The 140,299-nt window shown below is 47.5% G+C and overlaps 6 protein-coding genes across 6 annotated transcripts; 3 read left to right on the forward strand and 3 right to left on the reverse strand.

The window, feature by feature from the left end:
* Positions 1 to 20,288: 20,288 nt before the first annotated feature.
* Positions 20,289 to 40,001, reverse strand: UCK2 (uridine-cytidine kinase 2). The gene is made up of 7 exons (XM_082052983.1): positions 39,717 to 40,001; positions 30,026 to 30,185; positions 29,056 to 29,152; positions 28,060 to 28,202; positions 23,533 to 23,630; positions 21,512 to 21,560; positions 20,289 to 20,740 (listed from the first exon to the last, which is right to left on the reverse strand). Exons 1-7 carry the CDS (start codon positions 39,813 to 39,815, stop codon positions 20,601 to 20,603), a joined length of 786 nt encoding a protein of 261 aa, XP_081909109.1. The 5' UTR covers positions 39,816 to 40,001; the 3' UTR covers positions 20,289 to 20,600.
* A 3,500-nt stretch (positions 40,002 to 43,501) lies between these two features.
* On the forward strand, positions 43,502 to 62,020 carry TMCO1 (transmembrane and coiled-coil domains 1). Its single transcript, XM_082054221.1, has 7 exons — positions 43,502 to 43,657; positions 45,003 to 45,080; positions 48,473 to 48,532; positions 52,114 to 52,160; positions 52,753 to 52,820; positions 56,367 to 56,511; positions 61,677 to 62,020. Exons 1-7 carry the CDS (start codon positions 43,588 to 43,590, stop codon positions 61,773 to 61,775), a joined length of 567 nt encoding a protein of 188 aa, XP_081910347.1. The 5' UTR covers positions 43,502 to 43,587; the 3' UTR covers positions 61,776 to 62,020.
* A 1,489-nt stretch (positions 62,021 to 63,509) lies between these two features.
* Positions 63,510 to 71,342, forward strand: ALDH9A1 (aldehyde dehydrogenase 9 family member A1). Its single transcript, XM_082053386.1, has 11 exons — positions 63,510 to 63,755; positions 64,299 to 64,444; positions 65,568 to 65,697; positions 66,023 to 66,157; positions 66,656 to 66,852; positions 67,632 to 67,772; positions 68,310 to 68,498; positions 69,561 to 69,648; positions 70,026 to 70,167; positions 70,715 to 70,827; positions 70,938 to 71,342. Exons 1-11 carry the CDS (start codon positions 63,575 to 63,577, stop codon positions 71,030 to 71,032), a joined length of 1,557 nt encoding a protein of 518 aa, XP_081909512.1. The 5' UTR covers positions 63,510 to 63,574; the 3' UTR covers positions 71,033 to 71,342.
* Positions 71,343 to 71,554: 212 nt separating this feature from the next.
* On the reverse strand, positions 71,555 to 77,356 carry MGST3 (microsomal glutathione S-transferase 3). Its single transcript, XM_082052859.1, has 6 exons — positions 77,273 to 77,356; positions 74,930 to 75,053; positions 73,764 to 73,837; positions 73,089 to 73,146; positions 71,921 to 71,993; positions 71,555 to 71,770 (listed from the first exon to the last, which is right to left on the reverse strand). Exons 2-6 carry the CDS (start codon positions 75,044 to 75,046, stop codon positions 71,643 to 71,645), a joined length of 450 nt encoding a protein of 149 aa, XP_081908985.1. The 5' UTR covers positions 75,047 to 75,053; positions 77,273 to 77,356; the 3' UTR covers positions 71,555 to 71,642.
* Positions 77,357 to 78,651: 1,295 nt separating this feature from the next.
* LRRC52 (leucine rich repeat containing 52) lies at positions 78,652 to 82,034 on the reverse strand (the record flags this gene model as incomplete). Its single annotated transcript, XM_082054214.1, has 2 exons — positions 78,652 to 78,920; positions 81,410 to 82,034. 2 exons carry the CDS (start codon positions 82,032 to 82,034, stop codon positions 78,652 to 78,654), a joined length of 894 nt encoding a protein of 297 aa, XP_081910340.1.
* A 2,848-nt stretch (positions 82,035 to 84,882) lies between these two features.
* On the forward strand, positions 84,883 to 98,885 carry NUF2 (NUF2 component of NDC80 kinetochore complex). Its single transcript, XM_082054735.1, has 13 exons — positions 84,883 to 85,091; positions 86,324 to 86,398; positions 87,341 to 87,417; positions 88,100 to 88,161; positions 89,135 to 89,232; positions 89,835 to 89,908; positions 91,697 to 91,793; positions 92,737 to 92,799; positions 93,550 to 93,687; positions 94,585 to 94,725; positions 95,428 to 95,603; positions 97,354 to 97,489; positions 98,087 to 98,885. The coding sequence occupies exons 1-13, from the start codon at positions 84,969 to 84,971 to the stop codon at positions 98,234 to 98,236; spliced, it is 1,410 nt and encodes a 469-aa protein (XP_081910861.1). The 5' UTR covers positions 84,883 to 84,968; the 3' UTR covers positions 98,237 to 98,885.
* Positions 98,886 to 140,299: the final 41,414 nt, after the last annotated feature.

A 140,299-nucleotide genomic window follows, 5' to 3' on the forward strand; every position in this document is an offset into this window, starting at 1 on the left:
GCCCCGGAAAGTGTGAGGATGTGATGGGTGACACTGACCAAGGGGCATACATGAAGACAGGCACAGTGGGGCACAAAAGATGTCAAAAAGCCATCAACTATGCTACTAAAAGTTCTGGATCTCATTGCGGGACATGCAACTGCCACAAAGGCATGGTGCAAGTGGGCACTGCTGTCCCTGCAGGGTGGCAACGGGTAGGAGAAAACACATAACACGTAAGGGACAGGGCCGTGCAGCAGAGACATCTGGGAAACCTGGCAAAACTCCTGGGAGCAGCCCATTTGCTTGACGTTCTCGCATTGTTCACTTCAGTAAAATGTGCGACTGGGTCAGGCTCAGGACGGGTGTCATTCCTGAGGACCTGAAGCAACCGCCGGTGGTCGCAGAGAACCCGTTCTCGGAATGGGCCAGCAGCATCGGGCTCGGCAGCCTCCAAGACTGGATCAGGGTCAGGACGGGAGGCGTTCCTGCAGACCAGAGTCAGCCACCCGTTGTGGCCGAGAGCGAGGACTGTGAGCTGCTCTTCCCTCTGGACCAGCTTTGGGACTCCATGCCTGGGTGGACATGTTCTGGCTGATCTCCAAAGCCGGACAAGCCGTGTGGCTGCTCTGCATGGTCTGGATCACAGTTCGTCTCTGGAGAAATGGGGAGAGAACTCAGGGACAGGTGAGCAATCGAGATCGGTCACACAGGAAGGGACTGTGTGGTGGGGAGCAGGGAAGCACAGCAGCCTTGGCCAAGGTGGCTTGCAATGAAAACACAAACCCCAGTGTGGGCAAGGAAGCCTCAGCAGGCCCTGAGAGGTCCTCTGGCCCTTCCCCAGGGACACGCCAAGCCACAGGGCTGAAACCCTCGGGGAGCCCCAGCACAACACGGGACCGGCCAGGGGTTGCTCAGCCCAGAGCCGTCCTGCAAGGCTGGAGCTCCTCCAGAGGAAGCCAAGCCCAGCAGGTCATTCGCAGACCCTCAAGCCCCCACTCGCTTCATTGTGCCCCTGGCACTGTCATTTCCAGGAGAGGACACGGACGGCCTCATCTTCCATGGGGACAGACGACCTGAAATTGCGCACTTGCCGCAAATACAAATTCCTCTGCCGGCTGGAGGCCAAAGTCGCCCGGATGATCAGGGCCCTGAGGCGTGTCCAGCGCTGCATCCGGCAACAGATCCGGCTGCAGCGCGCCAAGAAGGTGGTGAAGGCAAAGGCAAGACGAGGAGAGCCTTCTCTGTCTCCTGTGCAACTGCAGCCAGAGCCTGCACCGGTGGATTTGCAACAATAAAGGAGTCTGTGAGGCACCCCAGAAGTCAATTTCAGAAGGATACCAACTCCAAACAGACTTCATTTTACACAGAACTATTTAATAAAGACAGCCAACTAGGAATGGGGTATATCCACAATCATCCATCACTGTGGCAACATTGTAAGCAGAGACATCTGGGAAAACTGCTGGGAGCAGCCCATTTGCTTGGCCTTCTCACGCTGTTCACTTCAATAAACTGTGTTGTTCCTGTAACACGTGCCGTTTTGGTACCGTGGGGATGCAGAGAAGCGGCACCATGAAAGGCAGTGGTGCGAGCCAGGCTGCTGTGTGCGGGCTGGCGGAGCCTGTGCTCTGGGAGAGGCGGGAGTGCCGGGGTGGAAGAGAACGTGCATCCATGGCTGTGAGGAGCCTCGCGGGTGCCCAGGTTCCAGGAGGAGGGCCCTGCATCCTGGCTGGGTGTCCATGTCCTGTGAGGATCCCAGGGGGGCCCATGTCCCAGCAAGATGCCTGAAGGGCACCCATTTCCCAGTGAGGGACAGTGGCCGCTGATTGCCCAGGACACCGGAGGTCTTGCCGCTCCATGTGTAATTCTAGACTAGTCAAACTCCTCAGCGGTTAAGGTTTTTATCAAACCAAGAGGGAATTTTTTTGCCTTCCTCTTAACACGGGCTACCACTTGGCATCCAAGAGGCTTTGGTGCAGAACATGTGGTGTCTGCGCTGAGCTGTGGCACAGCACTGAACACGGCTAGGATGGAGCTTTGGACACAGCTCCTTCTGAGAAGTTCAGGGCACAGCCCAAATCACACTGAGCTCGGTTCTGCAGCCCTGCTGGGTTCAGTGTACACCGGGAGTGCTTCAGTGGGAGCAGCAGGCTTGCAAATCTGCCTGCTCCGGTCCTTCCTAGCTCCACCTCAGCCTTCATCACCTGCTGTCCTGGTGGGGAAACGTTCTGTGACATCACAGAGACTTGTTGATGTCATATCGGAAACCCCTGCCAGCGCAGACGCGGGTGGCAGCCACTCGGTCCTGGTGGTCAGTGCATGAACACTGCTCAGGGGGATAGCCCCAAACAGTTCAAAAATCGAGAGGTTTCTGCTCTGGAGAGACCATCATGAGTTTCAGACTGGTTTTCTCACTGACCATGGCTCTCTGCACGGTGCCTCTGTTCCCCAGTTGCCTTGGCCTTTCCATCCTCCCCAACTGGCTGGCATTCTGGACAGAAAATCTAACTGAAGACCAGACACAGCCGTCGGTTGTGGCAGTGAGCTCGTTCTCGGAATGGGCCAGCAGCATCAGGCTTGGCAGACTGCACAACTGGGTCCGGGTCAGGATGGGAGGCATTCCTGCAGACCAGAGTCAACCACCCGTTGTGGCCGAGAGCGAGGACTGTGAGCTGCTCTGCCTTCTGGACCAGCTTTGGGACTCCCTTGCCTGGGAGGACATGACCTGGCTGATCTACAATGCCTCACCGGTTCTGTGGCTGCTCTGCATGGTCTGGATCACAGTTCATCTCTGGAGAAACGGGGAGAGACCCCAGGGACAGGTGAGCAATCGAGATCGGTCACACAGGAAGGGACTGTGTGGTGGGGAGCAGGGAAGCACAGCAGCCAAGGTGGCTTGCAATGAAAACACAAACCCCAGCGTGGGCAAGGAAGCCTCAGCAGGCCCTGAGAGGTCCTCTGGCCCTTCCCCAGGGACACGCCAAGCCACAGGGCTGAAACCCTCGGGGAGCCCCAGCACAACACGGGACCTGCCAGAGGTTGCTCAGCCCAGAGCCGTCCTGCGAGGCTGGAGCTCCTCCAGAGGAAGCCAAGCCCAGCAGGTCATTCTCAGACCCTCAAGCCCCCGCTCGCTTCATTGTGCCCCTGGCGCTGTCATTTCCAGGGGAGGACACGGACGACCTCAACTTCCATGAGGACAGACAGATGGAAAGGGGGCACTCGCCACAAATACAAATTCCTCTGCCGGCTGGAGGCCAAAGTCGCCCGGATGATCAGGTCCCTGAGAAGTGACAATCGCCGCCTCCAGAAACTGATCCGGCTGCAGCGCGCCAAGAAGTTGGCGAAGGCAAAGGCAAGACGAGGAGAGCCTTCTCTGTCTCCTATGCAACTGCAGCCAGAGCCTGCACCGGCGGATTTGCAACAAGAGTTGAATCCGTGAGGCACCCCAGAAGTCAATTTCAGAAGGATACCAGCTCCGAACAGACTTCATTTTACACCGTACTATTTAATAAAGAAAAACAACTAGAAATGGTGTTTATCCAAAATTATTCACCACTCTGGCAACATTATAGAACACAGGTTCAGATACCTGTTGGGGATATTATTACTGCACGACTGCATAAGAATAATGTGGATCCACATTGCGCACACACTTAGAAAGACATGAAACCATTTTCACTCAAGGATACTCAGAAGAAATAAGCACTTGCTTGGGGTGGACAAGGGCTCGCTCAAGGATATATCCAGAACAAAACCAGTAAGCAAAGAAAAGGCGAGGGCACTCAGTCCCAGGAAGTCCCCTTCAATGTCGTCCCTCACTAACTGGAAGGCTCTGGCCACAGACCTGCTGCTCAATGACCACTCCAAGGGGGTCTTCAGCCAGGGTCCCGATTTCCAGCCTGGTCAGAACTGGATGTGGTCATTACGAGCATGGTCCGGAAGCTTCTCAGCTTGTCCAGGCCTGGGCACCCCCTTGGCTGAGGACCCTGTCTATTGACCAAGGGCCCAGCCCTTCCTGCTGCCCCAGCCAAGGGGGAGGTGAACGTGAGGAGTCACGGTGCCCCCAGGGAGGGGGAGGATGTGACAGGTGGCACCGACTAAGGGGCATACATGAAGACAGGCACAGTGGGGCACAAAAGGTGTGGAACAGCCCCTCAGCAGCCCTACTGAAAGTTCTGGATCTCATTGCAGGACATGCAACTGCCACAAAGGCATGGTGCAAGTGGGCGCTGCTGTCCCTGCAGGGTGGGACCTGAGGTGGAAGAAAACACGGTGCATCCGTGGCCATTAGGTGCTCCATGGGTGCCCACGTCCCAAGAGAAGGGACCCATATCCTGGTTTGGTGTCCACTTCCCCATGAGGTTCGTGGTGGGTGCCCCCATCACGGTGAGCTGCGTGGTGGTTGCTTCCCATGTCCCTGTAAGGGTGCAGTGGCCCGTGCCCATCCATGACCCACTGGGTTCTTCAAGCCCAGGACCTCCAAAGGTTGGTGTGAGGGCAAGCACCACACCAGGAAGAGGGGCAGGTGTTAGGAAGCAGGTGGACAAATATTCCAACTGCAGCCTTTTCATCCCTCTAACAGTGAATTGTCGTCAGGGTGGCAGCCAGCTGGTGCCACCTCTGGACGTGCCTCAGCCCACACAAGGCTCCTGGGGTGAGGCCACTTCCACAGACTACACCTTCTTCTGCTGTCTTGAGGCAGTTATCAGCTTGGCAACAGTGTTTCTGCTGGGTGGCCATGGCCAATGGGTGGCCACGTCCTGGTGGGTTGCCCATGTCAACCTGGCACAACAACAAGTGGGCAGGGCCGTGCAGCAGAGATGTCTTGGGACAACTGGCAAAACTGCTGGGAGCAGCCTGCCTGCTCCACCTTCTAGTGTTGTTCACTCTATCAATAAAATCTGTTGTTCCTGTAGCACGTGTCATTTTGGTACCGTGGGGATGCAGAGAAGCGGCACCATGAAAGGCAGTGGTGCGAGCCAGGCTGCTGTGTGCGGGCTGGCGGAGCCTGTGCTCTGGGAGAGGCGGGAGACCTGGGGTGGAAGAGAACGTGCATCCATGACTGTGAGGAGCCTCGCGGGTGCCCAGGTTCCAGGAGGAGGGCCCTGCATCCTGGCTGGGTGTCCATGTCCTGTGAAGATCCCAGGGGGGCCCGTGTCCCAGCAAGATGCCTGAAGGGCACCCATTTCCCAGTGAGGGACAGTGGCCGCTGATTGCCCAGGACACCGGAGGTCTTGCCGCTCCATGTGTAATTCTAGACTAGTCAAACTCCTCAGCGGTTAAGGTTTTTATCAAACCAAGAGGGAATTTTTTGCCTTCCTCTTAACACAGGCTACCACTTGGCATCCAAGAGGCTTTGGTGCAGAACATGTGGTGTCTGCTGAGCTGTGGCACAGCACTGAACACGGCTAGGATGGAGCTCTGGACACAGCTCCTTCTGAGAAGTTCAGGGCACAGCCCAAATCACACTGAGCTCGGTTCTGCAGCCCTGCTGGGTTCAGTGTACACCGGGAGTGCCTCAGTGGGAGCAGCAGGCTTGCAAATCTGCCTGCTCCGGTCCTTCCTAGCTCCACTTCAGCCTTCATCACCTGCTGTCCTGGTGGGGAAAGGTTCTGTGACACCACAGAGACTTGTTGATGTCATATCGGAAACCCCTGCCAGCGCAGACGCGGGTGGCAGCCACTCGGTCCTGGTGGTCAGTGCATGAACACTGCTCAGGGGGATAGCCCCAAACAGTTCAAAAATCGAGAGGTTTCTGCTCTGGGGAGACCATCATGAGTTTCAGACTGGTTTTCTCACTGACCATGGCTCTCTGCACGGTGCCTCTGTTCCCCGGTTGCCTTGGCCTTTCCATCCCCCCCAACTGGCTGACATTCTGGACAGAAAATCTAACCGAAGACCAGACACAGCCGTCGGTTGTGGCAGAGAGCTCGTTCTCGGAATGGGCCAGCAGCATCAGGCTTGGCAGACTGCACAACTGGGTCCGGGTCAGGATGGGAGGCATTCCTGCAGACCAGAGTCAACCACCCGTTGTGGCCAAGAGCGAGGACTGTGAGCTGCTCTGCTTTCTGGACCAGCTTTGGGACTCCCTTGCCTGGGAGGACATGACCTGGCTGATCTACAATGCCTCACCAGTTCTGTGCCTGCTCTGCATGGTCTGGATCACAGTTCGTCTCTGGAGAAATGGAGAGAGAACTCAGGGACAGGTGAGCAATCGAGATCGGTCACACAGGAAGGGACTGTGTGGTGGGGAGCAGGGAAGCACAGCAGCCTTGGCCAAGGTGGCTTGCAATGAAAACACAAACCCCAGCGTGGGCAAGGAAGCCTCAGCAGGCCCTGAGAGGTCCTCTGGCCCTTCCCCAGGGACACGCCAAGCCACAGGGCTGAAACCCTCGGGGAGCCCCAGCACAACACGGGACCTGCCAGAGGTTGCTCAGCCCAGAGCCGTCCTGCAAGGCTGGAGCTCCTCCAGAGGAAGCCAAGCCCAGCAGGTCATTCTCAGACCCTCAAGCCCCCACTCGCTTCATTGTGCCCCTGGCGCTGTCATTTCCAGGGGAGGACACGGACAACCTCAACTTCCATGAGGACAGACAGATGGAAAGGGGGCAGTCGCCGCACATACAAATTGCTCTGCCGTCTGGAGGCCAAAGTCGCCCAGATGATCAGGGCCCTGAGGCGTGTCCAGCGCCGCCTCCAGCAACAGATCCGGCTGCAGCGCGCCAAGAAGTTGGCGAAGGCAAAGGCAAGACGAGGAGAACCTTCTCTGTCTCCTGTGCAACTGCAGCCAGAGCCTGCACCGGTGGATTTGCAACAAGAGTTGAGTCCGTGAGGCACCCCAGAAGTCAATTTCAGAAGGATACCAGCTCCGAACAGACTTCATTTTACACAGTACTATTTAATAAAGAAAAACAACTAGAAATGGTGTTTATCCAAAATTATTCACCACTCTGGCAACATTATAGAACACAGGTTCAGATACCAGGTGGGGATATTATTACTGCACGACCCCATAAGAATAATGTGGATCCACATCGTGCACACACTTAAAAAGACATGAAACCATTTTCACTCAAGGATACCCAGAAGAAATAAGCGCTTGCGTGGGGTGGACAAGGGCTCGCTCAAGGATATATCCAGAACAAAACCAGTAAGCAAAGAAAAGGCGAGGGCACTCAGTCCCAGGAAGTCCCCTTCAATGTCGTCCCTCACTAACGGGAAGGCTCTGGCCACAGACCTGCTGCTCAATGACCACTCCAAGGGGGTCTTCAGCCAGGGCCCCGATTTCCAGCCTGGTCAGAACTGGATGTGGTCATTACGAGCATGGTCCGGAAGCTTCTCAGCTTGTCCAGGCCTGGGCACCCCCTTGGCTGAGGACCCTGTCTATTGACCAAGGGCCCAGCCCTTCCTGCTGCCCCAGCCAAGGGGGAGGTGAACGTGAGGAGTCACGGTGCCCCCAGGGAGGGGGAGGATGTGACAGGTGGCACCGACTAAGGGGCATACATGAAGACAGGCACAGTGGGGCACAAAAGGTGTGGAACTGCCCATCAGCTGCCCTACTGAAAGTTCTGGATCTCATTGCAGGACATGCAACTGCCACAAAGGCATGGTGCAAGTGGGCGCTGCTGTCCCTGCAGGGTGGGACCTGAGGTGGAAGAAAACACGGTGCATCTGTGGCCATGAGGTGCTCCATGGGTGCCCACGTCCCAAGAGAAGGGACCCATATCCTGGTTTGGTGTCCACTTCCCCATGAGGTTCGTGGCGGGTGCCCCCATCACGGTGAGCTGCGTGGTGGTTGCTTCCCATGTCCCTGTAAGGGTGCAGTGGCCCGTGCCCATCCATGACCCACTGGGTTCTTCAAGCCTAGGACCTCTAAAGGCTGGTGTGAGGGCAAGCACCACACCAGGAAGAGGGGCAGGTGTTAGGAAGCAGGTGGACAAGTATTCCAACTGCAGCCTTTTCATCCCTCTAACAGTGAATTGTCGTCAGGGTGGCAGCCAGCTGGTGCCACCTCTGGACGTGCCTCAGCCCACACAAGGCTCCTGGGGTGAGGCCACTTCCACAGACTACACCTTCTTCTGCTGTCTTGAGGCAGCTATCAGCTCGGCAACAGTGTTTCTGCCGGGTGGCCATGGCCAATGGGTGGCCACGTCCTGGTGGGTTGCCCATGTCAACCTGGCACAACAGCCAGTGGGCAGGGCCGTGCAGCAGAGATGTCTGGGACAACTGGCGAAACTCCTGCTGGGAGCAGCCTGCTTGCTCCACCTTCTAGTGTTGTTCACTCTATCAATAAAATCTGTTGTTCCTGTAGCACGTGTCATTTTGGTACCGTGGGGATGCAGAGAAGCGGCACCATGAAAGGCAGTGGTGCGAGCCAGGCTGCTGTGTGCGGGCTGGCGGAGCCTGTGCTCTGGCAGAAGCGGGAGACCTGGGGTGGAAGAGAACGGGCATCCATGACTGTGAGGAGCTTCGCGGGTGCCCAGGTTCCAGGAGGAGGGCCCTGCATCCTGGCTGGGTGTCCATGTCCTGTGAGGATCCCAGGAGGGCCCACATCCTAGTGAGGGGCAGTGGCCACTGCTTGCCCAGGACCCCGTGGGTTATAATCCCTCCATGAATAATTCTAGACAAGTCACACTCCTCACAGGTTAAGGATTTTATCAAACCAAGAGTGAGTTTTCAGCCTTCCTCTTAACACGAGCTACCACTTGGCATCCAAAAGGTTTTGGTGCGGAACATGTCATGTCTGCTGAGCTGTGGCACAGCACTGAATACGGCTAGGATGGAGCTCTGGGCACAGCTCCTCGAAGTTTGGGCACAGCCCAAATCACATTGAGCTCGGTCCTGCACCCCTGGTGTGCTCTGTGTCCGCCGCGGGGCACAGGACTGGGAGCAGCACGCTTCCAAATCTGCCTGCTCAGGTCCTTCCCAGCTCCACCTCAGCCTTCATCACTTGCTGTCCTGGTGGGGAAAGGTTCTGTGACGCCACAGAGACTTGCTGATGTCACATCAGAAACCCTTGCCAGCGCAGACGTGGGTGGCAGCCACTTGGTCCTGGTGGTCGCTGCCTGAACACTGCTCAGGGTTGATAGACCAACCAGTTCACGTATCGAGAGGTTTGTGCTCCGGAGAGGCCACCATGAGCCTCAGCCCAATTCTTTTGCTCACCGTGGCTCTCCAAATGTATCTTCTGTTCCCCAGTGCCCTTGGCCTTCCCATCTTCCCCAGCTCGCTCACATTAAGGACAGAAATCCGAATCAAAGACCAGCCGCCGGTTGTGGCAGAGAGCCCGTTCTCTGAATGGCCTGGCAGCACTGGCCTTCGCAGTCCCTGCGAGTGGGTCAGGCTCAGGACGGCTGTCGCTCCTGAGGGCCTGAAGCAATCGCCGGTGGTCGCAGAGAACCCGTTCTCGGAATGGGCCAGCAGCATCAGGCTCGGCAGCCTCCAAGACTGGATCAGGGTCAGGACTGGAGGCATTCCTGCAGACCAGAGTCAGCCACCCGTTGTGGCCGGGAGCGAAGACTGTGAGCTGCTCTTCCCTCTGGACCAGCTTTGGGACTCCCTTGCCTGGGTGGACATGTTCTGGCTGATCTCCAATGCCGGACAAGCCGTGTGGCTGCTCTGCATGGTCTGGATCACAGTTCGTCTCTGGAGAAATGGGGAGAGACCCCAGCGACAGGTGAGCAATCGAGATCGGTCACACAGGAAGGGACTGTGTGGTGGGGAGCAGGGAAGCACAGCAGCCTTGGCCAAGGTGGCTTGCAATGAAAACACAAACCCCAGCGTGGGCAAGGAAGCCTCAGCAGGCCCTGAGAGGTCCTCTGGCCCTTCCCCAGGGACACGCCAAGCCACAGGGCTGAAACCCTCGGGGAGCCCCAGCACAACACGGGACCGGCCAGAGGTTGCTCAGCCCAGAGCCGTCCTGCGAGGCTGGAGCTCCTCCAGAGGAAGCCAAGCCCAGCAGGTCATTCGCAGACCCTCAAGCCCCCACTCGCTTCATTGTGCCCCTGGCGCTGTCATTTCCAGGGGAGGACACGGACGGCCTCATCTTCCATGGGGACAGACGACCGGAAATTGTGCACTTGCCACAAATACAAATTGCTCTGCCGGCTAGAGGCCAAAGTTGCCCGGATGATCAGGACCCTGAGGCGTGTCCAGCGCCGCCTCCGGCAACAGATCCGGCTGCAGCGCGCCAAGAAGTTGGCGAAGGCAAAGGCAAGACGAGGAGAGCCTTCTCTGTCTCCTGTGCAACTGCAGTCAGAGCGTGCGCCGGTGGATTTGCAACAAGAAAGGAGTCTGTGAGGCACCCCAGAAGTCAATATCTGAAGAAACCATTTCTGAAGAGACTTTATTCCAGCCAGAACTGTTTCAACAGAAAACCAAGTAGAAATGGGGTTTATCCAAAATTATCCAGTACTCTGGCAACATTATAAGCAGAGACGTCTGGGAAACCTGGGAAAACTGCTGGGAGCAGCCAGTTTGCTTGACCTTCTATAGTTGTTTAGTCCACTAAAGTGTGTTTTTCCTGTAGCATGTGTCATTTTGGTACTGCGTGGATCCTGGAAGCAGCAACCCTCTTCTTGATGGCAAAACAAGCAAAAAAGTTCAAGAAAAATATCCAGCATGCCCTGGCATTTATATTCCTTATAGAAGTGCATTGTAACAGTGCAGTGATGCTCTTTTATGTGCTCATCCTCTTTAAGACACATCTCCTGTGGCGATGAGAACAACGCATACAGATGCCAACAGAGAGACACAGACACAGAGTTCTTGTTAGCAGCGAGAGCAGAGCCAGGCAGAGCTGAGCTGACTTTTAGTAACAGTTCTCAATTTATAGGCTTACAGATACAGGCCTGGACCAAGAGGTTAGACAGGATGTCTTTTCAATAAGTGTTATTCCAAACACACCACACTCATGTTGTGACTCTTTTCAGTCAGGTTCCCATGCATATCTTGTGGGTGGCGTTCTGACCCACTCATTCACACAACAGGCCAAACAATCACACATCATACATACAGGGGCGGTTTTCCAGCCCAAGGTATCATTCACACTGGCCTGGGCTATCACTCCTTACACTCATAAAAAACATACTTCTGTATAACCTGTCGAAGGCCCTTTAGCTGGAAGTGCACATCCCACCATGCCCACAGTGGTAGTCTGATTTTACTTGTTGAGGAGAAGAAAGAAGATACAAAAAAGCCTGATATAATTTATAAACGAAAGCTGTTCGTTCGCCTCAGTGCAATTTTCAGCTTGTTGTTAGACTAGAAGTCCTACATATAAAAATTTTGAAATGAAATTTTGACTTGACATTTCTGGTCCTTGTAACTCTGTGCCTAAAAAATTACACCACCACTTTTCATCTGCCTTTAGCGTTGGTTTTATATCAATAATTACCACCACCTTGTAATTAGGTGAGTGTTCTGAATCTCTCTGCGTGTCATCCCGTAAACCGCGTTGTTCCCATGAAAGTGTGAGCATTCCTGTGTTCATATTTGCTCGAAGTCTCTTGAGTTTTCCTTCCTTGATTCAAATGTTGGTTGGTTAAGACCGTTGCATGTGGTGGAGAAATCGTCAATTTCCTTGGTATCACCATCTGAGCAGAAATTCTTGTTAAACTCCTTCAAGGATATTTCATCTTTATGATTTTATGGAGGATGGAGAAAAGGAAAATTTCATATGAAAACTCATGTTCCTAGACTGTTGATTTTTATCTGCACTGTGCATTATTTTTCTTTCTGTTCAACTTCAGGTTTCTTCACAGGATCTCCCCATATTCACCACTGACACTGGTGCTAGAATGATTTCTCTAGAGATTGGTAGATAGCTACATATAACTTAGCCTTGAAAGAGTTTACTTAGATTGTTCAAGAATACATTAATTCAGCTAGACCTGTTTCCAAAGAATGTAGGAGTGTGGTCCCTCTCACACAATCTTGCTTTTAAACTTATCTTCAGAGGATTTTGTTCCATTAAATGGGAGAACAAAACAAACAAACGCACACCCAAACACCACAAACCTAAACCAGCACCTTTTCCCCCCCTAACTAGAAGCATAATTTAAAATTGCACTGGAAAAAACTGTCACAGAAATAATGCCCTTGAATCATCACACACAGAAAATCAACTGCCAAGTTCAGGTTCCCGTTGTTACTGCCTTTTCCTTACCATTTGGGCAGCGCTTATACATGGAGCATTTTGTTGCGCTCCATGTAGGTAGGTATGGTAGAAGGTTTGGTGCTTTAGACTGCAGACTCTCTGGGAAACAGGGTGCTGTAGAGGCACATAATAGAAAACATCCCCATAAAATGAGGCTTCAGTTTCAATTGGGAGCCTGGGTACTGCTGTTGTGCCATGGTCTGTAAATAGTGCAGTAAACGTTTGTCCTTGTAAGGAACTCACCTTCCATCCACAAGCAAAGCTGCTACTTTTATTTTAATCTTGTTCCTCTAGTAAACTTCTCCAGTGCTCAGTTTGTTCATCATCAGTGCAGTTTGTCATTGCAGGCAAAGCTCCTGTCAGGCTACTGGGGTGTAGTAAGGGAAACAGGAGATTCTGTCAAGTAATTTTGCAGCATCCAGGATCTCTCCAAGCATTTCTCCCTGTTTCTAACCTCTTGGGCTGCCTGTCCAGTTCACTTAAGAAAGCAGAGAAAGTTTGGGTTGTTGTTATTGGGTTTTGTGTTTTGTTTTTTGTTTATTTCTGTGTCTGCCTTTCTTTCCTCTCATCCTGCACCTGGCCTGTGGCTGTCAGAAAGTGCTATTGATCCTGGAACTGGTGAGCAAATTAGTCTATATTGGTTTAAATTTGTTTTCCAAAAAGTATACTCAGTCTGGGAGACTGGTTATTCAGTGGAGTAATTACAGGGAACAAAAAAACTTAAGACTTTAGAATGTCAAGCGGTGCTTATCTGAAATTCTTCCCAGCTCAGGGGAAATGAGAGATGCAGCAGTAAAAAGGAGGAATGTCAGTGCCTGCCAGACTGACCCACTGGCTCCTAATCCATAAGCTCCATCCAGCTCTCACCAGGGTCACAGAGGGACCTGAACACGCTGATTTATGGGGAACACCTGAGTGTCAGCACTCTTGCAAATCTCTCTCTGCCTCAGTTTCATTTTGTGTGTGCACAACGTCAAAACCCCCCGTTTATCCACAACGAACCTCTGCAAGAAAGAGCAAAAGGCCAAAGCATTCTGCTTCACTCCTCACTCAGAGACGTTCAAGGCAATGGTGAACTGGGCTTCAGATACTGAGTGAAATGAGATGTGGTGAACTCCTCGTATATCTGGACCAAAAGGACGCTGAGCCTTGTGTCTTTCTCACACCGCAGCCAAGCCTCAGCCACCACTCTGGCTGTGGAATAACAAAAGGAAGGGTGATACAGAGTGACAGAAGATGATCTTTCAAACAGAATGCTCTGAGGAGCCTTTCAATACATTCATCTTGAAACATATGGAATGGTCCAGTGCTTGTTACAGCCCTGACAGAATGCCAGGCATGAGACAAAGCGGAATTGCAGCTGGCGTCAGTATCTGGCTTGTTAGTATGGTCACAGAGGGTGGTCGTGGGAGATTCACTGCCCAGAAAGAGACATTTGAAGATAGGGCAGTAAGAGCTACTATGTCTGTGCCTACAGAAACCAATGGCACCAGGAATGTAGCTGCTCCTCAGGCAGCAGATTGACATCCAGGGAGTGATGTTTGGGCCCATACTCTGCCCCCCTTCTGCACAGGAGAGCTGAACTGTTGTGTGGAGGAGAGTCCGTCTCTCCTGCCTCCTGTCACAGGAACTTCCCCAATAAATCTCTTTGTCTTTGCTTGTAACTGCTCCCAGTCCACGATGGTGTCCATTCACCACTTCCAGCTCTGATTAAACAATAGTTCTTCCTGTTAAAGGCTTCTCTTTGGACACAGAGAAGATGGTTTCAACGTGGAAGGACAGTGGACAATTCATTTTCATTTATTTTCTCTCTCTGTCTCCTGAACAATCACCTAAATGGTTGGAGTTGAATTCTGATTTAACATCTATGATTGTGGTTTGTTTCTGCCTCTACCACCCTTTCAAAAAAAAGCCAAAATACAAACAATAAAAAAACCCAAAACAAAACAAAACAAAAAAACACAGCAAACCTGTTCTGCCTTCAAACATGAAGCAGTAATCTGCAAACCTCACCAACAGAGAAGTGACGAAGCCACTGCAGAAAATTTCATGGTAGGAACAATTCATCAGGAATGCCATTATTAGCAGGTAATTATCTGCTGTGATCAATAGAGCTATTTTACAAATGAAAGTTTATAATCCCTTAATAACTAGTGAAGGAGCTGGTATCTACCAGCTACCGTAGCCTACATTCACATGTGAGAAATGCCATGATTTTTCCTAAAATGACAGGCTACAGTCTGTTTGATGCGATGATGCTCTGAAGATGTGCTCTGGTATTTTGTCCATCTTTGAAAAGTGAAAGACGATGGTTATGCCAGGCAGACCTTTCTCCACTGAATGCATTGCTGCTGCTGCTCTGTAACATACACAGAGCAGCTGAGGGAACTGGGGCTGTTCAGCCTGGAGAACAGAAGGCTGAGGGGAGACCTTATCGCTGTCTGCAACTACCTGAAAGGAGGTTGTAGCATGGAGAGTCTTGGTCTCTTCTCCCAAATAGCAAGTGATAGGACAAGAGGAAATGGCCTCAAGTTGTGCCAGGGGAGGTTTAGATTTGGAACAATTGGGAACAATTCCTTCCAGGAAAGGGTTGTCAGGCGTTGGAACAGGCTGCCAGGGATGTGGTGGAGTCACCATCCCCGGAGGGGTTTAAAAGGTGTTTAGATGAGGTTCTTAGGGACATGGTTTAGTGCTAGAGTTAGGTTATGGTTGGACTCAATGATCCTGAGGGTCTCTTCCAACCAAAATGATTCTATGATTCTGTGACACTGACTCATAATTTCGTGGATGACAAAAGCAGCATTTTCCCCTGGGATATGGAAAAAAAATATTTTCTTACATGTGCAAACCACCTTTTTGTTTTTCTAACTAAATCCCCAGTATTACAATCTTTAGGCTGAAATAACAGCAAATTTGTTCTAGTGTTCTGCTAGGGGTGATTTATTGACTGCTTTTCAAAACTTAATGTCTTAAGTGAGCGAGTTAAATATGCAAGTAACTCTTGCTGTGTAAGTGGAACCTTCTTCTTGCACAATCGGTGTCCACTGCAGAACAACCATCAGGATTCGGTCCCTTGGCCCTCTGAAAGCTGAGTGGAGGCACAAGGGCTGGGAAGGGGCTGGGAATTGCAGGGAGGGGGGTCAAGTTGTGATAGGGGAAAGGGCCGTCCCAGAACAGTCCCCTTGGTGCGCGTAAAGGGCCCAGGGAACTTCACAGTGCGATGCCAGCGTGTGCCGGGCAGGGCAGCTCCAGCCCTTGTCTGCGTTGTTGTGTAGTTTGGGAAACCTGCCTTGCGCCTGTCAGACGATCCTGGGGTCTCATTGAGTTCGAGGGACACGAAAGGCATCTTGGGTGCCATCCCGGGATCTGGAATGCCAGTGCCGATTGGCGTAGCGTCAATTGGGTGCTGGTTTTCTTGTATCAGCAGCCAAAAGCATGGCGGGTTCTTGCATTTCGGATGTTTCTGGTCAGTTGTGTTTACAGCGTAGTTCTGGGCTGCGTCGGCAGCTCTGCTCTCTACCCATCCAGTCTAATGGACTGGCACTTCTTCCCAGCATCTTGAAGTTTTTAGGGCTTGCAGCAGCTTTTTGCACCGGTGCTGCCGTCTCTGCTTGTTGCGCCAGTGCCATTTCATAAGGGACCGTGGTGTTCGGTTCCTTTTTATTCTGGGGTTGCAGTAGAGGCTCCTTGCCCTATCACTGTCTCTCTGCAGGTTCTTTTGATTGATGCCATGTCTGGTGTTGGAGTCATTCTTGTTGTTGAGCATTTTTGGTGCTGTTGGAGTCATGTTGTCTATAATGTTCTGTGGAGCCTTGGTGTGCATATGTGCATGTTTGGGTCGGAGCTGCTGTGCCCGGAGTTGTAGAGTCAGGGGTGGGTGGACTGAGCTCTAGGCATCCATGGTTGATTTGTTGACATATTAAATTGCGTAGGCAAATGTTGTACGATCATCTGGGATGGAGTTGCGATGGGTAGGAGGGTGGACAGTCCCTTTACAGGTGTTTTACAGTTCATACTCAAGACCATTGTTGACTGATGTTTTCTGTAGTGTGCTATTTGTTCACAGAGTATTCTAACAATTTATTTTTTCTTTTTAGGTGACCACATTGTTAATATGACTGAAAACAATATCTACAGCTCTGCACGCGCGTGTCCAGTGCTTGCTCATTCATTGTTACCTTCTTATGGGGCTCCTTTTGTTTCTTTTGTCTCTGGCTTTACCTCTAAGCCAGGCTGGCGACAACCCCATCCCCCCGGGAGGGGGGGCTCTGCCACGCCATCTCCCCCTCGTTAATATTTTATTAAATAAAAAATAAGTTGTATCATGCTTTGAAGACACTGTGAAATACAGGGTAAGAACATTAAGGCTAACAGAATTACAATTAACGAGAACAGACCCGTTTTCAATATTCCTTTTAACCAAACAGGGTATCCAATTCAAAAAACCCAACATCTTCTGTTATTTTCATGTTCTGCAAATCTTTTATCTTATAGTTTAAGTTCAAACAACACATATAATCAAACTCTTCATAACTGTGACCATGGCCAATAACACAAAATTAATCGCTGCTCTGTTTTACAAAGTAGTGTGACAACCTTGAAGCACTCCCCCCCATGCTTAGCAGAATAAAGACCTTGTTATGCCTTAAACATCTGGTTTTTGTTACATTGGGAGGAAGAGATAGATGACACCTCATCTTATCTTTCCCAAAGTTTTATGGCCATGAAGGTAGACACCTTAGAAGATAACGACAATTAACAGAGTTGCTGTGAAAGGTCTCAATGGCCTAATTGGGATGATAGAGATGAACCATCTGTCGGACAACTAGCTACCAGAAGAGACCACGAACCAACAGCTACCCCTGATGGGCAAGACAACTCACTTCTGGTCAGTATCATGAACTTTCCTCTAGTTTGAAGACCCCAGATCCATTTCCAAAAGAGTCTTCCTAATTAGCAGGAAGAGTGAGCAGAGGGAGGAGACGAACCGCCTTCTCCTATCTCGCATGTAAATGAGCCGGGTTATAAAACAACTTCACGCACGATACAGGTTGGTGGCGTGTGAATCTTCAACATGTCGTCCCCTCCGGAGGTCATCGCGGGACCGACGTACCTGTGGAGTGGTGATATCTTTCCCTCTCTGTCTCTCTCTCTTTCTCTCCCTTTCTCTTTCTGATATCTTAGTTTTCCTCTTCTCTCTCTCTCTTCCGTAAACATATAAATACCATTGTAAGTTCTGCTGCTAAAGTCTTGTTAAGTTTTGCATTACAGTTACTAATTGTTGTCAATCCACCGCTTTTAGAAGGGTTTTTGCTGTCAATGTATTGATAAGTTTTGTGGTATTATAACATACTTTTGCCAAGTCACCGATTGCTGTAATTTGTATACCACCACGTGCTTTTAGTAAATTCATAATTGGACCCCTGGAGCAATCGTCTGTCATTCACTTCGCATTGCCGTGCAGAATTACCCGGAGTTAACTCACACCCGATCTCATCTGTTGAGTCAGGGTGCATGTCGCGTTCAGAGTTAATTCATTCCTCATCCCATCTGTTGGGACGGGACAAGTGGTATTCTCAACATTGGCTACATCCTTTGCTAAAAGCGATAGCACCTTTGAGGTTAAGGGTTGTCATCATTGTAATAGGTTTCTTCTTTGTTCACTAACGAAGGTCTCACCCACTTTGCTGAGATCCACAAATTGTTATGGTTACCTGTAGAAACACAAGCATATCCCCTTCCCCAGGTTATTAATGACGTAGGACCTTCCCATTGTTGTGTTGTCAGATTAAACACACTAACCTTAAGTACATTTTCGGGAAAGTCTTTGACATTTTTGATATGGCGCATAACAACAGGTTCCATTTCAGTCTCACTTTTAGGATTAAGCCAGTTCAGCACAGACAATGCCTTTATCAAAACCTCTTCTGGACTCACACCAATTCCCCCTTGTTTTTTCAAAACAGACAAAAGATTTTTCAGGGTGACCTCTAGTGACCTTTTGACCTCTGGTGACCTTTTGACCTCTGGTGACCTTTTGACCTAAGGTAACCTTTTGACCTCAGATGACCTTTTGACCTATGGTGACCTTTTGACCTAAGGTAACATTTTGACCTAGAGTGACCTTTTGACCTGTAGTGACCTTTTGACCTCTGGTGACCTTTTGGCCTCTGGTGACCTTTTGGCCTATAGTGACCTTTTGACCTCTAGCGACCTTTTGACTTCAGGTGACCTTTTGACCTATAGTGACCTTTTTACCTATGGTGACCTTTTGACCTATAGTGACCTTTTGACCTCAGGTGACCTTTTGGACCTATAGTGACCTTTTGACTTCAGGTGACCGTTTGACCTATAGTGACCTTTAGCACTTTAGCTGTGCCTAAGGTGAAACTTAATGGGCTGGTTTGCTCTAAGTCCCCATGAGAAGGGACAGGGACACATCTCACAGCCTAGCTCAGGGACTTGAAGAACTAAGACAACATTGGCCAAGTCTGCTTCTACACTGAGAAGGCATCCAACATGCAGCACCAAGCAGGGGACAAGAACCACACGAGCTGGTCTCTATTTATAGGGGAGAGGAGGCTAGTACTTAATCTTTAGAGCTCTTAGCTGCTTAAGCCCTAAGAAGCCTCACCAGTTCTGCAGGGCTTCAGTCCCTATGGCTGTACCTAGAATTAACCAGTGCCCTCCCTTAATTATGGCAAAGTTGACATACCTTGGGGAGCATCTGCAGACAGGGAGGGGCATAGAGGGCTGCCATGTGTCCCCATCACAGATCAGGAGGGAATGAGTTTGCCCCACCAATGGTCACTGGGGGAGGTGTTTCCTTTCTTGTGCTCTCCGTTAAAAATCAAAGTTCACATGGGGCTGGCGAGTGATGGAGCATTGAGTATCTAAGGTCTTAAGCTTTTAACCATGCAGAGCAAAACCAATACTCTGCAACAAGTGAAAATTGAAGAGAGGAAGTCTAAGGGTCCCTGCTCCAGGCTTTATGGGATGCCTATGAAACAGGGTTTTTTCAGTGGTGCAGTCATCCCAGCAGTATGGGCCTAAGGATCTTCCATGTTTCCCGCCAAGCCCCTGCCCCAGCCCAACCGCCCCACATTGCTCTCCAGGCATCCCCAGACCTGCAGGACAAGCCCACCAGACTCTCCTGGGACATGGCTGTTGCAACACTATCAGGTTAGGAGAGACCAATTCTCACCTTCAGTAAGGGAGGGCACCCCTTGAGCAGCCTTGGGGCCAACAAACTGCAGGGATACCATGTCCTCCACCAGGACACAATGAAAGGGACACAGGCCAGGCAAGAACATGCTCTGAAAAAGGGCAGCAGAGGACTCCTGGGCATCCAGCTAGGACCTGCAGGTGTCCCATATGGGGATGTTAGAGAACCCACGAACCACTACACACTGCTGTCTCCATCTTCAGGTTGCTCAGCAACTGCCTTTCATCATCCCTTGCCCCTTTCTTTCAGGAGAGGCTGGTTCTCCCTTAACCATTCTCCCATCCAAGAGCAAAATTTTTACAAGTGAGAACGAGACGCACCTCTGAACTTCTGCAAGCCAACCTCTGGCCTTGGGGTTGAGCCCAAGGCTTGCCTAGGAGTCCCACCACACGTGTGACCACCAAGCTCCACAGGGGCTGAAGGTACCCACGTGCTGTCCCCACCCAAGCCAGGCAGTGAGACTGCTAAAGACACACAGTGCCATGTTTATCTGATCACCTCCCAGGGCCTTGCTGGAGGGTGCGACTGCAGACCCACACCTGTGGGGGGGTGTCAGACACAGAAAGTGATGCTGTTGAGGGACTGGGACCTGGAGGTGCAGAGGCAGACGCGGGAGGTGTTACACATCGCTCTCCCAACTCCCAGGGGCATTGCGCGGTGCCTGCCAGCCAAAACCAGGCTGCTCAGACATGAACAGCAATGCCAGGAAGAGGCAACACCAGCCCAGTCACAAAATCCATGTCAGTCAAGCTGCCACCTCCACCAGAGCCCAAAAACCTACCCTGGGACGGAGACCACCAGGATATAACACTAAAGCAGATGTTAAATGTTCTTCTTTCCTTTCCGCCTTTGAGGTGAGGATCCTGACAACCCCATCTCCCCAGACCCTCTTCCCAGCCCCCTCCCAGCAACACCAAGCCTGGCAGATACCTTATGGCAAGTAATTTTACGTTATTCTGCATTTACACAAAAATAGAGCAATTCTATATTTATAGAGATTTATAGCCGGTTCCATGCTGGAGGAGTTATTGAGCAAGGCCAGGAGCTGTGGGCGGTCCAGGCTCCCAAGCAGCCGGCTGCTTCTCATTTCGGCATTTCCAACATACAAAAATTAAAGGCATTCGTCTCCGTCTGGTTTCTTAAATAGATAAGGGGGGAATGAACGGACAGTATGTACAGAGGGGCAGTGGCAGGGCCCCGAGTGCCCTCCGTCCCCAGCCTCATGCCTGCCGCCCGGGGTCAGTGAGGCCGGCTGCTGGACTCTGAGGGCTGCCGCTGGCGGGGAGGAGTGTAGCCGTTCAGGTAGCCATTGCTCTGGCGTTTGCTGAGTCCTCCATTAAGAATGTCCTGGATGTGCTGCACTATCAGGTTTATGGCCACTGTGAGCGAAAAGGGAGGGAAAGACAAGGGGGGAGAGATTACATTAGGATCATTGCGAGTAGAATAGAATCATAGAATCATTTTGCTTGGAAGAGATGCTCAAGATCATCTAGTCCAACCATTAACCCAGCTCAGGCACTAAACCATGTCCCTAAGAACCTAATCTATGCATCTTTTAAACCTCTCCAGGGATGGTGACTCCACCACTGCCCTGGGCAGCCTGTTCCAATGCCCGACAGCCCTTTCTGTGAAGAAGTTTTTTCCTAATATCTAATCTAAACCTCCCCTAGGTAAAGAAACTAGAGGGAAGCGAGAGATGATGACCCCCCAGCTCTCTCCATTGCTCCTATCCCCTCCTCTCACATGGTGGGGAGCTGCAGGAGCTGCCCCACTGGCACTTCATCCCTCTGAGCCCAGCACTCAAGCCAGTATGGTCAGGCTGATTCCAGACAGGTGTTTGTCCCAGCTGCACATCTGGCCTTGGAGAAGCACATTTCCCTTTGTGTGGGTCGAAGCGGGTGTTTGCCTGGAGGCACTTCACATAGATGGGCTCCCAGGCTTGTTCAGAGGAGCACAAACTCCCACTCACTAATGCTCCAGGCGGGAGGAAAGGGGAGAGGCTCATCTCAGCTTGTGTGGGAATAACATTCTCTTGGGTGGCAGTGGCCTGAGTCACCTCTGTGGCAGGTCCTGCTACCTCCTACCTAACTCTGCCGCAACAGCACAAAGCTGGCTGCCAGCACATAATGACAAGGTCTGGTTTCACTCACCTTCATTATCTGCTCCCCTGGGAATGATCACGTCGGCATACTTCTTGGTCTGGGAGGAGAGAAAGCACTGCGTTACAGGGAAAGTGGAGAGAAACCAGGCTGGGGCGCTGTCCCTGCTTCCTGGGGCAGGTCCTTCCCCTCCCCTTGCCAAACCCACACCCGCTGGGAGGTAGGACATTGGTGATAATACACTTTGGGTGCTCTTGTTTTCTGCTCTGCGTCTCAAGGGCCACACTTTGCACCTTGACTCCATTTTAACAAGCTCATACAGATTCCAGTAAGAGGCATCTTAACAAAATCTGAAATTTAAAAGCCTCATGATTGCAAGACTCCAGCAGTTGATGCTTTTGGGAACAATTTCCCCCCTGAATCCAGCCAGGCTCGGTACAAGAGCAAGGGCTGTGCGGACATGTGGGGCACAGCCACTGATCTGCTTGGGATGGGGGGAGAATTTTCTACCAGCATTGTTTGCAGAAAACCTCTGATTTGGGACATCAGTCTGACCTATTTTCACCTGCAGGTGCCAGTCTCAGTTTCCTCCCCTGTATTTTGTGTCAGCTTTTACAGTTCATCAGTTTCCTGACAGCCAAGGTCTACCATGGTAAACAAGGAGCCCGCTGGGCAAAGGGCATCATCTGACACCTCCAGGTGCCTCCAGCCATATCAAAAATCACCAGGACATGCTGGACCACTGCTGAACCAGCCGGCCCAGAGCTGGTTTAGGAGTCAAGTAACAGCAACAGTGGGTGCTGAGCCTGTTCAGCATCCGAATGCAATTGCTTTGCAGCTGAGCCCACCACCAGCTTGGAAGTGGGAGCAGACCACTGCAAAGCCAGTGGGTAGGGACAAAGCAGTTGTTTTCCACCCTTCTTGTTTTATATTTCATCCTCCTACAGACTCTTCAACAGAAGAGACTGATGCAGCATCCGCTGCTTTATAAAGCTGTGGATTTACCTTGCTGGGGACTTGCAAGGAGGGGAGGTACCAAGCTGGACCTTTCTGGGATTACAGTGGAATTGGACCTTGGTTCCCACAGCCACATCTGAGTGAGACAGGGAAAAGTGTGCTGCACACAAGCCAGAAAAATTATCTTGCAGCACAGAAAAATATCAGCCCCTCCTATGGGAAGGGGCAGAGCTGGGCACACCGGCAGGCACAGAGATGTTTCTGTGGCCAGGGCCTGAGGCTGGAAACAAGTTCAACTCCTGCCTGTGCTGCTGGCCAGCAGTTCCCAAAGTGGACTCTTCTGGCTCAGTTCTTCCAGAATAAGAAGAAATTCCTCATATTTGCTTGAAAAGCCTTGAGAACCAAGGAGCAGGCTCCTCTCCACGAGGACCAGGCGAGATGTTTGATGTCCTGCAAACGCGGTATTTCACCTGCAAGTTCTGCAGGACTGCAGCAGCATGCAGAGTCCCTGTCTGCTAGGAAGTCATGCCTTGGCTCCCAAAATCTCTTTCCTTTCCCCAGGCAGACCTTGCAACCCTGTGTGCTCCACATTTTGACCTCACCAGCCAGGAGGTGTGACGCAAAGGGCCACATGCCACAGCACAGAGCAAAGGAAGAAGCTCCTCTGCTTTCCCAAGCATGCAGCCAGCAAGAAGCCAGGAGCAGCAGGGTGAACAGGGCAGGCAGGACAGCCCAAAACAGGAGGCAGACACAGGGGACACCACCTGGGGACAGGGATCTCCCCTTCCCTGGCTAGATGCAGCCAAGGATCTTCCCTCCCAGGCTGGTATCTGCTGAGCTGCCTGGTGTTGGTTTGTCAGACCCTGTGCAGGGAGGGGTTTATCTTGCTGTGTCAGCCTTCCCATTGGGGAGGGTGATCTCACCAGGAAGGCAGTGGCTGTATAAATATTCTCCATCTTGCCCTGCATCCTCATTTTGGCAGTGCCCGCATGGAGGGAGCAAGGCAGGGCAAGGCTGACCTGAGCTCTGGGGCACAAAAGGCTCCTGTCTGAGGAACTGGGAAGGGTATGGGACATTTTTGGCAGACTCCTGTGGGTGTCACTCCCCTTACTTACTGGCAAACAGAACTCCTCGAAGGCAGGCTTGACAAAGGTGATGTACTGAGATAAGATTTGCTCGAGGTCCCTGCCTCGCTCGCTGATGTCTCGTAGCACTGCGGGGAAGATGTCAAAGCACAGTCAAGAGCCGAAGACATTAATCATTCCATCCTCCTTCACTTCAGTACAGGCTTTGGCCAGCCACTGGGTATTTTCCCTGAGGTCTCTGTTCCTGGAAGTTGCTGCCCACATGTATGAGCCCACCCCAGCCCAGCTACATGCTTTTAATCCGCTTTCCCAGTAGCCAAGGGCTGGCTGACCTGACCACGGGCTTTTCTTGGCCTCCCTCAATCCTCAGCTCTGCAAGCTGTAATCAGTGCCACCTCAGTCCTGACTGTTCCCAGCGTCAGCCCTTGTGTCCCTCCTGTCACTCTGCCTTGCCCCAAGGATGGCGTATTCTCCCAGTCATCCCAGTGCAGAGGTACCCAAAGAACAGAAAAATCATAGAATCATAGAATGTCCTTAGTTGGAAGGGACCCACAAGGATCAGAGTCCAACCCCTGTCCCTGCATAAAGCAGCGGGGTTCACCCATACACATATTAAGGTACAGTTTAAGTCAGGTCTGCAGAGGTGACGAGAGTAAAACTCACCCACCTGCCCAGCTCTGACAGGCTTCAGCCTGGAAAAGGTTCCAGGGACACCTTGTTGTGGCCTTTCTGCACTTTAAAAGGGCCAATAGCAAAAATGGGGACAGACTTTTTAGCAGGCCCTGTTGCAACAGGACAAGGGGTGATGGCTTTAAAACAAAGGAGGGGAGATTCAGGTTGGACATGAGGAAGACATCTTTTACACTGAGGGTGGTGAAACACTGGCCCAGGTTGTCCAGAGAGGTGGTGAATGAACCATTCCTGGGGACATCCCAGGCCAGGCTGGACGGGGCTCTGAGCAACCTGAGCTGGTGAAGATGTCCCTGCTCATGGCAGGGGTAGCACTGGGTGAGCTTTGAAGGTCCTTTCCAACCCAAACTGTTCTGTGATTCTTGTGCTGTCCTCAGCTGAGTGGGACAGGCAGGTGGTACAGGCTCCCACAACCAGGGGTGCTTGGAGGAAACCAGCTCAGGAGGAAGCCAGGAGAACAAGCCAGCCTCCTCCTCGTTCTGCCGTTCGAGCCTCACACCCTATTTCCACAAGGTATTTGGGTCGTTGCCATCTCCACTCTGAAGCCACTTCAGTGTGGACAAATGCCCCAGTCCAGCAGGAATTCGATACACGGCTAAGAGCCAAGAACAGCCCCATGGCCAAGCAGACGGCTCTCGGCTCTCCCCAGGGGGCTGGCTGGCTTCTCCGCAGCACACCAGTGCCTGGCAGCGGGCTCAGAGCGAGCCTTCTCCATGTGCCAAGCAGAGCCCATCCACAGCACTGCCAGACGATGCCCATGTACTTGCCGGGAGGGGACAGCACGGTTCTCCCAGCAATGGTTTGGCACTGTCCCAGTGACTCTTGCCCTCGACCAGCAGCTTCACCACGTGCCCTTTCGCAGCTCCATGCAGGGGAGGTGATGGGGGAAGAAAAGAGCTGGCAGCAGGACGCGTGCCAGCTCCCTGCCTGCTCCAGGAATGGCTCACCCAGCCCAGCCTCCTCTAGCCAGCTCCATGCCTTCTCCAGAGAGTGGGAGCAAGACCCAGCCCAAACAATACAGAAAAAAAAGGCAAGGAAAATTTTAAAAAGGGGACACAGAGAGACTTTTGTTTCCCAGGTCCCACACCCTGTTTGTTGGCTGCTCTACAGCAAGGGTGTATTTACAGCACACCCGGCCTGGGATGGCGTGTGGGAAGCCTGCAAGACACACAGGGCAAGTGCCCAGGCTGGAGGACTGGCCCTGATGGGGCAAAACTCTCCTGCTCGCTCACAGGGCACTCACCCCACACCCAAAAACAAGTCAAGCACTTAATGCCTTGTACCATGTCCCAGCAACCCAGGCTAAGACCACACACCCTATCTGGAGGTATCACCCTCTACTTGCAGGTCAGGCAAGTGTCCCAAGGACAGACCGGCACCCATCCAGACCCAGCAGGCAGAGATCACTCAAATCAGGCCTGAAACATGCACATGGCACCTGACCTAGTCACTGTTCTCCAGAAGCTGGTCTGGCTGGGGCATTGGACCTGCTCCGGCAGGGGGACTGGACTAGATGATCTTTTGAGGTCCCTTCCAACCCCTAGCATTCTATGATTCTATTCTATGACAGAGTAGTGAGCAACCTCAGCCAGAATCACACGGATCAGGCTGTTGGAGGCACTGGACAGACCTTGTCCCTTGTGCTCTGGTAGCGGCGTTTTTTTTGGGAGAGGTGCGGCAATGAGGACAGTGTGAGCTGCACGTACCGAACCCCAGCACTACTGATTTAACAGAGCTGTCAGCTACATTTCCAGGAACCTCATCTCCCACTGCTGCCCAGCTGAAAAGGCCATTGCTGCAACTCTTCAGGACTTCTGGGAGAGCAAGATCACTCAGGGCCATGTCACAATGCAAGATCCTGACTTTGGCTACAAACTGCCTCCAGCTACATTCCAGGGACATAACTATACCTTCAGCACCTCACACACAGGCTCTTCTTTCCCAGAAATGCCAGGGAGACATAGAGTAAACAGATTTGCTGCTGCAGTGGTCCTTACCAACTGCTGATGGCAGGCCAGGAGTCTGCCAAATCACAGAATAGTTTTGGTTGGAAGAGACAGTCAAGATTGAGTCCAACCATTAACCCAACACTGGCACTAAACCATGTCCCTAACAACGGGTCCCTGCATGTCTGTTCAACCCCTCCAGGGACGGTGACTCCACCACTGCCCTGGGCAGCCTGTTCCAATGCCCGACAGCCCTTTCCGGGAAGAAATTTTTTCCTAATATCCAAACTAAACCTCCCCTGGTGCAACTTAAGGAGTCAGGTCCCTATCAGGAGGCTGATAAGTTGCCCTAACTAGGAGACACCGGCACCTCAACCAGTCTAGCTGTCACTTTGCAAGGCTTTAGTGATTGATAGTGGGCGGAAGAAATACCCCAAGAATGGCCTGGGCCCATGTGGCTCAGGACCCCGTCCAACAGCTGCAGCACAACAAGGTTTAGCTCTGAATTGTGGTCAGCAGCTGGATGATCTCAGTTCTTAGTCAACGGGATCTCAACCAGTTCTGAAGCTCACAGTTCTGTACCAAATCCAAATTACTGAAGCACACACGCCAGAGTATGATTGGGATGCACACACGGTCATCTGGCACTGCAAACGCATAAGGCAATGCCGTGCCTTCAGAGAGCTGATAAGGGGCACTGCCAAAAAGGCGGGTTAACCCCAGTCTGGGTGTGAACTCAAGTTCCTGCGCAGTACAGTCTGCTTAAGGGATAAGGCTCACATTGCAGGATCTAGCAAATGCGCATCTGTGACCTGCTAATGCGTCTCCCTGCAGTGACTCTGCTGTAACCTCCCTAGATGAGTCATGCAAGAGCAGCAGGCAGGGTCAAGAAGGACGCGTAAAAAGGAGCTTTTAATCAGCACTGATGACATCCCAGCAGTGGAGGGCGGGCAAGACCAGTTCCATTGCAGAGTGGAACACTCCTGTGCGTATTGACACACTGAAACAAGCTCCTCTCATCATGGCACAGAGGTCTGGGCAGGACCTCTCCTCCAAGTCATCTTCTGCATCCCTGGACACCCTGTGGAGGCTGTCAGACACAGGCAGGGGTAGGGACAGTTCAGACACAACTGAATTCTGCCCCAAGAGTCTGCAAATGCTTTCTTAGCCATCCAGGACGCTCAGGTGCTACATCAGTGACACCACTCCTAAAAGCTGCTAGGAAATGAAAGGCACCTCAAGCCATGCAGACCCTGCAGAGTCCCTCCTATGGCAGGTGGCAATCCACAGCCAGGCCAGCTGGACAGGAGGAGTCCTAGAGAAGGATATTCACATTTCCAGGGCCAAATTTGTGCCAAATACCACAAAGAGGCTTCATGCTGTGCTGGCTGTGCTTGCACAGACCAAGATGTACAACCAGACTCCCTGTCTGCACCATCCCCAATAGATGCCCTCACACCCAAATGTCACCCTCAGAGCACACCCATCCCCCAGGTGCCTAGCAGATCCACCAGGTGCTGCCTTCTGACTGAAACTGTCACCATGTTTTGCCTTACCCATTGCACCCTCCCCTGCTGCCGTTCAGCTGATGGCACAGGGCTGGTGTCACTCGGCCACGCGAGGACACAGCACACTCAGCAGTCACACTGTCACACGCATCAAAGGAGGAATCGCAGACAAGGCAGCAAAGCCCCCACTGAATCCTAAGAAACATAAAGCAGGGTGCTTTCCACTGACATAAGCCGCCCTGTGTGATGCTCTGCACTGGGAGAAAAAGCTCCCTGGCTCATTGCTAGCAGCAGCACAGCTTTGCACCGGTTCCCATTCTGTCTGGTCACTGTCACCTGCCTCTGCAACCAGCTGCCCAGATCAGTTAAGTGACATTTCTGTCCCTGATGCACAAGGCATGTTCAGGCCTCACCTCTGCGGGACAGCCGGGTGTCTGCATCTGTGTCCACGAAGAGCTTCATGCGGAAGAGATCCCGCACCTCCTGGCTGTAGAAAGCCAGGATGCCTTCGAAGAGCACCACGTCGGCGGGGTAAACAGTCACCGTCTCCTCTTTCCTGGCAGAGGGAAGGAGAGTCAAAATATGCTGGTGAAGGGGTAAACAAGCCAAGAGAGGCTGGGGGGGTTGGGAAACAGCGGTGCTCCTAGGCGCTGCTCCAGCCCTGGGACATAACTGCTGCACCAAGGGGGTGACTGAGGAGTGGGCACACCTACCCCACTGTGGTGGGGGGAATCCAAGGCATACATACGCTTCCCAGAAGGACAAACGGCAGAGCAGGAAGCAGACAAGCCCTTCTCCCCCCACCTCGGCCAGCTGCTGCTTGCAAGGGTTATGTGTCAAGCCATAAATCCCAGAAAGACCACACATGGGGCTTGACCTGTGGGACCTGCGAGGGCCAGCTCTGCTCCCCTGGGAAGCCGCAGCACTCCCCTGACACCACAATGAAACAGAGCAGGGTCACAGCATCCACGACCAACACAGGCATGCAAAAACAGCTGAACACATGCAAGGGAAGAGTTACAGGAGCAAGAACTGTCGTCTTCCTCCTTTCCTGGCAGTGCCAGGCTGTTTGGGACTGGAACACTTGTTAAAGCTGCAGACACAGAGTTTATGGGAAGAAGAACCGTGGATGGGGGAAGGAAAGAGGGAGCCATAACCCCCCCTCCACTGACATCTGCCTGTTGCTGGAGGTAACTGCACGGCTGCACAGCTTTCCAGGCCGTGCCTGTATCTGCCCTGGATTCCCTAACCAAGGGGTTTGGAGCAGTCAGCATTGACACTTTCAGACGGCACGTTAGGTGGCTCAGAGTGGGCAGGAGCGGTGGGGCAGAGGGTCTGGGCTGTCAGGGCTGCGTGCAGCGCTGCAGGGCATTAACAGAGGCTCAGCAAGGCAGGGGCAGCTGTTAGACCTGGAGTGAGAGACAAAGTCATAGACGGGAATCTGGACCGTCTTCCCTTCCGTGATCTCTTTGAGCGTTTTCACGATCAGCTCGTTGTCAAAGGCATCTGAGGAGAGAGGAAACATTACCCAAGGCAGCTTTGTGACCTCTCCCACCCACCAGATGCTGAGCTTAGCCAAGCCAGAGCTGCTGGCACCCTGTGCTGGGATAGACGCACAGACTCGGGAGGAAAGCCCTGTATGTCCCCGTGGATGTAGCAAGGCCCAGTGTTCCCGGAACCCCCAGATCTGGCCTGCAGACATCTACACTACCCTTGTAGAGTGCTCCTGACAGCCTGGGCTCGGGAAAGTATCTCCTCCTGGGCTCCATCCCTCGGAGAGACTGGAGCAGCATTTCAGTCTCAAGCTGCTGGACAGACAAGGCTCTGTTTGCTCAGGGCTCGCTGCCTCTGGCCATTGTCCTCATGGGGATGAAGGGACAGCAGCTCTGGAATTTCCCCAGCAAGCCCAGAGATGGTTCAAAAAGCCCCTGTTGTAGCAACAGGGTGAAGCCCCCTCAGTGGAGGGGTTTGCAGAGCAGCTTCACAAGACGGTTCCCTCCTTGAAGGGGGGACATGGAGCTGCTGACTCCTGGGGGCTGTGCCAGGCCAGAGCTCTCTGGCCCTGACCCAGCTGCACCAAAAAGGTTTTCAAACTGGGGGATGTTTTTGCAGGGAGAAGAGGAGCGTCTTAAGGAGTTTGAGGGTTCAACCTGCCCTTTCTCATCACAAACACCACCCCAGAGGAAGTTTCTTTCCCAAGAGAGACAGAGGTTGTACTGCAGGGGACACAGGTGGACCCCGGCCACCTGCCAGGGAGGCACCCAGCTCCACAAGAGCTTAACTAAGCCACCCACAGCTCTTTGCTGGTGGAACTGGGGGTCCCTCTCCAGCCCTCACCCCCCACTGCGTGGCAGAGCCCCGGTGCCATTCTGCATTCACCTGGGTGGTCAAAATTGAACTGGCCTTTGAGCGCTTTGGATTTCTGCTCCGAGGTGAGGACCCGGTAGAAGCTGTCTTGGCTCACGATCACCACCTGCTTCTGGCGGTAGTCTACCTCATTCTGCCCCAGCAGCTGGACGATCTTGGAGCACACTGAGGACTGCGAAAGGAACAGCAGAAGAGACAGGTCAGCAGTATTTGACATCTGAGGCACACAGGGAGGATGTGTCCGGGTAGCAGTCATTCCTAGGTGCACGGGGCACTCCTTGCTGGACCTCCAGCCGAGAGTTCATGGTCCCCTCAAAGGCACAGCCCAAAGCCACTGAAGGAAAAATGCTCCAGAGGCATCACCATGGAGCCCTTCAATGTGAAAGCAGTACCAAGCTTGCTCCCTGCCTCACTCTCCTCCATCCCTGTCGCCTGCCCACAGCTCCTGTTCCGGGCACAAACTGCAGCAGGAAACCAGTTGCTGTTGCCTGGGTTCAGCCACAGCCCCAGCCTGCCCAGCAGCTCCCCGGGGAGCTGAGCTGCTCATGGCACCAGGGCTGAGCCTCCTCCCTGGGAGGCAGCCTCAGTGCCTTGCTTCCCCCAGCCCTGGTCCAGCCCAAAAAACACACCATAGCACAGGCAGGGACTGAGAGAGTCCTCAGAGAGGGAGAACCAGGCTGTTTTCTAACCCTAAACAGCCCAGGATGAATATACACCATGCAGAGAGCGTGGGGACTTTATCAGGGTTCTCCGCCACAGCTGGAAGGAGCAGCACCCTCATATCCTGGAGCCTCTTGTCACAGTGAGGATAAGGGCACTGCGAAGCCAGCAGCTGCAGAGCCACGTGGCTCCGGCTGCCGGTGCAAGGTCCCCATAAGCGCTGCTGGCACAGGGACCAGCACCTCACCGAGTCACTGCCGGCACCGCAGCAAGCACTGTGACTGAGGGTCACACCAGACCCCGCCATCGTGACATGAATCAGAGCTCAGCTTGGGGGACAAATCCCAAAGCTTGCCTCAGTCCCTTCTCCTTAGCCATACGGGTCCTTGGCCACTGCACAACACAGCGGTGTTAAGCGCATCACTAACCAGCAGCCGGCACGCCAGCCCCAGCCAGCCGAAGCCAAGGTCAGGCTGGCGGGGGAGTGCTCTGCTGTCTGCGGAACCCTACACGTCAGCCCCGCTCCTGCCTCGCGGCATCCTCCGTTCGGGGAGAAGCAGATGCTCCTGGCGCCAAAACGAGCTGCTTCAACTCCTGCAAATTGTGCTGGCTGCAGATCCACAGCTGAGCCGCTCCTGGCCTCGGTTACCACAAATACTCCCTCAACTGAGCGCTCTGCTCTGCAGAGAGAGGTTTGCTTGTCCCAGCCTGCCTGTGGCTCTTTCCATGCTCCCACCTTCCTGCTGGCTCAACCATCTGCTCCCTACCTGCCTGGCAACCTCCAGATGCAGAGCTGAAGACAGTGGTGGTGCGAGGGAACAGGGAGGGGAAGGCACGCCTGGCAGAGGAGCTCACCCCAGCAGCCAGAGGGCAAGGCTGTTTGCCTCAGAAGCTGGAAGATTTGACGGCATTCCTGTCCCCAGAGACGTTCTCTTCCCCTCCAGGCCAGGCTGACCTGACTTGGCTGTGACCGCGGTGCTGTGAGTCAGCCCCAGCCCAGCCGAGAGCCTCCGCACACAGCACTGCTGCAGAACCAACCGGCTCGGGCTGCCCGACAGCTGTCCTTGGGCGCAAATTTGGAGTTTGGGTCAGGAATGGGGTCTCTCTGAGCATCCCACCTTCTTCTGCTGCCTCTTGCAGCTGGCAAATTGTGCTTCGTCAGCATCCCTGCCCTGCAGAAAGCTGCTGACACCCAGAACAAAGCACTGCAAGTCAGTGCCAGTCACTCGCCCTACGGCACACACAGACACAAAGCCAGAGCCCAATCTCCATTTCCTCTGTTTTCCCACTCCCCACATCCTTCTCCAGCCTGTGTCAGCTCTGTTGCTTGTCCTGTTGCATCCCATAGGTTTCACGAAAACAGGGCATGCGCAGCACCTCTCATTCACTTTTCCTCCCTTGCTCTCTCCCCCGTGCAGCAAGGAGATGCAGCACAGCAGGGTTCAGCTTTGGCCACAGCTGCCAAGGACATCAAACTTCCCAGGACTTTTGCAATTCGGAATAAACCACCTTCCAGCACAGATTCCCAGCCTGTGGGTCAGCAGGCCCCATAAAGATCTGCACCAGAAACTGCTTCCCCAGCCCAGGGGCCTTTGGATCAGTGAAAGCAACACACAGTTGCACTCACACTCTCCCCTTGGACCTCAGCATGTGGATGGGTAAGAAAATAATTTTAGGGCATCATAGAGTTCCATCCAGTCTTTCTTCTGCCTTATGCGCTCTAATCTCTGGTCTACTCATGCTGGAAAAGTAGGGAAAAGAGCCCTCATCAGTTCTGAAAATCCCCCTCCTGTTCCATACCCCACAGCTCAAGATATCGGATGGTGAGAAAACCCAAGGAGAAAGTAGCCCTCAGCAGCTAGAGACTGGAATAAATTCTGGCTCACACGTACATTCACCCACAGGGGACCAGGACAAGGATCAGCGGGTATCCTGGATGAATTTACCACCCAATGCTCTGGCGTGGCCAGTGCCCCACACAAAAGCATCCAGGCAGATGTTACAGAACCTGCCCTTTTCTCTGGTGGGCTTTAGAGAGATATCAGAAGCGATGGAGAAAGATAATCACAAGGACATTCTCCTCTCAGGACAGAGCTCAGGTCCAGTGCACTGCACTGCCTGAGCGGCAAGGATGTCACCTCTGGGAAGAAGCACACATGTCACCTTGGTCCTGCAGAATGCATGGCCCAGGACACTGCTCAGAGGTGACACCTGCATGAGCACTGCGGGACGTAGGGACAGCAGGGGACATGGCATGTCCCACCATCCCGAGGGCTGCATTCAGCTTGCTTTAGTGGGGCAGCAAACCTCAGTGAGGTCTAAGTGAAGAAAGTTTCTTCCTTTCCTCACAATCATTTGTGATGGAAACAAGAACGGTTCATAGGGGGCATTCCCCGATGCCAGCCTGAATACCTCCTACGGCTGGGCAGGCAGTTTTTCCCCTTGGTGGATAAATAACCTATGTTAAAGAGGAAGAAAAACCAGAAACACAAAGGTTACAAATTTCCTTGAGCAGCAGGAACAGAAACTCCCAGACCCAGGAGTCGTCCCTCCAAATGAATGACGCATGTACCCCGCTTAAACCCCCTTCTCCCAAACCGGCACACGTACATGTGACCAATGCTAATCAGAAGTGTGAAAAATACCCTAATAACTGGAAATTATAGTGGTTAGGCTCTGGGGAGACCTGCAGATGCCCAGAAAGACCAAGACTATGACTGTGAAGTACTGTGCCAGGGTGCAACCAGCCCGGATGCACAGTAACCCAGGGGATGTGTGGTGCTCACACAGGCATTCGGCACTCGCGTGAAGGGACACCCTGGGCTCAGATTCCTTCCTTTTCCCATTCATAACTGCTTCTTCTAGAGTAGAAGATGACAGTTGTTTCTTCTCTGAGAAGCCCAGGGCTGCAGAGGCACATGGAAGATGACTTGAAGATGATGATGCGATGCTGTAGATAAATACCAACACAGAAATTCTGCGATTTGAGCCCCATCCCTAGCTCTGCCCTGTGTGACATACCTCATCTGCAGGAAGATAATATATATGACAGGGTTCCTTGCCTCTGCTCAGCCCCTTCCCCAGACCTATATTGTCTGTGCATACCTCACCATGACCCAAAGCAAACGCTGATGGCGATTCAGCTGCAGCACACCCCCAGCAACAGGATGCTTTCTCAAGGAAAATAATTCCCCTCCTTCGGAACTTGTTTAAATATAGACAGGACGCAGCAGCCTCTGAGCCTCCACAGTTGCCAAGCAGACCTTTCCCATATTATCCACACAAAACCAACGCAGGACTTCCCAGTTGTGTAGGTATGGAGCCCTGGATCCTCTGCCATTGTTCCAGACTTGCCACACACCACAGTGAGGGGAACTCAGCCCCAGGTTGGAGCAAACTGGCTGCCACCCACTGAGCTGCACTCCCCCAGGCTTTGTGCTGGAGCTGCTCCCCAAGAAAGCTGTTTCCTAATTGCAAACCAACCCACACCACACACAGATGGTTGGGAGGGAGGTATCCACACACCGCAGAGCGAGGAGAGAGCTCCGAGATGTTAATCCTGCACAGAAGCGGCTGCAGTTCCCCTTGCAGGATCCCTCCTCTGAACCAGGCACACAAATAACCAGTGTTTAAGGAAGAAGTACAGCTTTATTCTGCCGGCAGAGGAAAATGCAGAGGGCACCTGGTGAAGAACTTCAGTATATTTTCCCAAAAGGAAAGAGGTGGTGCGCAAGGGAAGAAACTCTGACAGATTTTTGGACCCCTACTTCTGACATTTATTTGAAATATATTAATTACATTACATATTTAATTCATATTCACTCGTGGCCTATAACCAGCTGCTCAGATATTCTTCAGGAGTTGACTAATTCCCCAATATTATTATACAGATTATCCCACAATCCCTCTTGGGTAGCTCTGATCAGCCAGTACATTATGACTTCAGATGGGAATTAGAGAGGAAGCTGAAGAACAGTGCTGCAGTTACTACCGCATGAAGGTACCAGGCAGGACACAGCTGATGCTTTCAGCCCCAGGTTCACTGTGGCAGAGAGGGCAGTAAATTAACTTCTGTCCTGGCTTGTAGGACCTATCCTGGGCTAGAGGTTATAACTCTGTGGACACCACTGACACAACCTCCTTCCTGTAGGATCTGGATGCAAACAGGCTTGGCAGGGGCTGTCAGTGGCTTCGCATCCACAGGAGCCTGGCCAGGGTGTCTTCATCGCACATTCGTGGATAAAACAGTCTCCAGTTTGGGGACCTAGCAGGATTTTCCTGAAGATCACAACAGGGACCACTGCAATTGTTGCATTTCTCTGATGTCCCCTGTAGCATGGTGCCCTTTGCATGCATCATAGGGGACTTTTACCCATTGGGTCCTTGAAATCAAGAGTCATGGCAATGCTGTCATCCTCTCCAGCTCATCTTTTGGTCTTCTCTTGTAAGGTTAATTATAGAATATTAAGAAGTGGCTGGTGGACTGGGGTGACACACAGAACAGATACCAAATTAGGAAGGGTCCCAGAGCATCTATTAAATATCTGCCTGCAACAGCAGAGAGCAATTTCATGACCCATGCAACCCTTTCCATTCCTAATGGAGCGCATCCATATGACAGCACTGGGACTGGAAACTTGCTATTCTCGTACCAAAAGTCTGGTCCTCCACCCAGAGCCTTCCCAGGCAGGTTCACCGTTTCTGCCTTTCCCTTGTCGAGCCACAGGCTAACCCATCCGGGGCTGGGACAGCCAGGTTTGTGTTCACTCACCCTGGGACACCGCGCGTGTGATCAGCAGTCCTGGGCTGGAGCATAAACAGGCACACACAGAGGATCTGAGCACAGATTATGCATGGGGAGGAAAACAACCCCGCTAACACAATCCCTCCCAATCCACTGGTTTTAGACACAGGATATTTTTCTCTAGCCCCCCCTATAAACTCTATGGCCTGAAGCTGGCTGAGCCTGCAGGACTACAGTAAGCAGGCTCCATAACGAACACACACATATTCAATCAGCAACAGGAAAGGGCTGACCTGTCAAAACGTCATGTGTATCAGTCTGATCAGGGGCTGGCACAGAATAATGTTCTACTAGAAAGTTTGATGAGTCTCCAGCACGCATTGACACCAGCATTTAACGAGTCAGACCTTGTGATTCAGAGCTCCTGCCAGCCATGGAATGAACGTCACCAGGAAACGGCGCTGAACCAACACAGCACTGCTGCAATCCCTGATAGTCCCCTTCCCATGGCTCATCCTGAGCTTCTTTGCCTGGCATCCAGGTGGTGACATGGTGGGAACATCCCCCAGGATGTTGTGTGGGACTATAGCCCTTGCGCTAGTGTAGGGGACTGAGCTCTGTCATCCAAGAAGCCCCACGTGGAGAGGGAACCACCCCATGGTGAGATGCACTGTAGGACGCTGCTTCCCTGGGGACCAACATGCTGGCTGGGTGACACCAGCCTTCTCTACTAGGCAGCCAGCTCAGCCTCAGTGTTTTTCGTGTTTAAAGCAGAAGTGCCTAATGGATTAACAGTGCAAAATACACCTGGGTGAACACACGCTGCAATCTTTGTGCTCTGCAGTCTGGAAATTCTCAGGCTGCATGTTCAAAGAGACATTTGCAGCTCTATGTGCTAACTCAAGATCTAAACGGCATAGCCACTGAGCCACAGTGACACTCATATGCAGCCCTCACCAGTCTGAGGACCAGGCACCCAACAAAAGCATTCAGCCCTTTGTAAATCTGTCCTTTCCTACAACCTCCTGTTGGAAGGTAGCAAACAAAACCTCACTTTGCAGCATGTGGGGACAAGCAATTAATGCTTCAGCCCGAGTTTGAAGAGCTCTCCCCACCCCTGCAACCACCCCAGCACCAGATGCTTCCACTGCTGCCAGGAGCGAGCCGCAGCAGCCCTGCCGGCAGAGCTGCAGGGTTCCAGGAGCTAAGCTGAATAAGGAGGTGTCCCAGCACTTCCAAGCTCATCCCCGTAGCCAGTTTGTTGAACTTTCCTCCAGTCTGGCTGCCTGCCTTGCATGCTGCAGTCCTTGGTAGTGAAGAATCTCTTGCAAGAGGGAGGGAAGAAGCTGTTAGCACAAAGACCATGGGTATGAGAAGGAAACAAAGAGCTTTAGCAGAACACTTGAAAGCATATAGGTTGAAAGAAAATGCTACAACCAGCCTTGGGAATCCCTCCGAGGAAATGAAGCGGTTGCAGTTCTCTCCAGCTTTGGCACAGGAGGGGATCTTAATGCCATGTCATCTCCTCCACATCAGGAGACGGCAGCAAGCTCTGCCTGGGCCACACAGTGCTTGGATTTTGGAGGACAGTGGCAGAAACGCTGCCTCCCAGCAAGCTTTTGTGAAGAGCCTGTCCCAGCTGAGCTGACACAAACCAGCCACCATGCGACTGGCACTGTCCCTGTAGAGGCTGCGGCATTGCAGCAGGCCCAGGACCTCTGCAGCTCCCTGGCTTTGCACCCACCGCAGTCCAGATTTCTTTTAAGAGCCAAACACGGGAGAGCACTCAGGCTTCTCCATCCTATTTGAGTACCAAAAGTTGCACAAGCCTCGTTTGCTCACTAGGGAACAGCAGTCAGCCTTTGAATTTGAGTTCTCACGAATTTGCCTGTAAGAAATACCAGCCAAACCCTCCCCCTGGCTCTTCGGGGAAGGCTGGCCGCTTCGGATGCCAGCTTCCCCAGGGCACCACGCGACAAGCTGCAGCAAGCTCCAAACAGGATCCCTTCCTTCCACAGCCTGATTGTGCTGGTACATCAAGAGGGACGGGCAGGGACCACAGAGCCTTTTTACCCCATCTTAGACTCAACAAAAGCAGCCGTGGGAGGAGCTGTGGGGGCTCTTGGAAGGCAAGCGCCCTGCGTTATCTTTGGGCTGCTGTGCTGCCAAAGGGATGTGTTATGACAACAACCCTCAACTGGTGTGAAGGCGAGTGGGATGGATTTGCCGCTTTCCCAGTGGGAAAGGTCTTTGCTTTGCTTTCCCTTCAGGAGCATTTTGTTTTCGCCCAGAGCCAGCACACCAGCATGGATTTTAGCTGTAGGCAAGCCCTTGGCCGAGCAAACCGCACCAGCCTCACCGCTGCTTCCCCAGAGCGTGCTGCGGCACTCGGCACCACCAAGCACAGGCCACTGTCCCTAGCCAGACGGGGACAGCCACAGTGCACCCCAGCCTTGCAGCTGCATCAAATGCACATTTGAGAGCCTGCATACACAAGCCCCAGGTCCTTTTTTCCTGTTTCTTCTGCTTGATCAAGCTTTATTTTTTATTTTTTTGCCAGCAAATTTCTTGCAGCCTTTTCCCAAAAAACTTTGTACTGGTCTGCTGGATTCCCTTCCATGGGCAGCACTGCACAGAGGTTTCTAGCAGCCAACAATCACTGGAGGGGTGGAAATCAAAGCTGAGAGACAGGAAAAGCCAGTTACTACATCTCCCTTGCTAGAAAGGACCATTTCCCTACTTTTTTTCTAAGGCTGCCTGCTGCTACTAAGCATTTTCACTTTGAAGTTGAGAACAACTGTGGTGTATTGTACTGTAATTGCTCCTTTTACCTTGCGGGCCAGAAACACAATGTTCAGACACATAACAGTTCAGCAGCGCCAGACACACTGTTATTGGGACGGCTACAGAGAGGTAGACCCACGCAACACAGAGCAGACAAGCCCAGTGCCTTTGAGTCACTGGGAGCTGAACTGCAGGAACAATCCAGCTTTGGTTCCCAGTGGAGGAGATTGCATCCTCTCTCACTACCCCTCCTGTTATATCTGGATTTTTCCCCCTTGCAGCAGCAACAGTGGTCCAAGAATCAATAGGGTACAGAGACACATTGTTAACATGGGCCGAGGGACAGCAGTTGGGTTATGCCATCCTTCAAGAGAAAGAAGGCCCTGCTCCAAACACGAATCAACCCAGAGATAGAAGGCTCTGTCTTCTGCCCACATTCAGTTTCCTTAGCAAGAAATATTTCAGCCGTATTGCTACTTCCAAATCTATTAATGCTCTCTGAAACGCCTCTTAAAAATGTAGGTAGAATGTCTGTGCTGCTCTGCAGAGGAGGGTTGATGAGGTGTGGATCTGGTTTTACTTCTCTTAAATAAGAAAAAAGAATAAGAATAATTATCTTTACCTATTAGAAGAGAAAGCAACCTACCGCTGGTTAAACCAAAAAAGAAAAGCCACTGCATTAAATGACTGAAGAAAAAAAAAAAAAAAGGTGCAAAAAAAGAAAAGCCGTAAGGTTGGTGGAGTTGCATTTCGCTGCAGTTCGGGTGCAGGAGGCTCCCGGAGAAAACCCGCATTATTCACCGCGGCCGGAGCGGCTCCCCCGGCCCCGCCGCCCCCCGCCCCGCTCCCACCGGCGGCTGCCAAGGACCATCCCCCCCGGGCACGGCCAGGAGGTCGTTCTGCTGCTGTGAGTCAGCATTCGCTGCAGAATTTCCACCCCTGCTACCCTAAAGTTGGCCAGAAAAGGGCATCCCCCCGCCATGCACGACCAATATAATTAAAATATGCATAAATGTTATTAAATAATTGCGCCGCACCCAACGCACACTGCGGGTCTGCCGCGGGGCGAGCAGCCCTTGGGGACACCGCAAGGGACAGGGGTGGCGGAGGGGATGCGCTTGTTGAAGCCACGGGAGGGTTTTGCAGGGGGATGCCGGCTCCATCCTGGCCCTGCTCCCCGCGAAGCGGCGGAGGGGACCCGGGTCCCGGCCGGGAAGGGGATAAAGCCTGCGCCCCCCCCTCCACGTGTCCCCGGAGCTCCCGCAGCCGCCGCCCGCGGAGAGAGGCCTCGGCGGCTCCGCTCCCTCCGCCGGCTCGTCCTTCCCCAGGCGGCAGAGTGCGGTGCTGGGGCAGCGAGGAAGAGAACCCGCCCGACTCCGGTTCCGGTTCGCCCGGCCCCGGTTGCCCCGGTTCCCCCCATTCCCGGGCAGCGCACGTGGCGCGGCGGCCGCCCGGCCCCGCCACGCTGCCATGTGGCCGCCGCTCCGCTCCGCTCCCCCGGGCGCCCCCGCTCACCTTGCCGCTGGCCGTGCCGCCGCTGACCCCGATCAGGAAGGGCTCGCTGCCGCTGGGCTGCCCCTGCTCCTCCAGCCTCTGGTCGCTGTCCCCCGCCATCCTCCCCTGCTCGCTGCCGCCGCCTCCTCCGCCTTCGCTCTACCGTGCGGGGCTGGATTTATCTGATGAGTCAAGGGCCTTTCCTCCCCGCCTGGTTCACATCCCCGGCGCTGCGGCTCCCTGCCAGGTGCCTGCCGCAGCTGCACATGCTCCAGCCCAGCCTGCCGGCGGGCGGGCACGGAACGGAACGGCGCAGCACGCCGGCCACATGGGCCCCCGCCTCGCCGCCGCCCTCCCCCGCCCGCGCACAAAGGCGATGCGGCCGGTGGCCATGGCTGCCTCTCTCTTCCCGCGGGATGCTTTGCCCCTTTGCTCGTTGAGTCCCGCAGCCCAACCGCCATCACCTCCAGCGAGTGCTGGGACCACCCCAGCAGGACCCCCATTATTTGTCCCCCACTCTGCCTTCTGCCACCCAGGGCCTGGTCCTGCAAGCACTTAGGAGGGTTTATTAACGACACAAAGGCAAAAATAAAAATTATGTTTATGTCTTTGGCAAACGTGATCCGTCTGGGAGGAGCCGTGTGCGCTCTGGAGGCCCAGGATTCCAAGTCAAAATGCTCTTGACGAAATGGAAAAAGGCTCAGCGAAATCCAGGGAGTGAGTCCATGCGGCCAGGTGCCAAGTGCTGTACCCAGGTAGGAGTAATCACCTGTGAAAATGCAAGATGGGAACGTGCTGCCACGCCAGCCCTTCTACAGATACAGATCCGGGAGCACAGCAGATCAAAGAGTCAACACTGTGTGGCCGTGAAAAAGGCAAATATTCCACCGGGACATGCACACGTAGGCAGGATGCGGTGGTAACCCTCTGCTGGGGCCCAGCGCCCTTGGGTATTGCGTTTTGAGAAAGGTGAGGGATGATGGAGAAACTCTGGTGGGGTCTGAGGAACAGGTTTGCAGAGGGACCGCAGGAACCATGGTGTTTAGTCTGGGGAAGAGATGGCTATGGGGACACATGATAACCATTCCCAAATACATAAAAGGCTGCCACAAACAGGAAGGGAATACATTTCTCTTACCCATGGGGATTAGAACAAAATGTTGCCAGCTCAGATTGCAACAAGAGTAATTCAGGATAGATATTCAGGGACGTTTTCTAAATGTGAGAATGGTTAAGTCCTGGAATAGGTTGTTTAGGGAGAGTAAGGACTCTTTACTGCTGAGGATTTAAAAAAATGCACAGGGCAAGCTCCTGCATGGGAAGTTTTTAATGGAGTTGAACCTGCGCTGGGGCAGGCCATGGCCTAAGCGATGCCCTGAGGTTCCTCCTGACCCTGTTCATAGCACTGTAAGTTTCAGCAAGGGTTTTAACTTCCCATTTCAAAACACCAGAACAGGTGTGGAAATGTTTTTCCGGACGGGTCCCGCTTCCCGGCCCTCATTCCGCAGGATGTGGGAGCGGATCTCCTGGGAAGGTGTGTCCCGTCTCTGCCCACCGCTCGCAATTCCCCTCCAACCGTGTCCCCGCTCAGCCAGGTGCCCGACACACGGCAGGAGCAGACACACCTGGAGAGGGAAGGATAAGCAAACACCTCTTGATGGGCCCTTGAAAAGTACGAGCTAAGGATACTCAAGGCTTAGTTACACAGAACACAAGGAGAACTTGCAAAGATCAGATTAACAGCTCTTTCGAAATCCATCCAGGGCTGTAAACTGGAAGCAGATCAAATCCCAGTTAGTTTTAGATGGCATCTTTTCCCGAAACTTGCTTGAGAATTATGTGCACTCTTCTTCCTAGCTGCTGGTCACTGACATACTGTGCAAAGCAACTTCATCTTTTGTTCAGTTTAAGCGCGGAGACTTCAGTATGTGAAATCAGTTTGGACACGTGTCTCTCCTATCTGTTTTTGAGGTTACCTCCATAAATATCACCTCTGCTGTAGCCAGAATGATTGTAGATTGCACTGGCCCCTGACTCGTGTGTCCAGAGCTATGTATTACGCAAACGCTTTCCTTTTTCTCATATGCCAAGCTTGTTAGATAAATCAAACTGCGCCCAACTCTTCATCTGTCCTTTACACGTTGATCAAAGCACAGAATGCTGTTTTGAAAAGGAAATGCCATTGACAGTAATATGCCTTCTGTTGTCTGAAAAAAAAAATCTTCTGATAAGGATCCTGGTGTGACTCAAAATGACAGGATGAAATTACAAAGCCCGTGTCACCTCTGCCTCCAGTTCAAAGCACGGACATCAGGGAGGGAAGAGGTTCATGTCATTGACCGTCTCCTCCTGGCCCGGCTTCTGCCGCACAACTTTCTGTGAAAGTGTCGATAACCGATGCAGTGTGAATGATTTCCCATAGCGGTACAAGAGAAACTATTTTCAGATATTGCCTTGATTGATACGGATACATCTTGCAGCCAGGGAGCTCCAAAGAGAAGGAGGGCAGAGGATGGCACACAGCACAGCCAAGTGCGTCAGGTGGCACACAGCAGGACATAAAATATTATTGTGGGTCCTGCCACATCAGCAGCCGTTAATATATTCCTGCTGCTCACCCTAAATTGAAATATCCATCGTTAATTTCATCCCTGTCTCCCTGGTGGCTCTCACTCCCTCTCTCGTTGCTCATGGCCCGGTTCTGCTCTCAGTTGTCCTCTGATCTCGCAGGAAGCTCCTGGTTCCTGGAGGCAGCACCATGACTTTCCACAGGGCACAGAGGGTGCTCAGCTGCAGCTTTCAGTGACACGTGGCTACTGCACACATACGGCTTTCGTGTTTCCTTGTATGCAAATGTCACCAGGCTCTGGAGGATGTTTGCTGTCTAATCTCACACCCTCATTTATCACTTGCGCTGCCTTCTCTGAAACACGTCTTTTTCACTGTCTTTCTGAACCGAGTGTTTAATTTAAGGGTGATGGTGGGGCTTTTTACCTTATTTTTCACTCAGCACGGCAGGTGTAATCCCACAGTGCATCAGTTTCCACTGACGGCAAACTCCTCCATTACCCACCGACAGGCGCAAACCAGCCCTTCCCTACCTGCCCTCTTTCCTTTTCTGTGTTTCTGCTTTCTAGGTCTCTGTACCCCATTACAACTCGCGGATCTGGCCTGGTTCTGCTGCTCCAGGTGTAACTGTGGGAGCCTCAACAGTAGTCAATTAGTCTCTATGCTAAATCCTTGCCATTATTTTGCTGTCCTCATTAGTGTTCTTCCTATTTTCATCCCAGCCACAAATATTTTACACATGCAGTAACTTGAGATTTATTTCCCTGCTTCCCGCCCTTTCAATTGCTGAGCTCAGGATTTGTATGAGGAGTGCATGGGCCAGCAATGAAACCCAATAAGGGGCAGGCAACCATATTTTCAAGTATTTTGTTCCAGAAAAGGCCTCCTGCTGCCATGTGCTAGCGGGACACCTGTGCCATTGGCAAATTAACGCAGAGCACAATTTTAGAAACCAGTAAGGCTGCTCCAAGCCAAACCCATCGTGACTGGAAAGCGCATATTCAACAAAACCAAACGCCTTGTGCATCTTCCCCTGGAAACGGCCCCGGAGCAGCCCAGAGGGACCCGTGTGGGCGTCACGGCCCGGGCAGCATTGACAGCCCGCTCAGCCAATCAGAGCCGCGCCTTGTCGCGTTTTCCCCGCCCCTCGTCCTTCCCGCGGTTCTTCTCCCAGCGCCGCGTCGATTGGCCAGCACTGCCTCCCGGAAGCGCGGGCTATCGCTTCCGGCCGTTGCTAGGCGACGTGGCCCCCGGTAGCTTCCGGGTGGCGGGGTCTATTTCCGGGAGCGCGGCGGCGTTACCGGGGGAGGTTGTTGGGATCACCATGAGCACCATGTTTGCCGACACTCTCCTCATCGTCTTCATCTCCGTGTGCACCGCGCTGCTGGCCGAGGGTGAGTGCTGGGCCGCGGCGGGGCGGGCTGCGGCGTCCTCCCCTCAGCGGGCCGGTGGGGCCTGTCTCGGCTGGGCCCTGGAGGGCCGGGGAGGCCTTGGGGCCGGTCCTGGCCCGGCGGTGCCGTCCGTAGGAGGCACGGGGAGGACTCGGGGTGGCAGTGAGGGGGCTGGCTGGAGGCGGTGGCTTCTCCGAACAGGACAGCGAGAGTGTGAAATGAGGTTCGGTTACTCAGCAGTGAGTAACTCTTGAACAGAACGCCCCCCTGGTGTGAAGTGGTCGGAATGGGGCTTGTTGGGTCTAGGAAAATGAAGGTTATGAGAAGGACATGCAAAAATCACCTGAACTTGCAATGTTGGTGACTCATATTGAGAAGGTTTTTTCAATGGCAGGTGTTGAAATCGGTACAACTTCTTAAATACAGTTTAAAGTATTACCTTTTGGCGTAGTCAAAGTCAGAAGCAGCTCCCTCTTCCCAGCGCTAATCTGTATCCCAAAATCTCCTTTGTACCAGAGCTGCAAGACAGCATCTTTGGGTGTTCAAGGGCAGGGAGTGTCCCAGGTGGAATATGATATTTACTTGCTTTTTATGAGGCCTACTGCACTGCATTTGATGTTAGGTGCTGTATGCATCCATTGTTTTTTGTAGCACAAAGCTGTGTTGGCCTCAGAAGCACCTACAGGGTTCCCTTCTCTGCAGCTGGTGATCCCAGGGACTCGGCAGCACAGCCCTCTTGACAAACCACAGCCAAAAAAGGGCCAAAAGCTTTGTGTAGCAGCTCGGATTAAACTCTTCACAATCCACTGGTTCTGCATTTGTGGCACAACTTGTTTTGATCCTGACTGAGTGGAAGAATTTAGACTGGAGCACCTCTCAAGGTCTCTTCTAGCCTACTACATCTGTTTTCCTTTTCAAAATGTGATCCTGCTAATGGGCAGGTCCTGGTAGGATCAGGAATTGTTCCTCAAGCCTTAATTAGGCACTATAAAAATGCTGAACACAAAAATGTTTATTGCCGTAATCAGTCTCTGGTTTTAAGGTGAGCAACAGCAGGTAAAAATGAGCATGAAGGAACTGAATGAGCCCCACAAAACTCAGTCAGAGAGCTGGTAACTTCTAAAACGTTTATTTTATGGCCACCATTGCTACATGAAACTTGAGAAGAGGATTTGAAGGAAAGTGATGATATAGCTTGCTGGTGCTTTGTGATACCTTTGCCATATTAAAATGTGTTTTTGTAGATGTGACATGTACTTTTTTTTTTGTATATGTATTTACTAACTTGTGTCCTTCTTATTGTAAGAGATCTCTACTTACCTGGTTACTTGCTGAATGTTTGTTTCAGGTATAACTTGGGTGCTGGTATACCGAACAGACAAATACAAGAGATTAAAGGCTGAAGTGGAAAAACAGAGTAAGAAATGTAAGTACTCTTTAGACTCTAGAAAGTGTGTCTTGCTGCTCCTGTTACATCCTGCTTTAGCAGATGGCAAATTGAATGGCTTTAATAGGAGCTTAATTTTACAAGGTACACAAATCCATACGGGAGGTGGGGATTCATTCTGTCCTTGATTCTTTTGCTGGAGGGAAGGTTAGTGCAAAAACCTATTGTGCATCTGAATTGGCTCTCCTCTTAATGGAGAACTGGAGGGGAGTAAGAGATCAGTATTGCCCTCTTTTCTTCTGAACATGAGTAGCCAGTATCTGTATATGTAGATTCCTTTAGAAGCCTGAAATAAGTTCAAAGATGCGGTTTCTGCTTTTCAAGGGTGGTGAAGAATTTGATATCTATATTAAGAAAGAACTAGGCTTGAATAATGAAAACCATGAGAGGAAAGCATTGTACATAAAGAGTGAAAGTGATGATTAATGGTGGGGATGAGTAAAGACAAAGTCATGATAGAAAGGTCTGAGCTATCAGCTGATGTAAAAATAAATTATACTAGTGTAAACTGGAAACAAACAGAATTGATTAGGAAAAAAAGTCTCAGGTTACTTCCATGGAGAGCACATTTGAGAGGCCTGGGAGATGTTAAACAAAGTGTGAGGGAGAAAGGGAATAGGGAGCTGAAGGTGAGCAGTCAGAAGAGATGCATTGGATGTTTTTATAAAAGAAATGGTAAACAGGACAGTCTGAGCATGGTGTGTTTCAATGGTCTGTATTGGAAGCCAAGTAGCAGAGGAGAAATTCAGCTGACTGTTCAAAGTCTGTTGTATGTACCCTACATAGGTTGCAGCTGTAAGAGACAACACACAACAGCTGGGGCCAAACCTGAGCTGGTTTTACCTTAAAAAGGTTTCACCGTGATTTCAGTGCTCTTACTATGCCAGGGAACAATATTATCAAAGTGTGCTCTTTGCAGTCTAGCTTTTTCCAGCCTTCCCTTGGGCAAAATAAACTGAGAAGTTGAAGTATAGTCATACTTGTGTCAAAGCTCCTGAATCAGGGGCTTCTGTCATCACAGCAGTATCAGATGGGGATTGCATCTCTGCCTGCCTTGCTTTAATCCCGCTTGGCTGACAAAAATGTGTAGGGTAGAATTAGCCCCAGAAGAGCAAGTTAGAGAAGTAGTTGAAACCCAGCTGAAAACTTAATATCCTGGTGTGTTTGTGCTATGGAACTCTGAAAGCAGTTCGCAGGGCTTAATCTCTGGGGTTTAATGATTGCTGTAAGAGTTTAATGCTGTTTGTTTTTATAGCTCTCCTGGTATCTAGGCTATAATCTGTGAAGGGAAAGATGTGAGGCTCATGCATCTCAATTAGTTTCTAACCTCCTTGTTTGACTTCCCTACCCCCAACCAAAAAAAAAAGTAAAACTGAATAAAGAGTCACTAAAAATCTAGCTTTGAATTTTTTTTTCCCACTGCACTGAGGACATCTGGCTGACCCGATGGCTTACAGACAACTTGCAGAGTAGACCACTTGAGCCACACCTTTCAACTGTTATCTAACACATCTGAAACAGGAAAAAACACATTCGAGACCTTTAAGCTCTCCCATGAGAGTCCTAGCAGTCCTGAGGATTTGTAAAAACAAATGGGCCAAGCAGTGTGCTGGAGCAGACATTGTTACTCACAGCCATTTGCTTTGTCTCTTCCTGTCCTCTCACTTCTGTTGAGAGGCACAGGATTATCTGAACCTGCTGCAGAGATTATAGTAAGTGTTCTGGGGTAAATCTGCAAGGCTGAAGGCTAGCTAGAATTGCTGCCATGTTGTGTCATGTATGTTTCAACAGATGTGCTTGCGCAACTGCCTTAGAGTTACTTGTTCTGCTCAAACCGTGAGGGAATAAGGGCTGTAGAGTTCCTCGGGGTTGGTATGAGGCTCAATAGCACTGCACAGAGTGGAGGTGAGGTCTGGAGAAGCCTCATGTTGGGGCTGGAAGTGGTAGGTGGACCTGAGTCAGTGTTGTCCAGTTGGGGTTAGAGCTTGGGGCCATGGGGTTATGTGGACTAGGGTTTGGATGGATTGATTGGGATCCCCAGCTGGATTTGCATAAGGAAGGTTGTGGAGGGAGCGTTCTGTGAGCACTGGGTGTGTTGTGTCATTTGGCACCTCTCTCCAGCATTCCCTCTGAGCAGACTTCCCTGTTTTTTCCCCTTGTGCTAGCCTGCCCATCAGAGATGTGTGTGTTCTTTGGAAAAAAACAATTGTGTCTTACTACATTACCACAGAAGAGATGATGTTTAGGTATCTTGTCTGGGCTAGTGTGGTTTTCTTAGAAGTTGTGACTGACTCACATATCACAGGCATTTCAGAAGGCAGCAGTACAAATCCCTCTGTGATTTGGAAGGCCTGCTGTCTTTATTTCACCTGTGCTTGGAAATCAAGGCTGGAAGATCTGTACTGAGCTAGGACTTCATATGGGAGGAGAGTCATAATGCTCAGATCCCTGAGCTGATTCTGTGAGCTCACGAGGAGCCAAGTCTGTCCATTGGTAGAGTAGATATGGTACAGATACATAGAGGTTAGAGTAAAAAGAGGTTGCTATCTGTTGTTAGACCACAGCCATGCACATCATCCTCACTTCTTATAGTACTCTTGTTATAGGTCTTAAAATGTCTCTTACTTTGTGGAAAAACTGCTCTTGCTGTCAGCAGAAGAGCCTTTGCAGATGAACAGTCCATTTGCTGTGTAATAATTTCACTATGCTGGCTTTGTGTTAGCCTTTTTTGCTGCAGTGGTAGTCGCTTGCAGATGCTTGCTAAGTGTCTGATTTGGGGTTTTAGTAACTTTGAGCTTAGGCTCCTACTTTAAAATATTGGAAATGCTTCAGTACTAATTAATTGAAGAATGGAGAGGCTGTAGCTTGCCTCAAATGCTTGGACAGCATTTCCCCTGAGAATGCCTGCCTGTGAAGAAGGGATGTATGAGAACACAGGCTTTCCTGTATTCTGCTTCCAATTGCAGATAATCGGGAGCAGAGCTTGCCACAAAGCTCTTTTGATTACAGTTGGTGAATCAAAAGTACTGTCTAATACTAATGACAAATTAGCAAGGGTCACTTGAGCCCAAATTGTCCCCAGACTGCTCAGTTAACAGTGTGGTGGGCTCTTGAGAGAGTTTAAAATTAACCCCTTAAGTATTCTGATATCTTGTCTAGGGTTCTGAATTTTTAAAAAATTATTTCTAAGTGTCTGGTGGGGGCAACTTTGGTTTATAACATGTTGATTTTTCAGTATGTTGTTAGTCATACCTAGCTTCCTTTTGTGACCCTGTTCTCTAGCGGAATAAAATGTTTTGTTTGGTGTGTGAAAAAGGGGTGGTGGTGTCACTATGTAGAAATGATAGTATGTCTATCTTTTCACTTGGCAGTGGAAAAGAAGAAGGAAACAATAACTGAATCAGCAGGCCGGCAGCAGAAAAAGAAAATAGGTAAGACTGGGAGAGGAGTACGGTGCCCCAAGAATGGGAGAAAGTGGAGAAACTTGTGGAAGTGATTATCCTGCCTTTCAAAACTATTTATTTAAAGTGGTACTAGGGCTGGTTCTTGGCCTGGTGACAAGAATATGAACACTTTTGCTTTCCTCTTCCAAGACAGGAGAGATCTAGCCTTCTGATGGTTTTAGGCAAATGCAGAGAAGGGCAACATCCCCAAGAGTAGCAGTACTTCTTGCTGAACCGGTTGCCTTTCTCTCTGATTTAAGCCTTTATATCCACGACTGTTATTCAGTTCTGTTGTCAAAGCTCTTTGCTGCAGTGCACTGTCAGCTTGCAGTGTCTGTGTGATTGCGTGATTTGTGGTGTGTTTTTTTTATTTTTTTTTTTCTCATTTGTATACTTCAGAGCTGAAGGTGTTTGCATGTTAACTGTTACTGCACTTAGATTTATTTCAGGTTTGATAAATGAGTTTTGCTTAATTTTTAGATAGTGATTTGTTTTTTTCTACCGTTTTTATTGTGAATAAACTTAAGTCTTTCTGGATAAAAGTAACTTTACATACTGAATTATGCAAGAACAACATGGTAGAAGTTTAATGGATGTGAGCTTTAAAAAGTTCTGTTATCTGCAGGACTCCAAAACGTGCAGCAAAGCTCAGTTAAATTATTACAGAAATTGTGGCAGGAACGCTTCTGAGAGCTCCTAGGAGTTGGTTTCCTCATTCTTCTCTAACACCAGGTAGCTGGATTAGTCATTTGATCTGTACAAAGCTTGGGGATAATTATAAACATATCTTCAAACAGTTCTTCCAAGGTATAAAACCTGTTATCATTAGACTCCTGAAGGAACAGGAGCCAAAATTCTTCCTCTTGTGCATTTTTAGTTCTAATCTTGAATAATCCCTGCATGGGATGACTTGTACTTAGTGGATAAGACAACTTCTTAATGTTACATGTGGTCACTTTTCAATGTAGCAATGTTGTTTTTTTTAGGGCACCATCCAAGCTGTATTACTAGCAGATGGTATTTTAGTTGTGCTTGGACTAAACTAATAAACAGTAGAACCTGAGGAATTCAGATGCCCCACCATTTTTTTTTATACACTGCAATAATCTTGTTTTGCAAATGAAAAACAAAGCACAAAGGGACTAAGAACAGAACTTAGGAAATGACCACTGATTTTGTTTGCTATGATGCTTGCTGGCCAAGCCTGAAACACTGAGACTTTTTTTGGTTTTGCTTTGTTTTTTTACAAGTGCTGCATAACTTGAGCATCTCATTTGTCTTCAGGCGAAGCAGAGTTCTTAGTGTTTCTGAAAAATCAGGCCCTGAATGTCAAGCTCGGCATCCAGAAAATGACTCGCAGCTCTTAACTGCTTTTGAAATCTCTGGTTCCAGTAACTTACTGGATGTCAAATCATTCCGTGAGATGTAGCGTTGTTGTAACAGCAAATTTACTTGTGCCAGAGTTCCTTTAAATTCTACCATTCTAGTTTAAAAAAAGAAAGAGCTGAGGCTTTACAAATAAGTCACATCTGTGGTACAGACCTGCTTCAACTGCATCTATTTTTGCACAGAATAAGGCAGGAGGTGTGTGTATGATATTGCATGGTTAGTGAAGGGATGAATCATGGTTATGCACAAGGAGGTAAGGTGAAAGTTGCATGGGAAGGCTTAAGTTGGTGTTTCCTACTTGCCGAACTTTTGATTTTTAAGTGTAAAGTGAACCAACTTTGGTCACATTGTGTCTGCATCACATTTCACATGGCTGGAACAGGATGCCTTTAACATCATGCTGCAGACCTCTGTTTTTTCAGCTTAAGGAGTGCGTTTGTTGGCTTAAACTTTGCTATCACTTTCTGTGTTCCGTGTGCCCCTGGAAGAAAAGACAATGATGTTCCCAGGAGTCCACCTGAGTCCTGGCTAGGCAGCAAAAGAAAGACAAAACAAAAAAACCCCAATGCTAGCAAATAAGATTATTGCTGTATCCTTGTGGTTTGTGTTCCAATGAGCAGAATAAGATGATTTTTGAGTCCAAGGTGCTGCTTTTTCACCTGGTCCTCTTTCTCTTTGTGCCTCTACTTGGCTGTACAGCAAAGTACTTAAAGACTGCTTGTGTATAACTTGGGCAGGAATAGACCATTTGTGTAAGGTGGTTGGACATCTGAAGACTGCTTGTTTTGAATTTGTAGAAATGGGTGCGGAACAGGTCAGGTATATTGGGGGATCTGGGCTGTATTCTTTATCCCTCTGTAACCTTTAGCCCTTCTAAATAGATGGTTAGTTATGTAGCAGAGGGGAAAAAACAAGTATTTGTGCCAAATGTGATTCCTAAAGAGCTGGCCTGTGGTTGCTGAAATGTCCCAGAACAAAACTCTCCACCTGGGTCAGGAAGCAGGTGTCTGGAAAGATCCTGCTGGAGTGGATGGTTTGTAGTTAAGAGCAATTGCACATTGCAATGAGGATTCTAAGAAATTGGATGGGAATGCTGCTATTGCTTTTCTTGACACTTACTGCGAGTCCCTGTGTTTAGCCAGGGCTTGAAAGATAACTGTGGAGCTTCGGTGCTGTGGGCCTCTTGTACTGAAACTTCAGCAGGGATCCACTGGACAACTCGCATGCTGGATAGCCCTTGACAGTCCTTCTGCATCTTCCCTCTCTTTGCTCACATTGTTTTTTTGATATTTCTTCATAGTCCACATTCTTTCTTCAGCTAGGTTGTTGCTCCTAAGCCCTGGCTGCCCCTCTGGATCCCCAATCTGAGAGGAGCATAGTGGACAAGGGACAACGGGGTTGTGGGACAAGAAAGGTGACAGATGGTGGATAATTCTCAAGGCCGAAGTAGTCTTCAAATGAGGAGCATGGAAAACACTCTCTCAGAAAACTGTGGGTCTTTGAAGTTTGTGGTGACTTAAAGACAGACTAAATTTCCGAAGTAGTATTTTGAAGTGTTCTTTGCAAAGCATAGCAATAAAAAAAAAATACTGACATAGTGAAATTCATGTAAAAGATACCTTTCCTCTTTAGAGAATCTTTTGGGTGTGACAAGGGTCCAAAATTCATTATTAAGACCAGCAAGATAGTAGCCTTGAAGTGTGGTTCCCAGCTTTGTGTATGATTTTGGAGTCCCTTCTGACATCTCCAAAATGAAATTTTTACTTATCTAATGTATTTTATGATGGTGAGCCTGGTGTGCAGCAAATTGAGACTGCTCTCTTTTGGAAGTGTGATACAGAGGCACTGTCTCTGTTTTCTGGCAGTGTTGTTGATGTTATTGTGTTAGTTGGTTGAGTTAGCAAATTTGACATTCTGTGCATTTCTTCCAAAAGTGCTGAATGTGTGATTCTAGCCTCCTCCTCTTTTGTGCCTGCTCTGCTGCACGCTGCTGTGGTGGTGAAGCAGTTGACTATGTACAGTTTTTCACTTTATACTGTCTGGCGTAGAGAGCTGGAGTTGGTTTTGGGAGTGTTATTTGTTTGGAGAGCCAAAAAGGTTAAGTCTTCCTGGAAATGAAAACACTCTGGTTTCTAGGTTGGTATAACTGATCATAACTGTTGTTGTTTTTGTCTTTCCAGAGAGACAAGAAGAGAAACTGAAGAATAACAACAGGGACTTGTCAATGGTAAGAAAATTAAAGCCATTTCCCAACTGCTGAAGATTTCAATCAGCTTTCCAACAGAAAGACTTTGGTTGGCAGACATAGCGACCCTTCCTCCTAAAAGGTCCTTCTGGATTATCTATAATGGCTACAGACTGTAGTATGAGTCACAGAGTTCTCCAGCAGTTACTGCCTCATCTCATGCCCAATCTTAGCTGTTTTCATCTTTATAAGTCTCCATGATGTTTTCAAAGTAGAATTAATTTGTCTGACTTCTTGTAAGTTCCCCTGCTGACTGGTTGTATGGGCTTAAGGAAAAAACAAAACAAAAACCCAACAACCTGGGGAATGTAACAGGACAATTCTTGAGCACTTTTCTCCCCCAAAAAACAGCTCTTCACCTTAGTGATCCACTCTGACTGGCTTTATACCCAACTATTGACCAAATTTTGGGTGTTCTTCAGTCACTTTTTACAATCCCTCTGGCCTTCTGGATCATCTTTTTTTCCTTCTAGATTCCAGTGATGTTGTACAAAACCTGTTCTTAAGGGTGTGAGCCCATCATCCCTCAGCGTAAGCCTGTTGTTTTGATTATCTCTGGCCTTTCTGCTTGCAGGTTCGGATGAAATCCATGTTTGCCATTGGCTTCTGCTTCACGGCCTTGATGGGAATGTTTAACTCAATGTAAGTATCAAATTTCTGGATTTGTGTTAAATCGTCATGGTGAATATATTCTCTACATTCCCTTTATCACCCGAAGTGTTATAGTGACAGTCCATCCAAAACCCATCACTAATCTGTATAAAATGGATAAATATTTTGTATGCAGATGCAGTTGTTTGGTCAACACACACATGTTTTGCTCAAGAGGGAACACTGCATGCTGAATGGAATAAAATTGAACAAATTGCATTCAATCTAGACACAATTCTAACATCCTTTTTGCTTGGGAACATCTTGACAGGTTTGGTAGATGTCAGGCAAGCAGCTACAGTCTTCAACGTCTTTGGCTTTGCTGTAGTAGTGTGACCAAAGAATGCTCTCGCAAGCAAAACTGGGTCAGCTCCCTTGCCCTTAGAAATGAGCTATAATTGCAGAGTTTGCCCTACTTAAGGTGATCAGAATTAAAATACTAACAGGTCCAGGCATGGGCTCTAATCTTCCTCTGCTTTAAAAATGACCTGGGATAGGTCTAGGTTTTTTTTTTTTTAATAACAAAGACATAAAAAGCCCAAACTGGTTTGCACAGTTATAGACAGCTTTTTTTTCAGACATGCAAAACTGAAAGACTCTGCTTGACTTTTAAAACTTGATTCTATCTTGAAATGTGACCTTCCCATTGGCTGTTAAATCTGAAGATAACATAAATATGGTTAGTATAACCCTTGGGAGGCTGCTTAATATCTGGGCAATACACTTGTCATGCAAATGGGATTTTACATTCTTGGGCCCCAAAACCTTTGGCCTCGGTGCTGGCAGTCGCCAGGATACAGTCAATTGTTATTTTACTGCAGATCTGTGGGTGGAAAAATTGCAAACGGGGTAACATAATAACAGAAGTGTCACTGTGTGGACTCTATTTATTCAGCTTAGTCAGACTTCAGCATCTAGCATTCCCTGGAATGCTGTGAAACCAAGCAGAGGAGCACAGCACTAAAGGACTTTAAAATTTGGGTACAATCTTGAGTCATTGATGGCTCATTTAACTGCAGCCCTGAGTGGGGATGGAGGTGCATCGTGAGTCATGCACCGAGCAGCATAGTACCTTTGGGAGGTTTTTTAGTGCTGTACCTGATGCTTTCAGGTGCTTGCCTAGCTATTTGGGTGCAATACCAACACCACCAGCACCCCTGCCCCTGAAACAAACTGAAAAAACTCAGCCTACTCTGTCTACTTTCCTTGAATGGGAAGAGGCAATTCTGAGTTTGCTGTGACTGACAAGTATCACAGGACTTTAAGAGTTTTAGGAAGGAATTGATTTTGGTTAAATCCTGTGTGGCTCCTCCTTCCATAAATATTAACCTAAAAATCAGTGTATTGGTTTCTTCTCCTTCAAGACCACAAAGTTTACTTGTCTTGTTCTTTTTTTGAGGATTCCTGCCCACAGAGACCATGTTACAAGCCAAAGAGCTGACATGAAGCTTTTGGGCACATCTTTCCTTTAACTGCCTCTTTCTTTGGAGGGAACCTGAACATGAGCAGCAGGAGTATCCAGAGAGCTCACTGATGGAACTGAAATAGCTTTCTTGCTAATAGCTGAGGCTATTGAATTAAAATATAGATTTGGCCGTCTTGCCTTTGGGCCTGGATAGACAATTTTTTGTTCTTGGTCTCAGTACAAGGTAGCAAGTGCATTTGTATCAGAAGGGCAGCTTCGGTGGGTTGTACTTGCACTGCCTGAAGCTTATAGAATGGTTTGATGGAGCTGGTTTTCATGTATGTACTGTCACTTTCTTGACATGGCATTAAGAGCAGCTGCTTGTCTCGGGAGCAGAGAACTTCAGTTATGAATTCAGGAGGCTCTTTGGTTTCCTCTGGGAAGCTGCTGGTGTCAGGTCATCCATAGAGGTGCTCTGGGTGTGGTATGAAAAGGGGGAAAAGGGCAGTTGACACCTGCAGTGGCTGCAGCCTCATTGGCTTGCCTTTCCTGTTCTTGATTGAGTTTGTTGCTCTGAGGGACAAAAAGAGCAGGAACTGCATGGGAAGTAGTATGATGTGCCACCCTTTGGACAAATACTACGCAGATTCTGCTGCTCTGTCACTGGGCACCTCACCTCTGCGAAGTGCCAGTTTAGCCAAAATGGAAATGGCTGTGATGACTTCCTCTCTTCCTTGGAGTGTCAATAGTAATGGGGCAGCAGGGTGGACTGTAGTGAAAGGGTGTGTATGTGTCAAGAAGGCTGGTTTAAACTGTAAGAGCAGAATGCTGTGCTGAGGATAAGCAACTGAATGACTGTTGTGGCTTAAAGTATGCTAGGGCAGTGAGATCTGTCGCAGTGCTGGCCTCCAAGCAGATGGGATTTCTCCTGGGAGAGAAATTAGATTCTGTGTGTCTCAATTTTCTCTTGTCATAAACTTTTAAATGCAATCATTCTGTCCTACTCCAGGAGTTGTGCATTTCAGTACCCCTTCATGATAACTGAAAACCTGCTGGAATTAAAAGCAGGTACCTTGGGGTGCTACTGCTGAAGAACTTGTCATTCTCACAGCAGGAATAACGCAGAATTTTAAGCCACTGGGGGATGTTACAGGGAGATAAACATCCGTTCCTAGCTCTTTAGCCAAACTGCCTGTGAGATGTAAACAAAGTTGGCGTGTGTTTGAGCTGTAGCTGTGTGAATGTATCTCCACAGGAAAGAACGCTCATTTAGGATATCTTGAAACAAGAAACACCTGTTAGAAAATCAGCACATGCAGAGAAAATAACATCCAAATATGCACATGCTGATGAGGCATCATACACACTTACTTCAAAAGGCTGGGTTGCCTGTCTGGGTTGAGAGAAATCTTTGCAAACTGGCCAGAATTCACACTCTGCCTGATGCCCTGGAATGTGGACCTGGAGGAGTTCCAGGACTGGGACAGGCTGCTTGGAATATGTGGTATCGTGCTGCATCTGCACTGCATTCATCTTCAGAGCTAACACAGAGAAGAGTGTTGGTATTAAAAAGCATTCTGTTGGTGGCTCTTACACATCCTTCTTCTGCTGAGATGTATAGCTGCTCTACTAAAGGAAAGGGTGTCTTTGGTTTATGATCTGCTTAAAAAAACACTCTTTTGCTTAAAGCAAAGAGTCCATCTTCTTGCAGTGGCTGCAATACAGCAGGGTGATAGTCATCCATCTTTTGGTCAAGTGCTGACTGTTATGGGAAACAATCTGCTAAATTTGACTTTTAAATATAACGTACCAGTAAACTGCAAAACACAAACCAAGACTTTTTGAACCCAACAGCTTGTTCAGCTGATCACTTAAATCACTATGAAACACTTAACTATGGCAGAACTGGTGTTGAGGGAAGCCTACTCAGCCTGTGGGTGACTGGGTGTGAGACAGATGTATTTACCCTCCTTGTGTGTACATAGAGGTGGGCTGGGGAGGGCAGTGTGGCTTTTTAGCCTTCTACATGGTCTTATCTGCTCTGGTGGCCCGTTGAAGATACTCACGCATTCATTCTATAGCCGAAGGCTCTTTTACTGTTCCCAGTTGTGATCCAGTGCTCTCTTTTCCAGATTTGATGGCCGAGTGGTGGCAAAGCTTCCGTTTATCCCCCTCTCATACATCCAAGGTCTCTCCCACCGCAACCTTCTAGGTGAGGATTACACCGACTGCTCCTTCATCTTCCTCTACATTCTCTGCACAATGTCGATCAGACAGGTGAGGACACTGTTGTGTCTGTTGCATCTCTGGAGCAGGGAAATCACATCTCCATCCATAAAGAGGAGTCTACTACTGCTGTCCAGTTTTGCATGTATAATGTTGATCTGTTTGTGGTTTCTGTGTTTGCCTTCATTCCCATGTATCATTCAAAGTTATTCTAGATTGGGATTATAAAATCAGTCACTATTCTGGACTGGTGTGGAAGACTTGACTGGAGACTTGTACCAGGGTGCTACGACACTTAGCAGAAATGGATTATGTCTGTGCCTGATAACTTTGCGGATTGCAGCACTAAGAGGTTGTCTCCATCAGAAGCCAATTAAATATTCCTTCTTAGTTAGTAATTATGACTTTTAAGTTAATATGAGAAAAGAGAAGTGTAGTATTTTCAAGGGAAACTTCCTTGGTGGCTTGAGGTTCTATCAAGGTTCAATCAGTCCATAAAGCTGGTAGAAAAGTGAGGAAAGAGTTAAACCTGTTCTTTTGGGTTTGTCCTTCCTGTTTTTGCTGACTGCCTGACTTTTTTTCAGAGTCTTAAGATCTTTACCTTTGGTGTCAAGTCTCTCCCAGTGTTAGGAATGTGACAGAGAAAGGGGGTCTAGTAGGATGAGCCAAGAGTAGGCTACACACAGCTCCTCAGAAAAGCTGCTTAGTTTTCTTTTTTTTTTTTTTTTTTTGAGAGAGAGAGAGAAGCATCACTGAGAGTAAGGGGAAATGCCTGTTCAGGAAGGTTCACAAGCAGTTTAAGTGGTAGAGTGGCTGGTGAGGACAAATGAGACTTCTCAGTGCAACCAGAAGTCTAGGGTTTTTTTGCCAGATTTTCCCAGGGAGTGCTGGGGATAAGTTAGACTCTGGGGGCTGGACGAATGCTGGTAGAATGAGCTGCAAATTATCTGCTCTCCTGTATTTGTATTTCCTTTTGCTTTGATTCTCTTTCTGAATTCTTGCTGCTTTTCTCCTTGACCAGCTTGTTGCTTTTCCTCAGGGGGTGCAGAGGCACTTAGGCTCAAAGCAGATCAGCAAAGGTTGTGGCAGCTGCTGTCAGAAGTTTGGATGAGCTTCATGGAGCAGCTCAGTAATAGAGAGTTCCTTTAGTCACAGAGTGCATGCTAGTGAATTGAATTCTCTGTAGCCCTCAGTATCGAGTACTTGTGTTGAAATGGATCTGTGTCTGATCCTATGTGAAAGCAGAAAATGAGTTGTAGAATAAGTTATGTTGAAAGTGTCACTTGGAGATCATCTAGCCCACCCCTCACTTCAGGTGCCAGAGTGCAAAAGGCTAGGGGCTTCCTCATTCTGTTTGCTGCAAGACAAATCTTGTTTCACTTCCCAGTAGCTGGAGTAGTGTTTGCTACTTCAAAAGAAATGAGACCTTTTTAGCACTTTGGATCATCTTCTGAATTCCTGTGATGTTGTGGTCTGATGCTGTTCCTTCAGACAACGTTGCAGGGTGCTGCAACCTGTTACATGAAAGTCCCTTCTTTCCTTTGTTGCAGGTTATTGTATGAAACTAAATAGCACCAAGAGCAAGATTTTTCTGCACCCTTTGGTTTGACTGGGGAACTCCCTTGCTGAAAAATCCCCCATGGATTTTTTTTTTTTTTTGTCCAAAAATATAATTCCTGTGGTTAGTTCTAGTCCTGGGCATTTCCTGCTACTGCCTGTTGTGAAATCAGTAGGTGGCATGACCAGAGTGGTGGTCTGGTCTGGCTCTGAGCAGAAATGCTGAGCTGTTTGCAGTGGGTTGTGCTTTCAAGAGAAATTCTGGGGGAAAAAAAAATTGCCCTTGTGCTTGAGAGTTCATGCTGAAGGTCCTGTGGTGGACAGAAGTTAATTTATTGCTTTGGAGAAGGGTTTTGCTCTGAAGTGTTAGATTGCAGTCTTGTTAGTGCTGCCTTACCTGTGTGATGGTGGTTAATTATACCTGCAGTTCTCCAGCTGTTGGGCAGCTCAGTTTCTTCCTCTGTGCTCCATGGAGGGAAGGGCAGGGACTGGCCACGTTAGTCTGTGCAGAATCTGAGAACTGAAGCCGTGATTGCTGGCATGCTGCTTTTGGCTTTGTTACTGTTTGAAGGAACTTGGATGATAACAGCATTGGGAAGAGCACTTTGAAAGGCTGTTAGAGGCCAGAGGAGAGGGGAAGAAAGTAATTAAGAGCTTAAAATGGTGCCAAAGACTTGTGTTCTCTGCTTTTGATTACCTTGGATGTGAAAGCTTTGTCACCCTTTGTGTTTCACTGGGCAAAAGGGGAAATCTCACCAGGTCAGCTTCAGTTCTCCTCCCTTGGTCTAACAGCTGTTCTGATGTGAGAGTTAGTGTCTGGCTTGATGCTGCTGACACAGGAGAAGGAGCAGAGATGTACCAAATGTCAGAGAATAGGTTGTGAACAAACTGAGGAGACCATACACCTCTCAGCCTTCCCTTAAATCCTGGAGCTGCCTGTGAAGGGATCAAAGGCAGGGAAGAGAGATGTCCCTGTGGAGCTCAGAAGTAGAGGAACTTGAGTGTGTGAAAAAAGTGACCTGGAGGGTAATGCAGGGGGAGTACGTGAGGAAGGGGAGACTAACAGGACGGTGATTAAACTGACATTAGTGGGATAGGCAGTAGCAGCATCAGGCAGTCTCTTCATGGAGTGATGGGGGTGATAAACTCTTCAAACGGTGACTGGGAAGCTTGCTGGCTGTGACCTGGCCGGCATCTCCCAAAATAGTCAACTTGCAGTGAGTAACTTCCTTTGCGCTGTTCCCAGCTCTCCCTGGCACGTAAATCCTGTCCCCTAGTTCCTCCTGCCTTCCTGTTTGGAGAGAGGAGGGTTGCTGGGAGAGGCCTTCCAAGGGTCCTTGAGCTGTTGGGTTTCAGCTGGGAAAGTCTGTGGCTGGGCTGGGCGGGAGGCATAATGTCAGGGTTACATCCTCTGTCCCCGCTCCTGTTTCTGAGCTCCCAGCCTTCACCTGTGCTGTTTGTGAAGAGGAATACGCTGCTGTTCCTCAGGCGTTTGCTGGTCTTCACTTCCTTTTTACACACGTCTGAACTGTAGATTAGGCTGCTTCTCTCTGAAATGTGTTCCCAGGGGGAACAGGAGCCAGCAATTATCTCTCCTGCCAGGAGTCCACTTTCCCACACAGCCTGATCTTGGGACTGGGAGCCACTCGCTGCCTTGTCTCTGAGGCCCTTGTCTCTGGGTACAAAGACAAAAGCAGAAGCAAGTCTTGTCCTTCCTGCAGTCATTTGAGGGAAAGTTCACAAGAGCTCAGATAGTGAATTTGGATCTTTAAATCTTGCATTCTTCCCTCACTGCTCCTGAAGGTCTTGTCGGTGTTGGAAGCAGACTCTGCAGACTTCCTTGTGCAACATGGCCCACAGCAGACTGGACAAGTTTCTGCTGGACCTTGCCCCAGCCTTGTTTTTTTCCAGCTGTGTAGACTTGAGGATTGCTGTCTAGCAAAGCTTGCTTCACAGCTAGTATGGGAGGCCGTCTTTCTCTTGGTACCTGAAGGAACAGGGCGGAGGCAGCACATGCTTCTTTGCTTCCATGGATGCTCAGCTGGTATCACTGCTCCATGAGTGGGGCACTACAAAGCTGGTGGGAGCCCAGGCGTGCCTGCTGCTGACTCTTTAGCACCCTCTGGCGTTTTTGAATCTGCCCATTAGATTCTTTTTTCTCCTTCCTGTCAATCTCTTGACTAAGGAGGCTCTGAGAATAGGAACCACAGGAAGGAGCCTCCCACAGTGAAATGTTCTAATACATATTCAGTTGCTGAATATCAGCCAGTGGTTGATTTATGGAGGCCACAGACTAAAACTGATGTAATTCCTTTTCAAGTATTCCCCTCCTTTTTTGCTTGTGTGTGAATTGAAACCTTCTTTCTTTAGTCTCCACCTGGAATGTTTTCCGACTTTTTTTAAACTTAGCTACTCTGGAATTATGAAGGTCTGTCTGCATTTTGTTTTGTTTTTTCAGTTGGTTCTCATTCCATGATCAAAAAGCTCAAGAACTCTATGACCTTCCTATCTGGCCTATCCTGACAGTTATGTTTGCGAGAACACTCAGGCTTGAAGAGAATCCTCTTTCCTTCTTTTATTGTCTTGATAGCCAGGATTCAGCTGGTGCCATGTGGAGGACACAGTTGTTTTCTTCTTTCCCTTGCATCAGATGTCCCTGTTTTGCCAGCACTGCGTGAGCAGCATCTTGAGCTGAAGTTATTTACAGTGAAGGATGAAAGAACTGGTATCTCTTTGTAGTTGCACTGTTGCAAAATTCAAAAGGAATTTCTCAAAAATCAATAAAAACATCACATTTAAATATTCTGCTCTGAGTTTTTAGCTCTTGTCTGACTCTGCTACATAATTCTTTCCTTGTTTATTGTTTTCTGTTGAAACACCCTGCTCAGATGCAGATGAGGTCATCTCAATAGGCAGTTTTGGGGGTTTGCTACATGTATACTGTTATATTGCATGTCTCCACCAAGCCATTGTTCTGTCTGCATCACTGGCATTCATGTTAATTCTGTGCCTAAGCTCCTGACTTGGACTTGGCACACGCTCTGATTGCCATGTTGCTGACCCAAATTGTGGCTATGTTGAGAATGCCTTCCTCGCCAGCTTGCGGACCCTCAGGCTCTGGTGGCTGCCAGAAAACAGGGTTTCTGTTTTCCGGAAAACAAGGGTACTTGTGAAAACTGAAGGCTGCTGTGGTTTTGCCTGTGAGCAGATGTTAGGAACCTGCTCCTGTGTCTGCACTGCAGTTAAATTGCGAAGATAACTCTTGCAAATTGATTTTTAAACTAATCTGTGTGCAAAGACATTAATGAGGTATCTGCCAACTGACTGTGGTGTGAAACTGGAGGGAGAAAAGATCTTTCAAGCAAAACATGGATTTAATGATTAGAAGGCTTTTGTTGAGGTGGGGGAGAGTGGCCCAGCTCTAATTGTAGCCATTGTGAATGGTTGTCTGGCTCTGTGCTAAGCTCTTTTGAATGTATAGGGATAGAGGTCCAATATATACCAGCCAGACTGATAACACTATGTGGGTTAGAACCTGAATTTGTAAAAACTAATGGGAAGGTTGTACTTGTAAGCAGAGCTGTGTTGGTTTTTTTTTCCTCTTTGTCTCCCTCATCATGGTCTGACAGTATCCTGTTCTTCTGTTCTTGTTTTTGCAGAACATCCAGAAGATGCTCGGTCTTGCTCCTTCCCGGGCTGCCACCAAGCAAGCAGGGGGCTTCCTTGGCCCACCACCTCAGGCAGGGAAGTTCTCCTAAAGCACAGTTACAGCCTTCACAGAAGGGCGACCAGTGCACAAGACTGTCTTTGGGAGGTAGCAAGATGGGATTCTGCACCGGGCTTCACATGTCGAAAAACAACCTATGCAGCATTGGACACGGTCTTGGAAACATCTTCCATTTGGAGTATTCTACCAGCAGTTGTTTGCTCATCAAATTGAGAAAGTTCTCAAAAGATAACTTGACTTTTTGTTTCTGAGAAATAAATGGCATGGGCATGTTGATTTAGATGTCTCTTAATTGTGCTGTAGGACAAGTAGAAATACATTGATGTAGTACAGTTGATTTAGTCTGCGGCATGGACATCAACTTGGACAGCAAGAGTGAGATCTGCAAAGTAGACAATTTGGAAAATTCAGAGCAACCACACTGTGAAGTGACTCTCTTGCCTTAGACGCACTGGCTGTAGTCCTGTGTAGTAGGGAGCTGAGCAAGTAGGTGCGCTGACTTCTCCCTTTGCAAAACTTGCAGCGTGGAGGGTGAGGTTTTTCGTTGGCTGAGGTGATTGGAGGTGCTGGAACCTGCCCCTGTGGCAGGCAACCTTAGGAGGTGGCAGGTATTCCTGGATACGCTGTCAGCCTTCGTCTTGCTGGCAGAATACAGCCCCACTGAGACTTTTTTTTGGTGGCATCATACAGCTTTTGTAGAAGTTGTTTGCTGAGATAGAATCTGCTCAATTACGGAAGCAAACCTGGCCTGCAAACTTGAGTAAGCTGTCAAGTTTTGCTGGTGCCAGCCACTGCTACTGAGCCCTTTATTACCAGAGTGGTTATGACAGCAGATTTTTGTTCATAGTCCCTGGTTTACTGCTGAACAGCCTGATGATCAGTATGCATCTTTAAAAGTCTTCCTTCTCCGGCCAGGAAGCTCTCTACGCTGTCTTCTGCTTTGCCAGATAATTCTCAGTTTGAGTCTTGTTGGCTGGAGCCTGCTCACATTGTTTAAAAGGGGTGAATAAATGTTGCTGCTGCTCTCAAGTTAGGCAGCACCCAGAGGAACTATTGATTTCTTGCATCTGTGACCAGAGGTTTATCATGCGATAACTCTTACTGGGAAGTTGTGATCAGTTGCATGGTGAGGGGATAAATCTGAAACACCTTATGGCAGCATGGAGCATGTGCAATACCATATTAAGTACTAAATATTGAATTAATTCTCATTAATCATATTAAATACTAAATATTGAATTCTCATTAATCAGTGTGGGGAACTTTAATAGGATTATTAAAAGATAAATCATGAGTATGGCACCTCTATTCAATGCTTTGTGTCTCAAAGCTGAGTGTTTGACAGCTGAAGGAAAGCATCTAGTGTATACAGATGCTGTCTCACTTTTGGGGTGCATTTTTGACTTGCAACCTTCTGCAGGGAGCAGCCCTGGTCCTGCAATTCCTCTTTCCCTTGTGTAGCTTCTCTAATTTCAAGGGCCTGATCTCACAGCAAAGCCAGAAACATCCCGGGCATCTACCTGCATGGATCAGCTCTGCTGAAGTAGTTTATTTTGCAGCGTATGGTTGCTGGATCCGACTAAGACGGCTAAATCTAATCAAGTGTAATGACAGCCTGCACCTTAATGGCTTTGGGAGAGTTCCGTGCAGCCCGCTACTGTTCGGTACCTCCGAGCCGCCAGGGGGAGCCTGGGCGCGGGGTGGGGCCCGCGGTCCAGAGGTTCGAGTCCCCGGTGGAGGCGGTGCCTGGAGGCGGAGTTCCCAAGGGGTACGGGCTGCCATCCGTTCCCTCCGCCGGCCCGCCATCCGTTCCCTCCGCCGGCCCGGCACATGCTGGTGCGCTGCCAGCTGCCGAACCTCCTGCCCCGACTCTGCGCCCTCCGCCCCAGCCTCGCCATGAGCAGCGCGACCGGCACCTTCACCACCGACCAGCCCCTCAACTACCGGGCGGGCGCCCGCGTTCGGCCCGTGGACAGCGGCCCGACGGAGGACGTGTACGAGCCGGCCACAGGTACCCGCTCGGGTCGGGGTGCTGAGGCCGTGCTGAGGCGGGGGCCGGTGCGCGGAGGTGCTTCCTTGAGAGCTGTAAGAAATCAGTTCTGACTCTCAGTCAGAACCATCCAGCGGTGCCCGATATCTTGGCAAAGGACACGATTTAAACATTTCTTCTTATTTATTTTGAGATACCTCGGTTTCAGCAGAACTTAAGAAGGAGAGCGTTTAACTATGCTAAGGAATGTGTAACAGGCTCCTGGAGCTGGTGGTAAAAGTACAACACACTGCAGTGGAAAACTGAGGCATTTTGTAACAATTGGAGGTAATTAGTAACCAGAGCAAGACTGTGGAGAGCGACAGATCTTTTAATTCAGACCAGCCGAACTGCAGCACCTCTTCTAAAGCCAATTGCAAATGAGTGGGAACCACAGTGTCAAGTTCTGTAGCCTGGTATAGGTGGCTGGACTCAAGTCTTTAGGGTTTGATGCAAGACAAACCGTGTTCTTTTGTGCCCCCTTTTCTGAGATTCTTATTTATTTCCCGTTTAAAATGTGCCCAGGTCGTGTGATAAGCAAGCTGCTCTGCTCGGGGGAGAAGGAGGTGGATCTGGCTGTGCAGAGTGCAAAAGCTGCCTTTAATGTATGGAGTCAGATGTCTGGCATGGAGCGGAGCAGGGTGCTGCTGGAGGCTGCCAGAATTATTCGGGTACGTTGTGGGAGCTCGCCCCTGCTTTTAGAGAGGGGCTGGTTCTGTCTCTCAGCTTTCTTATGGGTTAATGTGGTTGCTGGGGGCTCATGGCAGGACTTCCAGAGCTCCAGGAGGAATGCAGGAGTTAAAACCCACCTTTGATCAGAAGAAACAGTAGGTTGCTTTGGACAAGGGCTTTGTTCTTATCACTTTATTTGAGGCCAGTGTGTATCTTCTCTGCTTAATTCTGTTAGAAGATGTAAAACTGAAGCCACCCAGTCGAGATCTTGCAGGGCTCGTAATTCTTTTCAGGAGTCCAAAGATTATGCTTCGCTGCACACAATTTCAAAGCTGAAATTGCATAACTGTCACATTGCTGAACTTTCAGCTTGTTGGACACTGTTGTCACATGACTGGACTGTGTCTTGCTGTAGCAATAAAAAAAGTGGGAATACTGGTTTTTATCTTAGACATCAGATAAGACCATAGATAATACACATGGGGGAGAGAGAGATTATACAAACAAGCTAGTTTTAATCACTGACCACTTTGTGAGATAACGTGTTGTTGGACATCAAAGTTAAACCCTGTTGAGGAACAGATTTGTAAGAAACCAGACCTTTCCCCAGTGTGTATATATGATGAGAAAACTCTGCCAAGCTTCTGCCAGCCTTGCACAGCAGGGTAGTATTTCTGCCTGGGAGATAGTCTGTTAAAGGACGCTTCCCAGCTGCATTGCTTTGTCTGTCCTTCACCAAGTCCTCTGGTTCCATTTTGAGCTTGCTGTTTGCTTTTCCTCCCGGTTTAGTTCTGTGAATTTTAATCATTGTTTACCAGCTGGCTTCTGGGTTCAAGTTTGCTCATCTTTTAGATAAAAACAGGGATGTTAAGCAAGACTGGATTAGTAGTGGATGCCAGCAGCTGACTGTTTGACATTCCCCTGTGATCAGTTGCCACTGGGAAATGGATAAATAGCTACTGGGACTGTACCTGTTGGAGATGATTATTTCTTACGGCAGAGCCCGGCTTACTGATGGCAGAGCCTTGTTTGGGACTTGTGTGCTTGGGAAGCAGCTGTCTCCATGTAGAGTTCTACTACAGGATTCTCTAACACGTTGTCACTGCCCTGCACCTCTCACAGGAGCAGAGAGAAGAAATTGCCACCTTGGAAACCATCAACAATGGGAAGTCCATCTTTGAAGCCAGAGTGGACATCGACATATCCTGGCAGTGCCTAGAGTATTACGCAGGACTGGCAGGATCTCTAGCTGGTGAGAACATTACTGGAGTTTGCTTTTTACTCTCTGTCCTGCCATTTGCGCTCCATGATAACTTCCATGGCCCGAGATCATCTTTGCTGCTGATTTCTCTAAGAGATGGACTGCTCCTTTTTCTCAATATCCTGGAAGGGTTTTCAGAGATCTCTAGCTAACGCTGCCATGCTCTGTGTGCGCTTACTTTCTGAGAGCTTGCCGGGGTAAAAGCAGTGTGTCTCTGTTCCCAGTCAAAGTGAGGTCTGGCCCCTGAAGCTCTTATAAGACAGGAATGGGCTTTGCTCTCCTCTACATTCTGACTGCTGCTTTATTTTTTTTGCAGGTGAACACATCCAACTTCCTGGGGGATCCTTTGGGTACACTCGTAGAGAGCCCCTTGGGGTGTGTGCTGGGATTGGAGCCTGGAATTACCCGTTCCAGATTGCCTGCTGGAAGTCTGCCCCGGCCTTGGCTTGCGGTAATGGAGACTCTGCCCACGCGAGCTTCTCTTTGAAGTCAAATGATTCTGTAGGGGAGAGTCATTTGGGGGATGAAGTCTAGGATTACCTTGAAAGAGGTGTTGAAGGATTGGCAGAAACTTCAGTCTGTTACTGTGGCAGGAAGGGAAAGGAAATGGAAGTGGGAACACAGCAGAAGCTAAGAGGGGCAGGGAGTGCGTTGGGAAACAGGCCAATCGCCTGGCTTTGTACCAGATGAGGAACGTCTCTGGGAACGTCTGCAGTGCAGGACCAGCAGCCCCATCTCCCCCAGCCCTTCCCAGCAGGACGGTGCAGTTCCTCCCTTTCCCTGGTTGCAGCTGAAATTGTTTCCCCCTCTGTTGGGGGAAATCTTCTGGGATCTATTGAGACAAATCCATTGTGTGGGGTGGGGTTTTTTTTGTCTGTTGTTGTTTGTTTGTTTTTTCTAAAGCAGTTTGGGTGTTAACGGCACCTTGCCTCTGTCTGGGTTCCTCTAGGTAATGCGATGGTCTACAAGCCCTCTCCCTTCACCCCCATTTCAGTGGTGAGGTTGGCAGAGATCTACACAGAGGCTGGTGTGCCCAAGGGGCTCTTCAATGTGGTGCAGGGCGGAGTGGCCACGGGCCAGTTCCTCTGTCATCACCCAGATGTGGCCAAAATCTCTTTCACTGGCAGCGTGCCAACTGGCATCAAGGTAAAAGCACCTTTGTGCTCGGGGACACGAGGGGTCTGTAGTGCCAGCCTTCCTCATGCGCCGTGGATGTTGACGCCTCCTTGAGCTTTTGTGCATGAGGCTTGTAAAGATGGGGTGTGAGTTGGCATTTGTGGGTCTGAGCAAGCAGTTTGCATGTCCAGGGTTATACTGGGGCTCCAGGAAGCCTGCTGGGCATGGGCTTGGGCACTCAGTCCTTTCAGAGGAGCAATTTTTCATCTTCACTTATTTAGTTCCTGGTTGCAGTGAAGTCTCAGAGCTGCCAAAAATCTGTGTGGGGAGGAGGGTATGTAAACCAGAGCAGCACTGGGAAAATGTGTGTTTCTGGTGGTAACAGTTCCATTTAGTGCCATGCAAGCCCCTGTTTTTAAGCAGGAGGTTAGTTTCTGTGAATTTCTCACTCTCAATTTATTCTTCAAAGAGTTACAAGTCCCTAAAAAGACTTTTAAAAATAAACTCTGATTTGAAAGAGAGGAATTGTTGCCCCTTGCATGTGTGTACCTGTGGGATGCAGTGACACAGATGCAGTTACAGCTTCCTGCAAATGACTCCTTAGGTTTTGTTGCTTTTGTTTTTAAGAAAACAGACCCTCTGAGACTGTCCCAGTCTGAACTAAACACACTAGGAAACCCAGCTTGCCCTTCATGCTGCTTCTGTTGCTGGTGAAGGGCCCTGTGGGGACTCTCCCCTTGGGTGTCTCGCTCTGCCAGCCTCCCATTTACCAGTGGGTCACTTGTCTCTTCTCTCCTTGTTTCCCTCAGATCATGGAGATGGCAGCTAAAGGGATCAAACCAGTCACCCTGGAGCTGGGGGGTAAATCCCCCCTTATAATCTTTTCGGACTGTGCCTTGGAGAACGCTGTGAACGGAGCCCTCATGGCCAACTTCCTCACGCAGGGTGAGGTGTGTGTCTGTGGGGCAGGAGCAATGGGCCCCATTGTGGTGGGATGGTTTGAGAACGGGGTGGCAGAGCCAGCCTGGGACCTTGCATGGTAAGGAGTGCTCTGAAGCTCCCGTCTTGTCACCCTTTTCCCTGAGGCAGCACGTTCCAGTCCAGTGCACTGAGCCACAGCCCTGTGGGGCTCTGTTCATCCCAAATTTGGGATCTCCACACGTGCTGCAGGTTTTCTGTAATCCTGTTGCTATAATTGGCTTACTGGGGTCATCTCTGGGAACTGGAAAGGCTGCTCAAGGTCTCTCCTGCTGGTGACTTGATGCGTTTTTGCCACCTGGTGGCATCAGTACCACTATGTCCAGCACAGACTGTTCAGTGCAGCTGGGAGCAGCGAGGTAAGTCTGGTTGCCTTTTCCCCAGGGACAAGTGAGGTGTTTTAGCAGCTGTGCAGGGGCTTTTTGGAGAGCCTCCCTAGCAGCACCCAAGCAGGGCAGGACTGCCGAGTGCTGTGTGTCTTATTCTGAGCAGCCTGTCCTGTATCCCAGGTGTGCTGCAATGGCACGCGGGTGTTTGTGGAGAGGAAGATACTGGATGTCTTCACAAAGGAGGTGGTGAAACGCACCCAGAAAATTAAAGTTGGAGACCCGCTTCTGGAAGACACACGGATGGGAGCCCTTATCAACCGGCCTCACCTGGATCGTGTCCAGGGCTTTATCAAGCAGGCAAAGGAGCAGGTGAGATTGTGATGCTGCCTTGTGCCTGCCCTGAAATGTCTGTCTCTCTCGTTAGACAAACAGACTGGCAGCTTTTTTCTTGCCCCATGCTTTCCCAGTGAAGCTGCTTTTTATGTTGTGGTTGAATTATTCGATAGGTGCACTTGATAGGTGACTAGATTAAAAGTGACCCAGTGCACGTCTCTAAAACAGCATTGAAGGTGATGTGACTTTTCATATCCTGATGTTGCCAAGTTTTAGAGGTTGTGAGATACCCAGCATGGCAGTGTTTGAAATAGGAGAATTCATACATTTGAGCTGGTATGTCTCTTAAAAGTTGTGGTGACACCTGGCACATTTGGCTGTTTTCTCATTTTGGTTCCAGTTTTGTTGGTTGCAGAAAGAGCTTTCTAAGGATCAGTGGCCAAATTTACAGGCAGCTGGAAACAGTCTCTGTAAGAACAGTAAGATCTACCCAGGAATTTTTTTTCTCCATGTTGTAGTGTAAAAGTGTTTTAAATGCCAGCACTAGGTGTATGAGCAGCTTGTAGCCTATTTGGGGATGGGCTGTAGAAGGGGAACTGAGTGAAAACCAAGAGGGCTAGATGAGGTTTTGGAAATAGGAAAAGATATGTGGAAGGAGATGTGAGAAATGAGAAGAGAAATCCCCATCTCTGCAATGGGTGTTTTGTGGAGGTAGGTGTTTCTCACCAGGTGATTTGCTAAGGAACTGATTGACTTGCTAATGAGGGAAATGACACAATGTGAAGATGTGGAAGTTAATGTGATGCTGAGGATCTGTTCCTAGTTGTAGCTGCTTCTCCAGCCTACAGTGGCTGCTGTGGCACTTACACCCCGAAGCAGCATTGTTTGGATTTTTAGGGTGGGTCTCACCCCCTGGACCTGATGTATCAGTGATGCTCTACCAGCAGTCCTGACATGCAGAGACACCAGGGAGGACACAGGCATGTTTCTTCTGATAGGCCTGCAAACCCAGCAGGGAGTTTTGTCCAGCCAGAGCTGCGGCAGAGGGGCAGATGTCCCTAGACGTGCCTGCCCACCCTCTGCTTGGCTCTTTTTCAGGGGGCAGAGGTGCTCTGTGGTGGGGACCTGTATGTACCAGATGATCCAAAGCTGAAAAATGGCTACTACATGCGACCCTGTGTGTTAGGTATGATCCTTCCTGTTCATGGTACTGCCATCTTCTATATGGATGTTGCTGAGTTTTTTCTAGAGGAAGCTGTGTTCAGTGTAACCTGTCTCTGTGTGCATCCACAGTGTGGACGGGTGTATGGGTGCATTAGAGAGAGCTGAGGGACGCAGAACTGCATCCAGAGAAATCTCTGCTGTTGGAGGGTCTGATGGGACACGGGCAGTTAGTGCCTTTGCTGCCTTGAGATGCAGGGTGGGACTTGCTCCTCTTCTAGGTGGGCTGGGGGGGGCTGTGCAGTGCTGAGTGCTGTCTTGGAAGCTGCGTGGGTTGCTGAATGCACAGGCTTTTCTGCTCCCTCTTCCTCCTGAAGCACATGAACTCTGCCATGCTTCCAGGGAACTGCAGGGATGACATGACGTGCGTGAAGGAAGAGATCTTCGGGCCTGTCATGTCCATTCTGCCCTTTGACACGGAGCAGGAGGTTGTGGAGAGAGCCAACAACACCAAATTTGGCCTGGCAGGTGGCGTCTTCACAAGGTATGACTGGGTAGCGTGGCTGCTGTGGAAGTGGTCTAGGGAGGAGAGGAGAAGGGAAATACTGCAGCAGCTTGATGCTCCTCTTGCCATGCCTGGCATGGGCACAGATATCCTCTTCCAGGCAAGCTGGAGCAAGGGATTGCCGAAAGGGAACTTTGTACATGACTGCACATCTCCTCCTAGTTTTTCCTGAGGGGTTAGGTGGGCCCAGCTGTCCTTCAGACTCCTTCCAGCCTGTGCTTGGCTTGCTGCCTGCCTTCCTGCATCTCCAGGAGACGTCTACCAGGAGCCTGCTGTGCTGCTGCAAGCATGCAAAGATGGCTGTTGGCCACTTGCCAGAGTCTGGTGTCCTTGTCCTGCCCTCTCAAATCCAATGTGGTTTTGAGTGTCCTTGGGAATAGGTGCTACATCCTTTGAGCAGGCAGAGACAGAGTAGGACAGGTCAGGCTCCAAAAACCACTGTAACCTGCTGGCCTTTCTCTGGTGGGCTGTCAGCTGGCAGGGGATGAATGGGAAGGCATCCAGCTGAACTGTCCTTTTCCTGCAGGGATATCCAGAAGGCTCACAGGGTAGTAGCTGCTCTCAAGGCTGGGATGTGCTTCATTAACAACTACAACATCAGCCCTGTGGAGCTGCCTTTCGGAGGATACAAGGCATCAGGTGAGCTCTGTTTGACCCTCCCTGGTAGGACTATGTGACAGTTACAGAGGGCACGAGCGGTGCGTGGCACTGCCTGGGGCTGCGTTCTCACTTCTGGCTTGTCCCTGCAGGATTTGGCAGAGAGAACGGGCGCGCAGCCATAGAGTACTACTCGCAGCTGAAGACTGTCTGCGTGGAGATGGGTGATGTGGAATCTGTGTTTTAGTGGCTCTGGGGCCTGCTCAAGGAACCACCAGCCAGTTCTTGCCTGTCAGCCAGAGATGTGGATCATTTGCACAGCGATAACATGCTCTAAAATTCAAAGTGCCTGGGAGGGGAGCGTAGCTGGAGCAGCAGAGTAGGGAGCACAACTGGAGTGGTAGCAAGCTCAAGCATAAGATAGAGCGCTGCCTCTCTTGAGTGAAAACTATTTGACATCCTTACTATAGGCCTACTGTTCTTTTAAAGTTGTTGCTTTGTTATAATGTTTGCCTACATCTTTTTTTAGCAAATAAACACTAACTCTGTTTGGAACATTTTATCTCAGAGTGACATGAATTGAGGGGTGCAGAAATAGGGCTGCTGCTGTGTGGGTTAAACAGGTTGCAAGATGGCTTTTCAGTCACTAAAATCATAAAAGCTCAGGCATCTCGGCCTGCAGGGCAGGTTTCCGTAGTCCTACAAAACCACACTTGTTCTAGCGTTCTGCAAAGCTTCTTGAGAAAACCCTCTAACTTTAGAATGAAAATACAGAATCAACAACTTCATTTTATTGAATGTGGAGAAAACAGAACAAGGAAATGAAATGTTCTAGAAGAAAACAAACACAAACCCCTTTAGTTTCCCCGGCAGCCATTCTGATGGCAGATCCAGCCAAGGTGCTGACAAGCCGAATACACGCCTGTGCCCACCAGCCCAATCAGTGCAGCGGAACCCATGGCCCCTCTCCTTCGGTTTTTTGGATCTGGAAAAAAAAACATGTTTTGTCAGGTCAGCAGCCCATTGCTGAAGGACTATTGCATCCTGAAAATTACAGGAAGCACGAACTAGGGACAAATCCCTAATACCTGCCCTCAGTTTGTGCTACTATGAGTGCTGGAGGGTACAGACCTACCTCCTGTATAGTAGCCATGGGCATAGAGGATTCTCCCAAGGATCCAGGTGATGCCCAGCCCTGTGGCGATCCGCTAGAGAGAAAGGAGAAGCATTAAAGGTTTGGTGACTTGCTGCTTTGTGCGCTTAGCTGTTAGAGCAGCCCTGCTTCAGAGAAACAACCACCAGCTACGGCATGGGTCCTGCCTGTGCGAGGACACTGGGGAGCTGGTGACTTCTGCAGCATCCTGGGGTGAGTTTTGTACAGGAGGAGCCATTTTCAGGATGCCATGTGCTGCAGAGCTTTGCTGTTTTGTAGCACAGCTCTTGCCAAGCAAGGAATTGTTAAGTCATACAGCAAGCAGGTGCTGAATCTCATTCAGCCACTGTCCAATTAGTTCACTAAAGCAAGTGCAAGGATCCTGGAGGCAGCTGTTGCCCCAGGCCCCTCTGCACTGCCTCCAGCTGGTGTACAGGTTTTCTTCTTGGAGGTGTTACAAACTTCCACCTTGCCTCTTAATTTAGAGCTTACTGCAACGTTGCTCCAGTTTGCCATATTTGCTTATGCTGCTTCCTTCACTCTGAAAAGGAATATTCAATAAGGACCCGATTTTTCTGTTGGTGGCAAAGAGCGAGCTCCTGGTTTTGGCCTCTCCCACACACCTGTGTCCTTGTGAAGTTGCCTACATCTTTCAGTTAAAATGGCTCCAGGCTTTTTTTGATCCTTTGCACACCTCCTTTGGTGGTGGAAGTGAGTGGGAAGATCACCATGTTCCCTGTCTATTCTTAGCTGATAAACTCCTCATGAAAGTGAGCTTAGAAGCGGGGGAAATGGTTCCTGTCTAGCAGGACCCTGCAGGGCTTGGAAGAACCAGGCAGGGTTGGTGGGACCCTTCCCACTCATGGCGTGGAGGCTGCAAATGCTTCAGTTTATCCAACAAGGCACCCTTAGGAGAAGGAAAGGGGTCTAAAGCTGAAGCAGGAGTAATGAGTTTATTAAATACTTGTGGGTCCCCTGTACAAGACCTTCCAAAACTACATTTTCAGAAGGGACACAGCTGTGAAGCAGTCTGCTGCTAGCCAACTTGGCTTCTAGGTGGGCTAGCTTGGCCTGCTGCCCCCTGCCCTCCCTAAGTCAAGGAGCAAGAGCGGAGTTGAGTCTCACAGACCTGCAACGTAGCATCACTTACCGGGTGGAAGAGTCCACTGGTGCCTAAGAAGAACAGGAAGGTGGGGTAAACTTCCAATCTGAAAATAAAAGCAAAGAGGTTGTGTTTGAGCTGGAGTTACTTACAAAGGGGAAACTGCAGAAGCTGCAAGCATCCCCTGCTGGGGTCTGACTGTTATGGGTCTCTGTGCTTGGTGCTGTGGTCAGAGATGGAGGAAAGAGGGAATCTGAGCACACACAGACTCTTAGGGACATCACACTGTGTGCCCCTCTCCATGATCACCTGTTTTGTTTTGTGCTTTAAGCCACTGCTAAATGCTATGTACTAATGCTAACTAACCCAGGAGGAGTTGTTCCCAACACCACTCTGATGTGATATTGTAGCTGGGTGGACTTAATGCCTCTCCCCAGGGAGATCTGGGCAGCACAATAGATCAGCAGCCCCCAGACAGACTCTACTGGAAACAAGGCTTCCAGTGTCTTAAGATCCACCCACGGAGGCAAAGAGCCGGGCAACGGGGAAGGAAGAAGAGGCTTCTTCACAGCCCCGTCTCATGGTTTAAGGTATGGTAAGGAGCCAGCACATGGCCTCACTGTAAGCGTTACGTGGCCGTGTGTTTTCCTCAAGCGTTGAGCCTGAACCCAAGCATGTGGCAGCCACAAGTTTTCAAGGTCTGCATTCACAGGCATTACTCACGTGTTCTGGTGTGCACGCTGGATGCAGTTGAATATACGCCCGTTTTCAGGGTCTGTGCTGTACATGGTTGGATACTGCCAAAAAAATAAATCAGCAGCAGAACGTGAACAAGTGTGGTTTGAGCTGGGGAGCCTGGCGTTTTCCAGCAGTGAGGCGCGTGCCCTGCAGCACCTCTCCGCACAGAACCCCACGCTGCAGCAGTGCTTGCAAGGCTGACTCGCATCGGCAAGTCAGAGCCTGTCTCCTGCCCTGTGACCCACACCTGCTTTGTTGAAATTGCTGCTTGCCCCAAGCCAGTTCCTGAACTCCCTGAGCAACCTGACTACCATGGAGGTGGCCCTGCTTCGAAAAGAAGCAGGTGCTCTGTGACCTCCCTGTTTAAATCCCATCTCTCTGGCTGTGAGAGCAAAGCAGCATTACTGAGGATGTGTCCCATGTCTCCTCTGGGGAGCTGGCGGTGGACATCACCCAGAACAGGCTGGGAGGCTGCTGCACTCCTCACCGCTGCAGAGCTGAGCTTCTCCCAGCCCGAAATCTCTGTGCGTCCTGACTTCATGTGGTAGGAGTGGCGTGACCCCAACAGGCACCCGGGGCCTGCAGCACACCCCTTTTTGACACTTCCCTGAGTGGGAAAGGAGCAAAGGAGTGTTTGCATTCGGGGTGGCACAGGAGCCTTTGCTCTGACTCACAGGCAGGACTGGCCACCCCCATGCAGCCCACAGCCCTGCCCAGCTCATGGGCTCCTCAACAGATGTGAGGGAAGGTCACTTTGAAAGATGGCTTGTGATAGGGCTCACGTGCTCCCTCTGAGCTTGAGAAACCCTCCTGTTGCTTATGTTCCACTGCCCTTTGTCCCCAGTGCTGCATCAGCCTTCTCTGCAGGAAAAAGGGCTGTGTGGTTTCTTCCTCATCATAGTTTCCAAGCTCAAAGCTTTCAGCCATCTCAGCTCGGTGCCAACTGCCCAATCTGCCAAACCCTGAGCTCTGTTGTGCCGTCTGCTCCAATCTGGAGAGTCAGAACACCAGCTCCATCCCTTCTGTGTACGTGTGCAAGGCAGGAACTGTCAGCAGTTCACCCAAAAATAAGCAAGGTGTTACCTAGCTCATCTGCACCACCCCCTACAGAACTGCTCTGATCTTCCCGCTCCCTCACCCTGAGCACTTACATCCACATTGTACTTCTTGCGGGCCTTGGCCACATTGACCGCGAGGTGTGTGACCAGGACGAAGCTGGCAGCCCCCGTCAGGATGACGTAGCCATACTCCTTGGAGAGAACAGCCATCTCGGTGCTGTCAGAAACAGAGAGCCCATTACTATTCCGGGGTGTGACTGGAGAGGTGGCAGCTCACTCCATGCAGATGTGTGTGGAAGAGTTGCTGGGCACGGACCCAAGCCCTCCAAGCATGGGAGGGGTGGACGGAAACTGAGTGTTTACAGCCACTTCCAACACCAGAACTCAGAACCATCAATGAAGTCAGGAAATAGATTCAAAACAAACCATAAGAGATTGGTTGCTAGTTTGGTTTTTTCCGTGCAGGAGGAAACAGACCTGTGGAACTCCCTGCTGAGAGGTGCTCTGAGTGCGGGCAGTTTTCATATACTCAAGGGGAAGCTGGGCAAGCTCTGAGAATGAGAGGTAAACTGGGAATTATAATACAGACAAGCTAGAACTGGCTCAGAAATACCCAAAGCTGAAAGGAGCTGGGCTATGTGACAGTTTGAACCGCTAACGTCATCCTTACAGAAAATAGCAATAAAAATCACCACAACAACTGCAATAATAACCAAACCTTTTCAGCAAAAAGGCACTGGCAAGACGAGCAATGCTGCGGCTTCAAGGAACCCTCTCAGAGTCACAAGTCAGTGATCAGCCGCAGCAACATGCGGCTGCTGGCACCTACCAATGCCTGCACCAGCAAGGCTGCTGGCCAGGGGACACCGGGGCCTGTGTGGTTGTATTCAACGGTTCTGGCTTCCTTGCACAGGCCTGAGAGGAAAGCACGGGCAGAAGGTGCATCCAGCAGGCTCTGCCGTGCTGCCCCGCAACCTGCAAGTGAGGACAAGGGCCCTTGTGATTTGACACCAGTCCTCTCTCACAATCCCAAACCTCAAAGGTCTGTTGTCTGCAACACCCAAGATGGCGTTGCGTGACACATCCCAGAGACCTCTCACCACCACTGAGCCGATTCCCTCCACAAACCAGACCCCAGCTGATGCCTCCCTCCATCTGGTGCCTCCACAATGTAGCAAGGTTTTGGTGTGTCCTGCACGGTCCCACCAACACAATCTGTCAGTGCGGGGGAAAACAGGCCGCATCAGAACCAGTGCGAACAGCCTTCCTATTGCAGCAGCACCTCTCACAAGGGACCTTCAGGGACCACAGGCTTTTATTTCTCATTTGCAAAGGGATTATTATTGATGGAGTGAGGTGAAAATATCACCTGGCTTTGTCCATGTGAAGTTTGGTGAACAATTGTAAGACCATTGGAAATCTCAAGTAAAGTAGAAACGGCAGCTACACCCACAAGTAGCAGACGTTAGTGCCTGACAGATGAAACACTGAAAATACAACACATTCCTGGTGCATGGAGCAGGCTGATGGTCACATTTCCCTCTTCAAATTATAAGGTGGGTGGAGAACCCCACCTGTCAGCAAGGACGCGGCATTTTATCTTCACGATAACAAGTTATAACCTGGGGTTTTATCTCAGCAGCAAAGAGCACAGTTCATTCACAGCAAAGCACTAGGCCAGGTGTATTACAAAGCTCCTACTCTTACGCTACCGGTGTAAAACTCTACCGTGAGCCTTTGCTCTATCAATCTGGAGCCCATGGACACTCGGTCTCTCTCGGACCGCACGCTGGGCAGCTGCTTCTGGATCCTGGTGGCCTGTGCTTTTCTGCAACCTTTGTCTGCAGCTGCAAGGACTTTGCTGACAAGCACCGCCACTCTGCACAGGGCTGGATTTGTATCTTCCACGCAGCGATGTTTCAAGCAGGAGTTACACAGCTAAGACATTGTGGAGCATGACACAGCACAGACTGGGAGAAAAGAGCTGCACGGGGGTGCTTTTGCTCCAGAGTAAGGGTTCTTACCAAGTCTGCCCTAATGCTGCAGTTATTATGAATCAGCAAAGCCGATTAAGTCTCCTTGTGCAGGGAATTTTTAGGGAATAGAACTTCTCTACCACCGTGGCTGGAATCTTGAGCTACCAGATACAAGCTCAGGGTTTCAAGCCAAGGGAGTCTTTTGTCCCCTCTGTCACCAGGCGAGCGGGCAGGCTCAGCCACAAAGGCAGAACTCCCCGTGGGGCCAGACTCGGCCTAAACTCGTCCTACAGGCACTTCCTCGCACTCAGAGGGATAAACGGGAAGTCAAGGAGGAGGGTGACCGCGCTCGTTCTATTTTCATTATCATCACGCTAATCAGCACAAGCATGCATCCGCTCCGCCCGTGCCCCCTCCCCGGCCCCGGGGGGTCCAGCGGGGGTCCCCGGCCCGCACTCACCGTCCGGCGCGGCGCAGCCCAGCACGGAGCGGAGCGGAGCGGGAGCGGGGCCGGCTCTGCCCGCGGCACCGCCCGCAGGCGGGGCTCGGGGGACGGGCGGTGTTCTGGCACGGATTCTTCTAGATCTGCAGCGGGGTTTGCCAAAATGGTGTGTTCCAGGACGCGCGGGGAGTTGCACAGGAGGTGTCTGTCCTACCCGGTAGCTCTCCATATGTGTCCCAGCACATATATATCCTTAGCAAAGTGCACCGCCGTGTCCGCTCTTAACCATTTTTGTCATAGAAATTATACAAAGATTTCAGCTTTGATTCACAACCTACAGTTTAACGGCTCTAGGACAGCACGGTAATTTGCACCATGCTTGCTGAAATCTTCTGCCACTTCTCCCATTTGTCGCAGCAGGTCCTGCTAGTATGGGATCCGCAAGCCACTGTTTCACACGTGGAGTTGCTGTATGCGGTCATGTAAGCAGATACTTCTCTTGGCAATTACCAGTGTTAGTGAGATGAAGGATCTTATTCACATCTCCCTTTATTCTGGTCTGTATATGCAACCCCAGGACTGTGGCACCAAAGCACATACCATTTCCAAGAATAGTTGGAGTGTGTGTAAGCAACATTTTTCACATTTTAAAACCCCCAGCTTTAGGGATATGTGATGCAGAACTGGAGCTGGACTTTCCAGTTCTGTCAATGTTCACAAACCGGCAGGATTACAGGAAGTTGTAGGGGGACAGATGGTGTCTTTTGCTGTCACCAGTGTAATGGGGAAAAAAGCAAGACCCAGAGGGATCCCAGGCCCCTAGGAGTCTTGGGTTTAATCTCTTTGCTCACATACCTGCCTGTTGACAGCAGAAAGCTCTTGGATTCCCTGCGTTGCAGAAAGTTCTGGTGCTTTTAAGGTGGGGGTGGGGGACAAGGTGCACCTGGCACACCCAGGGGCTCCAGTGAACTATGTGGGCTGTACCCAAGAAGCTCTGCTGGGCTTTCTGGCCAGAAAGGGCTGGGTGAACCCCTGGCTACAGCAGAGTGCTGGGGCTTTTCCCATGACCTGAGTCATACCTCTTTGAGCCTGACCCTACGGCCCTGATTTTCTGTGGTCTCATAAAGCAGGAGCATAAATACCTGGCACTGTGCACACCTCTTATGCCAGCCCTCCCTAAATGAATATTTTGCCAGTGTCCTAAGTCCCAGTGGAAGAAGACAAGTGGAGGTAGCACAGTGAGTGAAACTGGAGCACAGAGACTCTTTCTTCTATTGCAGTTTTATTTCACTTCAAAAAAATAGCATCTAGAGCAGGACATCATGTGGGAAATCAGGCAGGAAGGGCTTGCTTTCAGTTCCCACGATGGGAGTCCAGAAGGATTTGTAGGGCTGATCCTAAGTGACTGTGTCTTCCTCCTCCTCCTCCTCCTCTTCCTTCTCCTCTTCCCTCTTCAAAGTGTGGACTTCATAGATGACAGCACAGATGCCGGCCAGCCAGGCTGCCACAGTGCCAGCAAAGAATATGCAGAAGCCAATGAGGCACAGAAAAATGTAGTCTTGCTTGTACAGCTGAGTCAGGCAGCTGAAGTCGAGCTGTGCCTCCACTGCAGGTATTTTCAGGGCTCGCAGCCCTGCTGGGGTGTAGCAGGTGATGTTGTCGGCATCTGCGGAGGGATAAACAGAAGCTAGACTCCCTTTATTAAGCATTAATTAGCAGGAGTCCTGCTATAAAAATGATGGAGGAGTTTGCTAGACTCCTGAAAAATGTCTGCAGACTTCACACCCCTCTCCTTTAGGCTTAGGTAAAATCAGACAGGCAAACCCTTGCCAGGGAGTCAAGTTTGGCAATGGGAGTGCTTTGCAGTTAGGCACAGCCTCACCTGCTCTGCGAGAGAGGAAAAGGAAACTCGTCAGTGATTCAGTTCTACTGAAATAATGACTATAGCCTGTTGTATTGTAATATATGCCATGACAAAACAGATGCTGGCTTTTCCCTCTGAAGGTAGCAAAGGCTGAGCGCGGTAAAAAGCACCATCTCCTTTTGGTGTCTGTAGCAGCACAGTTTTCTCCTTTTCCTGCAGGTTTTGAACTCCTTGGACCAGGCACAGTTACAGTGCCAGACACAGGGTGGTCACAACTTCATGCACTGGATGGATGGACCTCATGGAAAGGCAGCAGGGGAGACGACCAAGATACAGGGGATTTTTATTATATTATATTACATTACATTATATGATATATTACTGAGTGATATAGCTGCAGTGGTTGTTCATGGCGATATCTCATCGTCCCAAGTATAACTCTCTCCTGTGGGCATCTCTCCAGGACACAGCAAAGCCCAACACAGCAGGGAAGCAGAGCAGCTCCACAGCCTCCCTGGTTTCTTTGGCTTTCCTGTTTGCCAGAGCATGGTGCAGGGAGCCACGCTCGTACCCCTGGACTTTGCTGCCCCTTCCTTTCCTACTCCTGCCCTCTCAAATTGCCCGCAGTGAGATTTATTCTCTCGTTCCAGGGTTCAGTGTGCTAAATCCAATGTTACTGCTAAGAACAGTACTGCTCGTAACATCTATGAGGAAAATAAAAATCTTTACTCTCTCTAGGGAGCTACTACATCTAATAAGACACAGAAATGCCCTTAATTTGGTTCTGTCCTAACACCAGCTTCCATCTGCCCTTCCCTTTTCTCCTCTGGGCTCTTTTGTGCCCCTTTCTTCTTTGATGGACACCAAACTTCCTTGATTAGTATGTGCTGTGCTGTGTTCCTTTTCAGTTTGGAAAACCACGTTCATGTGCTGCAGCTGCAAAATAAACCTTTGCCCTTGGGACCAGCGCTTTTCTGGGAAAGGGAGCTGGTGATTACCCTGCCTCATGAACACTCAGTGTCCATCGCCCAGTTCTAGAATCTCTCAATATCATGGGAAACAGCTGATTTGGGGAGCCAATGTGCTGTAAGGAAAGAAGTCCTGGAGATCCAGTATGCTGCTGCAGCCTGTGGGACTCAGCGCTCACCTGCATTGCATTTCTTGTATTGGAAAACTTAGAGCAAATTTGCTCTGGGGTGCTGGCAGAAGAGTGGGAACATACGGAGCCTCCCAGCCGTAAGGGTACGGCTGCTTTTCTGAGCGCAGCTAATACTCTGTTTCACCTTGACCATGAAATATCAGCTGGGACCCAAACCAGAGCTCCCATGAGAACAGCAAAGGTCTTTTGCCAATTTCTGAGCATTAAGTCACAGTCTGACAGAAAATCAGTCAAATGTACCTGCTCTGAGGGCTGAGGAGGACCATAATGGCTGGAAGTTGCAGGATTTGTAATTTTTATGTGTCCTAGCACAACAGCTGCTCTGCTCTTAAGAAAAAGCTCACTGTGTACAATCTTCATGTATGGAAATGGTTCGGTGGAGAGCAGGGTGTGATCACAGCCCCACAGAAGTCGGCGGCTAAACTCTCCTGGAGCCCCTGTCAGTGAGACATGAGAGCAGAAGAGGAGCTGCCAGGCTTTCAACCCAGGTTTGTTTTCAGCACTGAGCAGGACCGCTGTGGAGGTTGCAGGAATGAGGTCTGCTTGCCAGCAGGTTGTGCGGGAAGAGGCCAGCGGGAGGTGTTCGAGGTGATGGGGACACTGGCAAAATGGCAGAGTGCTCATGGCTGGAGAGGCTGCCCCAAGCAGGTCAGAATGGAGGTGGGAGAGCATTTTCACAGAGAGAAGGGCATTAACTGATCGTTACAGACATGCTGGTGCTGCAGCAGCACCAAACGATCAGAGCAGATAGAGATAAAGCAGGAAATTCAGAGCAGGAGCAGCTTTCCCAGTGCAGATCTCCCTAGAGCCACGTTGGGCTCCTTGTTCTTGGTGCTGCAGCCATGGGGGGCTGTGGGCACAGGGACACCTCCTGAGGCTGGAGCAAGGTGTTTCAGAGCTGCAGCAATGTCCTCACTACAGGCTGTGCTTCCCTGACTGTCCTGAGGATGTGAGCAAGTGTGAGGGTGGGTAGAACCCAGCTGCTCCGATCTGTGTTTTTGCAACAGCAGAAGACGGGCCCCACAGTCAACATGCCTCAGCACAGTTTTGGAAAAGAGAACAGAAGGCCCTCTCTGTTCTACACAGATCTGCAGGAGTAGGGAGGAGAGAGGTCCTTTCGCACAGCCCTCACCTGGGAAATGAACGTTGCTCTCTGTCATCCAGGTGATGAAGTCCAAAAAGGAACAGTTGCAGTGCCACAGGTTGTCACTGAGCCCCAGAAACCTCAGGTTGGGCAGATCCCGGACAGTGCTGGTGTCCAGGAATGTTAAGCCCGTCCGGCTCACATCCAGGTGCCTCAGCCAGGTGTTGTTGGCGAAAGCATCCTTCTCGATGGCCACAAGGTTGGGATTGTCTGAGATCTTCAGCACCACCAGGCTGAGGAGGTGTGAGAAGGTGCTGAAGGTGACTTGCGTGAGGTTGTTGAAGCTGAGGTCCAGATAGACCAGCTTGGCCACACCGATGAAAGCAAAATCCAGGTCATCCCCCAAGAGGTTCTTCCTGCAGTCCAGATAGATCAGATCAGACAAGAAGCTCAGTTCCACAGGCGGCAGGTACGAGACGTTGTTCGCTGCCAGAATCAGCTGCCTGGTGTCCAGTGGGATGGCTGCAGGGAACTCCTGCAGCTGTTGTCCTGTGCAGTTCACCTCCAGGTACTGACAGCTACACCTGCTCGGGCAGTTGTTCCTCTCCGACGCCATCCCCATCCCCAGAAGAAACATGAGGCTCAGGGGCCGTGGTTTACCTGAAGGAGACATCGTCTAACACCTTCCCGGCTGCCAGCAGCCCTATGGAAGCTGCATTACTGTCACGGCCATGCTGAGGAGGTGTCCGGCTGCTAGGCTGTCAAGAAGCACTTTGTGTCCGAGTCTCACCTGACTCCTTGGCAGCGCGCCCAGCTGGAAACTGAGCCCAGTTTGTACATCGGCAAGTGCAGAATGGTGGCTGCAGCATCTCCATGTCGCGCTGGGTGCCAGGTGACACCTGGGTGATGTCAATGGCTTGCAAAAGCCGCTCGGCTTTGGGCATGGTGCCCTGGCCTCACGTGGTGTTGCTCTCGGCTGAGTGGAGGCACAGCAAAGGTGTGCATGGGGTGTGAGCACCCAAAATGCACAGGGCAGGTGTGAACAGTGCAAATTTTGTCACAAACGGTGTAAAAATGCAAGAGGTGGTCACTCGTACTGGTTAAGCAGAAGAGGAAGAGTTTCTTCTTGTGGTTCACCAGGTGATTTAGCACAGCATAGATTTCGTCCCCATGCAGAATACACTGTTCCAGATCTTTTTCAGTCCATTTGCGCATCGCTCCTTTGACATGTACGTCTCTAATTGCATCAGATATATCCTCGTAAAGATGCAGCTGGTCAAACTCAATGCCATGAGTTATGAAGTGATCAGTGACTGAAGAGAGCAGTGTCATTTCAGGAAGAGAAAGAATGTCCATAAACTGCTTAAGTGAAGGACCCTTGCCATAGAAGTCACTCATCTGGTACAGGGGGATGTGCTGCGTACCACCGTAGAGTTCAATTACGTCCTCATCAGGCACTGTTTGGAGACCTCTATTGCTGTCCACAGCTGGACCAAATCAAAAGCATCGATCTTCATCAGAAGACTCTTTTGTACATCATAGTGGAGTCTGTGTATGGCAAACCCTGGGACGTAGTCATACTTTCAAAGCCCTTCTGGATACTTGTATTATTCTATGAGGATATCTCTGGCCGTGTTGAAAATCCTAGAGTGTAGTCAATTAGAATACTGTGCTAATGTGTAATCGTAGTCAAAGCCATATATCTCCATATCGCCCAGTCTGATCTCATTGTTAGCACAGTGCTGCACTGGAGAGGCTTTGTCTCCTTGCAGGACACAGGACAAGGCAGCCAAGGGGGACGAGATGATTTCCAGAGGTCCCTTCCAAGCCTAACTATTCTGTGACTGATATTGTTCAGGGACTTCGTGGTGATGAGGAACGACGCGCACTGGGACGCAGACTAAGATGCACACAGAGGCAGAGATCGTGTTGAGGAAGGAGTGCAGAGCCTCTCTTTATTAGCCATTGACAACTGATAGGTTTTACAGATATGGGCCTGGACTAAGAGGTTAAAGAAGATGTTTTTTCAATAATAGTTATAGTGTTATAGCAAACACACCACACTCATGTCTGAAGAGGCATCCCCCACCCCCCAGCCCTCGCTCTCCCCCCTAAATGGATGCACTTGACACCATATCCCTACCCTCCCCTGTTTTAAGCTGTAAGGTCCTACTTGTATTTACCAAAAGTAACTGCAGACTACACTAAACGCCTGCAAGGTAAAGTCTAGCTTGCATTTTGCTGGGAAAAATAGGACTGACTGGGAAAACAATGATCCAAGGCTAACATGGAGACATCACAGACATCTGGAAAGCAGGGTCTATTTTTGCACTTCACCAAGAAGAAAGAATTTATCCAGACAAAACGGCACCTTCAAGGATATGGACCAAAACCAATGTCTACAACTGAACAAAACAAAGGCCCCTGTGGAGTCAGAGAAAAAGGGTCCAATGGGGAGCAAAGGAAATTTTGCTATTGGACTGGGTCTTGATGTGAATGGTCTGTAAAGATATAAAAGTTTGTAGTTTTCTACGCTCGGGCGGACCTCTGCGCAGGTACCCAGCTTGAGCCAGCCCTTCTGCTATTCTACTCCAGTAAATGTTTTATTTTCTGAGAATCTTGTCTCCTGAAAGCCTGCTCTGCGTATGGTCATAAGGCCTCGCCTGAAAGTTCGCTGCCGCAGTTCTAAGATACAGATTCCGCAGCGAATGGTTATCAGAGAGGAAAGACGCCTGAAAGTTTGTGTAAGGAACATTTAATGAAGAACTGTTGTTTTTATATAACAGAGGACCTGGTGCCTGACCCCAGCAGGGGTGGAGGACCAAGAGACATCGGACTATGAATCCTTAATGTAAAACACAATCTCTACCCGGAATATATACTGATACCTGTATTTACAAGTTAATTTAGGGGGAAGGGCAGCCAAAGTACCAGGAATCCATATTTTAAATAGATTGATAAGGGGAAGGGTATTGTACGTAAACTGAGGCAGGTGTCGGGATAGTCTGTAAATCCTGAAGTACCAACCAATGGGGAACAGGGGAGGGAATTGCGGCTGGGATTTTGGGGGATATAAGCAGGGGCTTTTTGCACTATTTGGTGTGCCTACCTTTAGGTAGAACACCCGGTGTTGCAATATCGTTATTAAAAAATGGCTTTGCTGAGAGATCCTGCCTGAGCCTATTATATTTACAAATAATTGTTTCCTACAGTTTGCTTTGTGAACGGGTCCAGGCACCTGCAGAGAGGGTCAGCAGCATTCTGCTTGGCGTATTTCCCCCGTGCGGTAAATAACAGAGTGAACCCGTCACCGAACTTTTTAAAGTGGCGCTTGTGTTTAGGAAATCTGAACATTGTTCTGCAGCAGGCGCAGCGCTAAAATCACCGCCCGACACACGCCCCTAACGGTCCAGGGCGGCCGCGCGCCGGGGCGGGGCGGAGCCTCAGCAAGCCCCGCCCCTTTTCCCACCGGCGCGGCCGCCGATAGGCCACCGGCGGGCCGCCGAGAGAGGTGGGGCGGGGCCAGAGGGGGCGCCCGCCATATTCAAGCTGCGCGCGGCTGAGGTGGCGGTTGGGAGCGCGCGGCGGGCCGTTGCCCGGTGCCGGCATGGAGGCGTTCACCTTCCCCCGCTACAGCCCCGAGGACATCATCAGCTACCTGCGCAGCCACATCCTGGCGGGCTCTGAGGCCCGCAACCTGGTCAAGGAGGACGTGTTCGACAGCCCCAAGGTGCGCCAAGGCGGGCGCCGCGGCCAGCGCTGGCGGGGCGGGCCCGCTGCGCGCCCCGCTGCGCGCCCCGCTGCGCGCCCCGCTGCGCGCCCCGCTGCGCGCCCCGCTGCGCGCCCCGCTGCGCGCCCCGCTGCGCTCGGGCGGCTCTTAACCTTTTTTTTTTTGTGGGGGGAAGAGCTTTGTCTCTGTGTGCCGTGGCACCAGAGGCTTCCTTGCACGTCGCTTGGTTCCTTGGCCGCTCGCCCCCCGGCTTGCGCGGTGCGTGGCGGACACCAGCGCCTTCTCGGTAAACTGAAAGTTTTCCCGGTGTGCCAGATCGGTCTTTAAAGAGCTCAAGGACTAAACCTAGCGCTTCTCCCCCCTTCAGCTTGCGAGCAGCCTGTTCAAGCCTCGCCGGGAAGGGGGTGGGTTCGTAGACGAACAAACATGAAATTACAAGGTCTGTCTATTTCAGTCCCGTGGTATAAGCCACTGTTTTCGGCATAGGCTCATAGTCTCAATAGCTTCGTTGTAAACTGAGTAAACATTTACTAACCTGAGTAGACATTTACTTCGTTGTAAACATTTACTAATACCCTTAAATCGGTCCTGTAAAAAGCATCCTCTCCTCCCCTTTTCTTTCTTCTGATGGTCTTGCCGTTAGTTCTAAGGTAGTCTCGTGGTGTCCTTGGGAAAAGAGCAGTGGCTTTAGAGTTGAATTGATGTTTCGGTGTCTTTCCTTGTGCTCTGTGTTTGTCCCTGATAGAGGACTGAGCTGGCTCTGTCTGTTTAGGGAACCATGGAGTGATCGTTTTTAAGAAGATTGGTTTGTACTGATGGTGCTTTAGTGTTATAAATGAATAACTGCTTAGCTTGTAGATGTTTTTTCCTATCTGTTTTAATGATGAGATGAAGGGCACACTTTGCTATGGGGTTATAGTTCCTGTGACTTTTTCTTATTTTGGTGTCACTTGGTTTGAAAACTGCTCAGTGAGCAGCAATGTAATGATAAACAATGAGTGGCTGTGACAGTGAGGGCTGTAGTTGTCTGAGCTGATTGCCGTCTCTTATGATTGTATTATGTGACAGTAATGCTTCAACTGCCAACTATTGGAAAGAAAAGCTTATTCGTCTTGGTGGCTCAGTGAAATCAGTTTTCATGTGTTAAAGGCAGAACTACTTTTATGGCCTAGTCTGAGAGCTGTGGACAATGAATCATATGGAATACTGATTCATGCCCTTTCTTCTTGCAGCCTGATGTTTTACGCATGATTTACATGAGAATCCTGCAGAAGGTGTATGGAATCAGCTTGGAGCATTTCTACATGGTAAGTCTGTAGCAGCAGGTGTAATGAAATATGAAAAGAAAACGCATTGCACTTAACAAATTAAATGTTGAAGTATCTCCCTCTTGCCTTCTCCCTAGCAAATGGCAAGTAGCTTGCTGTTTTCCATGTTGTAATTCCATGTATGGGAGCTCAGAAATTCTGCCTCTTTTGCAAAAAAACTTGTGTGAGAGATGCTGTATACGTCTTTGGCTATGACTGGAGGAGGGTCTCTGCGTAGATGTTAGACTCATGTAGAAGGAAAGTAAATGTTGCTTTTAAGGTTTGATCATTTATGCTTCTCTACTATCTGAGAGGAAAATAAGGAGAAATGCAGCTGGACGTTAACTGATACTTAACTCCTGTGTCTGTTAGACAAGAACTGATTCCTGAAAGTGAGAATAAGTAGTATTTTCTCATGCAATTTTTGGATAAACTGAAAGGGAAGTTCATATGTGCACAAGGTAACTCAGTTCTTTACAGGCAATTACATTGGCTGGAATACTGCATTATGAGGTTTAAAATATTGTAAAAAGTGACAGTATACCACTACCTTCTCCTTACAACTTCTTCATAAAACAGTTGTGTGGGAATTTTTGGGTGGTTAAAGAAAGAGCTGCTTCCTGTTAGGTGGATAATGCGAAGTCTGTCCTTAGGTACCAGTTTTGAACAAATTTAAACAACGTTTAGACTGAATTCCTGAGTCTGTCATGTTGCTGCTTTTAGTCATTATTGTCTTTTTGTATTTTGACCAGCCAAACCTGACACTTAAAATAGTCTGCTGTTTAACTTGATGGAATTCTTCAGCCTCGAGCATGTGTTCCCCGTGGATGGAGAGAAGATCCTCAGTGTGTTTAACCTACTTGTAGTATCTTATGTTGTGGACATAAATGTGTGGATTCTTAATTATTCTCTACTTATGCGTTTACTCTCTTTACTGTTTAGATGCCCGTCAACACTGAGATAACGTATCCACAGATATTTGAAGGCTTTCTACCTGTTTGTAATTTGTATGTTCACATGTAAGTAGAAGATGCTGCATCTCTTCAATTGCTATTCCTTGTAAAGGTCTGATTTATGAGAAGTAGCAGGGTTTTATGGATTTTGGTGTTGTGGTTGTACTGCTTGTTGGTTCTGAGCAAGGTGGAATTTGCATATGAAGGGACAGCAATCCTAAGTAGAGTAAAATTCTCAGCAGCCAGCCATCTTGTGAAAATGAATGTGTTAACTAAATAATCCAGCCTCACCAAGATGGAGTGGACATCTATACTCTCAATGTTTAGAGGGTCATCATTACACCTAGAAGAGGGATTTTAAGTACCTGTTGTGTAAATTTGCTGTCTGAATTCTGTGTAGATATTTCTGTTGGAATGGGGTGAGTTTGACTTCAAGCTTTGTTTCAGTTATAAGGGGAGAAAAGACTAACAGCTAAGTGTAGGTGTTCCCTAATTAAGCTGAGAAGTTGTTACACAGGCAAGTAATTTGTCTATAGAAATCTCTTTGAGATGCTGTAAGAATACACATTTTTAATGCTGATCTGTGTGTAGAGTCCTACTGTGTTGTTCTCCTGAGACTTACTGTTATGTGCTTGCTGTACATGTGCTCTGGGATGAGAGGAGAGGTTCTGGTTTTTAGTAAATGGATATAGCACAAAAACTGAGTAATGGTCACTGCAGATAAGGTTTTGTTTTGTTTTCTTTGCAGGCAGCGCTTACTTTCAGTGTGCCAGATTACTGATTTTCAAATTGATGATATCTTAAACCCAAGTAAGAACATGCATTTTAATCCTCGTGTTTCCTGGGGTGGTGGGTGTCTCTTGATATCCAGGTGCTTTTTCTCTTTGGTGGAGGATTGTCCCTGGCTTCCAGCTTGTGTGCGCAGGCACGTCACAAGAAGAGCCATTTAACTAACCTCCTCGCCATTCTTGTGCTATATTGCCATACACAGCTACTATTGTGGCCCTTGGACCAACTGGTTCTAATGAGCAGTTTTCCTCCTTATTCCTTACGTAGGCTAATCCAGTTAAATAACTGAGGGGAGTTCTGCATGCGACGAGTCTGTTGAACAGCTGGTCTGGAGAGCAGACTGTGACATACTCGAAATAATATAGGAATAGGTGGTAATGAAAATTATCCTGACAACTCTGGCATGCTGTAGGTATTTCTTATGCTGGTGCCTGTGTGGGAAGCAGTTTAATTTTTCCTTCACCGTTTTTGATATCTAGGACTGGTGATTCTGGTACAATAAAAACAGCTTAGTAAAGGCTATTCTGAAGAACTCTTGTGGCTCTGCCTTGTCTCAGACATTCAAAGCCTTTGTAAACATCTTCCACAAAGTTTGTTTGCAATAGAGCCAAAAAGTCCCTGCAGTTCAAACTGCTGTCTTCAGTTAGCCTCATAGTTACAGTGAGGCTCTGTTTTCAGACCTGTAGTTGAAGATCGATACACTTTCTCCCTGACTTCTGTTTTAATGGGAGGCTGTATGTTGATGGTCTTTCTCTTAGATGCTGTTTTCATTTGTGGAATTGCATAGAACTGCTAAGACATTGGAGATTCGTAGCGTAGTGCTAGTTTTTGTGTAGTCAGTGAAATCTTTGTGAGGCAAGTAGGGGAAGAAATAATTTAGACTCTGTTTTGTAATTTCTGTCTTTTCTCTGAATTATGTTTTGCCCAACTTTTTCTAAGCAATGGTAATGCATGTGGAAACCAGAATACTGATGGCTTCTAATTCCTATTTCAGAAACAAAGAGGACAGCTCGCTTTTTGAGCGGCATTCTCAACTTTGTGAATTTCAGAGAATTCCGACGTGAGGCTTACTTGGAGTTACAGCAGAACTATGTAAGATTGGGTGCCATGTTACTCCAGATACCGACTTAAGGATAATTAATATTAACCTGGAACTGGGAACATAAAGGTTGTGGGTTTTTAATCATATGCTTAAATATGGCATTTGAATCTTCAATGTTGCCAAGTAATACACAAAAGTAGTAGTTTAATATTATGTAAAACCTGTACAGCTGTATTACATGTAATAAGCTTGCACAGCTATTGTAAATGGTTTAACAAAAACCTTGTCAAAGCCCTTGAGGAAACATGTCAGTTTAGAAGAGTGGATGAGTTTGTCAATATTGTCAAGGTTTCTGTATGACCATGGCCAAGTTATTACTTGAGCTATTATCTGAATTTTTTTTCCAGTAACTTATTTGATAGTTTAGTCTGGTAAGCAAAGGTTTCACACCTCACATCATTTGGAGAAAAGATAAACGTAAGTCAATGGGCTGAAGTGGGAATTGCAGGTGGCTTCTCTTCTGAATATATAAGTAGGTTAGAAATGGTGCATTTCATGTGAAATAATGATGAGCAGGCTTCTAATAGAAGCCCAGAAAGAAACCATATTCCTTTAAAATAAAAAAAAAAAAAATCCAAATATTAATTTGCAGAAACTGGCTATGGAGAAACGCCAACAACTGGAGGCTGCAAATCAGGAGGCAGCAATGAAACTGGAGAAACTGAAGTGAGTATGAGGAGTAAGCACTGTGAGATGCACTACTTGACTTGGTTGTTGTTTCTCTTCAGTGCACATGATCTGGATAGGCTGAGATCAATTGTATGAGATTCAACAACACTAAAAGCTGGATGCTGCACTTGGGTCATAACAGCCCCATGCAATGCTACAGGTTTGGGGAAGAGTGGCTGGAAAGCTGCCTGGTGCAAAAGCACCTAGGGGGGCTTGTCAACAGAAGTTGAATGTGAGCCAGCAGTGTGCCCAGGTGGCCAAGAACACCACCATCCTCCTGGCTTGTATCAGCACTAGTGTGGCCAGCAGGACCAGGGCAATGGTGAGGTTGCATCTTGAATCCTGGGTTCAGTTTTGAGCTTCTCGCTACAGGAAAGTCCTTGAGGTGCTGGAGTGAGTTCAGAGAAGAGGCTGGAGCACAAGTGCGCTGGGGAACGGCTGAAGGACCTGGGGGGTTCAGCCTGGAGAACAGGAGGCTGAGGGGAGACCTTATTCCTCTCTGCAACTGCCTGAAAGGAGGTTGGAGCCAGGGGGTTGGGCTCTTCTCCTAAATAATGAATGATAGTATGAGAGGAAATAGCCTCAAGTTGTGCCAGATTTAGATTTGATATCAAGAACAATTTCTACTCAGAAAGGGTTGTTGACTGTTGGAACAGGCTGCCCAGGGCAGTGGTGGCATCACCATCCCTGGAGATGTTTAAAAGATGTGTAGATGCAGTTCTTAGGGACATGGTTTAGTGGTGAACTTGGCAGTGTTAGCTTAATGGTTGGACTTGAACTTAAGAGTCTCTTCAAACCTAAATGATTCTGATTCTATATGGGGTGTTTAAACAGGAACTGAGTAGTTGAGCTGTGTTATCAGACAGAATTGTTTGATAACTACTATAGGAACTTTTAATTTGAGCTGACTTGACTTCTCCTTTGGCCCTTTTCTGAGTACTTTGCTGGTTAGCCCCCATGAGGAATGAGCCTTCCCAGGGAATGAGCCAGAAAATATAGAGGTGTTGCTGTTGAGTTGCACTCAGTTATAGAAGTAGTGCTACTGACACTAGGCTAGAAGAATTGCTGGCAGAAAATGAAAATGTGGCTTTGGGTATGTGTGGCTTTGAGAAGATATTGTATTTTGTATGTTGGGGACTATGATGAAAGTTTTTGCTGTTATAGTTAGTTTTTAGTAGTATGTCTTTATTATAGCTATAAGAAGCCTATCTTTAAGTTAATAGGTGGGTAAAGTTGGCTTCCTTAGTTATTTGACATGTTTGCCCCATTCTCTGTTTCAGGCCGTTTAGTCCTGTGTCTTTGCACCATTAAGTTTTGGTTTTGCTGTGGATAATAGGATGCAGAGATGGCTACCTTCCAATATATTTTATTTTCTTTGATAGCTGTTCTTGGTATGTGCTAGACAGGAGCTTCTCTGGCTACCTATAGGTCTACCCTTGTACAAGTTGTTTCTATGGCAGGTAATACTATGCAAATATCATAAATGAAAATCACAACAAAAATTGGTAGAAGTATTGTTCTTTTGTGCTTTGCTTAGCACTATCTTTAAATTTAGTCCTTTGTTTTGCTTGTACCACTTCTTGCCAAAATAGCTCTTTAGATTATACTTTAACTATGAAATCCTACAAGCAAAAGAGAACAAGGTCTATTGATTGAGACTGTCTTGCCCTATTTATTGAAGTTACTGGTTGTAAACTCTTTAGAGAGAATGATTGTTTTATCTACTGTCCTCTGACCTGACTATAATAATGCTGAAACTGTCCAATATCTTTATTTTTTGCTTAGCACCATTCCAGTTGAACATCAAGCAGAGGTCAAGCAACTGACAGAAGATATTAGAGAGCTGGAGCAACTACTAAGGCAAGACTATCGTCGGAAGCAAGTATGATCTTGTTATGTATTTCTCTGAAATGCTACTGTGGCTTCTGATCATAGGTTTCCTTATTCCTGTTGATTTTGTTCCCCTCCTATTTCTACAAAGGATAAAGGAGATTTTTCTGATATAAAACAAAGGTCATCACCATACAATGTCTTGTCTAATTGAAAGCACCAGCTCTTCATTTCACTGTAAGGAATGTGAAACATACTTGAAATCAGGGAATACAAAGGTGTAATAGACTCTTTTTGAGATGCATTACTGGAATGACTTGGGGGATACTTGTGTTACTGTTCAGAAGTGTGTTGTATATGTTTTCCTGTTGAATTTGTTTTCCACCTGAATTTGAAGAATTTGAATTGGAGGTATGAGCCATGGCAGGAAAGGAGGCCTAAGAAGGGTCACCTGAGGGAATGCCTGGCAAAAACATTAGGGTTGATTGCAGGGGTAACTTATCAGCAATGGCAACTTGCCTCTAAGATCTCATAGGTAATGTTTTCAGCTGTTTTGGAAAATAAAACAAACAAAAAATATGTAGCTTTTTTTAATGTTAAATCCTGTCTCTGTTATTAATATTATTAACCATGTGTTTGACCTCTGTTATTTGTGATCTTGTATTAACTTAGTTTTTTTCTTGAGAGCAGTGCTTCTGGTGGAGTATGTTGTGTGTGTAACAGTGCCAGGGTCAGTAAGGATAGCGGCGGTCCATCTCTTATCCCTGTTCCTAGTTATCTATTGCTGGCTGCATCCCTAGTGATCCCAGTGGCTTTTGTGACAATTATCTCCTTACTCGTCTTGTAAATTTTACAGGATGCAATTTTGTCTGCTGCTTATGGCACTCCAAAGAAACCATACTTAAGATTTCTCTTGTAGACAGATCTGTGATAGAAGGGTAAAGGAAGCAGTGGTTGTAGAGATGCTTATTTGAAGTTTGTTGCTTGTTTTTTAGACAGCTTTGCAAGAAGTGATTTCGCAAAAGAAGACAGATATTGCAGAGAGGACCCGAAAGCTGGTAAGTACACCTCTGTGTAAACTGTAGCTTGCATCTCAGATCAACTAAGAGATTGTCTGTCTCTTTCTAGGATCAAATTATTCTTGGAGCTAGGCGATGTTCAAGTGGTGATTATTAGGGGTTTTTTTAACTGATTTGGCTTCATTTATTTTTTTGTTCTTCCCATGGCAGCTTTACTGCAGTAGCTTGTTTTATTGTTAACTTTGAATACACACCTTTGCAATGTAAAGCTCTGTCTGTGTTCAGGAAGCCGATCTGGACTTCTGAGAAGCTGTGGCCTTACCTTGGGTGCATAGAATGGCTAATGAGGCAGCCGCTGATCTACCTGGTGGGGACAAAACAGGAGATTTTTGAGAAGTTGCACAGGAAGCTTGTTACTGTTCTCCTAGGCTGATATATCTGGCTCTGAAACCTTGCAGTGACTGCCTGGGTTGCCCTCAGTGAGGGGTTCTGAAGTAATACACACTAATTAGCAGGTATTTTGTGGAGTACTAGTTAATTGCTGTTCTTGTGACTTAGTGTTCCACAGCCATAAGCATGCTCAGGGAGAAAAAAGGACTGTTAACTGATTTGATTGGGAATGTTAATGCTATTTAGAGGAATTTATTTTTAAAACAAACTTTCTAATGAGGAATGACTTAGAACAGAGAAAAGAACTTGTCTAACCAAAAGATCCAGGCAAACCATCCCTCACAATTCCTTTGTTCACTTAATTGTTAGTAATGAAAGTGTGTTTGTCTTGTTAACTAGAATGAGCTTAAAGTGACAATGGCTACTTTGAAAGAAGAACAAGAGCAGCTGAAATCAAAAATAGTGGAGAGTCCAGAGGAACTGAAAAATTACAAAGAACTGATGAAAGAGACTGTTAAAAAACTCAAGAAATCCAAGGTGAGGTTTTTCTCGGTTCACATAAAAGGTATTCTGTTATAAAAAGCACATGTTTTACTGGAGCTGTTTCTTGAATGACTTACACTTCCAGTCAAAAATCAACAAACAGTAGTTAGTCTGAAAGGAAATCACAGCTTCAGAGAAAACTGAAGATTGGTTGTAGGTGGCTTTTTGTTTGTGTTGGTGGCTTTTTGGGGGTGTGGATTTTTTTTTTTTTAATCAGGATTGCAGTCACTACTGCTTTGTCCTGATGAGTAACTGTTTTTGTGAAACTAGATGTAGAACTCTTGAATCTATACTCCACCTGTCTGGCTGTTATCTTTCAAGAGATGACAATATTTTGGCAGTTCACAAATGTCCTTGGATTTAGAACACGTACTACATAGTGTTTCTCTTATCATTCCTTATTTCTGGAATTGGTGGCTGTCTCCACTAGCATGTGGAACACTGAGTTCTCTTCCTAGCTTATTTTTTCATAGTAATGTCCAGTCTTTCAATGTTTATAGTTCATGATTGCTCATACATCAGTGAAACTTGTGTAACTTCGTCTCTCTGTGTATTTTTTGTTCCAAAGGTGTGAACTTTATTACTGTAGTTCCAGGCATCTGTTTTTATAATGCTTTACATAACTTCCAGTGTATAATTCTTCACTGTACAGTTTTTTTCTTTCCTGAAAGCTCTTGTAACAAGCCAGTTAGTTCAGAGTAAAACAATTGCTTGTTACTTTTCTTGAGCTTTCTAAGTGTGGTGTTTTTTTTTTTTTTTAACAAACTGAAGGTCTTATTTCACTAACTACTTAATAGAGGGAAAGGGTAAAAAGGTCAATATGTATTAATTATACACAAAATAAATGCTGAACTCCAAAGCTGGTTTATTAATAGTCTTTTCTCTTTAAAGCAAGAAGTTATTGAGAAATATGAAGTTTATAGAGACCTAGTTGAGGTTCTGCCATCATGCCAACAAGAGGTGCAGTTATATCAAAAGAAGATGGAAAGACAAGGAGCAAATGTGGAGAGACTGGCCAGTGTCTTAGCAGAGGTTTGTATTATCGTCTGTATTGTGAAAGTTCCTGCCTCCCCTCTTCTCCAAAATAAAGAATTTGCATAACTTCAAAATCGCGTTCTTTAACACATCAGTAACACAGAGCTGCTACTTTGCTGCATGCCACTTCTAATGGTCAAAGCCTTAGTTACCATAGAAACATGACCTAAAATAGTTTGAGCTGTCTTGGGCTTGTTGGTAGGAAATGATGGAAGAAGAGATCCAGTTTCTTCTGCAGAAACTAAGGGCAAAAAATAAATACTTGAAGAATCATGTTAAATGCCTTTAATTTTATTAATGTTACTAAACCAGCCTTTCCCTCATGCAACGTTTGTTGCAACACAATACTTTGCTATTTGCTACTCAGTTTTGGGAGAATGCAATTTTTAGAAGCATTTTGAAAATAGTATGCAGTCTTTTGGGGTATTTGTATAGCACATGTTCAAATCACCCTTGGCTAAGAGCTATAGCAGAATTCATAGTAACTTCTGAAAACGATTCAGAGTCCTGGGATCTTGTTAACTTGGATGTATTTAGAATCGGATAAAGACTAGGGAACTGGGATTTAACTGGGAGAATTAGTTAGCAATCAGATCTTCAAAAACCAGGAAGCTAGTTCTAATATCAATAAACTAACAGGGTGTGCTGTTTCCATTATCTTTCCCTCATTTAATTAAGTTCAATACTTTTGTACTCTAGGTCAGAAATCTGGAGGACCAGCTTGAGAATGCACACATAGAACTGAAAAAGGCAAAGACAGATGAAATGTCCTTAAAGAGACTGGTCACTGCAAAACATGAGAAGCTGTCTACACTTGAAATAAGGAGAGAAAAGAAGCGCGAGGAAGTTGAGCAATATAAGCACACTGTATTTGAGTATGGATGAGTTGACACTGCTGCCTGATACTACTTTGTCTTTATGTGCTACCAAAATTCTTGTCTGGAACAAACACCTAGCTTAGCAATAAGAAGAAAATGAGTGATGTGGGATAGCTCTGCGTGAAGACCAGTAGTGCTGCAGGCAGGGACTTAGGGTCTCAAATCAATAATTGCAGTGTGACTTGACAGCAATTCTTTCATTGGCGCGCTAATTTAATTTATAATGCTTATTCTTGATGCTTTTATCTTCTTAAAGAGAATGTCACATTGGGATAATTTTCCAACTTATCAGACTTCAACAAAGCCCCATTTGCCTTTCATGAATTTTTCATAATTTCCCTTGCCACTTTTGCTCGTTATCAAAGATGTTTGAGACCCATGGGGAAATGGGGCTCGTATCTCGGAGGAGTATTATCCTGACATGATGCTTCTAAAACAAAAGGAAAAGTGTCATTTGATCAACGCCTCTTAGCCCATCTTCCTTCCTACCATATGCTAAAGGCAAGTGGCAAGGCAGTGTTTACAGCACAGCAGTCGCTTCTGCAGCAGCAAACTGCAGTGTTGTAAGGTCATGGCTTCACTGTGAGATTAGAAGTGCTGAACTCGTATAGAGAAAGCTTATTAAATAACTTTTTTTTGCTACATGGATAGGAAAGGGAATATGGAAAATTACTAGCTGGGTAGATTAACTATGATGGAAGAGAGCTTTTTTCCATATAGCTAAGAGATTCAACTAAAATTTAGTCATGCTGAAAGGCTCGTGTGGTGTGTAGAATGGCAGTGAGATTTCCAGGCTTCCTTTGCTCCTCATTTAGTGTATTGAACCAGCTAAATGAGATTAAAGTTACTTTTCCTTCCAAATAATGAATGAAAATAATGTAATGCCCTTTATGTGAAGTTGCTGATTTATGTTTTTAATGTTTTGGATATTGCCCTTGAGTGATGCAATTAGATGCTTTGATAAGAAAGAGGGTATGGGAGGTAACCTTGAGCTGAAAAAGCATTTTTTGCCAGTGAATAAGAGAATGTGTCCTGACTCTTTCCTTGAATAGGAAGATGTAAGAAGGCTCTTTCTGAGTGATTTCAGCCATTCTTTAGAGAAGGCAACTGCTACAGTTCCAACTGTGATTATTATACAAATGCTTACTATAAACTGGTAGGTGCTTTTGCACTTGAAATCAGAGTAAATCTGTTTCATTTGATGATTATATGGCAGCTCACAGCTGGAGCGATCTGAATTTATCTGCAAGCTGGGGAAATACTATTTAGTCTTTATTTGATATACAGTGAAATGATGGCCTGGAAGTTGCAGATAACATACATAGATGTCTAGGAGTAGTGGGAGGGGATCTGAGGCTAAGGAAAATGCGTAGCTTCTAATTATGCTGAAACAGAGTGGTTTTTAACATGGTCCAGCAGCTGGCCTTTAGGCTGGGCTCTTCACTGACACCTGTACTATGTTACACAAAAGCAGGAAAATGCAGTGTCCAGATGTCACAGAGTTGCCTTGATTGGCAGCAGCTGAGGATCTTCAACATACTCCTTTAACTTCACTTTGAATTTCACTTCTTGTACCTAAGTTATGGTTTAAGAATGGGACAAGTTTCCAAGCAAGTAAATGCTATACAGCATGGCTTCTAGAAGCTGCTAGTTTCATGCTTATAAAATGAAAACTTTGCTTGTGGTGGGGTTAAGTTTCATCTGTGATTGGTTATGTCTCAGTACTAACTTTTTCTCCCACTTTTAGATATTGCGACAAACTGCAGGAGAAGAGGGGTGCTGTCTGTGATAAAGTGACAGCTATTGAAAAGGAAAAACAACATGCAAGATTCAAAATTCAGCAGTTGAAGGAGAATGCTGAGAAAGAAGAAATGAAAGCCAAGGTGAGGTGTTTTTGTTTGTTTGTTTGTTTTTTTTCCTGAAGGAGTTCTGCTTGTTATTCTCAAAACTGATTTTTAACTTGGACTGCGTAGAAAAAGGAACATTTGCCCTAAAGACAAATAGTCTGTACAGGTGGTGGTTTGGGTGGATAGTGGGAGGGAGAGCATGTCCTGCTTGTGGTATAACTGGGTTTGTGCTCAGGCTTGTGCTCATCTTTGCAGGCCGTAGGTGGCCCGTGGGAGAAATGAGGTTTGCAGACCTGAGGGAAAAGATTCTGAACACAGGTTAACACATAGTAGTGTGAATACTGAGCTAGTGCTGTTTTGTTTTGGTTTTGACAATCTTAGTATTGTCACCTCTAGTGTTACAACAGAATTGTAACATTGGGATTTTTACTTGTGGCTGCTCCTATTCTTCTGATGTTTTGTAACTTTCCTGTGTTCTGTGAATGCTGCTTCTTAAGCCTGGGATGAGTTACTTTTGAAGTCACTTGAGACCACCAGACTGCTCTCATTTAAATCCTTATGAAGCAGAAATGTTAACTTTTCTGATGGATGTTTTGTTTTGTTTTTTGCTCCCCCTTTATCTTCTCTTTCTAGGAAATATCCCGAAATCTGAAGGCTGGGTTGGAGAAGTTTCATGAATCTCTCATTAAGACAGCAGAAAGTTATGCAACCTCAAGAGAAGAAAAAATTGCTGAACTGAAGAAGGGGCTGCTTGGACTTCAGACTTCTGGAAGTAGTTCTTAGACCTGTTTTCACTTGTATTCCACTTGTATTCTCATGTCAGTCCAGTCTATATCCCAGCTTGACAAGATACAAGAAGCCAAGCATTCCTCCTTTAACTGCTCTGATAATTTTTGGGTTGTTGGTTGGCTTTCCCTTTTGGTGGTGCTGTACACATTCAAAGTGAACTCCTTTGAGTTGGTATTGTATAAGTAGAACAGTCATATCTACTTTCTTATAAAGACAGGTTGGAGGTTGTGTTCCGCAGCCTGGATGTTACAGCAGCTATTGGGAAAGAGATTCTCAAAAGCTTCAAATAGATACTAGAAGGAATTACTCCAGCCAGCATGTGATTTTGATGGGATAAACTTACTGTCCTTCAGGTAACTGCTTATAAATATTAAGATACTTTCTCTAGAGAGATCATGCTTGCTTATCCCAGTGATTAGGAATTTGCAGGACAATGAAAATGCTATCTTCTGGCTCCTCCTCTTGGGTTTTGCAACACCAGCTGTTGGGTAAAATAAAAGGCTGCAATTCATGAAGAAGCAAAACTTATGGTTTCCAGTGTCAGGTTTATGTATTTCCAGTATGATTTTGTGCCTTCAGAATGGCTGATTTGTTTGTAGCTAAAATACCTATAAATAAAGCTATATTTTATCTAGAGAGAAATTATTCCTTGGAATGAGTCTACTGCTGCTTTTCAAGAACTTCTACTGGTCTTGAACCAAGGGCAAGGCAGTGGGGGGAGTTTCAGTGTAAGCTGAATAGCAGTGAAGGGAGGGTGGCTTTGATAAGGTGATACAGCTCAATTTCCCTCAAGAGGGCACTGTTATTCAAAATTTTCATGTTTGGTATTTTCTGTTAGTACTTCTGTCTGAATGCCTAGAGTCATCTGTCAAGGCCTAAATCGAACAGAACTGTAGAACTCCTTTATTTTCAGACACTGGTGTGAAATAAGCAAATTATAGATGGACATTTATCATTAAGCTGATATAAGAGACTAGACATAGTGGAATGAGACCTTCACAACCTTCCCAGTGGTCTGCCTTTGAGAATAATTGAATGTCAGTAGCTGCTCTGCAGTTTGGCATACCACTGTTTATATACATTTGACTTTTTTTTGTATGTACTTCAGTGTTTTATGTGCTACATAAAGCTTGTACCCAATTTGCATTGTGCTGCTTGGGCTGCAGTTAAGTTAGGTGATCTTTAGGAAACCAGGGCAGAATGTAGCCCTGATTGGAGTATGAAAACTTCTGTGGAAGACATAACATCTACTCCATCTTCATATAAATATCCTGTAAACTTGGCTTTACACCTCTGCTTGAGTAACCAGGTAACTGCCAATTCAGATCAATACAGAACAGAGCTGAGGCACTTGCTTTGTGCTTTGATTCAGCATGATCTGGGTCTTACTTAGAGCTTTTCTTTAGGGAACCTGCATAGATCAGGCAGTAGCTTAGATCAGCTAAAGGTTGGTGTGAATGTAGACTACCACTCAGGAGGTCCCTTTCCAGGAGCAGAAAGTTTAAGATGGATTGACCATCAGCTTATCCATAGCCTGTTCCCAAGCCCCCTTACTTAGAGCTGAACGGTTTTAGCTTAGAATTAAAAAAAAGTGTGTATGGAGCGAAGGTGGGGTGGGAAATGGGTAGAGGAGAGGGCACAGAGATTATCAGCAGTTATTGTATGCAGCTGGGAGAGTTCTGTACATGAACACAGATGAAAATACCTCTTCTGATGAGCTCAGACTTACGAACATCCAGAATACACGTACAGACAGCAGAGCCTGAACTTCCTGCTATTTGTAAGTATCCTTCCTTTGCACAGACTCCTCGCCATAAACTATTAAAAAGGAAGGTAAGTGTCTCCTGCCGTGAAGATATGTTGTCTCCGAGGGAGGACAGGGCTTTGGTCCAATTTAAACCAGCTTGGGTATCTCTGCAAGGAATAAAAATAGTAATGGGTGAGATGGGAAGTGGGTGAGCAACTTAAATTATGGCTTGTCATGGTACGTGAACGTGAACGAAACTTTGAGACTATGTGATGCTTCTTCCCTGCTCATATGCCTTGCTGCTGCTTTCCTTGTGAAGGAAGCTTTTTTCACTCTCTTGTTTTGCCTTTAATGGAAAGTCTTGCTGGAAAGGAGATATTCAGATCTCTGTCTCAGAAGTCCCCTTTCTGTTAGGCTTTGGCCACAGTGAGTAGGGCTGGGTTAGGTGCACAAGCTTTGTTTTTTCAGCAGTTCTTACTGTTCTGACGTTGTAGGATGAGCTGGAAGAGGAGCTGCAGGTGTGTTTGCCCACTTGGTGGGGCTCTTGGCACAGAGTGGTGATGAATTCATGTTTTTGTTTCTGTCACAGCTTTGCTGAGGAAGCCAAAGGAAATTTGCTGAATCTGCAACCCTAGAATAGCAGCTTTGCAGCTTGAGATTCATATATTCTAGGACTAGCCAGAACCAGGTAAATTAAAACTTTTTTTTAAATGTAAAGATTTCAGATGACTGATAGTCAGCTTTGTGTGCAGACCATCCAAACAACTGCAAAAAGCTGCTGTGTCCTTCTTGGTGTTGTCCTCCAGCTGGGGAATATGAAGGTATCTTGAAGTTGCCAGTACCCATGAAAGCACATTGCATTATATGGTACTGGGTCTCAGCTTTGAAGGGCCCATTTACCTTTTGTAAAGCTTGCTCAGGCACCAAGTCTCCAAAGCTTATGGACCAGGTACAGACAGAGTGAAATAAATGGCTAGAGATGCCTGGGAATAAAACAAGGAAAAGTTTGAGCTGAATATCTAGATTCCCTTTGCCTGCATTTTACAAAGCTAAAAAGGGAATGGTCTGTTGCTTGAGGCTTTCTAAATGGGGACAGAACTGTATGTGACACTATGAAACTCTGTAGCATTTTACACTTAGTTGATCTCCTGTGACATTCAAGGGACCTCTTGATTTGTGGTATTTTTAGTGCTAGAATTTGTATGAAAAAGTTTGCGGAATATTGATGATGGTGGACTTTCCTGATGTCAGTGGGCGCCACAAAATAAGTGGTAGGTATGTATCAGCACTACTGCAATATACTTCTGTTTCTTCAACCCCAAAGGGTTTGGGTTCTCTCTTGCTGGTCTGTATTGCATTGCCCAGTAAGAGCAGGGTGACTGCAGAGGGGCAGAACACAGCAGTAGTACTTAAAAACTGCACTGACATCTTGCAAGATAGCAACCAAGGTTTTATTTTGTGTATGTGTGTGATTTGATGGGGATTGGGTCAGGTTTGTTCCTCTCATTAAATATTGCCTTGTGTCATTTTCGTGTTTGTTTTTTGTTTTTTTTTTTTTTTTAGCACCAATGGGCCAGAATCAGGTTTGGCACTTACTGTATATTGTATAACAGTCCCTGATGGTCTTTGCCTTACAGTTCTGACAATCTAAAAGGGGCAGTGTGACAGGTAAGTTAAAGTGACCCTTCCAGGGTGTCACCAATGTCACCACCTGTATGTGATTCTTCACCAGTTTGCAGTAGTACTGCAAGTTTCTCATTCTGTGCGCATCCTCAAGTTGTGTGTGCATAGTTACTGCTGTGGCCTGGGCCATCTGACACAGAAGAATCCACAGGACCTTGCGTTGTTCCTTGCTTCAACGTGGTTGTCTGATCCTACTGCAAATACAAAGTCAATTTCATGGGGTTTTAGGTTGCCTTTTTGGGTTTGGTCTCATTTTTCTCTGTGGAAAGTTCACAGGTGGAGCTGTTGCACTTTGGGAGTAAACACCTGCAATGCCTAGAGGGAGACAGGTCTTTACAAGCCCTGAAACACAATCACTAGAGGCACACCTTGCTGACTCGAGGAGAAGGGAGGTTGTAGATGTGGTTTCTCCATGAATGAAGCCTGAGAAATTTTATTCCCATGAAGGTTTTCTCCCTTTTTGCCTGAGCAGAAAGAGAGCAACATGCCTAGGAGCTGAGTTTCCTGATGGGTAGCAAATTATACAGTACTTATTGCAAAAGAGGAGTTTGGAGGTTGTGTCAGTGATATTGTGAAAGGCAATGTACTGAAAAATATACTTGCAAAGAAGTGGACATTGGAAAAAGAATTGTTTTTGTGAGTTGCAAGTCACTGGAGGGGACAGGGAGAGGCCAGTGTTTGCAGAAAATGAACAAACAAAAGGAGGGAAAACCTGGGTTATGTTGAGGTTTCCATAGCAACACAATACTTTTGCTGGAAATATCAAATGATAAGATCTAATCTATCTGCTATTTAACTCTTGCATGCAAAGCCTTCTCCTTTTTCAGCTTACCTGCCATCTTCCACAGCATCTTCTCTAGTGATGTTTGTCATTATGCAGTGGTGGCCTACATAAGGAATGATCTTCCTGGGACAAGGCTGTCCCTGTGCTGTTCCCCCCACTGTACAAAGCACATGGAAAAGAAAGAGCTGATGAGACATGGCCAGTGTGTGTGTTATGGGCTCTATGTAGGAATGACTTAGTGACTGTACTGAAGAAGTTTACTGGCTTCTTGAGAAGCTCCTATTTCTTGCAGATCCGAGAGGATGGGCTATGCTGGTACCGAGAGCAGAGTTGCCAGGCAGGTATGTTGCTGAGCTGTTCCATAGCCTGCAGGGTTTACTGCATAAGGATGTGTCTGCCTTAGAAACGATGAAGCTTAATATCTGTCTGAGATATGTAGAAAACTTTCTGTGGATGTTTGGAGAGTTCATCAAAGCAGCCGGACTTAAATTTGTACCTTTGTTTGAAGAGCATCAGATTTGGGAATCCTCGATGGCAGGGGAAGCCTCTTGTGGAAGGGTGGCAGTTTTCACCTGATTAAAAAGGACAATTTGAGAGAGTGGGCAGCGTGACAAAAGTCCTTGAAGTTACTAGTGGTTTCTACAACGTAGAAGGGAGTGTCTGTTCTTCCTTTCTTGTAGAAGGAAGGCTGGAGTGGATACAGAAGACATTTGCCTGACTTGCCCCTCTTGACAGTGTGGTGTTTGTAACTCAGTGTGTTCATGAGATGGTGATGCTTGCCTGGCCAGGGAGAGTGCCTGGGGCTGCTTCAGCAGAAGCCGAGTGCAGCTGATTTAACTGCTCAGGTCATTTAACTCTTCTCTGTATTCCTCCTGCTTTTCAGTTTGTTTGACTGTCAATGGAAGATGAAAAGTTGGGTTGTGTGCTTTTGTTTGTTGTTTCCCCCCCGCACCCCGATGTCACCACCATATCTGAGATCTCCTGCATGATAACTATTTACAAAGAGAGCATGATGAGAGAAGGCAGGTCCCCGAAATGATGCTGTATGTATATACCTTTATAACTGCTTTTGGGGTAGAAGAGTTTGTAACCTTCAAAGGAATGAAATTTGGAAACTAGCTGGCAATCTGCCTAGTGAAGGCGCTTAGATAATACCATGGAAGGAATCTTAGAGCTGGAGACTACTCTAGAAGGAAACTCAGTCTGGTGGGGAGAGGTTTAGAAGGAAATTATGTTCCTGTTCATGCCATGAGTTCTGTGATGGAGTATTTCCCCTGGTCATCCCTCACATATAGAAAAGACTCCCTTTCCTCCCTGCCAACTTTATTAACTAAGCTTCTGAGATTTTTTTTTTTTAAATTTTCTTCTTCCCCAGAATCCATAGGAGTTGGACATGATACAGACAGGGTGTTAGTATAGACCTCTGGTATTTTGAGTGATCAGCTGGTGCATCTTGCTTGCAAACTCAGTGCTAAACTGATCACTAAATTTCAGAGTTCCCATCAGATGACAATGACAGTTTTACCCCTTTCTAGCAGGGTGTATGAGCTGTGGGCATTATGAAGATTTGGGAAGACTCATCTGTTTCTAAGAACACTCTTCTGTATTTGTGTTGGTGAAAACTGGAGTGTTGGTGATGCTTTGTTTCATGTTATGGCTTTTGTTTTTTACTGCAGGTCTTAGGAATTTGGGTGAAGTGCTGTGATGTTTGGTCTACATGTAGTATGGGCTTTTTTTGGTCTTTTCTGTTTGAGACCTATTGCCTTTCTGGCTGTAAGTGAAGAACAGGGAATTCAATACCCTATGTGATCTCCCAAGGTCTGTGATTCTTTGTGAGGAGAAAGCAGAGCCTACAAAATGTGGTGTACAGTGTGACAGTGGTACTGCTGTGGGACCTCTGTATTTAGATGTATTGTGTTACACCATTGTTAAGGGCCTGACGGTGGCCAACCCCTGCAATATTCGGTATTTATAGGTGGGCTTCACACTTTTTTCTCCTATTGTTGTTCTGTTATTAACCTCTTAACACTTATGGAGCCCTGAAGATTTGTGGATAGCAAACAACCTGCATTGCAACAGATAGAAGAAAATCAGTTCAGAGGAGTTCAAAGAACAGTAATCCAGGTATGTCCCAGTAAATAGGAAGCGGTACTTTAATATCTCTTAACAAACCATCCCCTATCTTTAAACATTTATTATATTTCCTTGTATTTCTCCTGACAGCCACCTGTTCAACTTCTGACCTGTTTGTAAAAATCTGCACACCATCTATCAGAGGGATATGCACACTTAAAAACTTCTGTTCTGTGGGCATTAAGTAAATTATTTCTTTAAGATCATATGGCAGATCTATAATTAATTAAACCCTCCATGATATTAGTGCAAAATAATTTAGCCTTTCTAAAAAGGTAAATGTAATTTGCCGATCTGGTATTTGGAAGAATGCTTTCCCCAAAATCAATTCCTTTAGTTTCCAGAGAATAGAAATGAGAAGCAATCTCATTTTAATTATATCTCTTTATTGCTAACAAAGGAATGATTTATGCAATTAAATTAACTGGCTAGAAAATTATTCTCAGCTGGGCTGTCCTAATTCTTTGCTTTCTGAATTGCAGGCTCTTACACTTCCCTATGTAGATTAATTTTTCTGATATGCAAACAATGCTCCTTGTGTTCATTTTTAACATTTTTTATTCACAGCTCCCCTTTTCTTAGTGTCAATGACATGAGTAATATTTGTGCACTGCTGGGCTCTGATTCAGGCCTTTTTCTATGTAGAAAGATTGGAAAAAAATCTTTTCTTTTGAATCTCATTATTGCCAGTGCAGAGCAAGGTTTTGAAGTTTTCTTATCTATTGCTGAGAAACAGCAGCAGGAACATGAAGGGACTGCAAAGATGTCAAAGGATGCAAACTTTTGAAGGAAAATGTATCAGCATCGAGGAGACAGGTGAATTTGCAGCTAGCGTTAAGAAAGCATTTTCTTAATGCATTCCTCTTAAACCCCTATTTCCTTGCAGCCAGGCAAAAAGCTGAAATGCAAGGAAAAAGAAAAACTGTCTTACGTTGTACACAGATTTAATAGGGAAAGAATTCTGAATTTTCTTTCTGCCTGGGATTACCACACAGTGGCTGGCCAGAACGTTAGCTGGCGATATTTGGGCTGAGTGGAAAATTACCATGTAACAACACATTGTGACCATGTGCCAACACAGTCTGACATCTTCTGAATGGGGCATCAGTGTAATCTCCTGTTTTAAAACCGCCGTGAACATATTGTAGAGCACGTGTTAGCTCCATCTGAGCTGTCCTGCCCTGTATCAGTAGAGATGTGTCAGCTGGTCAGTGTTTGCTGTGTTGGCATTCTCATTACAGTTTGAAATAAAAAAAAAATAGTTGGGTCTGGGTTGGTATGTGGTGCTTCGTGTGTGGAAAGGTCTATGCCATTGAGATTCTAAAGGCTTTTGAACTGCCAGATAGAAAGGATCAAGCTATGACAATTGGGATGGCACAAGAAAGCACTCTGAGCTTGTTTCATTTGAACATGGATCACCCAAGGGGAATCTTGCTTCTGGGCTGCTGGGTGGGTGATGGGGTAGTTGGGGCAATGCCTATGGACTGCAGTTGCTGGTGTTGTCCTTGAGGACAGCACTGTAGAAGCAGCACAAACTGAATTTGCTTAACAGGTTCTTCCAGTGGGTGTGATTCCACTTTTCTCAAAGGATAGTTGCCCTTTGCTTACTGTCAAAATGTTGTTTAGTGTGGCGTGTGTGGTGGTGTTTTTTCCTTCTGTGAGCTCTCTGCACTGGATGATACAGTTCAAAATGATCTAGGCAAATTGAAGGAATGGTTAGAGATCAATAGGATGCAATTCACAACAAACATTACTTTTAGGGAGGAAATATCTGATTAAAAAAAAATGTGAAACAACTGCCTAGGCAGGCAGTACTGCAGGAAAGGATTTGGGTTGACCGTGGATCACAGCTAAGGGAGTCAGAGTGATGCTCCTTCAAAAAGAAATCTTGTTCCTGGGAGTATTAATAGGAATGTCACATGCAAGTTGTGGGGTCAGGAGTGAGATAAGACTACTCTGTGGTACTTGGTGAAGTCTAGGCTAGCAGAATGTATCCAGCTTTGCATGCTGCATTTCAAAAGCCAAAAATGGGAAAGAACTAGGAAACCATGACCTGTGGGATAAGTAGTGGAAAGTCCTAGTGGGAGCAAAACAATTTACAGTAAGGGGGAGTTAAGCTAATGCCAGGAAAACCTTAACCATAAGCTATGATGCTCAATACTGAGCCTGCCAGAAAAAACCTTGGACCCTGCTGGATGTGTCCTTTGGTCTTCAACTCTACCTGCTTCTCTTCTTAACTCAGCAAAACTGAGCTTTCTTCTGCCCTGTGGATGCCCTGTGTTCCTACAGCCTTTGTGGGTAGAAGGTTTCATACCTCTTCCTCATCTTCACTTAGCTCCTCTTCCCTGCTACCTGTTTCATTCTACTTTGGCAGCAAATTCTAGTGGGTGCTGGTACTGAAAGCTGCTTCTAGTGATGTCTAAGGGAGAGGTTTCACTTCTCAATGCCAGAGATCCTGTTTGTTTTGGAATAAGCAGTGTGTGTTAACATACAAGAAACAGAGTAAGCAAAATGATGTGCTTGTAGTGGAAGGTGATGAAAGATGAGGAAGGGAAACTAAAAACAAAACAACAAACAAGCAAACAAACCCACCCCCCAAAAACAAACAAACAAACAAAACAAAACAGCAAACAAACAAAACAACCCCAAACAAAACAACTACAGACAAGCATAACCCAACCAAACCAGAAAATGGCTCCTTTCCTACAGTTGATGGCCAAGTGATTTTTCACTGGCTTCTTGTGTCTGTTTTCTTACAAAGGGACTACTTCTTAGTGGGACTGCAAGAAAGCTTTTTAATGAGGGCCAGTGTAACTTACAAAACCAGGACAGTCCTTTGGTTTATTCTGTTGAAAGAAGGGAGGTGAATGCTGCAGCACCACGAAATGTCCAGTTGCAGGTACATCTCCATGGAGCCACTATGGGAGGGGAAGGAGAGCCAGAGTGAAGTCCTCAAACTTCCAAAATGTTAGGAAATGCAGAGTTTAAAGTGTGCTTCTTATGAGCACAGCCACTTAATAATAACCCTGTCAATGACAATGACAGTTTCAAGGATCAGTTTCAAGCTCCAGAAGAAATTCTGCTATAATCTGAATTCTGGACTCCTTTTTCTGTTCCTTAACAAAACAAACAAACAAAACCACAAAAAAACCCCACAAAACAAAAAAAACTTGCAACAAAACCAAACCAAACAATCCAAAACAAACCACCAAAAAAACCCCCAAAACCACAAACAGGAGTGAGTTCCCTCCAGATCCTCTAATAGAATTAATCACCTCTCCGTGGACCATTTCCCAAATGCACCAGGATTTAATTTCACACTGAGTGATATCCAGATGAAAATCTGTCTCTGGTAACACAGAGAGTATCTCTTCCTGTGAAGTAGATCTGTATTCCAGGTGTCCTCCCTGTGAGAAGATCCTGGTGCTTCACTTGTTGATTGATCCTACAGATGTGGCTTTCCAGGGATGCCTTTCTCAGATAAGGTTTGGTGCTTTGTGAAGCTACCGTAGATGCGCTCTCTGCATGTGCTTTTCTTCCAGATGAGATGCTGCTGAGATATTGGTAAAACAAACGGGGGTTGACCTGGACCTGGGAGCTGTGTGGCCATGACTGGCCTCTCTGGAGAGCTGGGTTGAATTTGAGGACATTCTGTTTGTCCATGGCTTCCTTAAAACAGGAGAAAGATCCTTAGCCCCATTTTGCTCCTGCTTCATTCTGTAGTTTGTTTTGCTCAGAATTTTTTTAAAGGCAGATATTTTCTGCCTTTTTTCTGCTCAGGCTCTCTTCCTGGTTCTTATGAAGCACGACCCTGTTAGCTGGAGTTTGGACTTGCTACCATCAGAGTGGTATTTGAATAAAAACCAATTTTCATGTTTTTGTTTCACTGTATAAGGTTAAAATTTATTATTAAATATCAAATGAATAGTTAATATTTTATTTAGAGTAACAATACTTTTATTTCTATTGGATTCTATATATGAGTGCTAAAATTGGATGTTTAAATAATCTGGCTCACTACATTGAAAGAGATGCAAGGACTGGAAAGCTTTGTTTGTCTTGTATCTTTATTTCTTCTGACTTTTCATTTCTAGTCTTTCCCATCTCCCACTAAATTACCAAGAGAGCGCTCTTAGCTACATCTTATGAGCAGCAGAAGAAATGAAGCAATGTAAAATATAGATAGTATATACTGAGTGGTACTGTATGTAATTAGACTATATAGTTGTGCATGTATGTGCTCTGTCATTGCATTTCAGAGAGAAACACTGTGTTACAATAAGCTCAAGGGTTTTATACTGTGGCTTTTTAAAGATCTATTTTCTTATTCTTGTCTTGAACAAGATCTAGTTTGGAGCTGGGCGATCTCTTTAAGGTCCCTCCCAACCTGAATTACTTTCTGCTTTTATGAAGATCTGCGTAGCTATTGTGTCCAAATTGGCAATAGCTGCATTGCTCCTGTGAAGCTTTGCACTGAAAGACAGCTGGCAACCAAGCAGCTCAGTCAAGGTATTTGCTTTTGAATTTCATGAGGTTTCTCTCAGCCCACTGGATTCCCTCCAAAAAGCAGTGCTGTCCTCCAGTGTAGGGACTGCTCCCCCCTGTTTTGGTGCTGTCCGCCTACCTGCTGAGACAGCTCTCTCCCGCCATTTAGGTTGTTAATAAGGCCCATTAAACAATACCAGTCCCAGTGTCCATCCCTTAGAGATGCCAAGAGTAGCAGGTCATCAGTTGGACTTTGTTAGGCTGATCACCAGGCCCAGCTGGATTTCTGCCCTTCTGATTTCTGTCCTCCCTGAATTTTTTTATATATATATTTTTTTTCCCCCCCTCCCTTGTTTTGATCCAAATGAACTCTTTCTACAGGAATCTTAGTGTCTAGAGCTGTCTTGGCAAAGAATGGACCACTCCATTCTAAAGGGCATTTGCAAAATTTTAAATATGCAAATAATAATTATTATTGCTGGTAATAATGGGAGCAGCAGGGGATTTCTTTAATTTTTTTTTTAGATTTCTCTGTCCTCTGCAGATGCCACTTTAATGCAAATCAAACTTTGCGGATTGTGTTACCTATTGAAAAATAGTTTCAATTAGAAATTCAATTACACTGTCTTGGGGGGATGGAACTGACAGTTTCTTTGAATTTTGCACGTTATAGAGGGCTCCAAAGTGCCATAAATCTGCTAATTGATTTCTGTACCTGTAATGTTTGATTAGGTGTATTTTATTGTCTTCTTGGTTTTAATTAACCCCAGGCTTGTCAAAATGCTTCCACTGACAAAGGATATATGATGAACTGAGATAAACTCTATTAACAGAGGCTGACTTTTGTCAGTAATTGCTATTATGCATGAGAGTTATTAGAAATTATCACAGACAAAAAGAAACTGTACTTTTGGTAACAACTTTTATGGACTGCTATAAATCTGTTGATTGCCCCTTCCATGTAGGAGATAAGCAACTGTGAATGACAAGGGGTCTGAAGGAAAATCAATCATTTACTAGATGTCTTATAAATATTAAGAGTGACAAAATGGGAAGAGTTATGAAGTCTAAGTGCTGAAAACTGAATGGATGCTAATGCATCTAAACTTGTGCTCATTAGAGATGGTGAGGGCTGTGGAGACAAGGGTATGACCACCTCAGGAAGTTCTTGGTTTTAGTGAAGAACAACATGTGACTTTAGTTTTTCAGAGCTCCGCAGCCAAAGTTACGTTGAGCCTTTCACTTTCCTGGTCCTTGGTGGGAGTCCAAGTCTGGAGGCTGTTTCTGCCTGGATGTTGTCCATCACCTTGGCACACAACAGCGTCATGTCACTAGTGTCTGGGGACAGAAGCAAGCAGGAACATTGAGATGATGATGCACAGGTTTTACCCAAAAAGCAATTGCAGAGACTGTAGTTGGGATGTTTTTGCAAACCCCAGAGGTACTTAGAGATGCTATGTGCTGTTTGTATGTTCTGCTCTTGGAAATGTTTTACCTAGGAACGCAATGGCAAACCTGACAAACAATCTCTTTGACAAAACAGGAAAGAAGGCTCAATATCCTAATTTTTACTAACATATCCACCTGTAAGGGCTTTGTTTGTGTAATATCTTTAGATAGTAATATATATAAACATATGTGGAAGTCTGTGCCTAAGTATTTATGCCGAACTGCAACTTCGTCTGTTGCAGATCTGACCTTGCTTGGTCTCTGGACACTGTATGTCTGAAGCTCTGTATGAATGGCGTGTTGACACAGGTATAGTCCTGTGAACACAACTGAAATAATATTGGGAATATAAACAGAACAGTAATCAAACCATATAAAGTTGTGAAAGTATGACACAAACTTTCTGTAACAGTTGTTAAAGTTTATATGACTACTTCCTAGAAACACTGCATAAACGTAAGTTTTGCATTGCTAAGGCAATGCTTGTCAATTCCTTTTTTAAACTATATTTGGGGAGAGCACATAGAATCCTCAGGAGCTGTACAGACTTGTTCTGTTTTCTACCAACTTCTGTATAAGCTTTGGATACTCTTGGCTGCAGCAATTTTAAAGTTGCTTAATAGATCTTTTGTCTTACTCAAAATGATTAATTTTAGCTTGATTTTTAGCTATAGCTGTGGGGGTATTTTTTAAACTGACCTTCATTTTCTTTGCTGCTTTTTATAAGAGTTGTTATAATGACTTAGCAGTACAGTTGTGTAAGTGTGCATGTAGAAAGGAGGAGTGGAGCAGAGCCTTCTATGCAGAGATCATATGCAGTCCTAAAAGCTGTTTGATCAATAGTGGTACAATATTTAGCTGATACTTAAAATTTAGGGGACCTTTTAAAACATGCCTGGAGCTTGTGAGGTGTGCGATTCTTATTTTGCTGTCTTAATGTAGCCCCAGGCTAAATGCTTGGGGCTTTTTTGGAGCAGTTGTCTTTCTTCCTGGGCACTGTGGTGTTTTGCCCAGTTGGCACTGGGGAAGGGCAACCATGGGCACATCCATCCTTTAGTTTCCAGCATGAGAAAGCCACTTAACCTGCTGATCATCACGGATGAGGCAAGAGACCCCATTGTGCTTGAATCCCAGCTCCCGTGGATCATTCCCATGCAGGACACACAGGGAAGGTATTCTGCAGCATGCCAGCTTCCTACGGATCGTGTGTTTTTGAGCGAGTTGTTAGAGTGAGAACTGCCTCGCTGGTTTCTGCAGCCTAGCAGAGGATCTTGGTGCTGGACCTCTGGCATGGCACAGGTGGGATTTCTTATGGAATTTTCCCCTTTCAGCTGCTGTGAGAGGGTGGAAAGTCTAGTAATGGGGAGTTGTGATGTGGCTCGATGTTTTGTGGACTATTGGAAGAGTCCTAGACATCCTGTAACTCAATGTGGGAATGTGAGTTGAGACTAGCAGAGGAAAGAGGTGCAGAAAGGGCTTAAGATGCCTTGTACAGAGGAGCTGAGACAGATCTTTTGGCCATGGTATATTTGGAACAGTTCTGCAGGCTGGACAGGTCTCCTACCACATTTCTTAATTTCCCTAGCCTTCAAGGGGCAGTCGGAATTTTTAGTAGCTGCATCCTTCTTGTTTGTCTTAGTCACACAGCTCTGTTTAAGAGTTCCCATGCAAGTCTTGTGTGTGTGTATGAGAGTGCACATATATCTATATTCCCTCTGGGTTATGCTGAGAACAATCCATTTAGAAACCAGGTGTCCTTGTCTCTCTTGGCATCTGGTTAAATATCAGCCAAGTAGGAGAAGGTAAATCCTTAGGTGCTTTAACAACTGCTGGCGCTGTGAAGCCCTTGGCTTCATCTGATGGGATTTGAAGGTCACGGTGTTTGCCCACATGTGAAAGATGTGTCCTTATTTCCCATAGATAAAACAGACTAAAACGATCCATCTTAAAGGTGAATGAGAAACTGATGAGAAGCGAGATGTGCATTTCAGTCTGCTGAGAGCAGAGGTCGCTGTTTAACTGGAAATGGAGACAACCTGCTTCTCCAGAGCCACCCTCTCTCTATTGTGTCCAAGTCTTAACCTGCTCTATAATACCATAGGCTGCTTTTCCCTTACAAAAAGACTGTTACCTGAAAAGCACCACACTAGGCTTCTGCAAATGAGGGACTAAATAGATGTAGGTAGAGGAGAATGTAGGACAGTGTGACTGAGCTGTTTCTCTGCAGTTCTCTCTTGCCCTTTTGAAGCTCACTGAGCTCCTTTTGGCTGTGCTAGAAGTTAAACTACTGCTGCTACACAGAAGTGCCCTCCTGCAAAGGGATGTGATCCTCTCCTAGGCAGGCCTGACAGGAGTCGCAGGGCTGCACCTCTGAGCCCAGCAGGTTCTGAGCTGGCTGGGAGCGCCTGTGTCCCAACTCCATTCCCAGACAAGGAGAACTAGCTCAAACTCAGCTCCTTTTATGAATTTCCATAAAAAGCCCACAGGTCACAATTTGCTGCAAGTTGCACAGGTGAATTGGCATCTTATGGCAGCATTCCTAACTGCTTGAAAAAAAAAAAAAAAGTGGCTTTTAATTCCATTGCTTCTCTCTAGAGAAAAATTGAATGAGAGTTTCCGGCAGAGACGATGGACACTTGTGCCTTTCTGCAGGAGAACAGTCAGGAATGTCTGGGCTTGACAAGATGGGACATCTGTGGCAGCAACAGCCTGGGAAATGAACATACTGTGATTCACGTCACTAATTCTGTATTCGCAGCAGACCGAGATTGAGCGGTATGTTCTCAATTGGTTTATTATAGTCAATACTTATTATTAATAGATATGGAACAACCAAGAACTGAGCCTTTTGATGTTGTAAATCGATATAGATCTGTTCACTCTCTGAAACGGCAGTCTAGTCTCAGTAGAGCCACAAATCCTTAGTTAAACTTCAGGCTTTTGCCTGGACCTGTAAACTTATTGTGGATACCTTTGTCTTGTCAGAAACAGGTTTTTCATTAGTCCTGCTATTCCAGTACGCGTGGGGAATAACCTGTCCAGCAGAAAGCACTATTTGGTTAGATAGATTAGCGTGGTGTGGTTATTTTGGCAAATGCCCTGCAGCTAGTCAATACAGCCACGGCAGCAGAGCTGTCACACTGAGTGTTACCTGTATTTGGGCAGGCTCAAGTTGTGCCCCTGTTTTCTTGGGAGCAGAACACTGCATTTGAAGCAGTGGGAGTGTAGGAAGTGCTGTGGTGTCTAAACTTGCAACATCCTGTAATGTTACTGCACAAAAGGTCTGAGTTAATGATCCAGTTGATTTACAAGTCAACTGCATGACAATAAAAATTAATATTCACTGATGAGCCAAACTGAGAGGCCTTGAATTTTTTTCCTCTCTAATGGTTTTGTGTCAAATGTGGGCGAGTTCATATACCTGTGTACGGATCAGAGGGCATCTGGGGATAAGTAGCGTTTGATTGATTTTGGGGCTATCCTGGAAAATGCAGTGCAAAAAGTCTTGTGTGAAATTGTCCAAGTACTGTGCTATTCTGAAAATATTTTAGTACCAGTGAATGTGTAGATGAAAAAAGGAGATTCCTGATCAAATGTGGCTTAGTTGAGGGGGCAGAATGTAAGCAGCTGAGGCCAGATTCTGCTCTTCTTTTCTGACTTAAACACAGTTGAGCTACACCATTGTAAAATCACAGTGAGAGAAAACAAAGTGGTTATTAGGAGAAGTTGGTGATACTTTTCTTTAACTAACTGATTTGTAGTTAAAACCAGGCTTGCTGAGTGAAAGCTGCTGGCTGTGGCAAGTCCCCTCCCTGCAGCAGAAGGCTGTATGGAGGGAACTTCTCTCCAGCAAACTGGTAGTCAGAAGTGGCTTCTTAAATGGTGTGCTTAACCCAAAGAACTGTAGTGTCAGTCACCTGCCTGCTACACAGATGGGTGTTGTCTGGCTGAGAGCAGCTCTTTGACACCTGCAGAATGGCTTTGGACATGTCTGATTTTAGGGGTTTTCTCCTTCCTCATCCTGGGCTCAGCTGAATTGACTACTGTTCTGTGCTGTGCCTGAGGCAAGAGGTTGCAGGAACTGTTCCCCATCAACCCTGGGCCATGTGGGAGATGAGGACCATCTTTCTTCCTGTCACTGAATGTGTCTTTTCCCAGAGAAGACAAGGAAATAAGCTTGTTTGATCTCTGTTCTGCTGCTCAGCATTAGCAGGAACTGGGCGCAGATGACTTGTCAAAGGGGCATGTGATACGGAGCTCCTGGCCCTGCTTTCTGCTCCCCAAGGCTCAGTAAGGTCTGTAACATGCCCAGGTTGTCTCTGTCCTGTAGCTTTTCTCTTGTGGACCCAGTACTTAGCAAAACTCCTTTAATAGCCTTTATGGTCTTAACCCAATTTTCTTCAAAATTGCCATATGCTGTGAGCTTTGGGAGGCATTAAGAATATGAGAAGGCTGCTCTTTTAAATCCCTTGCAAAGGAGGAAATGTGGCATTTTGAGTGCCTGCAGGCAAGGAACAGAGGAATCTCATCACTTCTCTTTTGGGGCAGAAAAGAACTTACACCCTTACCAAACTGAAGACTGCTTCCTTCAACAAGCATTTTTCCTAATCAGAAGAAATGTGAGGGAAGTCTTAGGTGCTGTTTTGTTGTTATATTGAGTAATGCTCTGAAATGCTTCTAAAACCCGTGAAGAAATGAGACCATGTAGAGGATGATAAGCTCCAAAGAAGAACCAGATGCTGCAGAGATGAAGTTGAGCCTCCTACTGAGTAACCACTTCCCTCCATATCAGTATGAGATCTATCCCAGCTGGTAGGGAGAATTTTGCAGGGTGGTAAGAGAACTAGGTGCTGGTCCTCAGTCCAGATTGGCTTGTGACGCCCCGGTGCCTGCCACCTGGAATTAAATCCTGCCTGGATCAGGGTGGGGAGCAGTGCCCTGTGGCCAGCATGCCTCCATCTGGGTGGAAAGAAATCTGTCTATAGCTTTGGGTAGCCTTCATGCAATGAAACTGAAATACCAGAAGGTAGGTGTTTCTTATGTATGCATAGAGGGTCTGTGCACCATGCACAAACAGATTAAAACTGGAAGTAGTTTTTCACCTGGAATGCCTGATCTTTGATCCTGTGGTTTTCATAGCCACAGGGGGTGTTGTATCAAAGCACCAAAATAACTAAATGGACCCATTCTCCTGCTTTGGAGGGGTACAAAATGAGTTTATTCTGCATTAGAGTGTGCCTGAGATCTTTTGTTGCAAGCTGTGGTTGAAGGACAAAGTGCAGTGAAGGAAACAGCCCTGAGAAGCAGGATGCAGAGGTCAATTAGTGAATGAGCAGGGATAAGAAAATGGAGGTTGAAAAAGAGTCAAAGATATTTACAGCCTGTATGGCCTTCCCTCTGCTGGTGCTTTATTTTTAATGGCTTGCTGCTTTTACCTCTCTTTGTTTAATGAATATGTTGCTGAGTTATTGGAAGCACAAACTGCATCCAAAAGCAGGACACTCAGAGTTTATTATATTCATATAACTTGAAAACAGACAAATTGATTTTTTTTTTTTAATTTTTTTTTCTTCTCCACTTCATCTTTAAATCTTGCAGCCAGCTTAGTGGTAGTGACAGGTGTGAGACTGACAGCACTGGAGATAGAGAAGCTGTGTTTGGGTGATGACCCCAGCCATGGGTGGGGAGAGCACCCTCTCCTCCTCACCTGGTGCTTACTTTGCCTCCAACCACCTCTCTGTGGGGCAGATTCAATCCTTGGCTATCTGCTTTTGATATTCTGGTCTCTCCTGCTGATGGATTGGCTTTCAGAAGCTGGGCCTGATTATCCAGTTACCAGCATGGTGTCATGCCAGTGTGATCACTTGCTCTCCTGTGACCGGAGAGGTAGTAGACATCCTCAGAGTGTGAACTTGTGGCTCTGCAAAAGCTGTTGGACCTGGACCTCGAAGGTGGCTTTGTTCCCCTTTGCAGCTGGAGATCAGTAGCTTGTGGGGGAAAAAAAACTTATGAAACAGTTGCTCTGGGTGGTCTCTTTATTGAAGCATCTCTGGGAGTCTCCGCTGGTTGTCAGGCTCAGTCCAGGTAATCCTTTCTGTGGTGGCAGAGAGGGTGGGTGTATTTGGTGGCTTCTGCCCTCTTTAAGGCAGCTTGCACAGATCTGTAACCTGACTGTCCCCTCTTGGGGATATTTGCCTTGCTAGCACAGAGGTGGACATGGCAGCGATGTGTAGGGAAGCAAAGTTGGAGCAATGCTATCTGCCAGACCCTTGGACTTTGTCCTGTAGCTGCTCCATCTGTCTGACACTCCTGCCCTGTCCTCCCAGAATGGAAAAGGGGCAGGGAGAAAACTGGGGAGTAGGGAGATCTCAGCTCCTGGAGAGAAATAAAGGACCCCACCCTCAGTATGAAACAGCAATAGGTTTTCTTCTCAGCCCTGGTTAATGAGGGCATTTTGATCTACAATTGTTGACTGCAGAAAGAGCCTCCGTGATAAAGGGGGAAGGGATGTCCTGGGGGAGAGGGTCGCTGAATATGCATGGCCCCGGGTCTCTTTGTTTAGCTGATATCTGACTATATTTATTCTTCTAGATTACACATTCTGACTGCGGAACAAAGGGCTGGCAGGAGCTGCTCTCTTGTGCTTAATAATTTGAGTGAATTTACATTTCAATGCAGCCGTGTGCTACTTCCCACCCCCCATGGAAAGAGCAGAATTTCCCTGTTGCAGAGAGGGGGGGGGAAAAGAAACTCCCACCCCAGTCGCCAGGTTGGGAGATTTATTGATATTCCTCTCTGAATTTATTCCTTGTGAATCCTGTACGTGTGTGCCCACCCGCCCAATGCAGAGATGTTTTCTTCCCTGCCACCCCTACTCCAGGACTTGCTTGGATAACAGTCTTTGCCCCACCTCCCTGCTGAGCACTGTGATTCATTGTCAAGTAATTAACCATCAGCAGTACAGAAAGTACCTGGCTAGGCAGAAGTGAGAAAACACTTCTACGCCTTATGGGAACAGGACAGAAGATTTTCCAGTTTGAGTGACACGCAGGGAGCTGCAAAGTGACAAAAAGACAGAGCTTCTTGTTGCCAAAACACCCCAAACATGCTCTAGTTTCTATATAATGTCCTTTGCACTCTATTGTGGGGACTGAAAGTGCAAAAAATCATTTGCTGAGTCAGAGTCACAGGGGGATCTGGAGGTGGCAGTTTCTCACTTGTCTGTTTGACCAGGCTTGGATTCCTGCCTGGAGCACATGGTTTGACCACGGGGCTCATGTCTTATTTGAGATGAATTTTCCCTGTTCTGCATCCCCAAACTTACCTATAAACAGGGTTTTGTGTCTCTGTGTAGGATCCTGGGCCTCGTGTGTAGAAATGTCCTATGTTAGCTGCCACCCAACGCTTCCCAAGCCGCAGTCGTGCAGTTTAATATAAGGACAGTTGCATACTTTGTCTCTTGCCCACCTGATGATAACCTTGCAGGGACAAGGACTTTGCTGATAACCCCAGCACGATACAATGCATTTGTGTGTGGATCAGCTAATTCCTTTCCCCCATTTGGTGCTCTCTAGTCCCATGTTGTCTTACATGGTGTGAAATGAGATGGAACCTCGCTGCTCTTAAGACTGAAGAAGCAGGATGTAATGGAAGGGACAGCCTCAGATGTGCCTGAGTCCAGCACCAGCCTCTTCCAGAAGCTTGTTATGACTATATTGGCTCTTGGGGCAGCCAGAGGACAGGTACTGTTGTCTTGAGTTCATTTTTTGGCATCTTTTTTTTTTTTTCCTTTTTTTTTTTGAGTCTGTATGAAGACCTGAGTGTGAAGATACAAGTTCTTGAGCTAAGCTGCAGAGTGCTTCCATGTGCAAAGGGAAGCCTGTTCCTCGTCAGCTCCAAATATGCGACTGGTGGCCTTTAACACATTAAGTTCAAGCCTTCATTCCAACCTGAACTGCAGAAGAACTTGGAAATGGGTTTTATAGCTAAGTTTCACCACTTCTGTGTGCATTAGCATGTCAGGCTCTCTGTGGATGAGCTTCCCTATGCTGGCCAGAGCAACAGGGCTGAATTCTTGGCTCTGCAGAAAGCAGTGCAGTAATCCTAACTTGACCGGAGCTTATGTGGGTGTGATGCTGCTCTTCTTACACAGCATTACAGAATGCAGGATATAATGCCCAAGAAACACAGGCAGAACCAGGACCTGGTGCTGTGTCCCACTTGAGCTCAACAGAGGGAGTTTGTGCCCTCTTGAGCTTTGGTCTAAAGGGTGAAACAGTGGGTGGTTGTCAAAGTCTGTCTGAATCACCTGCTGGAACAGGTAACTATGTTTATTTTAATGCATAAATATATGCATGCATTAATTTTCATTTGTTTTGCATTGTGTACATGCATAAATGTGGAAACATACATATGTATGTTCCATATCACTCATATATACACAATCTGTAATATACATGAACACAATGCAGCATTAAATCAGGAGTTTTCTCTTCTCTTAATTACCTAATTATATTGATTTTTACACTCTGTACATCTTGGTTTTATCTGAACTTTACAGAAGGTGTAAGCAATACACATCTTGTCACATCCCATTTTCACACTAGCACTGTTGCTGTATGAACCATTGCTAGAAATAAAACACGACTAGAATAGTCAGCCATCTGTCTGGAAAGCACATGCGGTCCCAGATGGCAGTTTCTCTCCCGCTCGCTGGTAGCAAAGTCCTCTGTCTAAGGAACACAGCAGAAACGTGTAATAATTCAGCAGGGGTATGTATAATGTGCAGCCCTCCCCCAGACTGGGGCTGAGGGCCCTCCAGTGATGGTAGAGGAGGGAAATTTTGAGCCCTGAGTCTATCCCTACAGGGGGATGAGTGTTTACCTCCTGCTGAGCTGAGATCGGCATCCAGAGCTTGCAAACGCCACAGCGAAGCCCCTGTGCTGGTCGGCTCTGTGTGAGTGAGGTTCCTCATCCTGCCTGGCCCTATGCAGGACCATTCCTTTGCAAGGATGTGGTGGGGAGCAGATGGAAGAGAGATTCAGTAGTATCTTGGCAGGTAAAGACGGAGGGATGTCAAAGCCCATGAGCTGTTTTCTCTGGCATTGCAGGACTGTTTGTCTGTCTCTACTGGAGAGCTGGGTGCTTGGTTTGCAGGCAGTTTGGCCACCAAGAACTGACACTTGTCCACCTCAAAGGCCTCTAAACTACTTTTACAACCTATCTCCCTTAACCAAGGAGTTGCTCTGTGTTGTTCAGAGGAATTGCAGTTTGGCATTGCTGCCTGCCCCCAGCTGGTACCACTTGTGAAAAACAGCACAGGAATGTCTTTCCTGCCAACGGAGGTGAATGGGTGATGAAGCACCTCTAGTCAGCAGAGCATGGTCATTTCTGCTGGGCTCAGTTTCCAAGGGTTGCTTTTATTGATCAAAAATGAGAGGGGGGTGGGGGGCGGGAAGCCTAAGAATGTGAAAATCACCGAAGTCTGAGAGTGATGTGGTGAGAATGCAGCTTCACCATCCTTTGAACTCTTTGCCCCTTCGTGAAGTTTTGAATCTGGCCTGCGGGAGGAATAAAGGATAACAGGAAGAGAACAGGTTTCTACGGAACTGAGGAATATGGAAGAAATCATCATGAAAAGTTTGACAGCATTCTGTGCATTGGGGAGAGGCTCCCAAAACCTTTTACTCCAGCCTTTAGAAGAGTTGAACAGTGGTCCTGCGAAACAATGCTGAATTTCCTTTTCTCCTGATTGTTTTGCCTTGCAAAAATACCTTTGTGGATTCCAGTGTTCTGGAACATCTTTCAAGCCTCTCTCCATTCCCAGAAAAGTCTCTGAACTATCTATCGTCTTTTTATATCTCATTATACCTGTCCCCACGTGCTGTTTTTCTGCAGGGAGATGCTTGTGGGTGTGGTGTACTGCAGAGGTTGGTACAAGTCCTTTTGTACACAGGAAAGGTGCTGTGTGGGTTCTGTGAAACCTTCAGGCAATGGCAAAATTTTGCTTCAAAACCTGCCCTAGGCTGGGATGTTCTCTGGAGATCAACCAGCTGTTTACTCTTGGTGCTGAGTGAGGGCTGCCCAGGAGCCCTGTCACTGCAGTGGTACAGCAATTATAATGTGTGCAGGGGGTGTAATGAGTGGTCTGGTCCTCCCATCTAGTGCTTCCCTCCCCAGGGCCTTTGTGGAAGCTCCTGAGATACCCACTCTGTGCAGTGACAGAAGATTGCAGCCACTGGAGCTGCTGGATCCTAGCTGTCCCCTTTGCACTCATGTGGTTAGGAGGAAAGAGAAAGCATGTCAAGAAAAGGTCCTGCTGAGACTGGGCAAGGGGTCAGATTGTTTTGGAGGCAGGAGAAAAACTGCTCTTTCCTTCCCCTCAGAAACGATTTTGCCTTGGCCCAGCCTTTTCCAAATGGAATTAGAAAGCCTTGCTGAGCATTTGGAGCTGGCAGGAGCCATCAGCCAGCCAATTCATCATAATGGGAGCCTGGTATCTAATAAGCAGGTAATAAATGCACTAAGTGTCCACCTTTAACGTGCCTGCACGCCTCCCTGCAGAGGCAGACCCTGGGCTGCAGCTGCTGATGAGGAGACGTCACCCTGCCTGATAAGCAGATGATGTCAGACCTGCTGAAGTGATAGCTGTCTGGCTTTTCTCCCCCCGCTGTGGCGGGGAGAGCACAAGTTCTGCAGAGTGCGAGGGGGGCAAGGTTTGGGGTGGGGGAAACAAGTTAAGGCATGAAAGCTTTCTGTAAAGCAGCATTCCAGGCAGTAGGGCTTGTCTGATTTCTACAAGTTGTGCAGCAGGTTGTGATAGGAAAGAGATAAGGTTTCACTTTGTTATGAAAAACTTCACATCTTTGAGGTGCTAAAATTGTGATTTTTATTTTTGCTTTAGGTGCATGAGGTGATGGACAAAGGGCAACTAGAGCAGGGTGCTTAGAAAGCAGAAGGTGTTGAGTAGAGAAACATGGTGTGATGCTCCCTGTGCTCTGAGCAGGGAGCTGTGGGGCATGCTCTGGTACCAGGAGGACATGGGCCGAGGTGTGGGGCCAGAGAGGCTTGAGGGAAGAGTTTGTGTGGCAGGGAATTGCCCATCCCACCTCCTCTGCTGTGCCCCAGTGAGTGGCTGTTCTTGCTGGGGGACGTGTATGGGGAGAAGTGATCTGGAGAAGGTGACAAGTCCAGAAGAGCAGGTTCTCCTCTTATCTCTGGGGATACCCAGTGGCAACTGACAGGGACACACAGATCCCCTGTGGCAGCAGGGACTGGGCCATCAGAGCAATCTTTCCAGTGGAACTAGGACCAGCTATAGCTGGAGGGGAATGGATGAAGGACGGGAAATAAGGACAACTTTACATCCTTGAAGTGAGAAGGACCTGCTAGGGCATAAGCTCTGGAGTCACCACCTGCGATTGACAGCTCCCTGCACTGCCAAATTTCCATCCTTGCTGGGGCTCTTCCCAGGACACCCACCAGCACGTGGGGGATGCGATTCTCTCTGGTCTCTGCTGGTCCTGGCTCCAAGCAGCCGCTGGCAAGGAGGTCATTATTGCAGGGCCCCACTCAGCGAGGCAGGGAAGCCCGTCCCTATTTGTCACCGAGCGTCAGGGCCTTGGAGGTGAATCAGATGCGCTGTATTAATAGATCTAATCATCGCAAGCCTTGGTCGTGCCGTATGTAGCAATCTGTTTCCCAGCTGACAGTGTGCTTGCTGCTCGCAGGAGGGAGAGGCGGAAGAAGAAGCATCGCCCGTCCCCAGCTCCCCAGGACAGGACCTTGAAAGCAGCTGAACAAAGTTTTTTGTCACACGTTGGAGGGGTGAGATCCTGGTCTTATGTTCACTGATGGCAAATCTGCCGATAGGAGCGGATCACAGCCTGGGAGACTTTGGGTTTTTGGTGTTTGTTTTTTTTTTTTTTTTTGAGAACTTCTCATGCTTTCAGGACAGGGGCTTTTCTTTTCCTTGTGTATCCATGAAAAGAAGTAGTCTGCTCCTTTTAGCTTGCTGGCAGCCCCTTGTTTTGCATTTGTCATCTTTGCTAGTGTGAGCAGTTTGTGCCACTGCTGGCTGGTGTTTCAGAGCAGCCAGGGATCAATAGGGGAGCACTTGCTAGCATCATATTAATTGAGTCTTATGCTGAGAGCCCTTGCGCTATTGATTGTAACAGGAACTTCAGCTGGAATTTGGGAAGCACTTACTTGAAGTCTAAAAAAATGAGAAGAAAGCAGAACTCTGGGTGATTGGATTGACTTCACTTCCAGTGGATTACACTGTAATAATTGTGTATGTCCAGTCTGCTTTCATTACTTGTCCTTCTAATAAAAGTACCAGGAATGCTTTCAAATTTCAATATGCAGGATTACAGGGCTTGCTTGGAGCAAGCACTATGGTACACTGGAGAGGAGCAATATGAGAGACTTTATCTTAATAACTGGCAAAAGATACCCACTCACCCTACTGTCTGCCCCATTCACATCCTTTTCTTTTGCTTTCCTTCCTCTACAAAAAAAGAAACAAAAATGCCAATTACTGACTTGAGAACATGAATTTTTCATTCACCTCCTGTAATTCCCCACAAAGCTGAAGAGCCTGGAAGGTAATGAAATGAGATTTCTTCCAAGAACAAATGAATGAGGGAAGATGACTGTCTGAAGCAAAAGCCTGGTGAAATGAGGGCATTGCTAAGGGCCTGGCTTTGGGATGAGGGAAGGGCAGAGATGCTTTGGGGTCAGGAGGGATAAGAAGGGATGGCTGGAGGCTCATCACACATCTTTGCTTTTCTTCCCAGCATAGGGGTAGCCACTGCTGAGAATGCGCCATGATCTGGCATGCCCTGTGGGGTTGGGGTAGCCTTAGTGTGAGTGTGTGGGGCTGTTGTGGTTCTTTTGGTGTGTTGTTTTGCTTTTTGTTTTGTTTTTTATTTTTTTTCCTCTAAATGCAGCCTTCCACTACTGCTTTTGGAGTGGGGTGAAGCATCCTGAGTGTGCTCAGGCTGAGGGTGCTTTTGCTGTCAAATGTCTTGGCTTGTCTTGCAGAGCTCTTTGTGGAGGCACCCTGCTTGCTCATGGCTCCAAGCTTGCTGGGGTCTTGCAACTTCTTCCACACCATACTGGGGCTTTCTGGGACTTTTGTTGTTTTTAATATATTGCTTTGAAATAGTGCAGCAAAACTCATTATTATTTTTTATAAATTCTCCCCCCCCCCTTTATTTTTTTTTTTTAAACATGCTGTCAAATTGCACTTCTTAAGATTCATGGTGGATCTCCTCTGCCTGACTCTATTACCCAATTTAAATACACAACAGCAAGAGGGGTTGAATACCACTATGTTAACACAGTGCCAGAGACCTCTGTGAGGTTGTTTGTTAAAAGCAAATTGTACCTGTTAAGGGGCTGGGAAGGGGAGCACAGCTGCTGTTAACTGCTTTACCAAATTGACTCTGACTCATTCGTTTCAAATGAAAATTGAAATGCTTTTGACTTCTTTTTCTTTTTCTTTTTTTTTTTTTTTTATCCTTCCAGTGGCAAATTTGCTTTACTTAACGCTAAGTGGGGATCATTTCTTGTGATTACTGAAAAATGCATCATAACTTTTGATTACGCTGCTATTAAGGATGCAGAGTGGCAATTGCTGCTGCTTGTGGAGAGGGAGAGAGAGGAAACACTGCTGAAAGAGCTGGTGTAACCCTTTGCTATGCTGAGTGCTGCGGAGAAGGTGTAACTGGTGTCGATCTGGGGCTGCAGACTGGTGGGGCGGGACCTACAGGTCAAATTTGGGCTGGGTGCAAGTGAGCATGAATGCTGCTGATCCCAGATGAGCAAAGTGAAGGCTGGAGCCTCACTGGACTGCCACTGGCTTCCCAGAAGTTGTCCCTTTGTAGGAGCTAATGACCCTCTCTTTAAATGTAAACACCTTGGGAAGATGGGCTGTTTTTTGCGGGAAGGAGAAAGTTTTGGGGGATGGAGAGGGAATGTCCCTAGCAGCAGGACAAAGGACAGATATCCCAGGGTTGTAGAGACCTGTCAATGGGATGGAAATTTCTGGTAGGAGGATCCTGATTTATTTATAGTGGTGGACTGGGCAGAACAGTGTAGACAGACTGGGAGAGAAACTGTGGAGTGGCCAAGGATGCTGCCTCCAGTGCTTCAGAAACAGAAGGGAAAAAAAGATGGGAAGGTGAATTGCTTTACGTTGCATTGTGTCTTTCATGCAAGTATTTCTTGTGTTTAAGGAGGACTTGCTTTGCCATTGGGAACATTTGCCCTCCCATCCATGTGAAGATCCCCAGGGTCTGAGTGGAGCACAGGGGGATGATGGAGTATCTGGGATACTGTGTGTTGGAACCAGTCAGCCCTGCTTCTGGGGCAACTGGGTTGCAGAGCAGCAGCAAAGGCTTCACCTCAAGGTAAGTGCCAGTGAAGCCAGTGAGAATACTGAAGGCGATACCCACCTGGATGCACGTAATGCTCTGGGTCACTGCAGAGAGCCCTTTCTTGGCTTAGGAAAGATGTAATTAAGGTTTTCCTCCTCCTACTACTCAGTGTGGTAGGCTATAAACAGAGCACAAGTGGACTGGTGTAATCATGTGTGTGTCCAGCGTTCACAGGATTTCTGCAGTTACCTGACTTGGGAACTGAATGGAAAAGGGGAGACCGTCACAGTCACAGTCAACCTACAGATACCTCATCAGAGGGGCCACTAGTGGTGAGGCAGGGAGTTTTGGTGGCCAGTTGCTTAGATTCTTGCTCCTTTGTGGCCCCTTCAAAAGGGCTCTTGCTTTGTTATTTTTACTACCCCTTTGTAGCTCTCACAGGGCACCACCTGCCCCCTGTGGCTGCTTTATGGCTGGTTTTCCACTGGGAACTACATTTCCCAGAGTTCCTGTTCTTAAAGGACTGAACTGCTGTCATGGGCAGTGCCGACCTTCTTCTAAGGCAGATCAAAAAATGTTGGAATTGAGGCTGTGCTTAATTATTATAAATAATAAGCACAGAAGAGCAGCCATAGCAGATATTTGCAACAGGTTTGGAAGATTCTTCCTTAAGAATAAAGGAAGGAAGCCTTTTTTTTTCCCTGTAGCAGTCCTCATTGTTCTGGAGAGCACTGTGGCCAGCTGCAAACAGCTGGCTCTGCCTCATGGCTTGGAAAAGAGTTCAGTTGGAGTGAAAGCACAGGCTGAGTTACTGAGCACTGTGAGGCTCTCGGCATACTCCGGAAGATATTTCTGCCCTAGCAAGGCTTGTTTGTAAGTCTCCTAAAAAGAGGAGCAGTGCTTTGCTAATACTACAAGGCTGGAAAAGTTAAAAATGTGTCAAGGACAGAAATGTATGGAATGATTGGACACAGATCAATCTGCAGAGCTACAAAGGAAGAAATGTAATAGCTGTACTAGTATTGATGAGACAGCTAGTGCCCTCCATGGAGAATTGTGGTTTCTGCTTTATTTTTTTTTCCTTACTTTGCACCAAACTGAGCTAGATAGAACAGACTTGGCTTGTCTATCCAGTGAAATCTGGTTATGGGAAGGGGTTTGCTTAGGAAGCATTGGCAGCTGTGTTAATTGGATTTCTTGGCTATAAAGCTCATACCTTTACCAGCTCAGCACTAAACCCAACCCCAGTTGGAGGGGACCTTAATCAGTCCTTGCAGCCCACCCACCTCTCACAGTCACAAGTAGGGGTTGGCTTTGTCTTGGGAGGACAGGGACCTTCACAAGCTGTGGCTTGGCAACGCACCCAAAGTCAACCCGAAAGCATATACGTGCCTGCATGCTTATAGATATATATGTGTGTATATATGCATGTGTATATGTATATCTATATAAAATACATATATATATTTTTTTGCTGGCAGCTGAGATAAAAGGGATATAATGAAAATGTAAACGAAAAACTTTACACCAGGCATGGCCTGACAGAGGGAAGATTGATATCCCGTGATGCTTTGTCTTGATGAGACAATGAAAAATAACCACCACGGCAGCTGTGTCAATATCAGACTTGGTAATGCACCACTAGCTGTGGGTTTTTATTTAATCCGCTTTGCTTTAAGATGATAACGGTTGTTACTTTTCAATGCCTGTCTGTCAGCACCCTGGCATTGCAATATTCCTCCGCAGCTTTGCGAGCGGGTTTCATTTATTTTAAAATACCATTTCACACACTGCTGACTTTTAACAGTGTTCCATGTGAGTTTGGGAGATTGAATAGTGACAGAAACAACACTTTTTATGAGAATACAGAATATTAAAAATGGGGCACAATATACAGATGGCAGTTTTCACTACAGCTTGTTTTTTTTCCCCCCAACCTGCTTCTGCTACTCAGCTTCCCACTGAATGCATTTGTAGTAACACCATAAATGTCACTTTCGCTGACTGCCTTTTGGCATTTTATTTAAATGGGAATTCAGCTCTTGCTGCTGCTGCCACTGCATTGAGCTTGTGTTTTGCAGGAGTGCCACTGTGCACGGTTGTCTTGCATCCAGTGCATTTTCGATCAGCTCAAATCCAGCCAAAATAGCAACCGCAGCTGTGGCAGCGTGGTGGTGTGTGCATCTGTGTGTACACACCTGTGTATCTCTGGGAGGACTGGGAAGGTCACTGAAAGCCATCCGAGAGTGGTTTCTACTTGACAAAATACTTTTCTTTCTGCTTGGCTTCTCTAAGATTCTCATCTTGCCAGCAAAAAGCAAAATCATTTGCTGCTGTGATGGCATCAAGAGGCAGATGATATCTGGAGTTAGCAACTCCTGGGTTTACCTCCTGGGGCTCTTTTGGCTGCTTTCTGCCTAAAATCTGGCTGTCTGTGTTAGCTCGGTTGCTGCGGTGTAGAAGGAGCCCTGTCCCCTCCAGGTTTCCTGGGGCAAAAAACAGTAAAGGCTTCCTACAAGATGATAAAGCCACAGGATGAATCCCTATGTGGGCCTGGCTGGTGCTCCTGTAGCTGTGTGGATCTCCACGGTTTGGTGTGTGAAGAACTGTGGTGGGTGACAATCCTTGGCAGTCCTGATCTGTCTCCTGTCACAGGGCTGGACACAACCACTGGTCTGCAGGACCATGTAGATTGAAAAGCAACAGGGAAAGTGGGTAAATTGAGGGCTTGTTTTGATTTTTGTCCTCTAAAATGTTTGTGTCTCGGGGTGGCTAGAGATGCTCAGCAGTCTCCTGAAGCATCCGTCCTCACTGGAACAGACAAGTCATTTTCGTGGTTTTTACCCCATCGTGGCCGCTGAGGGAAGAGTATAAACTGCTGCTTGTGTTCTGCACACTGTGGCTCACCTTGAGACAGCTCTACTCCCTCCCTTTCCTGCACATGAGCTTTTTGGGCTGTAATTCCATAAATGCAGGAAGACTCTACACCACAAGACACACATGTGGTTTTGAAGACATGTAATTGCCTGGTTTTCCCTACTATTTGGACATCTTTGGACATGTCTAAGGTTCTGCACATTCAGGCTGTAACGGTTTGACTGACTTGTAGGGGATGATTGTGGTGGAGTCAGGAATCCTGCAGCCTGATGGACGGAAAAGATTTTTACTCGAGAATGGAAATATTTATTTTTCATAACATGAGAAATAAGATTATTTATTTTTTTGGGGGGGGAGGGTCCTTATTCATAATTTTGAGGCGAGGGCTTGTTGCAGTAAAATATTTATTTGTTTCCTACCTGTGTACCCTATAGAGGTCCTTGACATCACCAAATGCTTTATAAAGTTTTTGCTGTTTTGGAAAATGATAGATGTAGGATTATTACTTTCATCTCTGTAAAATGCTTTGATTTTAATCTTTGAGCTGGAGGTTCATTGTACAGGTATACAAGGACATTATATAAAATATAATGATCTGAAACAATATTGTTCCATCCTCCCTGTAATATTTTTGCTGTTATAGATTCTGTTACTGCAGGACTAAGGGCACCTGCATACCTCGAGCCCTTCTGGGAGGCTGGAAATTCGTCCTTTTCCATTCCATGGGGACAAAGCTGCTGTTTCTGGCTTTGCAGGTTGCAATGGCATCAGACTCGCAAGTGGTGATATTTTAATGTATATAAAGCTGTTTTCCAGTGCAAGCTGAATCTTCCCCCCTCTCGGCCCCAAGGGAGTGTGTAGCAGGGGGTGGGAGGAGCAGGATGAGCCATTACTGAACAGGTTGACTTTTTAAAAGAAAATGTGAGCTGTTTGAAAATGCTCTTACATGTGCAATGTTCCAGGCAATCCTGGGAGATGGATGAGCAGTGAGAGTGCAGGTGAGGCAGGCAGAGGCACAGGAGAAAATGTTGCTTTCATGTCTCTGTCCCAACAGGAATAATTTCCACATAAATAGCATCTATTTGTTATTTAGCACTTAAATCATCAAAGTGTCCCTCGGCACGGGGCTCTTTTGTGCTGGGTGCTACGCAAATATTAAAGTGTGTGGATGAGATGGTTTATGGCTCCTGTTTTAGGGCAAGGAGATGGTGCAGGTGACCTCTTCAGAGCCCTTACACCCTATTTATCTATTCATCATCTATTATAACTCTTTCTTGTTGCACAAAGTTTGTCCTGCATTTCATCAGGTAAGAGCCTGGCACACACAAATCAGATCTATGGTTTGGTTTCCTAGAGTTAACTTAGGGAAGCTAAACTTTCCTCCTGGTATTTGGGTAGAAATCGCTCATCTACACTAGTGTACATGTTGGCATTGCGTAAGTCCATAGTAATGTTCTATTTGCATAATCCATCAGAAAATAGCATACCTTTAACCTGATCCTTTCTGGGTTTTTGGATATGAGGCAAGATGGAAAATGATGCCAGCTCAGCATGTGTTGACCCTACTCTAGTATTTCCTAAAAACATTGCTTTCCTGTTTCCCAGGGACAGAGTGTTTGCACAGTGCAAATGGTTGCCAGTGTTAATTTAGTGGTTCCCCAGCCTTGCCTGGCCTGGCCATGCCAGGGGATATCGCTGAACTGCAGCATGCCATGTGTAGTGTGTGACTTGCTCCTCACAGCTCAGCAAAGCAGCTTCTTGAGCAAGCAGAACATATTAATTAATCTGAGATCAAGGAAGGGGGGTCCTTAACATCCCTATCCCTCTAAACATTTGTTTTCTGTGGGGTTGGGCAGTGACATTTCATGTGAAACAAATGAGGAGGTGCGCTGGGGAAGGGGGTGTTGTTAAGGCTGGGTGAATTATAATGACGTGGGAATCATGGGTCACATCTGTGTCTCAATTCTGTACCTAAGGAATGTGTCTGTCTAGTGATGGATGGCCTGCCTCATGCACCCTGGAAACCTGTCTCTTGCCTCCCAGTGTGGCAATTTTTTGAGCATCAGGGAAGCAGGAGGAGCTCTGGACAACACTATTTTCTAGGGCTGAGTGGAAGGGATGCTAAGGTGCTTCCCAGTTTGAGTTCTCTCCATCAGTAGGTGCAGTTTACCTATGTGAGGTGGTTATAAGGCTTTCCCTGTATCTTGCAGATTAATGCAGTTTTGCTGTGCTTTGGTTGTCATGCAAAGGCTCTATCTAATCTCTGAGGATGCTTGCTCTCCTTGGACAAGCCATGGCAAGTATCAGAGGAATTTTTCCCTTTGCATTTTTTTTTTTCTTCAATAGAAGGCAGGTTTTTTTTAAACACAGAACTATTTGAGTTAGGGTGGGAGGCTGGGGTTTCTGAAAGCAGGGCTCAGCATGCCTTTCTGCATGAACTGCTGGGTTTGTGGGTGCAGGATAACCCTGACAAGCTTTGTTAGGCACTTCTGGCACCAATCTGGTAGACATAATTTCCACAAATTTAGTCCAGGGCCATTTAGAGGTCCCAAGCCACATAGTAACAGTGTCTGCCTGGGCAGCAGCAGCAGGAATAGCCAGTGAGCTCTGCACAGGAGAGCCAACTGCCTTCCTGTCACACAGGTATGCAGCTGCACTGATGGACTCCAATCTCTGGGGGGCAATCAGAGGGCATTTCAACTTTTTGGGGTGTTTCTCTTCTCCGTCCATCAGAATATCTTCAGGAGCACCTGAGTTAATTCAACATTGCTTGTGAGGATTTAGATTTGCATCTGCACTAGGTGGGAGGAAGGACTCGCTTTCTGACTTGGTGTTCATCATGTTACCATAATGCTCTTATGTTTCCAGTGGCTGAGCTGGTGGCTGGCTCTGTGCCTGTGGTCGTCATGTCCAGGGCAGACGGGCATTGTGGTTTCTCTGTTGCACCACCTAACCATGCTGACTTGTTTTGTTCTCTTCTCTTCTCATAGTTGACGATATCTCATGCCTGTGACTGATCTGCACTGTGCTACAGGTCACAGCTGGCTGGTCTGCAAGTCTGTCCATATGCCCCACTGAGATGCATTCTTGCTGTCCCTTGGAGAAGACTTCATCTGAGCGGCAGCAGCATTGGAGTATGGAGAACCTTGGAAGGAAGTGAGTAGGTCCAATTTGTGTTTGTGTTGATGGCATAGTCTCCTACATTAGCTTTGATCTCTGTGTGGCACTGACACTGAGTCTTCTCAGAATTATAGTAATCTCTAACTGAAGATGATGATGAACCAACCTCCTGCTGGCTGAGGTGGAGGGGGGTTTGGCTCTCGGGGTGGTAGACTTGGATGTAACTGGCCTCTTTGGGTGCTGAGGACACGTCTGGGGAGTTAGAGTCGTATGTGGAAGAATGTCCCACGTGATTGCTTAGAGCTGCAGGGACCAGGGGGTCAATTCACTGTGCACACATCTAGGATGGGATCTGATTCTTCCCAGATCACAAGCTGAGACATGTTTTGGGGTTTCTGGGGCAGGAGGTGGCAATTTCATTCCAGGCCTGGTGCTGCAAGCCTTGTGGCAATGGTGAGAGGGTTGTGAGGGGAGCACTGAGGGAAGCGTGGGTGGTCAGTGTGTTGGATGGATGGGATTAACCCCACTTCAGTAGTGCCCATGCATTGTGTTTGTCAGCTGAAAGAACAGTAGGTAACTGTGTGACAGCTCCCCAGCCCTGAAGGCTTGGTAGATCCCCTGCACTGTGGTCCCCCCACTGCACCTCACTCCTCCAATATCCCATAGCAAACCCCACACTGACTGTTGCAACTATGATGTGTGAAAAAAGATAACCTGCAAGCATCCTGAGCTGTGTGCAGGGGTTGCCAACTCTTTGTAGAGCATGGAACACCACTAGGAGATTCCAGGACTTCCATCTTCTGTTGCAATACTGGCATTATTGTGGATAGCAATATCTGTACCTGGTAACTCTTTCATGGCAGTTGCTATTTCGGAGGCTATTAACCTTGCAGATGAACAGTTCTTTGTCTAAGTTAGCGCCTAATCTTTCACATGACATTATCTTTACAGCTATACCCATCTGGAGTCTGAGTCAAAATCAGACTTGCTTTCTGTGAAAACTGCAGATTTGGAGAATTACACTGTGTCAGCAGGGGAAGGGGCAGAGATTTTTTGGTACGATGATGGAGGAGATGTGGGTATAAAATGGCAGCATTAAATCTTTGTCAAGGGATCTTAGGAGTGTTAATGTCTTACTACATAAAAAAATAAAACAGAGATAATGGACATTTGTATGAAATCAAATGATACATGAGTTTTGAGCATGCTGAAATTTTCCTGGATAATGGACTACTTGTTCATATGTCATCTTTTAAGTTCATTAGCTTTGTTCCATCCTCCGCTTGGTGTTTTAATAAATATTCTAAAACACTACTTGCGTTATATTTCTATCCCTGTGTTTCAAAATATTGGCTAGGACAGCTTTACTTACCCTTGTATTATCTCTTTGCTTGAGATCTGAGTATTAATATGATTTGGAGGATGAAATACAGGTTCACATATTTTCCGTGCTGATCACTGTAGAGCTAGGAATTTACTACCTTGACACCTTCCGTTCGTCTCTGTTCGCAGTTGTGTGATGCTGCCTGCCAAACGGGGGTGAGTTATAGATGGGAATTGTTGGGGTTTTAATCTTTGCTGCACACTGTAGGAAGAGTTTTGAAAGGGCTCTGATCCTGTATATCTGAGGAGAGTTTAGCTGTTCAGGTAGGATTGTCCTGAAGAGATGTACCCCCGGCTGTCCTTACATCTCGAAGTCTCACTTTCTCCAAATAATCTTTGTTTCTTTCACTCTCTTGTGCGCTGTGATCCCCAAAACAGCCTGCTGGAAACCACAGCAATGCTCTTGGAAGGAAATATCTGCATTTGCTCTGTGCACAAAACTCTGGGGATGCACAGATGGGAGGGCACTGGAAGGGCTTTAAGCAGTGGAAGATTGCAAACAGCTCCTGAGTGTGAATAATTCCTCCTCCCCTTTGTGGTTTCTTTTCCTAGCTTGATTATGTTCAGATTATTTAAAAAAAAGCATAGCTTCAAAAACTAGGTTTTATACTCCCACTTGATCTCTTAATCACTCATGAATCCTGTTTTATCTCATTGTGTTTTTATTGTCTAATTTCTATTAATGTGAAGAGTTTCTTAATTATGTAGCAAGGTCTTTTTATTTTTTTTTCTTTTATGTCTCTATTTGTATTGGAAGACAGCTTGTAAAATGTGATGCAAAAATACCCTCATATTTTCTAGTTATGCAATATCTGTCTCTTACTGTGGTGACCCTCTGACCAAATAATATCCTCAGCCACTTAGATATCCTCATTATAACCATTAGGTTAAGTGCTGAGGACAGAATGTATATACTGTACCTTAAGTTTCTAATCACAATGGCAGAGTTTAGATTGGTACTATCTTTTTTTTTAATGACAAGCAATTCAGTTTCTTGTATGAGGTAGTTAATTGGTTCTTTATTGCCTATAGCCTCAGCAAAGCTTTTTTTTTTAAAGTTTGTTTGTGAAAACCTCTTATCCTCTACTTCTAGCATGTTGGTTTTTTTCCTTGGTAGAGAAAAAGGCAAAAAAAGTCTACAAAATGAATGGTGGGTGTTTTTTGGGTGGGGATTTTGATCACTTTTCCAGTGCAATGAAAAAATCCCACTGAAGCAAGCATGTGTAAACAAATCTGAAACTCCAGCTGAGCTCTGAGTCTTGACTCCAAGACCTAAGGTGAAGAGGGAGGCCACTGGGGTTACATGAGGGAGTCAAATTTAAGGAAAAATCCATTTGAGACTTTACATTGGTTTTCCTTCTGGTTTCGAGGACTTCATGGCCACAGAGGTTAGAAACTTATAATTATCTTTTAGCACAATTATTGTTTCTCATGAAATTACTTGCCACCAGCAGCTGAAACTTGGAAAAAAGCTCCTAAAATATTCTAAGACAATGAAATAATGAGGATTTGGGAATATTGCATTAGACACCTGAACTCTTATCTATTTGGAAGTCCTGGGGAACTGCTGTTCTGTGGATTTGGCCTGGGGTGCCAGGTAAGAGAGCTGAGATGTTTGTATATGTGGAATGACTGCAAAGCAAGCTGTTTCATACCAAAAAATGAACCACAGAGTCACACTGTATGCTTAGATGTGGGTATGGTGCATTGGTTGTCTGAAAAATCTTGTAAGCAAAGTAATCTGCAGTCAGATGAGCTGAACACGATCCAATGTTCCTGCGGAGCTGGGGAACTGAAGGCAGGTGTCGAGATGCTAATCTGCGAGCGTGATCCCAGTTCAGTGCCTGAACACCAACCCTGTAACCGGAGGTTGCCAAAAATCCCTCTGATTTTCTTTGAGTGCAGGAGGAGAGTTTCAAGTGTTGAAGTGCTCGTTTGATTGAGAAGGTGATGCTGGGGATGCTGGTTTGCTATGGATGGCTGAGGGCAGGAAATGCTGGGGCTGCGCTTTCACCTTTTGGAATCGAGGTTCTTTTCCTTTCTAACCAAACTGAGACTGTCCAGGTCTACTCTGAGCTGTGGGCTCCAACCTTGAGAAACTTATTCCTTGTGGATCACTAATTTTGGAGAGGAGGGAGACCTGATGCCTCTCTCCTGGGAGATATAGTGGGAAGGTCATGTGCAGAACAGGGAGAAACATACATGTTTCTTCTGCCAGGTAGTCTTCTGGCATGTAAGCACTCCTGTGCTCATTTAGCACGGGTGTTTGAATCTGGCTCTTGGTAGTCTGTTCCTGTATTAACTTCTTGGAAAGAGCTGGGTGTGAATTTGCACTCCTCCAAACATAGATGCCATGGTGGAGATACGGTGTTTTCTCACAAAAAAAATCCAAGCTCTGAAAGGACTTAGTTTGTTAAAAGCATAAGTGTTGGTGTTGCCGATGTCATGAGTCTTTGTGACTCAATGAGTTTGTCTTAGGACTTGCTGATAAAGTAATACTGGAATAAAGTGATTATAAAATTGGTGTAAGATGTGGGAGATCACTGTGTGGTGTTATTTTACAGAGCAATAGTGTAAGATGAAGTGTAATGTAAAGCATCGGTGTCCTGGGGCATTTTTTGAGGAGGATGGTGCGTGAGGGGACTAGGCAGGGGCTGAAACCTTGGTGAGGGGACAAAAGCATTAGCAGGAGTCTGCCTGCGGGAGCGGAGCTGCCCGGTCATCCTTGTGCCCTGGGCTGGTCCTAACAAGAGAGCCCGATGTCCTCCCACGCTGCTGGAGAAGTGTCCCTGTAGCTGTGGGCAGCTCTGAGCCTCACAAGGGAGCAGTAATGACATGCAAAAGACCTCTCTTCTGTCTATGTGGTCTCTGTAGGAATTTTTCTTTGCGTATGTAAGCCCAGGGTGGAGAAGCTGGTTTGCAGTCATTCCTAGCTCCACAGGGAGCTATGAACACTTACGTTAGCTGTGCTTACAGCACGTTATTCCTTAGCTCTGCACTTACACAGCACCACTAAGCACCTGCTAATGCTCTGGAGGATTTTTAACCATGCATAGCTTGATTAAGTACAAACTGAGCCAGATGCACAAGGAAAATGTGGCTGTAGTCACAAAATCAGCAAGCCTGCCCCTAGATGTGGGTGACCATAGGTGGGTGTTTTATATCCAAGCAAGCTCCTGGTTATAATGTCACATTTGCTACCTGTGATTGTCATTGTTGGAACTGGGTAGGGCAAATGCTTCCTCCGGGCATTAAAAACTTCCTTGCTGCTTTACAGAGATTAAACAAAAGCAAGGGGTGTGTTTTCTGATCACAGGCAAGTCTCTCTGATTTACAGCTGCATGGACAAGAGCAGAGCCACTTACACTTGGAGAGCAATTTATAGAAGGAGCACAATGGCAATGAGACAGCTTTGGACTCTGCAAGCTGCTGATGAAACGCCTCCCTTGCACTCTGTCCCCGCTGGGATCTGCTTCTATAACTACTGTGTAAGTTGTTTGAAAATCCTCCTGGCTTTGTTGAGGCTTAGGACGAGGTATATGCAAAAGGCTGGTTGCCCAAGGCTTGTAGGGAATGGGGTTGTTTCACTGGAAATGCCCAGATGCTGGGTTCAGCCTGCCCCGGGCTCTGCTGCAATGGCAGGTACTGGTGGGGCTGGGCTGGGGATGTTTCTCCCTGGGGACAGGCCACCTGAATTGCATGGGAGGGCCGAGGTGAGAGGAGAGCATCGTTCCAAGTAGATTGTCAGCCGCCTTTCTGTGTGTCCTCCCCTCGCTCCCGCTTTCTCCTCACCGACATATCAGTGATGTTTATTAAGAGATGACAAGTCTATCAGGCCTCATAAGCAGCCTTTCACAAGGAGGAGATCTTATATCCAGAGAGCATCATCAATCTTGTCTCTGCTCTTCTGAGCAGCTGATAGCGAACAAGGCTCCATCCTCTTCGCCCCCCCCTTCCCCTCTCCTCCCCTCCACCAACTCTCTGCAGCACAGCAGGAGCCAGCAAAAGAGAGATTTGATTTGCATAAAGTCTTTCTGGTAAAGAGAGAGAAGCAGCAGAGAAAAAAACAGCTTGAAATGCTGCTGCTCTGGGAAGGCATCCGCCACTGCCTGCATCTGGGGTGGTCCAAGGGTGCTTGGTGAAATGCACCCTGATCCGCTGCCCTGGCAGCCTGCAACTGGTTAGTTCTGGGGTGATCAGCACTGAGCAGGGTCAGCGGATAAGTAGAAATTAGAAAATCGCCCTTCCTAGCTGAGGATGATGCCGTATGTGGGGGCAAAGGGTAGGAGTGAGGCTGTGGTCCAGCTGTGCCCTCCTGAGCTGTATTGTCACTGCTCAAGGACGGGCCATGCAGACCTGTTATGGTACATCTCTGCAGCTCAGCCATCTCTGCTGAGACCTCTGGCTGTTACCTGGGGACATGGGCTGGTGGGAAGGAGGTCCTGTGCAGGGCAAGTGGGTTGAACAGGTGTGCTGTCCTTCAGTATGCAAGAGGAACAGCCAAATCCAGGAAATAATGTGCAAGGGGTGAGAAATCCCATCTTGCAACAGGAATCCTCATTTTTCTTTGTTTTACAAAATTCATCCTGTCTCATAAATAATTTTTTTGCATGTTCTCCACATTTGATACTTGTGGTGAGCTGATGTGTTGGAAAACCAAGGTTACTTTTTCTCCCTGACCAAATTAAGTTTCTAGTATTCCCTCCCCCATTTTATATTTTTTTTTTCCTGCAATATCTCTGCTTTCATCCAAAGACCCTGACTGTTTAAGACTAGATTTTGTGTGCAGATTCAGTCCTGAAAACTAATATGTTAAGAAAAGCCACCCAGTGCCTCTTTGTAATCCTCCTTCCACAGCTCTGCTCATGCTGGCAATGCTCAGATCTCTGCGGAGAAGACGTGGATTTACTTTTGGGAGCTTGTTAGGTAGCACAGCAGTGAGCTTATTCAACGAAGATTTTTATTCCCTGGTGTTTCCAAGAGTCTTGCAGTGGTACTTACGGCAGAGAGAGGCAGCTGAGTGATCTGTAAGGGAGTTTTAGCCTGTGGTAGCTCTGGGCTGAGCCCTGTATGTCCTCAGCTCCCTGCCTCCCATCGCAGGAGACAGCTACAAAATCACTTTTATCAAATATAGGAAATCCTACAACTGATGATTTCGCCTATCCAACTTGCAAGTGTGGGATAAATGTTGACACATCATAGTTAAAAATGTTGCTAAAACTTGCATATCTGATGTGCTTTCTTTTTTAAACTAAAACCTGAAGACGGTGCCCCAGATATAATCAGGATGCACCTCACCAAGTTTTGCACAGACAGACAATTTCTTTCTGAAGATGTATCAGAGGAGCTGGCAATTTCAAAGGGTTCCCATTAAAACTTTATGATGAGAAATTGAACGCGAACCTCACAGAATATTCAAAGCATTAAAACCAACCCGGTGTGAAATTTCCCACCAATCCCTCCAGGAGGATGTGCGCTGCCAGGGGAGGAGGCAGGAGTTTATGCTCCATTTTAAGACTCCTTAAGCACAGCCCGACCAGAGTGGCAGCAGGAGCTGCCTGTGTGAACAGATCCTCACGGGACACACGGTGGACAGAAATACGAGGCTTTCTTGGACGCATTTGAAGTCTGATCTCGCTCCCTTGAGCTTGGTGGGAAATCTGTTTGTGTGCATGTTGCAGGCTTGAATGTGATGAGAGCTGGAGGGTGCAGGAGGACTGTACGGCTTGGCCTGTGTGCCTTGGCGCTTGGACCCCAAACTCATTCAGCTTGTATTGAAAAAATGTCTGAGATAAAGAATTGGGAAGAGGAGAGGATGAGGCAGAAAATGGTGCTCAACTGACAAAAGGTCTGTTAGAAAGGAAATTACTTGCCATGTTAATTATTTGGGCATGAAGGGATGACAGGAGTTGCACCAAGATGCATTTAACTCAGCCTGGGGTTTGTAATGGCTCTGGCACTGGGTGTTTTAGTGGAAGGGTGGAGGAAATTGTAGAGCAGGTGGCTGTGGGGGTGACTTATTCCCATTCTTCTCTGTCTTTCAAAGGTCATTCAAAACCCAAGGGTTTATGTCCCTTCCAAAATTCTGTAGCATTATGATTAGGTGTCATTAAACTTGCTGGTTATAATATGCCAACATTACCCTTTTAATGCATCCACATTCCACTCCTGCCCTCTGGGGAGCAGAAGAGCCTGACACATCTCTCCTGTCTTGTTCTGTTCTGTGCTCCCCAGATCCAAGGGCAGGTGGTGCCAGCACTGAGTCCAGGTTTGCTTGCTGTGCTAGGAAACACAACCCATGCCACAGATTTTGTTTGTCAGGTCTGTATTTCCCCAAAAGAAGCTGCTAGTTCATAACAGACCTTTTGGAGGAAAAGATGCTCATTCCTGGCTTTGTGGAGAGAGCTAGACTTGCTGTAGCCTTGCAGCATCACTTCACCAAGAGGTGTGCTGTGTGCCATGGATGGTCACTCTGTTGTGGCTCAGCCTGGGCCACCAGCCAGAAGAGCAGGTAGCACCAAGGGGAAATAATGTATTGCAAGTTCTCCATCACTGTTGCACCTCTGTTTTGGTATTCAAGTGGCTTCACATGCTTCATGTCTCTTCTCCTGAAGCAGATGACCACAGGGCTTTTTCATACCTATGCAGGACTTGGTCATTTATGTCTCTCCCTGCTCCTTTGCTATTCAGGATATTTATTTCCCTGGGCCGGGCTCTTGCTAGGAAGGGGCTGAGGTAGCTGGAATGGATCACCTTTTGCTCTCTGGGTCTGTAGTTTATGTCCAGCTGGCAGTTTCTCTATCAAATGGACTTGGTGGCTCAACACCCTCCCCCTTGGACAGCAATCCATCATGGGGGTTTCACAACCCCCCTGTGCAGGCAGGGAAAACGGACTGTAGCAGCTCAGGAGAATGAAGCTGGAATTGCCTTCCTATCCCCTTAGGATCGGCAGGTCAGCAAAGGTCACTGCCAGGAGAGGCTGTTAGAGCAACACAGGGAGGACATCCCAGCTGGGGCTGGTGGCTGGATGGAGATGGAGCTCAAATCAGTGATGCTGCAAGTCCTTTGGCTGCGGACAGCTGAGGTGCTGCTGTGTGCTTGTGTTTCCCTTGCTACAGTTGGAGGGCTGTCGCTGGAAACACGTTGAAGACACCCTGTGCAAACTGGGAAAAGCGAGGCTGGGCTGTGAGCATGGTGGTGGGAGGGAAAGAGGTGCAAAATGGGAAAGAGGTGCAAAATGGGAAAGAGGTGCAAAATGGGAAAGAGGTGCAAAATGCCTTTTTTTTTTTTTTTTTAATCTGTGGGCTGTGTGCAGGACACAAACAGGAATGCTGGTTGAATGCTGAGGCCAGCATGGCAGGGCTTGGTAGTGTGAGATGATCCAGCATCTGTCCTTAGGGTAACAACCACTGTCTGGCCAGGGGCTGAGCTGGGGACCTGCATGGGCAAGGAGGGGGCAGGTCCTCTAGCTGGAGTGATAACGGGTCAGTGTGGGTCAGATCTGGTGAGGCTGGCATATAATGCACATATCCTGGGGCAGGGGTTCGTCTGACACTTAAAGCCGTGCTTTGTTAGTCCTGAGGTGCAGGAGGGGCTGTGCCATACCAGCCAAGTTGTTTTACCCTGCAGACCTTTCTGTCTCAACACTGCTGCATGTTTCTTTTCTTGGCAGCTACATGGCAAGAGCTGTCCTGGGCTACAAAGAGACAGGGCAATGTCTGAGGAGCATGTGCAGCCACAGGAAGACCACGGTTTTTGTGGAGTGGCAACTCTCTTGGGGAAGCACCTCTGCTGCAGAAGTTGGTATGGCTTCTAAAGCTGTTGCCCAGCTACAATGTGGAATCTTAAAGTTGTGGTGTTTTTTTTAGTTGTTTTTGTGTGTGTGTGTTTTTTTTTTTTGTCTAGCTGCTGTTAAAGAGGAAGGAGTGAGAGTTTGCTCCATCACTTTCTGTTAGCTGTAAACCACATATTGACTCAGAAGGTACGTTCCCATATTAGAAATGCCACAGCGATGA

The sequence above is a fragment of the Streptopelia decaocto genome (assembly GCF_964273445.1).
Source record: "Streptopelia decaocto genome assembly, chromosome: 5".
NCBI classification, from domain to species: domain Eukaryota; kingdom Metazoa; phylum Chordata; class Aves; order Columbiformes; family Columbidae; genus Streptopelia; species Streptopelia decaocto.

Excerpts from the sequence above, each read along its gene's own strand:
- NUF2 (XM_082054735.1), top strand. The coding sequence starts at position 84,969 with ATGGAGGCGTTCACCTTCCCCCGCTACAGCCCCGAGGACATCATCAGC. Across the intron at positions 88,162-89,134 it reads TGATGATATCTTAAACCCAA|AAACAAAGAGGACAGCTCGC; the intron begins GTAAGAACATGC and ends TTCCTATTTCAG. Across the intron at positions 94,726-95,427 it reads TGGCCAGTGTCTTAGCAGAG|GTCAGAAATCTGGAGGACCA; the intron begins GTTTGTATTATC and ends TTTGTACTCTAG.
- TMCO1 (XM_082054221.1), top strand. The coding sequence starts at position 43,588 with ATGAGCACCATGTTTGCCGACACTCTCCTCATCGTCTTCATCTCCGTG. Across the intron at positions 43,658-45,002 it reads CACCGCGCTGCTGGCCGAGG|GTATAACTTGGGTGCTGGTA; the intron begins GTGAGTGCTGGG and ends TGTTTGTTTCAG. Across the intron at positions 52,821-56,366 it reads ATGGGAATGTTTAACTCAAT|ATTTGATGGCCGAGTGGTGG; the intron begins GTAAGTATCAAA and ends TCTCTTTTCCAG.
- ALDH9A1 (XM_082053386.1), top strand. The coding sequence starts at position 63,575 with ATGCTGGTGCGCTGCCAGCTGCCGAACCTCCTGCCCCGACTCTGCGCC. Across the intron at positions 66,853-67,631 it reads GCGTGCCAACTGGCATCAAG|ATCATGGAGATGGCAGCTAA; the intron begins GTAAAAGCACCT and ends TGTTTCCCTCAG. Across the intron at positions 70,828-70,937 it reads CGGAGGATACAAGGCATCAG|GATTTGGCAGAGAGAACGGG; the intron begins GTGAGCTCTGTT and ends TTGTCCCTGCAG.
- UCK2 (XM_082052983.1), bottom strand. The coding sequence starts at position 39,815 with ATGGCGGGGGACAGCGACCAGAGGCTGGAGGAGCAGGGGCAGCCCAGC. Across the intron at positions 30,186-39,716 it reads GCGGCACGGCCAGCGGCAAG|TCCTCAGTGTGCTCCAAGAT; the intron begins GTGAGCGGGGGC and ends TTCCTTTCGCAG. Across the intron at positions 28,203-29,055 it reads GACTTTGTCTCTCACTCCAG|GAAAGAGGAGACGGTGACTG; the intron begins GTCTAACAGCTG and ends TCCCTCTGCCAG.
- MGST3 (XM_082052859.1), bottom strand. The coding sequence starts at position 75,046 with ATGGCTGTTCTCTCCAAGGAGTATGGCTACGTCATCCTGACGGGGGCT. Across the intron at positions 71,994-73,088 it reads CCAGTGGACTCTTCCACCCG|CGGATCGCCACAGGGCTGGG; the intron begins GTAAGTGATGCT and ends CTTTCTCTCTAG. Across the intron at positions 71,771-71,920 it reads CCATGGCTACTATACAGGAG|ATCCAAAAAACCGAAGGAGA; the intron begins GTAGGTCTGTAC and ends TTTTTTTTCCAG.